The sequence below is a fragment of the Rhinoderma darwinii genome, chromosome 2 (genome assembly GCF_050947455.1).
Source record: "Rhinoderma darwinii isolate aRhiDar2 chromosome 2, aRhiDar2.hap1, whole genome shotgun sequence".
Lineage (NCBI taxonomy): Eukaryota > Metazoa > Chordata > Amphibia > Anura > Rhinodermatidae > Rhinoderma > Rhinoderma darwinii.
This window is the reverse complement of record NC_134688.1, coordinates 464,155,673-464,271,643: the sequence shown is the minus strand read 5'-3', so window position 1 is coordinate 464,271,643 and position 115,971 is coordinate 464,155,673. Positions and strand designations below refer to the sequence as shown.

At 44.0% G+C, this 115,971-nt stretch overlaps 2 protein-coding genes across 4 annotated transcripts; one reads left to right on the top strand and one right to left on the bottom strand.

Moving 5' to 3' along the window:
* Nucleotides 1-3,099: 3,099 nt before the first annotated feature.
* On the bottom strand, nucleotides 3,100-89,626 carry TTC3 (tetratricopeptide repeat domain 3). 3 transcript variants are annotated; one of them, XM_075854601.1, is made up of 46 exons: nucleotides 89,487-89,626; nucleotides 80,214-80,281; nucleotides 79,331-79,379; nucleotides 77,355-77,481; nucleotides 76,416-76,503; nucleotides 75,580-75,633; nucleotides 75,250-75,388; nucleotides 75,052-75,137; nucleotides 71,660-71,754; nucleotides 71,265-71,327; nucleotides 70,243-70,297; nucleotides 63,816-63,984; nucleotides 59,934-59,982; nucleotides 58,186-58,267; nucleotides 49,287-49,341; nucleotides 49,139-49,196; nucleotides 46,753-46,807; nucleotides 44,593-44,730; nucleotides 43,707-43,787; nucleotides 41,494-41,606; nucleotides 34,802-34,928; nucleotides 34,391-34,513; nucleotides 34,192-34,293; nucleotides 33,999-34,091; nucleotides 33,016-33,080; nucleotides 31,132-31,259; nucleotides 30,727-31,044; nucleotides 29,166-29,432; nucleotides 27,943-27,989; nucleotides 27,509-27,568; nucleotides 25,754-25,827; nucleotides 24,880-25,035; nucleotides 22,798-23,482; nucleotides 22,128-22,193; nucleotides 20,350-20,499; nucleotides 19,049-19,188; nucleotides 15,969-16,037; nucleotides 15,558-15,657; nucleotides 15,183-15,286; nucleotides 14,724-14,802; nucleotides 14,502-14,594; nucleotides 7,559-7,899; nucleotides 6,826-6,970; nucleotides 6,230-6,358; nucleotides 5,363-5,455; nucleotides 3,100-5,170 (listed from the first exon to the last, which is right to left on the bottom strand). In XM_075854601.1, exons 2-46 carry the CDS (start codon nucleotides 80,277-80,279, stop codon nucleotides 5,063-5,065), a joined length of 5,484 nt encoding a protein of 1,827 aa, XP_075710716.1. In that variant the 5' UTR covers nucleotides 80,280-80,281; nucleotides 89,487-89,626; the 3' UTR covers nucleotides 3,100-5,062. The 3 variants fall into 3 exon arrangements, with proteins under 3 accessions (XP_075710716.1, XP_075710717.1, XP_075710718.1); XM_075854602.1 differs by lacking the exons at nucleotides 70,243-70,297; nucleotides 71,265-71,327; nucleotides 71,660-71,754; ... (6 more) ...; nucleotides 80,214-80,281; nucleotides 89,487-89,626 and adding an exon at nucleotides 67,004-67,227; XM_075854603.1 differs by lacking the exons at nucleotides 58,186-58,267; nucleotides 59,934-59,982; nucleotides 63,816-63,984; ... (9 more) ...; nucleotides 80,214-80,281; nucleotides 89,487-89,626 and adding an exon at nucleotides 54,805-55,006.
* A 313-nt stretch (nucleotides 89,627-89,939) lies between these two features.
* On the top strand, nucleotides 89,940-108,653 carry PIGP (phosphatidylinositol glycan anchor biosynthesis class P). The gene is made up of 6 exons (XM_075850989.1): nucleotides 89,940-89,988; nucleotides 104,181-104,236; nucleotides 105,315-105,414; nucleotides 106,142-106,214; nucleotides 106,327-106,445; nucleotides 108,444-108,653. The coding sequence occupies exons 3-6, from the start codon at nucleotides 105,333-105,335 to the stop codon at nucleotides 108,590-108,592; spliced, it is 423 nt and encodes a 140-aa protein (XP_075707104.1). The 5' UTR covers nucleotides 89,940-89,988; nucleotides 104,181-104,236; nucleotides 105,315-105,332; the 3' UTR covers nucleotides 108,593-108,653.
* Nucleotides 108,654-115,971: the final 7,318 nt, after the last annotated feature.

Genomic DNA, 115,971 nt, shown 5'->3' with positions numbered 1-115,971 from the left:
AATACAATAACCAGATCGTTAAGAGAAATCACCTTTATTTTACTGCCAAACAGAACTTTTCTTCATTTTTAGTAGAATACAAAGCAAAATCAGTGAAAATATAGAAACCCCCTTGTAATTGTGCTTAAAAGGGTTTCCCCACAAAGGACACAAGGCGCCTATCCACCCAAAAGGGGATAAAGATTTAATTCTGGGGGTCCCAAATCTCCCTTTCCTCGTCCGCGGTCAGGAGGATATGAAGCATTCGCTGTGGCTCCATTTAAAGGCTATGGGAGTGACAGAGACCGCCAAGTACAGCGAGCGGAAACACACACAGCATGGATCTAGTGATCGCTGGGGTTATACATTTATCACGTACTCACAGGATAGGTGACAAATGTCCTTTGTGGGAAAAATATATATTAATAAATCCCCTTAAACTCCTGTTTTTACATTTTGCACCACTGAGAGCCTGTACAACTTTTACACTTTTGACATGTACAAATAAAACACAAACGAAACCTCCATAGCGATATGTTCTGAAAGTAGATGATTGGCACATTGTCAAAATGCCACTCCGCACAGACACAAGATTGCATGGCGTTTATAAATTTTTCCCCAAAAAATACATACAAATTGATACGTGACAAAGTGTGACCCAAGCAGAAAACTAGATGCACCACAAACCCTAAAATAAGTTTTTGGCCTCACGCACACGACTGTAGTGGTGTGCGCGGGCCGTGACTTGCGGCTCGTGCGCATTAATTTCTATGAGCCTGGACCGCAAAACACGGCCGTAATAAGACACTTTCTGGATATACTAGTAGTCTTCACAGTCTGGTATAGGTATTGATATTTGCTTTATGATTTGTTTGGCGCTTGCCAATGGTCTATACTCGTATAGGTATTCATCGTAATAAGACACGGTCTATCTTTTTGTGGTCCAGACTGCTGGGCAGTGCATGGCAGATGTGCAGAATACACACATACCACTCCTGCCCATGTCTACTACATGCACATATCTGCAGAAAAGCACCGCAATTAAAGAGATCAAAAATCAGGTTTTAAAAAATGGAAATATAAAAAAATGTAATCTATAAAATACAGGAATTACACACTTTAAAAAAAAAAATGTGCACCCCAAAACGTATATATTCCCTGCACATCCCCCACTGGCCCCCCCCCTCTCCTGCTCCACATGGCTGAAGTGAGATGCAAATAAATGCAGCTCCCATTTTAAAGGGAAGGGGTCACGAAAAATTGTTTTTATGTTTTTGCTTTTAGTGTGTTATTAAAAGACATTTTATTTATTTGTTTTTCTTACTTTTATTTCTCTATGGGGGCTGGATTTTTTTTTTTTCCATCTCTGTATGTGTCGATTAACGACACATACAGAGATGGAATACGGCACATACATCCCCATAGAGAATGTGAACTGGAGCCGTTCCATTCACTATAGTGTACGCCGTCTGTGTGGGAACAGCGCATGCGCCGCTCCCACACAGTCCAAAAGGAAGGTCTTTGGCAGAGCAACATCCGGCACCATTTTCATGTGGACCGGAAGCCGCGGCCAGACAGTAAGATGACTACTTCCGGTCGCAGCTTCCGTCCATATGTTCAGAAGCGGCGGCGGCAGGAGCAGGTAAGTTATGTCTGTGTATGTTCGTGTTATACTGTGTGATTACCACTGTATCTAATCCTCCTACACTGTGCATTCGCTCAAAAAATGGCAGCACAGTGTAGGAGGTTTGAACATTCAACCTCCTCCTTTCTCCTGGCACTAGGGAGGGGGGATTGTTTGAGGACACTAGAGCGAGTGTGTCTTCTCCAATTTTGCAGTATAAAGCAATGAGGCTGCTTTACCACATGCCAATGCTGCAATTTTGGGAATTGCTCCCTCTAGTGACCAGCACATGGAAATGTTATAAATTAGAATCTAATTTATAATATTTCCTGACTTGTGAAAAAAATTAGAACAATGTGCAATCATTTATATACGGTTTAACTAAAAAATAAAAAAAAATTCCCTTTAACCAACTCTAACATCGACCAGCTCATAGCCTTAACCCCCCCCCCCCCCTTCTCTCCCTTTAGGACCATGCCTATTTTGGCCTTCAGAACTGCAGGATTTTTTTTTCTTGTTTATGCTTCACTACATTCCAAGAGCCATAACTTTTTGTCTCTGACGTAACTGTAGGAGGGATTTTTTTTTGTTTGTCGTTGTTTCGAGAGCCATAACTTAATTTTTGTGTCGATAGAACCACGAGAGGATTCGTTTTTACGGAACAAGTAACTTTTTTCCTCGCCCTACGGTTTTATGATGCGATACAGGTCATTACCATTCCGGTGATACCGTATGCGTATTTATTTTTTCGACACTTTTACCAAAATAAAAAAAACTTTTTTTTTGGAATGGGAACACTTTTCTTCACGTTATCATCCCTCTTATTAATCAGACAGGATATGTGTTCTCAGATTGCCACATTTAGACCAAATCTCTCAACAATCCAGAAAAATCTCTATCAAGTTCTGGTGATTGTGAAGATACGTGGTGTAAGAACATAATTTATTATAGGGCTTATTGTTCATCTCAGGCTCTGCTTGGATCAGACTTATCCACAAACATGACTTGTGTTTTTTTTTGTTCTTTTACACCACAAAAAAAAATAGCATGACAGTGCCCATGAGTGCAAAGTGCTGGGTGGGTTTTTACATGGTATTAGGGGGTCTACCTTCATTACATGTGTATGTCAAAAGTGAAAATTGTGAGGGTATGTGCACACACACTAATTACGTCCGTAATTGACGGACGTATTTCGGCCGCAAGTACCGGACCGAACACAGTGCAGGGAGCCGGGCTCCTAGCATCATACTTATGTACGATGCTAGGAATCCCTGCCTCTCCGTGGAACTACTGTCCCGTACTGTAATCATGTTTTCAGTACGGGACAGTAGTTCCACGGAGAGGCAGGGACTCCTAGCATCGTACATAAGTATGATGCTAGGAGCCCGGCTCCCTGCACTGTGTTCGGTCCGGTACTTGCGGCCGAAATACGTCCGTCAATTACGGACGTAATTAGTGTGTGTGCACATACCCTAATGCTAACAAAAAGTTAAGAAAACCCATTCAGTGTGTGTGTGTGTGTGTGTGTGTGTGTGTGTGTGTGTGTGTGTGTGTGTGTGTGTAATATTTTTGGGAAAATTTGGACCAAGAAATAAAATTGACAAAAGTAAAGATATACATTAAAGCAGAATGTTAACTTGTACATTTTTTTTTGGGGTTAACGTATACTTCATACAGCAAGGTGCAAAAGATACGATGTGCTGAGCATTTAAAATAAAATAACACATTTAAACATATAATGTAAGTCACAGCTGATAATAAAATACACTTATGACGGTGTCCATGTTATAGGATTTGACAAATGCTTACCGTGCACCTGCTAAGAAACCTGGTAAACCACTAGGCGATTTCTAGCATTTTCTTAACATAGTTGGTCTGCAACACTTTTTTTTTTCTTTCAGTACAGACACCGTTCCCCTGCATCTCAACATATACTTATACAAATCGGCAAGAGGCAACCTGAGACTTTTACGAGACTCCAAATGATATCAGAGTCTGTATACAAGTCCACCCCCTAGTGGTGACCACAGGCAGTAGATATTTTTACAAGGGGACAGTGCTCTGTAGCCTATAAGTTTAATAACAATGCCAACCACAGGTTTCTTAGAAAAATAAAGTTGACAGAAGGCGCTGCTGTAAAGATGTTCTCTCTTTATATCTATTTCTGGAAAAGCAGAGTGGCAATCAATCACCGGCTTCCCCACATTAGCCTTGCTCCAATAATCTATGTGTAGAGGAATGATAGCCATTCAGGACGGTAGGAAAGTTGGGGGATGACGATCATATAGGCCATCACCCATCTTTCCCAGTAACAGATATAGCAGAGAAACAGCTGAAAAGAATTTTTAACAACTTCACAGAAAGCGATGGAGTTAAGGAGTTGTTTTTTTTGGTGGGGGTGGGGTGGGGCGGGGGTGACGATGACTTATAACAAGTTAAATGTCACGAGCTATTCAAGCAAATGTTTTTGCAGACAAGAAGTAACCAAGGGGTATTGTGGTTTCCATGATCTCTGCTTGTGGTCAGTCAATAGGAATGATCATTGCTTACAGAAACTCCATCCTGGTCATGTGATCATCACACATGTTCACACAAAATTCTACCAGTCTGTTTTGTCACAAGCCAAGTATCTGACACATGACCAGGACACATTTTTATTCCTCCTGAGTAAACAATGAAGTTTTCTGTTGAATGACAGCAAGCAGAGATCTTGAAAACTGAGGAATTTATACAGAAAGTATTGAAAAATAATATAGCTTTTCATTGTGTATAGCATTTAAGCCTTATTAAGTGTGCATTAGCTCTAGGAACAGCTCTTCAGCTTACACCTTTCTCATCGCTCACCCCCTGTGATGTACATTAGACATATTATGCAGCGGTCTATAAGAGTAGCGCAAGAGTCCATTGTTGGTTATTTGCCCAACGTGGACATACACTAATGACTAGCTAAACCCGGTGAACATGCTTCCTACCATATCTCTACCATCTTGAACATGTCACAACGATGACTACTCACGCTCTGGGCAAACGAGACTGTTTATACCTGAGCCCAGATTGGCACCGGAGACTACGTACAAGTCAGGGGGATAAGACAAGAAGATGATTGAGGTGAATAAGCCATAATCTAACATCACAGCTCTTAGGCTTCGATCACATCTGCGTCAGGGCTCCGGTATTAGTCTCGTCAAAACGACTGAACCCTTGCACAACGGAGACAAACTGAAAACATTGGCACCGGATCCGTCACCATTAAAATCAATGGTGATTGAAACGGAAACCTATGGTTTTAGTTTGTGTCGGTCAGGGCTCTGTTCCGACGGAACGGAGACCTGACAGATGTGAACGTAGCCTTACAGCTATAATCCTCACACAAGAAGCTGCATACTCAAGACATTTGTGGACACTTTTCCCATAAACTCTGCTGCAGTTGACGTCCACCTGGGCTGGAAAGTATCAGCATTACGCAGTTCTCATCCTTCCTGCAAGTACAGGGAAGTCTTCAGGTAGAAGAGCGTGTTCACGACAGGTAGGACAAGTGCTCTGAGTGTGGAGCCAGGTCTTGATACACTGTAGAAACATACAATGCAACATCAGTGCTGAAAAACAAAACTAGAATTGCAGCACTCAAGTGGGGTGCAATACCAAATACACCCCATGGGCAAGAGTGGCGCTTTTTTAGGTTGGGGGGTCCTTCCACTCCACCCCTCGACAACCTCTTTAAGAACGCTCGCCTGCACATCAATCCGGTCAGATACTCACGTGCTTGTGGAAGTCGTGACCGCAGTCCAGCTTGAGTACCGGAGACTGTTTCAACTCATCGTGGCAGATTATACAGGGGTCTTCACCATAAGACTATAGAAAAAAAAACACATTACAAACAGTACTTTAGACATTTGCATGCTGATGGATCTAAAGAGGAGCATACACATAATAGGGCAGGCGGGTGAAAGCCATTACCCCCAGACTCCTTGGATCCCTAGTCGGTATATTAGTTTACCGCCATATGGAGAGGAGTGATAAAAGAGGCGATCTACCAAGGAGACAAGGTATTGGGTATTCTGAAAACCAACATGCCCGATCCTTGTTACCCTTCATCAGGAGTGGGTCCCCAAATACATTCGATTGTCAAAATGACAGTGTAAGACGGATAATAAAGAGATACCACAGATAAGGACGCAATAGCAGCACATTAAAGCCTCATGCACACGACCGTAACCATGTGCATGGCTGTGATTTTTCGGGTCGGCCGGCAGCGGAGTGTCAGCCGCGAGCCGCCCACAAATCGCGGGCCATGAACATGGCCGCGGCCATTATTTCCAATGAGCCCAACCCGCAGAACACGGCCGTAATAAGACATATCCGTTCTTTCTGCGGTGCGGGCTCCCGGGGCATGCACTGACCGTAAAAACTACGGCCGTGAGCATGGCCCCATAGAAATGAATGGGGCCGCAATTCTCCCGTGGATTTTCAGGGGGAATTGCGGCCGCAAAAGCACGTTCGTGTGCATGAGGCCTAAGAATTAGTTCAATCATTTTCATTGGGCAGCTTGTCATTTTAGTCTATGTATATTGGGTTGGTCCGATTTCCAGATATTTAGTAAATTTATATAATCTAACAACATGGTACCTCTAAGTCATTAGAATTCTGCCATTTATTCTTGGCTCCTCCAGTGACCACTCTCCATGGTTGCTTAGGCTGGGGAGGAGAAGGCTGGGCAATGCCGGATCCGGAATTAGACACATTCAATCCGGTCTTCTGTATAAAAAGAACAGGAAACGTAATTTGAAGAGGGGTTAAATATGAAAGAGTAACTAAATGTGCAACAAACTTCTGACATGTCATAGTGACATGTCAGAAGTTTTGAGTGGTGGGGGTCCGAGCACTGAGATCCCCACCGATCGCTAAAAACAAAGCGGCAGAAGCGCTCCTGTGAGCCGCTTAGTTTCTGTTTGGCTTTTTCCGGAAATCGATGTAGCGCTGTACGGATTCAGTAGAAAGTCTATGAGCGCGTACACCGCTACATCGGCTTTCTGGAAAAAGCCAAACAGAAACGAAGTGGCTGAGCACTTCTGCAGCTTCGTTTTAGCGATCGGTGGGGGTCTCCGTGCTTGTACACCCACCAATCAAAACTTCTGACATGTCACTATGACAAGTCATAAGTTTGTTGAACGTTTAGTTACCCTTTAAAGGTTTTACCATGATGGTCCATACAGAACTCTTACCGGAGAGGCAGGAGGTGGTGGGTTCTTGGCCTGGCAGTCCAGTATGTGATCTGTCACCCTACAAATAATTTCCCCATGTGACAAGCCAAACAGAGTGCCGCTATTTCTAACGCGGAAATCCTTAATGAAGCTTGTAAGTTCGTCACTGCAGAAAGATGAAATAAAAAGGTCAGTACATAAAAATCTAATGACCGGCATATCTATATTTTAAAACGCTTACATAAGCAGAATCATCGTTCTCCCTGCAAAACCCATCAGAAGAATGCAGACTGCAACTTGGAGTGACCTGTATTCTGCCTCTGGTGCAGTGTGCACAGCTTAGGCCCTGTTCACATCACGTCTGTGAACTACGTATAGCGTGTACGCTAGGAAAGCTCCCGATGTACATGTCAGACTATGCTGCACTATACACCGGTTCCTACAAAAATGTATACTGCGCAGTATAAGTTTGTTACCATGAGAGACTACTGGTGGCGTACGCCACTGTATTCAATCAGGCATTTTCCCGCCGTACACGTAAAAAATAAACCAAAACCATGAAGGTGTATTGTCCTGAAGCTCGAGAGCCAAAAGTAACAAAATTCAGATTACAATTCTAGATGAAAATAGTGTAAATGATGAACAGTATGTAGAAGAATAGCAAAGTATCTGCAAAGACCAGGCCAGTAATGAGCAGTGTTGCTGTGCAGAACATCTGTAAAGGCGCGACCACTATAGAAAAACAAGCGGTTACCTTTTATAATGAGGAAAAATGTCATGTAGATCTTCAATGATCTTATCAAATAATGTAGGTTTTGCAGATGGAGACTGTCTGGTTTCCAGCTGCCAAATTCCCCTCCCGTCAGGGCCTGCTGCCCCATGAACCATTGTTGGGGATGGAGCCGGGGTCTTGGGTTTATGGCTGTTAGATGCAGAAAGTGCTTGAAGCTTATCGGCAACTTTTTGTTGGGGTTGTTTATTGGCAGCGTTCTTTCCTGGAGATTTGGCAGGAACTGGATTTGGTGGTTTAATAGGTGATGGACTGGGGTTACTGGATACAGAAGTTAAACTTGCTGCCAAAGAATCTGGCAAACCCTGAAATGAGAAAACTATATAGTAAAATATACACAAAATATCAGTTAATCATAAGCACATGATTGAGAAAACCATTAGCCACTTTTATAAATCTACCGCATAACCGAGGCGCAGCTGGCGGGTATACTGTGGCGCAGCTGGTCACCCCGGATCCCTACAGGCGGCGATATCAGACAATGTCTCTGTGCAGCGCAAAGAAGGTTCTGCATCACGGCAGCGTCAGGACGTTCTGTGTCGCATACAACAGCCTGACACTGCCCGACGCCAGGACCTTCTATGTTCTGCACCACAGACCACATGAGAGAGAAGTCCTGAATAGAAGTCAGAAGCGGGGGCAGCGCTGAAGAGAAGCCGGGGCGGTGAGTAAATGCAATTTTTTTTTTAGGTCAGATCTAGGGTCTGATTTAGGGGACCATGATTTGGGGGGGGGGGGGGGGGGGAGCATAAAGGGAGTATTATTGCTGTGTGGGGCACAAAAAAGGGCAGTATTACTGTGTAGCACAAAGGGTGTATTACTTTGTAAGGACATGAAGGGGGGGGGCGGGTATTGTTTCTTTTGGGGCGCTATTACTTTTTAGGGCACAAGTATGCGTAGGGGGCACCAAGAGTAGCTGAAAGCTATGAATGGGCCAACGGCCGTGAAGAGAAGAAGTGTTTTTGCACTAGAGCCCATAAGCCTTTAGATACTCCTCTGCTGCATATGATAGACACAGTGTCTACATTACTCCTGAATATAAATGAAAAATATTAATACAGCCTCATTATAGTGGTCAAAGATATTTTAGTCCCATCGCCCCATCTAACCTAACCATACAGAGATGTACAGTGTTGAAACCGGCTACATTGCTCCCGCAGAGGAGAGAAGGAAGGATGGCGAGAGACGGAAGGGATGGCGAGAGACGGAAGGGATGGCGAGAGACGGAAGGGATGGCGAGAGACGGAAGGGATGGCGAGAGACGGAAGGGATGGCGAGAGACGGAAGGGATGGCGAGAGACGGAAGGGATGGCGAGAGACGGAAGGGATGGCGAGAGACGGAAGGGATGGCGAGAGACGGAAGGGATGGCGAGAGACGGAAGGGATGGCGAGAGAAGGAAGGGATGGCGAGAGAAGGAAGGGATGGCGAGAGAAGGAAGGGATGGCGAGAGAAGGAAGGGATGGCGAGAGAAGGAAGGGATGGCGAGAGAAGGAAGGGATGGCGAGAGAAGGAAGGGATGGCGAGAGAAGGAAGGGATGGCGAGAGAAGGAAGGGATGGCGAGAGAAGGAAGGGATGGCGAGAGAAGGAAGGGATGGCGAGAGAAGGAAGGGATGGCGAGAGAAGGAAGGGATAGCGAGAGAAGGAAGGGATAGCGAGAGAAGGAAGGGATAGCGAGAGAAGGAAGGGATAGCGAGAGAAGGAAGGGATAGCGAGAGAAGGAAGGGATAGCGAGAGAAGGAAGGGATAGCGAGAGAAGGAAGGGATAGCGAGAGAAGGAAGGGATGGCGAGAGAAGGAAGGGATGGCGAGAGAAGGAAGGGATGGCGAGAGAAGGAAGGGATGGCGAGAGAAGGAAGGGATGGCGAGAGAAGGAAGGGATGGCGAGAGAAGGAAGGGATGGCGAGAGAAGGAAGGGATGGCGAGAGAAGGAAGGGATGGCGAGAGAAGGAAGGGATGGCGAGAGAAGGAAGGGATGGCGAGAGAAGGAAGGGATGGCGAGAGAAGGAAGGGATGGCGAGAGAAGGAAGGGATGGCGAGAGAAGGAAGGGATGGCGAGAGAAGGAAGGGATGGCGAGAGAAGGAAGGGATGGCGAGAGAAGGAAGGATGGCGAGAGAAGGAAGGATGGCGAGAGAAGGAAGGATGGCGAGAGAAGGAAGGATGGCGAGAGAAGGAAGGATGGCGAGAGAAGGAAGGATGGCGAGAGAAGGAAGGATGGCGAGAGACGGAAGGGATGGCGAGAGACGGAAGGGATGGCGAGAGACGGAAGGGATGGCGAGAGAAGGAAGGGATGGCGAGAGAAGGAAGGGATGGCGAGAGAAGGAAGGGATAGCGAGAGAAGGAAGGGATAGCGAGAGAAGGAAGGGATAGCGAGAGAAGGAAGGGATAGCGAGAGAAGGAAGGGATAGCGAGAGAAGGAAGGGATAGCGAGAGAAGGAAGGGATAGCGAGAGAAGGAAGGGATAGCGAGAGAAGGAAGGGATGGCGAGAGAAGGAAGGGATGGCGAGAGAAGGAAGGATGGCGAGAGAAGGAGGGATGGCGAGAGAAGGAGGGATGGCGAGAGAAGGAGGGATGGCGAGAGACGGAAGGGATAGCGAGAGACGGAAGGGATAGCGAGAGAAGGAAGGGATAGCGAGAGAAGGAAGGGATAGCGAGAGAAGGAAGGGATAGCGAGAGAAGGAAGGGATAGCGAGAGAAGGAAGGGATAGCGAGAGAAGGAAGGGATAGCGAGAGAAGGAAGGATAGCGAGAGAAGGAAGGATAGCGAGAGAAGGATAGGTTACATGGTCAACGGGAGACTTGAGGAAATGGGATAACTGGAAGGGTACAGCAGACCGTGAATTTCCAGCCTGGTGGGAAGTGGCACATTTGATTCCCCAGTACCCAAATCATCAACATACTTGTCCTGAATTAATGACGAGAGATGAAAACATTAGAAAATGTAACAGAGGATCCAATATCTAATCCAGCTTTTGAGTTTTTTTACGTACATGGCTCCAGGTACTAACCATGAAGGTGTGCTTGGTTTCAACGTTACTTTATTCTTTCATGAGTTATTTACAAGTTTCTGACCACTTATAAAATGTGTTCAAAGTGCTGCCCATTGTGTTGGATTGTCAATGCAACCCTCTTCTCCCACTCTTCACACACTGATAGCAACACCGCAGAAGAAATGCTAGCACAGGCTTCCAGTATCCGTAGTTTCAGTTGCTGCACATCTCGTATCTTCACAGCATAGACAATTGCCTTCAGATGACCCCAAAGATAAAAGTCTAAGGGGGTCAGATCGGGAGGCATTTCTTCTGTGGTGTTGCTATCAGTGTGTGAAGAGTGGGAGAAGAGGGTTGCATTGACAATCCAACACAATGGGCAATGAAATTCTCGATAAGTTTGATGTCTCACATGACCCTCTTCCCATTGAAAAAACTAAAGTTGGATACAAAACGACCGACTTCAAAATGGCCGCCATGGTCATCACCCAGCTTGAATAGTTTCCCCCCTCCCATATACTAATGTGCCACAAACAGGAAGTTAATATCACCAACCATTCCCATTTTATTTAGGTGTATCCATATAAATGGCCCACCCTGTATATAGATATATATATATATATATATACACACACACACACACACACACACACACACACACACTGACTCTAGATATGCTTTTGGTATTGCACATGATCTGGAGCAGCAGAGATTTTGCTGGATCCACCGGTAAGCCCATAATGTTGAGAGAGTGAAGGAACAGTTTGAGGCTCTGACACTGCCAAAGCAGGCAGGTATATGCAAAGTGTAAGCTCACACTAAAGAAACTACCCCCCAAAGCGAGGGGAAATAGACTTGCAGACGAGGCTGCGGCTCTCAAGTTCTTCAAAGACGAGGACGAATTCTTGACCAGCAAAGCATCTGGTCCCATAGACATGATAATATTAAGTAAACTGCAAAGTCAAGTCACAAAAGAAGAAAAAGGACATTGGCAGACAAAAGGTGCCAGTGACGGGGAGGATGGCATATGGAAGGTGGGTAACAGGATGTGCCTACCCAGAGTCCTCTTCCCCAGGATAACCCAACTAGTGCAAAGACCAACGCATGTGTCAAGAGAAGGAATGAGTGCAATGGTGACCAAATGGTGGGTACCCCCGGGGTGCAGCAAGTGCTGCTGCCGGATTTGTCCAGAGGTGCATATGTGTCTGCCATAACATAGGCAAAACTGTGCGAGTTGCAAAAAGGTATATGGTAAAGGCGGACCACCCATATCAGCGACTGCAGATTGACTCAGTTACCAAAGGTGGGACAGTATGACATGTAGCGGTCTGTGTAGATCTGTTCTCCGGGTGACCTGAGGCGTGGCCAGTAACGTGGGCCGCAGCAAAAGATGGCTCTCAGAAGTGGTATGTAGATATGGGGTCCCTGAGACAATAGAAAGTGATAGAGGAACTCCCTTTACTGGAGAGGAACTCCAAGACATCCTGCAGGTCCTGGGTATACAGCAGCTTTTCACACCCCGTATCCCCAGAGCAGTGGGAAGGTAGAAAGGTTGAATGGGACTTTGAAGTTAAAAATCCAGAAGGTCACGGCTGAAACCTATAAACCCTGGACTGAGCGCCTGCCCATTGCCCCCTGACCTCACCCGTTATGTGGGAGCTCTGAAGAAACAGCTCACGCGGATGTATAAATATGTTTAAGATTCCATTCCAGATCCTAAGTGAAAGGAGACACCGTAAAGCACCACAGCTGCAATGTGACGTCCACACCGAGTCCAGCTCACAACTTCCACATCCGTTAGATTGGAAGAAGAGACAACATGGATACACGCGGGTCACTGCTGACAGGTCCTTAATCACGATGCTGAACTGTGGGTCGCTTCAAGCTCCGGCTGACCATCTCTACTCTACCTATGGTCTAAACGATGAGCTGGAAGAAGAGGTTAAGAACAAGTTTATCAAACACCAAGTGATATCAGTATTGACTAAATTGCTGGACTGTTGGATATGTCTCCATTACCCTCTTTCTTCAAAAACGATGCCAGATCTGAGGATAGATGAGGTTATTGCCTTGGTCTTGCCGTCCCATCTCTTTTCTCTAGCGCATAACCTTAACTCTTCTTGAGTTGTGTCTTGTAATAGCAGCGTTGGGGCATTGGTTCCCTGACTGTTTAACCGTGTAAGATATTCAAAGAGGGAAGCGCTGTGGAAAATAGATCTCAGGCCGGGAATACCGCCGTCCATGATTAGATGTTACCCCAATGACACCGTGTGATGTGCAAACATAAGTCAGGTCAATAAAAATGACATTTAGTTTGATTCTTTGAGGGGAAAAGACACGAAATCTGTAACTTGTGTGGGGATAAGAGCAACTGGCACCCGAGTGCTCCGAGACAGCTAGATAATGGATGACGCAGGGCCTAGAAAGATCAACGAGGTCATCTAACTGATCAAAGGGGTGGCATCGATGAAGGCCACCGGACGGGACATGATCTTGTTCTCCTGGACTGCAGGTGTTTAATCACTCCAGGGATGTGCTTCCACCCAGCATGTACGTCATGTATGTGGGTATAAAGTATAGAAGTGGTTGCCCCCCAGGAGACCAGGAGTATATACCTTAGCCAGGATACAATCAGCTACTTAGATAGAGATATATTATGGTTAAACTTGTTACATGTTTGATTGCAAAAGTATCAGCAGTTAAGAAAACAGCGCAGGATATAAAAGGGCATGTGGTTCAGACCCCCCACCACCCTAAGAACCGAGGAGGGAGGAAACATTCAGAGTCCCCTGTTTACGGGACACTGAATGCTTCCACACCTGATAGTTATCTGTCAAGTCGTAGCACAACAAAAAGATGGATGGAATTGCCCAAATTGTGAAACCTGTAATTCCCTAAATCTTCAGGTGTGTACAGTATGTAACGCTGTACAATGACCTATTACTAGACACGTATACTGGGTGCCCATCCAATGGTGAGTGGCACACGAGATGCCCTGATTCAGGGGAGCTGATCAGAACGTAGCCATTTAATGAGTAATCGAATACATGGATAAGCAAATTTATGTTCAAAAGAAGGGAATTGCCAAAGATATTTTAATATCTTTATATGGGTGAACCTAAATTGCTCAACATGGACGGACAGGTGAACCGGTAAAACAGCCGACAGAGGGGGGGATAGGTATTCTATTCTAAGACTTCTGGTTTATGACTTTGCATTCAGCTGTTACAAAGGCAACGTGACCAAACTTTATGACCTTGTACTTCTTATGGCTAATGATACATACGAAGATGAGCTTGGGATTCTGTAGGTTACCATATGTAGAATGTAAAAGTTTGCAATTCTGATGGTAACAACTACTCATTTCCTTACAAATAAAGAGGCATTTGCCCCACCCAGGGGCAGAGACGGTTTTTGAACACCGACACTGCATGACATGGTCTCTCTCTCCGGCCGTCCTCTCTGAAATCCACCAGTGAGAGCATTAATTAATTTGGAACGCATAGACAAATGCAGAGAACGTCCAAAGTTAATAGAAAAAGTAGATTCTGCAGCGACATTAAAAAAAGTCATTCCATCAACATCCCGAGAGTCTGTGCCAGCCACTTCTTGTTGTCATTCATGTGCAATATTGTGTTATCCAGCAGCAGTGCCACGTGACCATGACTCCATGAAATGGCATGGGAATCTGGTGACCGGCATGAATTGTGAAAAGTATACTAGAATAGGGTTTAGTGGGTCTTTCCCCAATTTCTGACACGTCACTATGAAAAGCCAGAATTAGTTTATGTTTTTTGGTTTGTTTTTTTTTTAAACGATAGTTACCCCATATTTACACAAAGGAAGGAAATAGAAACATGGGGTTCGGGAACACGCACACGTTTATCAGTAGTCTTCTATAATCTGTGCTTACACTTACATGGGTTGCTGGCAGGTTCAGGATACTCGTCACATCGGTAGGACTCAGCTTAGCACGGATTTTCAGAGTGTTAATCTTTACATCAAACTGGGACTAGGATGATATAGAAACAAGTTATTAGCAGCTTTAGATTTCTACCCAGGGATTGCACATTTTGGGAAGAGGTTTTATGAATCTGACAATGATACAAAACTATTTTATAACCATTACAAATGAACCAACCTGCATTGTGTCCAAATCAATTCTCAGCCTTGACAGATAAGACTCCATACTGCTAATCTGCTGTAAAGTTTCTGGATTACTGTAAATAGAAAATATCACTTTATATCCATCACACTGGTAGAAGATTGTGGTCACCAACATTGGCAAGAATTACATAGATTATTATTACAGCGCGGAAAATCCATTTGTTTATTTACATACCGGAGCCACTGGCGATGAGACAAAACTAAGCGATATTAGAGAAAATTGCAGACTTCTTTAAGGCGCATTCACACATTGCGCTTTATTGCAGCAAAAATCTAGCCACGCTGCAGCAAAAAGAAACATGCAGGAAGTGCGGCGTGTGTGAATACAGCTTTAAATTGGTGCCCCGGTCTATAATCCCTGACAAAAATCGGACATCCCTTTCAACCCAAGGGAAAATAAAAAAACAAAACAGAACTAAAGCCGGACACGTACCCGTTGGCCACTGGTCTTAACATTTTGATGCTCTGTTCTGCATTAGAGGCTTTTGTTTGGTGTTTTAATATTTCGGCCTGTTTTTGATTTTCCAATAGAATAACCTACAGAAACAAGAATATAATATTACACAAAGCTCCATATAAATAAGAAACGCATGTTAAAAAAAAAAAAAAAAAAAAAAAGGTTTTTTTTTTAAAATGGAGATGGAATTTGCAATGACAATTGTGTAAATAAATATATCATTTTTTTTATTTTTTATAAAGAGCAGTAAAACAGAGGCCAAAATAATTGATCTTTTATCCTGAGGTTCATAGGAGTGAGATCTGTCCCCCAATCTCGGCCACACACAACCCGGTGTACAACGATCCTTACCTCTGCCACAGCCGCTCTATGCGCAGCTTCTTCCCTTTCCGCCTCACGCTTAGTAATATGTTTTTCCAACTTTGCTTTTTCATTCTCAAATTTACTGCACCTGCGCGAAACAAAAACATAAATTGGATTAGCCAAGGTGATTGCAAAAATCAGCCAGGTCTTTTCTGGAGATCTACCCATTTCCTGGGCCTGGAATCTAAAATAAACGTTAGAACCCTCAAACTGTGAACGTCCAAGAGAGAAGTCATTTAATACAGATTATTTTTAAACAGAAACCATCTCATACTCACAACGTCAATGCTATTATGATGCAGTAACCAAAACATGAACTTTACGTGATATCATGGCTAATTCTTGGGGTTTCCACTAGGGGCAGCATTGTGTAAATGATGAGTAACACGATATACTTACTGTATCTTTGCAAAATCTTCTATGTAGACCTTATACTTTTTTTTCTTCTCTTCTATACTTTTTAAATATCTGTAGTAATTTAGTAAAGATAAAAGAAAATGTTAACACCAGGATAAAATTAGAAACCAACCAAACTAATAAGTGATGTTTAGCCTGGGCAGGTGTCTCACACATAAGAAATCTCCATCCCCTTTCACTCCCATGCAAAAAGAAACAGTCACATTTGATATGTAAACCTCAGGGGTTCCGGCAAGCTTTCCGGTATATTTGGCCCCAAGAAAATGGGGTCCATCAGTGTCATGGGATCCTTCGTACAACGATAGTGTGAACGGGACAAAATCTGCACCAACTCAGTACAGATCTTGCAGTGTAAGGCCTCATGCACACGACCGTATTTTTTCACACCCGTAAATACTGGCGTAAATACGGGTCCGGTGTCACACGTATTCCACCCGTTTTGCACCAGTATTTACGAACCCGTGCTCGTAAATATGGGTCCGGTGTCACACGTATTCCACCCGTATTTACGAGCACGTTTTTGGCAGCAAAATAGCACTGCACTAATCGGCAGCCCCTTCTCTCTATCAGTGCAGGATAGAGAGAAGGGACAGCCTTTTCTGTAATAAAAGTTAAAGAAATTCATACTTACCCGGCCGTTGTCTTGGTGACGCGTCCCTCTCTTCACATCCAGCCCGACATCCCTGGATGACGCGGCAGTCCATGTGACCGCTGCAGCCTGTGATTGACCTGTGATTGGCTGCAGCAGTCACATGGCCTGAAACGTCATCCAGGACGTCGGCCCGGATGTCGAGAGGGACGCGTCACCAAGGCAACGGGCGGGAGACCGGACTGGAGAAGCAGGAAGTTGTCGGTAAGTATGAACGTCTTTTATTTTTATTTTTTACAGGATAGGGGATACATGTCTTTTGTTTATGGCAGAGCGGGGAGATACCTCCCCGCTCTGCCATAGTTTTCATTGTAGTCCCGGCGGTAGTTACGCCACTGGGCTGTGGCCTGCAGACCGGGTAGCCTCACCTCGCAACGCTCCCGTAATCACGGGTGAACACACGCAGCCACCCATGATTACGGGAGCCCCATAGACTTCTATGGGATGCCCGTGCCGTTATTACGGCATGAAATAGGGCATGTTCTATCTTTTTTAACGGCACGGGTACCTTCCCGTGAGCAAACGGGAAGGTACCCGTGGCTAACAGAAGCCTATGAGCCCGTTATTGCGGGTCGTAATAACGACCCGCAATAACGGGTGTTTTTACGGTCGTGTGCATGAGTCCTAAGTAAAATAAAGACGAAAAAAATAAAAAAAATAACCTATGACTTATCAGTTTTTGAACGGATCCCAAGAAACCCTGACTGATCCCATTGACCTATCATGAAATCCATTAGGTTTCAGTATTTTTGACGGCAAGAATAGTGCTACAGGATACAATACTCATGTCGTCAAATACTGGAACCCATGACAGAAAGGGGAAGCATAAATCTTGCTGGACCGGTTAAGCCTCCTCCCGCTGCTTCAAGTTCAACCATTTATGAATCAGCCCTTTTCTAACGCTCTGCCACAGAAACTGAAGTACCAACACCCTCTAAAAGAGGTTTCTCATTAATACAATGGGTTGGGGGGGGGGGGGGGGGGGGGTGACAGCACCATAGGTGTAGGCCCCTGCCACTAGGAGGATGAAGTAATATGGGCACCGCCCAGGCAGGCTGTATCCCCTCCCATGGACCTTGGTTATTCAGTTTTAGCCTAGCGTTCGTAGGAAGCAGACAAAATATTAAAGTCTGATGCACTTTTAGTTTTCTTTCCATTTTAGCTGCTGGGTGGTTGTTGGCCTGACCGATGGCCTAGTCAACCACTGCGGGTGCTGGGAAACCAGGCAATCCTCCTCCGCGCTTTCCTCACCGCAGGTCACAACCTGTTCTCTGCTTCCACATACCCCGCTATATGTGAGCGGTTACTAAAGAGGTGATCTTGAATGCAACTGAAGACTTCAGTGGGCGAGTATGAACATTTTCCTGCCCAATTTTGGACACTATCCAACGCTCAACTGGTCTTAAATCTTGGGCGTCGACAGAAACCCCCTTCCTAAGCCTGAATGTGTCTCCCTCTCCACTTCGCGTGGGGTGGGATGACTGCTTCCTATCAGGCGACATGGCTAGCACAAGTGGACGACGCATGGGTCAGAGAAGTGGTGGCGACAATGTACGAGATGGAATTCCAGACTCTTCCCCAGGTAGTTTCTTTTTATCTAAACTACATCGGTTGCCAGATATTCTAGAAAAAAAACGAAAAAACTATTTTCTCTCAGGAAGTCATTGTTCCCGTTCCACAATTCTATATGAATCACTTCAATACCTATAAAGGACAGGACAGTCGGACCCGTCTTGGACCTAAAAAAGTTCAATTACTTTGTGTGCGTTGGACGGTCCAGGATGGAGTTCTTGAGGTCAGAGGTCGCCTCGCTAGCACAGGGCGAGGACCTTTCCTCTATGGATATCCGTGCCGCCTAACTCCATATACCTTTTCCGAGGGCTACTGAACCCTGGGACCATAACCCAGTGTTAGGTGCTAAGCACGTTTCCTTCAAGCCATTGCGAAACCTCGCTCTCCCATTGTTCTCCTAAGTCTCCCTTCCTTCCCATCTTCTCTCACAGAAGTCGTCTCTGCATTTCATATAGAGTTGGTTAGATGCTCGGATTCTTTTTTTTTTTGTGATTCCTGATGTGCAGGTTATAGAAACCTATTGGTCCATGCTGAGCTTACCCTCTTGTTTTCTGGGTCTGGGACTTTGGTTCTGGTTGTTTTGGGTTTCTCTCCCGGGACCATGGATACGTTGTGTTATTCTTCTTTGCTGCTTCTGTACCAACCAAAGAGTCTGTTTCTGTGAAGGGTCCGGCCTGCCTGGGCAAAGCCTACGGCTTATTTCTACCTAGTGTTAGCCTCCTAGTAGCAAGGGCCTATACCCATGGTGCGGTGTCCAAAAATGAATACATGGGGTAAGGATGGATTTTAGAAGTAGTACAAAAACCAAGTTACTATGAAGCCGATCTAGTGAATGACTCACCTATCATTCGTTTCTGTGACCGTTTTAATGTTATTCCTGAGAGCTTTCAACTTGTCCTGATTTTCTTTCCTCCCCTGCAGCCATTTTTTGGTCTCATTTTCATACTCTTGCTGAAACCAAACTAGTTCTGTCTTTGCAATCTGCAAATGAAAAAAATTATATACATCTGTAGTAAATAAAATATAGAGGCAAGGAAAATAAAAGAAAACCATGACTCATCTGTTATGTACTGAATTATGTGGTCAGTGACAGGTTGGACGGCTTCTAATTATAAAAGGGTTGTCCATGACAGACAACCCCTTTAAATCAATGTGTACACACCCATCAGAAGAAGTGAATGCGGCTGCTAATACAATCATCACAGGAATCCAGAAGAAACTCCTCTCCAAGGTATAGTCCGCTCTTTTCCACTGAATGGGGCTGTTGACGTATCACCCTCTCAAAAGAGGATTTCCGCATAGCTTTTTAACAAGTGCTGCTAAACTATCACGTCGTTATTGATACAACACAGATAAAAGGAGTTTGTTATTAGTTTGGGAAGTGAATTCAAAAGTGACAACCAATATGGCTGCGCTTCCTGTTACATTGTATAAAAAAAAAAAGCTACTGCCGCCAACTAGAAAAATGACAATCTCGCAGCGACCTTTAGGTGGAAATCCTATTTAGTATGTAATGTGGCTTCCTCTGCACCACATTGTATTTTCAGGGCTGGGTCACCAAAATGTCTATTCTTAGAGTAAAAAGTGGTACAGCAGGCTGCCCCAAAATTGCCATGAAGCAGGGGCAGCAACAAATGCTGCACAGAAAAAGAGTGTCTGTATTTTTTTTGCGTATATTAACCAACTTATGAACACGTTTCGAGGGGTTCTCGAAAAGTATAAGAAACTAGCTGCAGGAAACGCGATAAAACAAACCAAAACATAACTCGCCTTTTTAACCCCCCTCCGATGCTCCGCTGGTTCCTGCCAGTCATGGTTTACTTGTCCTGCAGTGATGTGCTGGTTGTTCCCATGACCGCTGCAGCCAATCACTGGCCGCGTGTGCTGTACATGCTATCACTGCTGAGGCCAGGGATTCGTTGCAGTGGTCATTTGAATGAACGGTACGTCATTGCTGCAGGAAATGTAAACAAGGACCGACGAGGAACACCGGAGCTGAATTGGCGAGGGATTTAAGGAGCGTAATGTTTGGTTTGTTATTTATTCACATTTCCTGCAACTAGTTGCTTTTCTTATACTTTCGGACAACTTCTTTAAAGAATGAGTCACAAGTTACTACAATGAAATCAAGTGTCTCAATACCTGACTCCTTTCCACGGTGCTTCTGATCTGCTCCTCCAGAGCTGCTATTTCTTCCTGGTAGCGACTTTGCAAGTTTTCGTATTTGTCTGTTGCCTCCTGCAACTGATCTCTCAGGACCACATGTTCTTTTTCCATACGCAGAAAATCCCCCTGAAATAAAAGGTGCATTTTTAATTTTATATAGAAATTGTTATCTTAATAGGTCCAACATTCTGTGCTAATCTATATCATAATATATATTGTGATCAGAGCTCCTTTTTACTGATACAAAGCTCCAAATCCACTGCTTTCCTTCACACAGCCAGTGTTAAATGATAAAATTCTGTCTACCTGAATCCACCACTAGGGGGAGCTTACTAAATACGGATTTATACAGCTTCCATTAAAAGGGGTTTTGCACTTTGACAACTAAATGACCTATCCTCCGGATAGGTCATCAGTTTATGATCGGTGCGTGTCCGCCACCTGGACCCCGCACCGATCCGCCACTCCGGCTGCCACCGTGCACCGGATGTTATACAGGGTATGCTGTAGTTGAAGTCGGAAGCAGATGGCTCCGACCACTGCATATGGGCCAGTCAGTAGAACTGCAGCTCTGCTCCTACGGACTTGAACAGGAGTCGAGCTGCGGTACTGCTGCTGGGCCGCTATTCTTTGATCAGAGCCAACTGCTTCCAGCGATATCGTCAAGTACAAAGAGGCAGCCGGAGTGGCGGATCAGTGCGAGGTCCGGGTGTCAGACACGCACTGATCATAGCAGAAACAATCCGGTGGATAGGTCATCAGTTGTCAGAACGTGGAAAATCCCTTTAAACTCAATAATAAAGCCATCTTCAGTGAGCTCCCCCTGGTGGTGGCTGGAGGCAGCCAGAATTTTATCATTTAACACTATGGCTACGTGGAGAGAGGAAGGGAGCGCTGTATCAGAAAAAGAAGCCTCAACCAGACTAGATCTATCTAGAACTAAACATTTAGGTTGAGTAATCTTTCAAAAGTACACAGGAACTTTATAGTTTCTCTAGGGTTTCTAACCAAGGCTCGGGGACTGGACCCACATCACAGACCTCTGATGTTATTCAGACGCTTGGTTCTTCTCTGTCCAGATATAGTGTCTAGTTTGCTGGTTCATAGTCCAGTAAGTAAGGCTAGTACGTTTTACAGTATCTGTAATGTGGCCGTTCTGTCATCCCGGCCAGTTAATCATTAACAGCCCAGTCTCTTTACAAACATGACAGCTGTACAGATCGCTTTTACCATTAAAAAATCAACTTGTTTTACAACAGTCTGTCTGGCTCCAATTTGTAGACTACAGATAAGTGCGAAGAGAACTCTACGGCTTGCGTAATGGAACTCGGGGCCACACGAAGGACTTACATTTAGTTATTAAATTTAGTTGTGGAGTTATGTAAATAGTTCCCGAATATTTGAATGATCTCAAAACCAGAAGTACACTATACAGACGTTGTCTGCTCCATCAGCAGGCCTTGTCACAGTAGAACGGTGTAGCCAATGAATCAGCTACGTGTAATGAGCTAACTGTGTAACACTAAACATGGCGTCCTGTGATCCCCCCCCCCCCCCCACAGATCATGTGACCCCTCGCATTCAGTTAAGACTCCGTTCACATATGTCGTTTTGTTTAGCGCATAGGGGGGGCATCAGCTGTTTGGCAAAAACTACTGCAACGGCTCTCAGGAGCATATATATATATTAGCTGCAGCACAATGATCAGTCTGTCCTGTCTGCCAACCAGCGGTCATGTTATAAATGGAAGTTACCTGCTGTGTCTCGAAGGGTTGGAAGGGCTCAGTATTAACTTCATGATGAGAATATTCTATGTTCACCTGGAAAATTCAAGAACATTTTGTAAGTTAAACAAGGATATCATTTTATGGGGTTGTCGGAGATTAGAAAGGAAAAAATAAATAAAAAATAAAAAAGGTCCCTTTTAATGTTATAATGCCATCAAATCCACAAACAGCATGTGTTTCTCAAGACCACACATTCAATATAGTGTACATACAGTGCAAGAAAACATGATTACTTAAAGGGGTCATTCACAAACGGACAACTGATGACCTATTCACAGCACAGGTCATAAGTATACGATCGGTGCCCGCGCCGATCAACTGCCGAAAGTCATGAAGGGTATGTAGTAGTCCGAGCCAGAAGCGGATGGCTCTGACTACTGCATAGCGGTCGTGCTGTAAAACTGCAGCTCGGCCGCTATTCCGTGACCGGAACCGTCTGCTTCCGGCATGGACATCCAGCGCCTGGAAGCAGACGGATTAGCTGATCGGTGCGGGGTCCAGGTGTCGACCCCCACCGATCATATAATGATCACCTAATCCTGTAGATAGGTCATCAATTGTCAGTGCCTGGACATCCCCTTTATGAAACGTGCAAATATGCGAATTGGTAAATAGGCGATTGATACAATAGTCTTACCTGCACCGATACTATAGCAGTTGAAATATTTTTAGGCCGCATTTCATTCTTTGATGAGAATATAGAATTGCTCTGGACTGTTCCTTCCGCGCATGATTTGTCTTGCCTTAAAGGAGCATTTGGTTCAGGATGTAAATCATCACTATCATCTATACTAGATGAACCAGATACATTGCTTGTTGAGCTGCGTACATCATCCAAATCATCATCGAGGACAGGATGTTCAAAAGAGTCAATCGGGTCAAACGCTGAACCAGGTAAAGTCTTAAAATCAAGGATGCTAAACGGTGCCGCAAATTTCCGAAAATTTAGGTCCAAGTCACTATGAAAGGGGGGAAGCTCGTTGCAGTCAGTGGCACCGGAGTCATCAGACATATGAGCCTCGTGGCTGATAGCACCATATGGGTCTACATTAAATATAGGGCTGGTAACAGAAGGCTGGAACTCCACTGCGGCGGGATTCAGCGGATATATCGGCTCCGTAAATCGACTACGATAGTCGGCAGTTAGTGCAATCATGTCTTCCACAATGGTAAAGTTGTAGGACTGCAACAGAAAATTCCTAATACCGCCGGCCGCTTCCACCATTCTGTGGGTTTCTTCTGGGAAATCTTTATATTCTCCTATCAATCGCTCATCCTCAGCTTTCAAAGGACCATATTCATCTAAAATCTGAGAGAAGTACCTAGAAGTAAGAGAATGAATTTAGCAATTCTCTATGATTGGTTAATTGCACGTGAACAGAGAACACCTTTTCAAAAAGGGAATCTGTCCGGCCTCCTCTGCTTACAAGTGAACCTATAAGGGTATGTTCACACGACAGCGTCCGTAACGGCTGAAATTACGGGGATGTTTTCAGGAGGAAACATCCCCGTAATTTCAGCCGTACCGGCATGTGCAGGCGCTTGAACGCCGCATCAGTTACGGACGTAAATGGCGCTGCTAATCATTGGAGTCAATGAATAACGGCTCCAATTACGCCCCAAGAGGTGACAGGTCACTTCTTTGACGCGGGCGTCTATTTACGCGCCGTCATTTGACAGCGGCGTGTAAATATACGTGTGAACAGACAAACGTCTGCCCATTGCTTCCAATGGGCAGATGTTTGTCAACGCTATCGAGGCGCTTTTTTCGGACGTAATTCGGGGCAAAAACGCCCGAATTACGTCCGTAATTAGTGTGTGTGCACATACCCTTTGGCATCATACGCTCAACCGTGTTTGGTCCGTGATATACGGACCGTATGTCGGCGACATTTCCCAGACCATACAGTTCAGAGCATTATAGTTATTTATGATTCAAGGAGTCCCTGCCTCTCCGCGGAAATACTGTAATCATGTCTTCAGCATGGGACAGTATTTCCGCAGGGACTCCGGCTCCCTGAACGGTGTTCGGGTCCAGGAAATGTGTCCGACATACAGTCCGTATATCACAGACCAAACACGGTCGTGTGCATGAAGCCTTAGTCCCGATTCCCTCGCTCACACACAGTGATTGACAGCTAATCCTGTAGTAGTTTGTATATAAGGAGAGCTGTCAATCACTGTGCGGGCGGGGGAAGCCCGACTCCCAGTCTCTCTCTATGTCCGGTCAGCATTTAAACAACTTTGTAAATTAAAAAACTGAATTAAATCCTAAAAAGTTATATATCCCCTAGATAAAGCCCTTAAAGACCAAGCTAAAAAGGCAATTCAGGAGAATAATAATGTTTGACACTTTTAATACTCATTTCGGGGTGCGTACATATACATTTGCATATTTACCTTGTAGGGAAAAATGTTAAACATTTTGGGAAAGTGCTGAAATATTTGCAAACGTACCAGGTTTGTCTTCGGCTTTTGGAATTTAAGCTATAGGTTGTGTTGGTTAAAACAATATTAGATACGGGTATAATAGTGGTCAGGATATGTTTGGGTTTTCGGGGACAAGATTGAAATATTTTTCACTTTTACCAGTTGTCATTCCAGTACTAGAACTTTTAATTGACCATGGTATTTAACAGGTTAAACTGCTAAGATAAGAGCTTCCCCTGATCGCCGCCGTTAGGACGCCCAGCTGTATATGGCCGTGGAATATACTTACTCATATAGGGTTTCCCTGATGGGCTCCATGGAATCAGCCACCAGCTCCGGGTAACTGTGTGTAAATAAACCCAGGCCATAGAGGGCTTCAAACTCATCGACGTCACTACGCAAGGACTCTGGAACCAAAAAGGGTTCATTGGGGTCCAAAAGACTTCTGAAAGCAAGACGGAGAAACAAATGCAGCTGTGAGAATTAGTAAAGGGTGACCAGAGGAAGACAGAAAACCTAGCCAATCTAAGAAACAAACCAAGAAAACAAAAAAATTATCAGTCATTTAATGATGACAAAACCATTTCCAATAGATAGAAATCTGCTTATATGGTTGGAAAAATTTAGACCTGCGGAAACATTTTTTTCTTTTTGTCCAATGTTGTGACTTATGCTATTGTAACTTTTATTTGGCAGGAAAATTCCCATGGTCAGAACCCCCTCCCAGTAATCACAGCAAGTTTCCCACATCACTTCTCCTCCCAGCAGCCACAGCAAGGTTTACGCTCATATAACCCTCCTAATAGGCATATCAAGGCCTCCAGCAATTCCTCCCCCTCCATGCACTCACCTCCCGCGAGGCACCCTCTGCAGGAAAGTAGCTGCATACAAGCAGTCTGTCGGCATTATAGGAGAGCCGCTGTGCGATGTGTCAGGCAGTAGCTGTCTGAGGGCCTATGTAGGAAGAGATGGAGCTGGTTGTGGTCAGTGACAGACTCCAGCTCCATGTATATGGTAACAGGTAAAAGTACCTAGCTTTTAAATGCAGAAAGCAAAACCTGGTTTCTATCGCTGATTTTCCATAGCATCCTATCCAGGACTGATCTAGTGCTGCAGAAAATCAAGACTCAGATACATTAATGCATTGAGGTGAAAAGACTTACAAGGTATTTTCCTCTGTAAAAATATCCTCATCCTGTGATCTAGTACTGACTGCTCCTGACAGCTTGTAAGTTGGCTGAAAAGAAGACAAAAACTAAATTTAATAAAAGTTAAATGTATTTAGTATGGAACATCAGTGTGATCTTTTTAAAACGAGAAGTTGTTAACACATAGAAGCGGAGACCACAAGTGTGATAATAATTCGGTTAGGCTCGATCTGCAGCTGGGCCACAGTTTAGGCTTCGTTCCCATCTGCGTCAGGGTTCTGTTCTGGCATTCTGTCGGAGATTTCCATCAGAACGGAACCTTGAACATTGATTTCAATAGTGACGGATCCAGTGCAAATGGTTTCCGCTTGTCACCGTTGTGTAAGGGTTCCGTCATTTTGATTGAATGAACAGCGCAGTAGACTACGATATTGATTCCGTAAAAACGATAGAACCCTTACACAATGGTGACAAACGGAAGCCATTTGCACCGGATCCGTCACCATTGAAATCAGTCACCGCTGCAATAGTTTCCGTTTGTGTCAGTCAGGGTTCTGTTCTGACGGGGAGCTCCGGTGGAACGTCAGAACAAGACCCTGACGTAGATGTGAACGAAGCTTTAGATAGCTGTCGGCCAAGTCATTGTTTGGCCAATAGCGATCGCGGCCGACTCCCCAATACAAACGTATGCATGAGTTTTCAAATGGGAGATAAACTATGCCAGACTCCTCTGGCAGCGGCTTATCTACGAACTAGAGTATCGGATAAGTTGAACTTCAACATGCTTGACGCTCCTCTCCCACGTCATCTGTAGTCGGGGGGGGGGGGGGGGGGCGGGTTTGACTGACATACATCGAATATGTTTGGCAAGCCTTACATTGAAGCACAAATTATTATTTTTTTTTTTACAGAATATATTGAAAAAAAACTATTTTTGGTGACGTACAATGGCACAGCGGGCTGCATACGATCAGAGAAAATACCAAATAAAGTGATCAAGCGTGTAAGCTGGCCAGACACACGAGTAGTAAAAACAGTATTTCTCACAATTATTTCTGGGTTTTTTTCAATGAAGAGATGGGAATAAATGATTGAAATCCAACATGCCCAACCTTTTTTTCCCACTTCAACATCTGATAAAGTGGGAGAGTCGGGAGGACTTCCACACACACTAATCGGCCGAATACCGCTAAGGCCTCACACACGAGCGTGTTCGGTGTGTTCTATACGGACCACGCGTCGGCCACACTTACGGGACCGAACACCGTTCAGGGAGCCGGGCTAACATCATGGTTATGTATAACACTGAGTCGCTGCCTCCCTGTGGGACTACGGTCCCTTACTGAAGACCGGTTTCAGTACGGGACAACATTCCCGCAGGAAGTCAGTGACACCTAGCGTCATATAGAACTATGATGCTAGGTGTCCGGCTCCCTGAACGGTGTTCGGTCTGGGAAATGCGGTCCGTATATCACACTCGTGTGCACGAGGCCTAAAATTGGTGGGTTCAGCCGAGTTGTCCAATGCGTACGGCAAGCTTTAGTCTAGGTGGGGGCTTATTGTTGCAAATTATGTGCCAGACATTTTACAGATTTCCTATACCAACTATGAAGAATTTGGAGTCTGTCTCTACAATAGTTTATAAATTTTTGGGCTGAGCGACTTTCTACGAGGCTAGCTTTACTAGCACAACCCAAAAAACAATGTAAAATATCATTAACCCCAATACTTACATAAGGCAACTACTGAGGAAAAAAAATAAAAAATTACCTTTACTGGTTGATTCCGTTTCTTTTTTTTGTGCTTAGTTTTAAGATTCATACATTTATTCTATTGGAAAGAGAAGGAGATGAAATTTGGTAAATTTCTAAATCAGATATGCCATGCAAAACCAAAAACGCAGAGAGGGCAGTAAAACATCATAATCCTATTATAGCACGAGCTCGACTTTCCCCACTGAGGCCGGGTTCAAATGCACAGATGCTTAATTTCAAAGGCCAGCCTGTAATATTAGATCTAAACCGTATTGGCGGTTGTGGGAGAAGAGTATGGCGAGCCAAAGCATCGATGGTACCAGATCTTCAGGGGTTTTAGAAAACGGACACGTGGCAATCTACTGATCTCAGCACAGGCTTCCCATTAAATTCAATTAATCTTCAGTGACAATGAAATTGGTCAATAACACGAACTAGTGATCAACTTACATTGTAATTTTCAAAGGATTGCTTTGGTGCTTGATCACGTGGTATATCTGTAAGAAAAACCATTAAACCCTTGTTATTTGGGAGTAGGTGTACTAATTAAATCAAAATATATTAGAAGTATTATGGTATACAATCTAATGTGGAAACAAACAACACTTTAAAGAGTTGTCCAATTAAAAGCATCCCCTATCCAAGTGGCACATTAGGGAAAACGAAGGTCAGAGGGGGAAGGGCCCTTGCTCTGTACTCCCCTCTATTACCCAAACCAGAGCTCCGCTATGAAGTGTGGCGGCTCTAACGCGGGAGGAATCGCCTCGTCCATGACTTAGACAGTCCACTCATTTCAATGGGCATTGTGTAATGCTTTATTAAATTAACCCCATAACACATTATCACGTAACTGTACGTGATAAAGGTTAAAGGGAAGTATGGAGCGCTCTCATGGGCTAAGCGCACTGCATACACAGCCGACACCTCACTGCAAAGATCACTTTGATTCCGCTCGTTTAATACCTTAAATGCCGTGGGCAATCACAATTGAGGCATTTAAAGTGTTAGAATGGGGGTGGGGGCCTCAAACGAGCCATGGCGTCCCCCTGCGGCACGATCGGCCGGTTACATCGGTTGTTATAGTAATCTGGGGGGCCTAACAAAGGCCCCCCAAGGTCTGCCATCTTCATACTCCCTTCAAGCTCTGCCTCAGGGCTTCAAAGGAGACGGTCAGAATCACGATATACTGTAGTACATTAGCATTGCGGAATATCATGCAAGCGATCCACAGCGCTTCAAGTCTCCTAAGGGGACTAATAAAAAAAAAAAAAGTAAAAAAAAAGTTCAATAAAGTGTTTGGTTTTTTTTGGAACAAAAAATAAAAAAGTATTAAAAGTTAAAAAAAAAAATAAAAAAAAAATTTCACATTTTTCCCCTAAAGCAATGTTAAAAAAAAAAATTAAAAAGTTAACATAACTGATATCGCTGCGTCCGTAAATGTCCAAACTATCACAATATAGTTCTCTCTCCTCTTATTGCCCACTCTCCCAATCTGGTCCTTTCTGAACACCCGTTCTTATTGCAGATTACTTACTGCGGGCAAAAAATAAAGTGCACTGGTGTTCTGTTTTTAGATGTTGTGCAGAAAACCAGCATCACATTAATAAGATCAGGACAATGTCCATTCTTCATGACCGGTTCATATATAGACAATAAGGCGGATTGTTGCTCACCCATCTCTTGAAAATATTTATCTAATTCTTTATCAAGGCCATACTCTGATGCGATAGGCTTGTTTTCTTCAAGAAGCCATAAGAAACACCGGAACCCTTCCATAGCCATACTAGTTAGGGAGTCAAACAGATTGTTTGAGGAACAGTCCATCATATAGTTTATGTTCTTCCCATAGGTGTCATTCCACAAATTTACTACATTCTCTGGCTTAATGTTTTTCAGACGTTCTCTATTACGCTCTCGAACTTCTACAGCAGCTTCCAAACCTTTAAAATAAAAAGTAACAGATTTACATGTTCAACATCTGACTCGGGCTGTATTTTTACGTGGAAATTTTGTTGCGGCTTTTGCCGTATTTTTTTCCCACCATTTTTTATATTGCAATTATTATAAACTATTTAAAAAAAAAAGTGCCAAAAATAACAAAAAACTGGCAAGTACATAAAAATAGCCTAAAGGCCCTTTTACACGGGGCAACTATTGGGCAAACAAATATTTATATGAAGGCTCGTTTCCGGTCATTGCCCTGTGTAAACAGGGCAGCGATCAGCCGATGACCGACTGATCGTATCGTTTAAGCAGCACAAAACATTATCGTTGTCGGCAGCACGTCGCCCTGTGTAAACAGGGAGATGCGCCGCTGACATGATGGAAATGAATGGGGACGAGCGATCATAGTAACACTTGTTTGTCCCCATACATAACCAATCATTACTCCTTGTGAAAGGAGCACAGATGAACGAGCGGTCTCGCTGACCGGCGATCGTTTTTATGGCCCATAAAAGGACCCTAAAACCATCAGTAGTTCTAGGTAATAGGAGGCCAACAGGAATAGTGGTGCAGTCGAGAACAGGAAGGCTAGGGCACCATGGCGATATTACGCATCTTAAAGGGTAACTAAACGTTTAAACCAACTTCTGACATGTCATAAGTTTTGATCAGCGGTGGCCCGAGCACCGAGACCCCCACCAATCGCTAAAACGAAGCGGCAGAAGCGCGTGTGCCAGCGCTGAGCTTAGTTTCTGATCGGCATATTTCGGAAAGCTGATGTAGCGGTGCACGGGCTCAACAGAAAGTCTATGAGCCCGTACACCGCTAAACGAGAAAAGCCGAACAGAAACAAAGCGGCTCAGCGCTTCATTTTAGCGATTGATGGGGGTCTCCGTGATCGGACGCCCACCAATCAAAACTTATGACCTGTCACTATGGCATATCAGAAGTTTGTTGAACGCTTAGTTACCCTTTAATCATCACATTGTTGGGAGGTCTCCAATTGAAAATGACGGGTGCGTAAAACATCATGTGCAAATGCTATTTGCTGTGACCTCCAATATTCGCAGAACGATTATGGTAATGCTTAATATCCCCATGAAGTCCTGGGCCAATACCGCACTACGTGAACCGGGCGTAAGAAATTTTCATTGAATTGCTTTGATAAAAAACGAGACCTCTAGTCAATTTGGGTGTTTCAGAGGCGGCGGCGGCAAGCAGGAACAAGTTTAGATACAGGTTGTGTGTAAGACAAGTTATCAAACAAATATGAAAGTCTGAATAAAATACCTTTATCATTTACTATAAGAAGCCAGTCGTGCAGACTAACTGTTATATGTTCATCCTGCAACAGCAGCAAATAAAGAAATATTCTGGTCTTCACTCGATCATTTAAATTGTACAGATAGGTTAGAAACCTCTTCATTTTACTGCTCGGCTGTGCACTCCTGTCCAGTTCGTCCAGCTTCTCCTGACTTATAATCCTCCATACACATACAGAGTCCCAAAAACTCGGAAAGCAAACCGGACATCCACGTTTTATCAGCCCCTCCTTCTTTAATACTTGTGCCAACAAAGGATCCCATTTAACACGGTAGCCGTTAGTCACTGAAAGGTGAAATATAGATCATCTTTTTATTTCTGTGTATCACAATGGGAATAGGAGAGCAGAATGAGGTCAGGACTTCAACTTACCAACAGCTTCAGATAGGATTGCTTCCGGCGGCAGCTTTATATCCTCATCAGAAATTCCTACGGACTCTTCCTCTATAGCTTTTTTGCGCTCAGTCTTATTTTCATACTTCATTTTAATGGTTTTGTTGCTTGAATATTGAGTAAAAACAAAAAAATTACTATTAATTATAGGACTGTGGAAAGTTATGCAATATAATGATACGTCCGGCCAACGGTTATTTGTCTCGTTATTCCACACAAAGTCCTAGTCTCAGTCTGTCCACCATACAGTATTAGTTGTCATCATTGGGATTTGTATATATATTTATAAGGACGGTGCTGTCTTAAAAGCCCCAGTACCAAACTTATGGGGTTGCTGTGGCAGGCAGTATTTATGGGGGGTCCCGGCCTTTGCTTTCATATATATGTACCTTCGCACTCGAAAGTTTCCTAGAGATTATTTCTAATTTGGCAATTTGGGCACAAAATAAAAAAAAATGGCTTGCCATTCCTATTAACCAATTCCTGTCACTAGTCTGTAGATTTAATTCGGGAAAGGGTATAACATGGGGCCCGCTCAGAAGCAGATCAGGCGCCATAGCCGCCAGGTCTCTACTGTGTTACACAGCAGGGACCCAGCGGCAATGCTAGCGATCAAAAAAAAATTCTGAATGTAAGCATTTAAAGGGAATGTGTCGCTAGAATTTTTTTTTTCAGTTAAACAGTTAGTATATAAGTGATTACACATGGTTTTAATATTTTCACAAGACAGGAATTATTATAAATTAGATTCTAATTTATAACATTTCCATGTGCTGGTCACTAGACGATTCCCAAAATTGTAGCATGGTCAATGTGGTAAAGCAACCTCATTGCTTTATGCTGCAAATTTGGGGTAGACAGACTCGCTCTAGTGTCCTCACACAATCCCCCCTCCCTTATCCTGGCTAATGCCAGGAGAAGGAGGTGGTTGAATCTTCTAATCCTCCTACACTGTGTGCCGCCATTTTCTGAGCGAATGCACAGTGTAGGAGGATTAGATACAGTGGTAATCACACAGTATAACAGGAACATACACACACATCACATACACAAACATATCTTACCTGCTCCTGCCGCCTCCGCTCCTATACCTTGCGTCTTCGCTGCCTTGAATATATGGCCGGAAGCCGCGACCGGAAGTAGTCATCTTACTGTCCGGCCATGGCTTCCGGTCCACATAGACGGCGTACGCTATAGTGAATGGAACGGCTCCCGTTTTCATTCTCTATGGGGATATATGTGCCGTATTCCATCTCTGTATGTGTCGTTAATCGCCACATAGAGATGAAAATAAAAATGGCAGCCCCCATAGAGAAGTAAAAGTAAGAAAAAAGTAAAAAGTACAACACAAGTACACAAATAAATAAAATGTATTTTAATAACATACTAAAAGCAATATTATATATAAAAAAAAATGTTTTCGTGACACCTTCTCTTTAACCCCCTCAGATGCCGTGTCAGATGTGACCACCAGCATCTGAGGGTTTTTTACTGCCCCCTCCACTTCGGGCCGGTCACCCGCGCCGCGAGATTGACCCGTAAAAAATTAAGCCGTTATATGGCTGTGTCAACTAAAAAGTAAGAGAGTTATGATCTTTTGAAGGCGGGAAGAAAAAACAAAAAGCATGAAAACGAAAACTTGTCTGGTCCTGAAAGGGTTAAAGAACACTGCTGATTCAATTAATTTGTATATTATCCAACGCTAGGTAAATTATTCTCAGTTTACAAATGGAAATTTAAGGGCTAAACCGTATGTGCAAAACTAAAAGCATTCTATCCAAGGCACAAGGGAAAACCTTTATATATCAGCATTGTATACAGCAATGCTTCAAATGAGAAAAATACTGCAACACACAAAGTTACCTGGTGATTTTATGTTTTGTTGTCGTCTTCTGTGGTTCTTTTCTCTTTAAGCTTTTATCTTCAAACTTTACACAAGACAAAAAGAAAAAAAAAAAACTCAGAAATCAGACTAAAAGGGGTTTTCCCCACAAACGAGTATTCCCTATCCACAGGATAGGGGATACATGTGTGATCAATGGGGGTCCGACCGCTGGGACCCCCAACAATGAGAACGAGGGACTGAAAGTCCCCCAAAGTGCTCCATGAGAATGGAGTGATGGTGTGCATGCTCGATCAGCGCTCCATTCATTTCTATGGAGATGACAGAAAGTGGTCCCGGAAGTCCCATAGAAATGAATGGAGCGCTGGACAAGCACGCACGCCATCACTCCACTCTCATGGAGCACTTCAGGGGGACTTTCGGTCCTCCATTCGCCTCATTGCTGGGGGTCCAAACGGTCGGACCCCGGCGACCACACAAGTATCCCCTATGCTGTGGATAGGGGATACATGTGTTCTGTGAGAAAACACCTTTAAAGCCGATTTGATCTTCCTATTACACTTCTGAATATCACAAGAATTCCTGGGAAACTGGAACCTTGATGGGTAACGAATCCAAACATAATAGATGGAATTAAGAAATATCAATGGCAGGTAAATTATAAAAATTTGTGTCGAGGCCCCAATAGGATTTGCTGAGTTTCCAAATCAACGAGCAATTCCGAGACGGAGACAATTGCCAAACTACAGAATGCCAGACTAAAGGTATATCCTTCCATGGTCTTTTTAGAGAGATAACGTCTTTATTCATTTAGAAACAGGTTGCCAATTATCTATTATTTTTAAAGCCAAACACACACGAAAGGCAAAAAAAAAATGACACTAAAAATAATTTTTATTTCCTTTAAAAAAAAAAAGTTTTAAATCTTTTACTGCAAACAATTCTATAGATTTCCAATGTTTACAATAATACAATCTGAGCACCAATGTATTTCAAAACGTACCTCGCATTTCACTTGGGCCATAGAGTCAAAGATTACTATATGAGAAATTAATCCTTTGCAGTCTGGGGTGAGACATACATATTTTAGGAAATCCTGTGTGCAAAACAGACAACATAACCGCGTTAAATATTTTGCAAATATCCCCAATTCACAATGACTCCATACACTTCCGGCGAAGGAGAACCTACTGTACCTTATCATTTTTATCAGGACTCACTGCGGCCTTCACTTTTTTCCAACAGCAAACATGAAATTCAACTCTACAGAATTGGCAGCACACCATACGTATAAAGCCCTGCATGGACATAAAGATATGTAACAAAGATTGCCTGAACAAACATCTAAACAAGTTTATTGGTATTATCCAAAAAAAAACAAAAAAAAACACATACCTTAAAATCAGGGTCTGAAAAATAAATCTGAGATTTAGGCAGGCCCAAACACTGCTCATAGCGGCAAATAGCGTCTGGTTTTGGTGGAAACTTGCACTCCTCTATACAATTATCTAGGAGTACCTAAAGAAATAAAGAACACCAGGTAAGAGGCGGTCAGTGAAGCCAATCTCCTTATCATTTCCACAGGAGGTTGCCCAAAAACCATTGTCCATTACGGAGCGATCATTGTATAGTTAAAATAGAATTTCGTAAAAAATTATTTTGGGTAAGGCAGGGCTAGAGAATTCCAAGAGCAAGTCAATAAAGTCATTTATTGGTGGTCCCTAACTTTGTGCTGAAGCGGATTAATGGGCAAGTATATCCTAAAATGGAATTGTAAAAGTAAATTTACCTAAACTGGATACTCACCTGTAATTTCTCGGGCCTAGTTTCTTCGATGACAACAGACGTGGTTGGCCAAGTTAAAACGCCAGGAACCATCTTATGATTCACCATGGTCTTTGACTTAATATACTGATTTAATGCATCAGAAAATCTGAGGGGAAAAAAAAATAAAGATTTGAAAAGAGAATGAAATGCTGAGGTGTAATAAAGTAAAAATTATGATTTGGTTTGTGTAAAAGGCAAAAAAAAAACAAAAAAAAACACAAACCTACTAAATCCTAAATATAAATCAAATTTTGGACCAGAAAAATTGGATAACAAATATGATATGGGTATAGCTGCTGCCACAAGGACCCTGAGTAAAAAGTGTTAGCGCCTCCTACCAGCTGTAGCCTTTCTGCAGGGGTGGAGCTAAACATTTCCCAAAAAAAAAAGAAAAAACAGAAAGAGCAGTAAAAAGTTAATCTAGATACAATTCAACAAAAAGAAAGAGGAAAAAGACTGACGGAGGAGAAAAGAGCCATACTACCAAAAGAGTGACTTGAGTGGGTGCTGCGGTTCCCAATGAACAAAACCAGAAGAGAATTTTGTGGTAAGGAAAATAGATTCATGACATTAGGGGACACAGATATGACTGTGGGATGTTCCATAGCAGTCCCCAGGGGTAGGCAAATAATAGATAACGAGTGCATTCCACGTACGGCCACCTGCAGAACCCTGCCACCTAAAGCGGCTTCAAAAAGGATGCAAAAAGTACGCACCCTGTAAAAGGTCATAAAAAAAAAAAGATTTTAAAAAAATGGAGGACCATGTAGCGGCCTCAAACCCCTGCAGATCCGTAGCTCTGTTCTGAACCACCCACGAAGCATCTACCGCTCTAGTGGGAATGGGCCATTACTCAGAAAGTTGTCTTTTTGCCCTTAGACCTGTATGCCTAGACAATAGCTGAACGAATCCATCAGGATATGGTAGTCTTGGAGGTCACCAGGCCTGTCGGTTTGACCCTCTTTTTAATTTATTTTTTTTAAGAGGGTCAGACCGATAGAACCAAGAGGTCTATCTCAGATAAATGCACGAACCAAGTCCAACTTATGATAAGAGCTTTCCCTAAGATGCACAGGACATGGACACAAAGAGGGCAGGACCATGTTCTCATTAAGGTGAAAAGCGGACACCACTTTCGGGAAAAAGGAAGGTACTGGGCAGAGCACCACCTCGTCTTGGTGTATAACCAAGAATGTAGACTCGCAAGATAAGGCCGCCAACTCGGATACACGCACAATGGAGATGATGACCACCAGAAAAGCCACTTTACAAAACCGAAAACTAAGGGAAATGCTGTCGAGTGGCTTAAATGGGTGGACACTGCATAGCCTCAAAGACCAGACTAAGATCCCAGGGAGTCATCAGTTGGCAGTAGGGTGGCACCACAGGATGCACGGCCGATTCTGCTGCTAGGGGGCATTGGAAGAGAACCAATAGGGTGGGGACTTGATATTTAGGGCACGCTCATATTTAGACAGTCCTGAAGGAAGGCTAGTAATCCAGAGATAGAACTGCATTGGTTGGAACGGTCTATTACTTCACACCAGCAGAAAAAAAGACTTTCCTAGTGTTGTGGTAAATCTGGAATGAGGTAGGCTTAGCCGTTGCCATTGTCTGGATGACCCGCTCAGACAAACCCTGAGCAGTACGGCGGCTTCAACAGCCATGCCGATAAACAAAGCAAAAACTAAACTAAAGTTGGGTGGAAGAGTGGACCTTGAGAAAGCATGTCAGTGACCAGGTCGGGGTACAATGCCCTACGGGGCCAAAGTGGGAAAAGGGACAATTACTGTTACACCTTCCGCTTTGACCTCCTTGCTGACTGAGAATAGATGTATGGCTACTTCCATGGGATGACCAGAGAATCTATTGCCAGTACCAGTGGATCCTGAGCCAGGTTACAGGAGCGGTTTTCTATTGAATCTGGAGGCCATGAGTTTCACATCTGGGAGATCCCTTCTGGTGCAAATTTCTTTAGGCCCTTTTATCCAAAGGTATTTGCTCATCTAGGTCCAAGTGCTCTTGCCTAATATAGTCAGCTATCCAGTTGCCCACACCTGGAAAATGCTGACCGAGGTGGCACATGTGCTCCTGCCCACATTAGGATGTTGGTAGTCTCCGACACACCTGCGGGCTCCATCTTGATGGTTGAGGTAGGCAACAACTAAAGCATATTGTCTGTTTAAACCCGCACAGGATGGAAGATGCGTCCGGTGTCAGAGGGGCAAAAGAAAGAATGGCTCAAAGTTCTAAAACGTTGAATGGCAGAGGGCATTCAAAACCCTCATGCAATGATAAATTAATCCTTATGTCGTACGGGTAGGGCATGGCCATGAACAGTTGTGCCCTTAAGCAGTTGGAGCTGAGGGATTTGTATTGACCGCACTGAAATGTAGCATTATACGCAAAATTAGTAACTATGGCCGTTCACCAACTAGAGGCTTCCCCTCTGGATTTAGAAATGGGGGCCACACACCGCTACATGTCTGTATGAAGAGGGCAGTTGGGGCTGGCGAGAAATTGGGTAAGAGAAAACAAATATGAGGGGCCAAGAGATTGCAGGAAAGTATGCTGGAGAACTAACAACTGTGAAGGGCAGTGCCTACCAGATCCAGCGAGTAGGGCTCCTCGGGAGCTGTGCAGCGAGTGTGGTGACTGTCAGAGCTGGAAATTGGAGAGTGCTGGGGTGGAGTCACAACCGAGTTAAACTGGGAACTGCCCCTCTGTAATCGCCGGCCAATGAGCACCTAAGAAGAGAGCAAGGGCTCAATTTTTGGGGCCTGCTGTTAAGCCGGAGAGGAAGGGAATGAAGAGGGTCCTGCAAGGAAGCAGTGTGGCTGTTTTGGTGGCCAAAAGAACAGCTGCCAGTGCGCCGAAAAATGCAACAAATTATGAAGCGTGCGTCAGGGAGGCAAACAGTGCAGTAGACCATTGGGGGGGGGGGGGAGCCAAGATTGATGAAGGCTATGAAGAATGCCCAAGGAGGATATAAACCCCTCTACTTACCTCCCTCAATAGTTATGTCCAGGTCCTGAGTGCTAGGGTCACCCCTTCAGTGTACCTCCCCTTGAGAAGAGCGGTAACACTGGCTAGAAGTAGATTGGCCCCTGGGTAACACTATGCTGGCAGTTTACAGGGGATTAGAGGTTCCGCTGTACCACCTTTTTATCCCGAGGCAGGGCAAACAGTGAGGTTAAGCCACGCTGTTCTCCCATCTCTACTTGGGGTAACAGGGAAATCCAGTCAACTCTCTATTTCGATCCTAGAAGGGAGCAAGTAAAAATAAAGATGTACCTGGAGAGAAGGTAGGTCCGCCTTCTACAGACACGAAGCTAAAAACTGGTTTAGCTCAGTACCTATAGGATTTTTCACCTATCCACTAGTTGGCAAAAAACACTTGCTCGATGTGGGTCCGTTCCCCTAGTCGGCAGCTAAGAGGAGTTTAAATAGCGCGCCTCCTTTGAAGAGAAAAAGCTTTTATTATATTTATGAAAATTAGCATTTTGGAGCAACGAGGGCGTCACCGACGCTCCAAAATGCTCCTTTGTCATTCCCCAGTTCAACCCCCCTCCCTCCTTTGATTGACAGGGGCCAGGCATCGTACTAGGTGAGTTCATGCCCGACCCTGTAGTGAACATGCGCGTCCCTACATCCTAATCGACGCATGCGCAATAGTGCCGATTAGAATGAGGAGCATAAAGATTTTACTGCGCATGCGCCGGATTAAGACGCGGTGCATAGGGACGCGCACGTTCACTTCGGGGCCAGGCGTGAACTCGCCTAGTACGCTGCCTGGTTCCTGTCAATCAAAGGAAACAGGGAGGGAGGGCGGTTAAACTGGGGAATGACGAGAGAACATTTTGGGAGCGCCGGTGACGCCCTCCTTGCTCCAAAATGCTAATTTGCATAAAATGTATTAAGAGCTTTTTCTCTTCAAAGGAGGCGCTCTGTGGAAAGACATAATATACGTCAAAATCAGGTTAGCCTAATCTATAAGAGGGCATGACCACACGTGGCGGATTTCCTCCGCAACTGTCCGCATCAATGCCGCACAGAATCTGCGTTGCAGATTCTGCTGCGGATCTGCACAAAATGTGCAGTAAATTGATGCGGACTAGCTGCTGCGTACTGCGGTAAAAGTGCTTCCCTTCTCCCTATCAGTGCAGGATAGAGAGAAGGGACAGCACTTTCCCTAGTGAAAGTAAACTAATTTCATACTTACCGCCCGTTGTCTTGGTGACGCGTCCCTCTTTCGGCATCCAGCCCGACCTCCCTGGATGACGCGCCAGTCCATGTGACCGCTGCAGCCTGTGCTTGGCCTGTGATTGGCTGCAGCCGTCACTTAGACTGAAATGTCATCCTGGGAGGCCGGACTGGAGACAGAAGCAGGGAGTTCTCGGTAAGTATGAACTTATATTTTTTTACAGGTTGCTGTATATTGTGATCGGTAGTCACTGTCCCGGGTGCAGAAACAGTTACTGCCGATCACTTAACTCTTTCAGCACCCTGGACAGTGACTATTTACAGACGTCTCCTAGCAACGCTCCCGTCATTACGGGAGCCCCATTGACTTCCTCAGTCTGGCTGTAGACCTAGAAATACATAGGTCCAGCCAGAATGAAGAAATGTCAAGTTAAAAAAGCAAGACGCATCCGCAGCACACATGACATGTGCATGACAGCTGCGGACTTCATTGCGGAACTTTGAATCTCCATTGAAGTCAATGGAGAAATTCCGCCATGAGTCCGCCACTGCTCCGCAACAGACACAGCATGCTGCGGACACCAAATTCCGCTCCGCAGCCTATGCTCCGCAGCGGAATTTTACGCATCGTCTAAACGAACACTGCTAAATTAAAGTGGAAGTCAATGGACAAACGGCTCCGCTGCGGATTAACGCTGCGGAGTGTCCGCAGCGGAATTTAAGTGAAATTCCGCCACGTGTGAACATGCCCATAGCCTGTTGGTAGTTCAAAACGGACATCTGGTGACAGACTCTTTAATGTTGCCCTTAAGTGGTAGCAGCTAAACCTAGTCATATTTGTGCCCCTAATGACACGAAGAAATTTAGATAATTCATAGGATTTTACAATGGACTTTAAAGGACGGTTGTCGCGAAAAAAAAATGTTTTAGATCAATTTGCTTTTAGTGTTTTATTAAAAAAATGTTAATTTATGTGTGTTTGTGTTTTACTTTTTTTTTTTTTCAAACTTTTTCTGGTCTATGGGGGCTGCCATTTTTTTTTGCCATCTCTGTATGTGTCGATTAAAGACACATACAGAGATGGAATACGGCACATACAGCCCCATAGAGAATGCGAATGCCGTTCCATCCACTATGCTGTACGCCGTCTGTGTGGGAACGGCGCATGCGCCGCTCCCACACAGTCCAAATGGAAGGTCTTCGGCCGAGCGACATCAAACGCGCCATTTTCTTGTGGACCGGAAGCCGCGGCCGGACAGTAAGATGACTACTTCCGGTCGCGGCTCCTGGACATGTGTTCTGAAGCAAGCACTAGGAGCGGAGGGAGCAGACGGAGCGGACAGACCGGAGGGAGCGGCGGCGGCAGGAAAGTTATGTCTGTATGTACGTGTTTTAGTGTGTGATTACCACTGTATGTAAACCTACTACACTGTGTATTCGCTCAAAAAATGGCGACAATGTAGGAGGTTTGACCGTTAAATCCCCTCCTTTCTCCTGGCACTAGCCAGGATAAGGGAGGGGGGATTGTGTGAGCTCATTAGAGCTTGTGTGTTTACACAAAATTTGCAGCATAAAGCATTGTGGTTGCTTTACCACATTGCCAATGCTGCAATTTTGGGAATTACTCCCTCTAGTGACCAGCACAGGGAAATGTTATAAATTAGAATCTAATTTATAATACTTCCTGACTTGTGAAAAATGTCAAAAAAATTAGAACAATGTTTAATCACCTACACACGAACCGTTTAAAAAAATTTCTAGCGACACATTCCCTTTAATATGTAGAGAGCAGAGACCTACTCTTAGTAGAGAGAATCCAAATGTTGGCCATATATATTTAATCTCAGCATGACCCCCACATAAAACTTAATGTCCATTGGAAATAGTTAAAGAAAACAAGGAAATTGACAAGCTAGATAAGCGTTAAAAGTAGTGTCTTGCAGCTTCTTAACTCCCTCTCCCTGAAACAACATGTCCTTTTTGGTCGAAAAGAACTGATGGCATTCGCCGACAGCTTTTGCATGTCTGTGTGAGCTTAGAGAGGCTCTGTCACCAGATTGTAAATGCCCTATCTCCTCCATAATGTGATCGGCGCTGTAATGTAGATCACAACAGTGGTTTTTATTTTGAAAAACGATCATTTTTGAGCAAGTTATGAGCAATTTTAGCTTTATGCTAATTCGTTTCTTAATGACCAACTGGGCGTGTTTTTACTTTCGACTAACTGGGCGTTGTACAGAGGAGTGTATGACGCTGACCAATCAATCAGTGACCAATCAGCGTCATACACTTCTCATCGTTCCAGCCCAGCTTCTTTCACTGGACAATCACACTGTAACAATGAGAAGTGTATGACGCTGACCAATCAATCAGCGTCATACACTTCTCATCGTTCCAGCCCAGCTTCTTTCACTGCACACTGGAAACATGAAAGGTCACACAAGAAAAACGTAATACATTAAACTCACCGATTTTGCCTAAAATACACTTTCCCAATTCCATAGAAAGCCAGACAGTTAAACCTCTCCTTGGAGTGATGCTGTATAATCCCCTTGAACTGGTTTTCAGCCTTCACCAACTCCTACAAATAGTTCAAGCAAGAACAAATATTGTCAACAGACAAATGCAGTAAAGGCATAAAAGATTAACCCCTTCCCTGTTTGGCCACTTTTGACCTTCCTGCGCCTAATTTTTCAAATATGACAGGTGTCACTTTATGTGGTAATAACTTCGGAATGATTTTCACCTATCCAAGAGATTCTGAGACTGTTTTCTCGTGACACATTGGACTTTATGTTACAGGAAAAATTTGCTCGATACATTCAGTATGTAATTGTGAAAAACACCGAAATTTAGCGGAGAATAGCAAAAATTAGTATTTTTCGAAACTATTTTTTGGGAGGCCAGGTGACCAAGAAACTGCAATTATGGGAGTTTTTTTTTTATACTGCGTTCACCATGCGTTATAAATTACATGTTAACTTTATTCTGCGGGTCAGTCCGATTCCAGCGATACAGAATTTATAGAACTTCTTTATGTTTCACAACAAAATTACTTTTGTAAAAAGAATGTACTTTTTCGGTCACCATGTTGTGAGAACCATAACTTTATTTTTTCGTTGACCAAGATGTATGAGAGCTTGTATTTTGCTAGATGAGCTATAGTTTTTATAGGTACCATTTTTGGATACATGCGATTTTTTATTCCAATATTTGCAGGGTAAAGTGACCAAAAAACAGAAATTCTGGTAGTGTTTAACAATTTTTATCGTTTAGGCCGTTACGGTCGTGGCGATATGTGTATGGTTTGTTTATTTTTTTCAATAATAAATGACTTGATAAGGGAAAAAGGGTGATTGTATTTTATTACTTGAAACTTTTATTGCGTTTTAAATCTTTTTATTTTTCACACTTTTATACTTTTTACACTTTTCTTTAGTCCCACTAGGGGACTTGAAGGTCCAACTGTCTGATTTATTTTCTAATACATTGCACTACCTATGTAGTGCAATGTCTTCGATCTGTCAGTCATTCACTGACAGCAAGCCGATTAGGCTTTACCACCTGGCGGGCCCTAATCGGCTTCTGTAATGACAGAGCAGGAGGCCATTGTTAGGTCTCCTGTTGCCATAGCAGCAGTCGCCAGCCCTGATTGCATGGTAGGGCTGCCGATCTGCTAGCAACCTCTATGATGCAGCGATCGCTGCACCTAAGGGGTTAATGGCAAGGATCGGAGCTAGCTACGGTTCCTGCCGTTACAGCTGGATGTGAGCTGTAACATACAGCCACAGCTGACATCCACCGCTGATAACGCCGGCTCAGGCATCTTGCCGTCGGCTACGGAGGCCTGAACGGCTTCCGTGATAAGCATACCAGGCGGCCAGTATTAGGCCTCCGTTTGCCATTGCAGCCACCGGAACCCCGGCAATTTCATTTCTGGGGTGCTGATGAGCTGCAAACACCTTAAATGCAGTGATCGCTTTTGACCGTTGCATTTAAGGGGTTAATAGAGGGGATCAAAGCTAATTTCAGTCCCTGCCATTACAGCTCGATGTCCGCTGTAAGAAACAGCTGACATCCGGGGATGATGGCACCGACTCAGCTTCTGAGCCGGGCCATCTATTTGTCGTATGGATACGGCAAAATGCGGGAAGGGGTTAAGATTTTTTTTTTTTTTAAATCAGTAACAACAATACGGATAGCTTTTTTTGATAAGGGTGTTAACGATCAATAACATTGTGTAAATAATTAGTCTAGGAACGTTTAAGAGGTATTCCAGCCATTAAAGGGGTGGTCTCACCAATGTCCAAACGTTCATGCAGCCGCCTGGAGAAAGCCAAGTGGAGACAACAAAGCGCTTTTCCTAGAGCTGCTGCCACTTCTGGCCATTGGTGGGGGTCACAACGATCTAGGCAATATGCCATTAATGTCTGAGATGAAACAATTCTTTACAGTGTATCACCTATCCACTGGGACCCCAGTCCCTAATCACCAGCACAACTATGGCGAGGAAGAACTGTATGGAGCGTCAGTCAAGCATGCACCCTGCTTCTTCATACAACGTTATGGGGTGTACAGAAGCCTCCAAGCGAGAGCGTGAATGCCTCAACATGGAGTTCAGCAAGACCACAAGATCTGATATCACCGTGAAAATCGAATATATATATTTTTTAATGCTTACCACACATTGTCCAATGCCAAGAAGGGCAGTTGCATGTCCATACTGAAGTACTACATAATCTATCTTCGTCAGATGCAAGCTCTGGAGTAGAGAAGAGAAACAATTACTCTTCTGTGGGGTGAAGTGTAGCAATAACACATTACAGAAGTTATTATAAAACATCATAAAAAGTACAGACTAAATTCCAGGATGATACAAATATATACACTACAACTTTCTTGTCTCAATCGGTTCATCAAGGTGTATGAGTCAGAGAGGGGGGACCCACATCTATTAGCCGGAGTCGAGCCGCTGCAAAGACTGGCTCCTGCTCTGTACAACTCAGAGCGATTATGTATGACATGGTAACCCATTAATATGAATGAACACCACGTAATACCCCATTAACCCCGGAAAAATGCTCGGCTGCCAGCAGCTTCCCCGGAGATAAAAAAAAATAAAAAAATTAAAATATTTCACCAGAGGTATGAGCTGCTCCTCGTTTAGAACAGGAGTTGTCCACTCAAACAGTTAAAGGGGTATTCCTACCAGGGCCATTTATGACATCCACAGGATATGTCATAAATGTCAGATAGATGCGGCTCCCACCTCTGGGACCTGCACCTATCTCCAGAACTGAATAGTAGTTACGGAAACAGCGGAGCTCGCATGCTACTAAGTTTCCGTAACTGCCATTCACTACTACAGGACTTAAGGAAACAGCGTATCTCAGCGAGTTATGCTGTTTTCGTAACTCCCGACCATAAAGTCAGGAAGTGGCCGGGAGGCAGCGAGAGCAGACGAAGGTGGAACGGGGTTTAGGTGGCCCCATTCTAGAGATAGGTGCGAGTCCCTGTGGATATGTCATAAATGTCCCTGGTGGGATAACACCTTCAAGATAATTCACCTGTGGGTCACTTGCTTCCAGGATGTCCAGGAGTTTGGAAAAGATCCCCTCTGCATTGCGACAGCGCTGGTCATTTAGTGCCTCATAAGCTTCACGTACAAGAGATTTCACCATATCTTGGTCTGCGGCTAAATCAACCTGCAAGTCAGATTGCAATGTTATTATAACATGGAAGCCCCAAAATTTTTCCCATATGCACATTTTTGTACTGTTTTAGGGAAGAAATAACAAGCTCGCCATTCAAGGCTATGAATTTGTGTCTATGCGGATTTTGGTAATAAAGCTCAGTCTATAGTGCAACTTTGGTCACGCATAATTAAGATACACGACATGATTGTTTTTGTAGTTGCTCTATGATGCGCGATTGGCAAAAAATCCAAACCTGCTGGATTTTGGTTTGCAGATCACAAGTCGCACGCTACTTTGCCGGCATAGACATTAAAGGAAGGGTGTTGCGGAAAAAAATATTTTTATATCAATTTGCTTTTAGTGTTTTATTTAAAAATGTTTTATTTGTGTGTTTGTGTTTTACTTTTTCTTCTCTATGGGGGCTGCCATTTTTTTTAATCTCTGTATGTGTTGATTAACGACACATACAGACATGGAATACGGCACATACAGCCCCATAGGGACTGCGAACGGGGCCCGTTCCATTCACTATGGTGTACGCCGTCTGTGTGAGAAAGGCGCATGCGCCGCTCCCACACAGTCCAAATTGAAGGTCTTCGGCCGAGCGACGTCCGGCGCCATTTTCTTGTGGACCGGAAGCCGCGGCCAGACAGTAAGATTACTACTTCCGGTCGCGGCTTCCGTACTTGTGTTCTAATGCAAGCACTTGGAGCGGCGGTAGCAGACGGACCGGAGGGAGCGGCGGCGGCAGGAGCAGGTAAGTTATGTCAGTGTATGTTCACGTTTTACGGTGTGATTACTACTGTATGTAAACCTACTACACTGTGTTTGCTCAAAAAATGGCGGCACACAGTGTAGGAGGTTTGAACATTCAATCCCCTCGTTTCTCCCGGCACTAGCCAGGATAAGGGAGGGGGGATTGTTTGAGGACACTAGAGCGAGTGTGTCTTCTCAAATTTTGCAGCATAAAGCAATGAGGTTGCTTTACCACATGCCAATGCTGCAATTTTGGGAATTGCTCCATCTAGTGACCAGCACTGGGAAATGTTATAAATTAGAATCTAATTTATAATATTTCCTGACTCGTGAAAAAATTGTAAAAATTAGAACAATGTTTCATCATTTATACACTAACTGTTTAACTAAAAAAAAAAAAAAAAATTTCTAGCGACACATTCCCTTTAACATAAGTCGGGTGCAACTCATCATTTGCACGAGGTCAGCGATTTTTCTTCAGATGTCGCAACCAAATCACACCGTGAAATAGTGCAGCAGCAAGTCGCAAACAAATCGGCCCAAAAAAACTTTTGGGTGCATGATTTAATGATGCGTTACCAAAGTCATCATAAACCCCATGCCTAATATTAAAATGAACACCCAGTCTTATTTGTGGGTTTTATTTTTCTAAATACGTCCAACATTCTCCGTTGATTAATTTCCTTTTATATCTTTATTGCAGTCGGAGCTCCGTTTTGCAGATTTCCAAATTCCCTGTTCGAGGTAAACAAAATTCTGGCTGTCTACATCCACCTAGAGGGTCTGTTCAGACGCTGCGGTTAAAAATTGCTTTGAAAAACTGCACTTAAAAGCCGCATGCATTTTTACCGCGATTTGGTGTTTTTCAAAGCGGTTACGGTAGAAAAAGCATCCGCAATCTAAAAACATAACAAATCACAGTAAAAAAGGAAGCAGTTTCCCGATGCGGTTTTAAATGTACCTCGACATTAACTTTTCGAATATGCCCCTCTCCTCTACAAGCCACTTCTGACCAATGTGGTCACTGCAGCACAGAAAAGGTCCTGTTTCTAAGTAATCCAAGTGGCATGACCCATCTCTTCATAGCCCCCCCAATGGCACTGGGAACCTATCCTGATTATGGGCTCCTTCAAGGGTGTTCTTTAAGTTAATTGACTGATGACTGGACCACGTTTTCCAATGGCTTTTTAGTACGACCTTATTCTATCCAGCTACTATATTTAAGTTAAAATTCCCATAAAATTTACTATTTTCCATACAAGCAGGACAGCTTACCTGTGAACGACCAGGAGACGGAGTATTTTCGGTTTCAGTGTGTGGATTTGAAACGCTGAATGCAAAATAAAAAAACCGGGTTAGGAAAAAAAAACAAAAAAAAAAAAAAAAACTGACTTGGTGAGCCAAGTAAATAATCCTTATTCGTAACACTTTGCCCACATTTGAGGTAACTGTACGTCAAACGGTAGGGGGAGGGTGAACAGCTGACACTTAACTCCGATCCTGGCCGTTACAGTGAACTCTGATCCCGGCCATTTAATCAATTGGATGTCCAGGTCAATAAGAACCGCAATGTTTAAGCCATTAGAAAGAGGGGTGCCTCCACTATCATCCCCTTGCCGCACCCTTTACGTGATCGCAGGGTGCCAATGGTTGTCACGGCAACTTGGGGGCCTAACGAAAGCCCCCAGGTCTGCCATCTTTTTGGTTCTATTAGGCTCCGCCGGAGGTATAGCAGGAGCCGGTAAATATTACAATAAACTGCAATACATAAGTGTTGCAGTGTATTGTACCAGCGAACAAACGATTGCTTGTTCATGTCCCCTAGCGGGAGCTAAAAAAAAAAAAAAAAAAAAAGGTTTCAAAACAAATTGTTAAAGGCGTTTTCCACGTTCCAGTCACCGACATACATACACATATATACATATACACACATACACATTTTGGTGCTGCCAAAAGCAGAAGGCGCAAACTAGCAACACTAACCCATCAGATGTTGGGCTATGAACATTTTCTAAAATTTTGCTATGTCTACAAAAATGGGAAGTAGCACTTTAAGGCCTTATTCACACAAGCTTGTCTGATGTGTTTGCAATAAACATTGCTTCCGTTTTTCATGCATATGAGACCGTCCGTGTTGAGTCAGTGTGGTTTCCGCGTGTCATCCGTATTTCTCCACCGCGAGCACTTCCTGTTTTCACTTTATTTTTTCCCTGCATTTCTTTAGCAACTGATCTGTGAAAAACCGACAGCATACTGATGTCGACCGTGTGCCGTAGATGTTTTCCAAGCACCCATAGACTAAAATGGGCGAGTCTGATGTGAAAAAACGGACCAGACTAAGAATTGCAGTGAGTTTCTCGCAACGAACACTCCAAGTCCTCATGCACAAAACCGTATTTTTTTTTTCTGTCCGCAAACACTGACCCGTGGTCATCCACAACTCATCCGCAGCACGCTGCCGCAGATACGGTCCGCAGTACATCCGTATTTACAGATCCACAAAAAAAGAGACTTCGTTAATCCCCTGGTGTCGCATAGCGACTGTTCCACAATTACGGACGGCTATAGATGCACATCCATAGCCGTACGCAATTATGGAAGCGCCCAAATACTTCTATGGGGAGTCCATGCCGTAATTACGGACAAGAATAGGACAGGTTCTATAATTTGCGGATCATTTCTACGGCAGGGACACCCATCCATAAATATACGGAAAGGTGTCCGTGACCCATCGAAATTAATGGGTCCGCAATTTAATCGGTAACTACGGATGAAAACTACGGTCGTGTGCATGAGGCCTTAGTCTGAAGGACAGCAGTTAAAGTCCCGCAGGACATAGATCGTCAGAAAAAGTATTTTACTTTATAAGGAGAGATTATGGGTAACTATAATCACTCATATATAAAGACTTGACTGCAAGGTTCTCTGAACTAGAAGGCCTCGTTCACATCTGCGTTGGGGTCACGTTGTTCCGTCGGAGCTTTCCGTCAGAACGGGACCCTGAACTGACAAACGGAAACCAGGTTTCCATTTCCAATACCATTGATTTTAATGGTGACTGATCCGGTGCCCATGGTTTCCGTTTGTCTCGGTTGTGCACCGGAACCCGTTGTTTTGCCGGAAGAAACAGCGTAGTCGACTACACTATTGCTTACGGCAAAACCGCACAACCGAGACAAACGGAAACCATGGGCACCGGATCTGTCACCGTGATGTGTCAGTTTAGGGTCCCGTTCTGACGGAGAGCTCCGGCGGAACGTCAGAACAGGAGCCCAATGGAGATGTGAACAGAGCCCAACCTATGCTTATTCTGAACGTGATCTCTGTATTTACTACTGTAATTTAAGGCTGGGTTCACACAGTTTTTCCCCAGCGGCCATTGAGCGCCGCGGGCAAAAAATGCCGCAAAATACGCTTTCTCTGCCTCCCATTGATGTCAATGGGAGGTCAGAGGCGTAAACGCCCGAACATAGGGCATGTCCCTTTTTCTGCTCGCGGGAAAAAAACTCCTCCGCCTCCCATTGAAATCAATGGGAAGCATATTCGGCCGTTTTTTGCTGCGTTTTCCGATGCGGTTTCCGCGTCAAAAAACTCCTGACTCTTTCTTGCTTGAATTTGAAAAACAAAAGGACAATGAAATACAAAATAGGAGGTCACTCACCTTATTTTCTCAAAATCACTCCCCTTTCCCTTCGACTTTACCTTCTTCGGTTGTTGACCTGAAACCGACGAAAACAAGTCATTACTGTGCGCTTTACAGAGTTTCCGATCAAATCGTAGTCGTCTGTAGGACGCAAAACTGGTCTTACCGGTCATATTTTCTGAACATTCTGTATTTTCTGTGCTACATTCAGTGGTAGATTCCTAGATAAAGAAAAACAAACTTGTTACTTTTTTTGTTACAGCAAGTAGTCAGAACAGATCTCCCACTTCATAAACACAGCAGTGTATTCCGCACAGCGGGTGAAATCCCCTCTCTTACCCCCACACCAGTCCGGACCCTAACTTCACTATTTCACCGCTCAGATCCACCCTGAGGTCACGTGATCTTCATTCCAACAACCCAAATCTTACAGTGTCTGCTGTAGGAAACAGGAGGACAGTCTCAATATAAATCTCACACCGAGGCGCTCATAGACTTGTATTCAGAGACCGACCTCTGGCAGACGCTGTAGATTTGGGTTTTCAGAATTTAGATCACGTAAACCCAGAACAGAGCGCAATCTTGGGAAATACAGCCCCCAGAAAGTCAATACACCTGTCTTCATTGCAGTCACAAAAGGGGGGGGGGGGCGGGGACCGGCAGCTATCTCTAGAACGGAGCCCCCTAAACCCTGTTTCAGCTTAGTCTGATCTCGCCGACTCCCCGGCCACTTCCTGGTTATATGGTCGGGGGATACGAAAACACAGTATTTCGCTGAGCTACGCAGTTTCCATAACTCCCATATTAGTAAATGGCTGTTACGGAAGCGTAGAATGCGAGCTACGCAGTTTCTGTAACTACCATTCAGTTTTATGGGACTTACGGAAACAGCGTAGCTCAGCGGTTTACGTAACTCACGACCATATAACTTTTTTCCATGGTCGGAATTCACCAACAGAGCGGCTGAACGGAGTTTAGGGGGCCCCATTCTGGAGATAGATGTGGGTCCCACCTCTGGCACCCGCACCTATCTGACATTTATGACACATCCTGTGGATATGTCAAATGTCTCATGAGAAAACCCCTCTAAGTTCCTCTTTCTATATTAAAAGTATCAGCATTAATATTTCTAAAAAGTGAACGTACAAAACTTGATCTAAATCGATAAGAAGATTTCCCATGATCTACTATATTATATAGAAAGGTACTGTGGTGAACCAATTTTGGATCACTAGTCCGGACACTGCGGGCATAATACAGATGCTAAAGTGTGTTAGTATGCCTGTCTGGACATATAATTTATCGTAACGACCGTAACCTGGCCAGCACTATTGTGTCTCCTCAGATTCACACCCTGTAACAATGTATATTCATAGACAAATATTCTAAAAACAGATTATAGACGAGTTCCTACACTTCCCAATGTTACTGCCCAGAAAGAGTAGAACACGAAGTATTGGGGGTGGAAGTCTGAGCCATCGATTACACAACTAACCCTGGTAAAACTGCAGAGTGCAACACACACACGGTAAATTAGGGTGTAGACAGAAATAACTTTACCTGAACTATCTGTCCACAAACACAGGAACGTAACACGTGACCAGCACTCTGACCCGGGTACAAAGTGTTACTTCCAAAGAGCAATTCATCCAGCAGCTGTGCATATACCGAGATGGAGACCACGCCTCGTATGTATTCCCCTAAGCACACCTCCTGTTTGACTTATCCACACCCTCCATCCAATTTAAGCGAAGCAATTGTGCGGTGAAGAATGTCAACAATGGAACAGTATGAACATGACCGCCCCGTTAATCACATCAAACAGGTCTCGTTTTATGTGGTAACTCTGGAATGCTTAAACTTATCCAAGCGATTCTGAGATTGTTTTCTGGTGACACATTGTCCTTAATGTTAGTGTCGATATATTCGGTGTTTAATTTGTGAAAAACTCTTTTAGCATTTTTCCAAATTTGAAAGTTTATGCTTGTAAGATAGGTAGTAATACCCCGTAAAATACTAAATAGTTCACATTTACCATAAGTTTACTATACGTTGACATAATTTCTGAACATCCTTTTAATTTTTCTAGGACGTTACAAGGCTTGTAACTTTTAGGCTACATTCAGACGAGCGTGGGCAACCTTGGACGTGAAAACCAGCAGATTTTCGCGTCCGATGTGCCCCCGCGTGGGACACTATCACGGATCCCCCATAGACTAGCCTATGGAGGGATGCATGAACCGCAAGAACATAGAACATGTCCTATTTTTTCACAGACCCTTCACCTGCTCCGTTGAACCATTAAAAATACACGTGTCCGTGTGACGCCCGCTGTTTAACGGCCAGACGGACGACTTATACTCTCGTCTGAATGAGCCCTAAGGGTGTATTCGCATCGCCATCAGAGTAACGTTCTGCTAGTCGACTGCGTTATTGTTTCCTCCCAAAAAAACTGAAACCTTACGGAACGAAGAAAAAACAAAAGCATTTGCAACGGAAGCATTACCAATGAAATCAATGGTAATGCAAACGGAAGCTATGGTTTCTGTTTGCCCTTCCATTAATGGGTTCCTCCGACGGCAAGGTCTGACGAAAGTCATGACGGGAGCCCGACGCTGATGTGAACAGGCCCTAAGCAGCAGTTACTTCGATTTTTAAGAAAATATCCAAAACCCATTTTTTAGGGATCAAGTCGGTTCTGAAGTGTCAGAAAACCCAATAAATCCCCCCCATTTAAAAAACTGCACAACTCAAAGTATTCAAAACAAGAAATAGAAAGTTTCTTAACCTTTTCAGCGTGTTGTAGGATTTAAAGCAAAGCGTAAAACAGACATTTTTTGCAGAAATTCCATTTAAAGTGGTTGTCCAGTCCTAAGAAATTGATGGCTTATCCTGAGGCTAGGCCATCAACATCTGATTGGTGGGGGTCTGACTCAGCACCCCTGCTGTTTTGAAGGGGCCGCAGCGCTCGTAAAAAATCCTTCCAGTTCATTCCTCACCTGCCTGCACGGTGAATCTCTGACACTTGTAGTGCGGTTCACAGTATTACAGCCGTCACCCATTCACTTGAATGACGTTTCATATGCCGGTCTGTAGTAAGATGCGACAGATTGATTAAGAGGCGCACGTTGCTTAATAGATTTGTCACCTTGTCGGCTGCCTGTACACCAGAGTGAAATCTACTCCAGCCATGAACTGGCATAACATTTTTGCTATTTATTGCTTGCAAAATTGGCAATAGCCCAAATGTCGAAATTTTCACGACTTTTAAGCAGTTTGCAATTTTTAAGCCAGAAAACTGCTGTGGAAAAAGTTGGTAAATTCCCCCCAGAATGTGTTAAATAATTCTATTAAGTTGTGGCTGTACATCTTTAAATACCAGTTTACAGTTTTAATATATAAATCTATATATGAAAAAAAAAGTCCATGATCTTCCATAACAGCACGCAACCGAAAATGTATTAAAGGGGTTTTCCCACAGAGGACATTTAGGACATATCCACAGGATCGGACAAAAACATTAGATAGGTGCGAGTCCCAGAGGTGTGACCCGCATCTCTCTCTAGAAAGGGGGCCCCCTAAACCCCGTTCTACCTTTTTCTGCTCACGCGGTCTACCGGCCACTTACTGATTACATGGTCGGGAGTTACGGAAATAGCGCAACTCGCTGAGCTCGGCTGTTTCCTTAACTCCCATAGTAGTGAATGGCAGTTACGGAAGCAGCGAAGCACACGAGCTACGCCGCTTCCGCAATCACTACTTAGTTCTTTAAGAGTTCCCGAGCTACACTGTTTCCGTAACTCCTGACCATGTAAATCTGGAAGTGTCCAGGAGTCGCCCTGAGCACAAAAAGCTGTAACGGGGTTTAGAGGACCCCGTTCTAGAGATAGGTGCGGGTGCCAGAATTGGGACCGCCGATACGGCTTTTCGTGGCAGTCAAAGGGCTTTTCACTGCGGCCTAATAAAGATCCTGCACGGGTGTCCCTTACAGGCTGTAGCCGGTGCTCGGCTGTCTGATGACGACCGGGCTCCTGCTCCAACAGTAGCGATCAAAGTTCTTAGATCGCGACCGTTTAACCCCTCAAATGCTGCGGTCATTAGCAACCACTGCATGAGTAGTTTACAGAGGGAGGGGGCGCTCTCTAATTATAGTAAACAGTATACGAAGTATACCAAAGCAATATATCTGCGATCTAAAGATCGCACCGTGAAGTCCACTAATAAAAAATGTACACAAAAAAAATAAAAATAAAGTCAGCATATTATTTTAACCGCTAGATGAACGCCATAAAAAAAAAAAAAACACGCACAAAATAACGTCAAAATTGCTACTTTTTTCCACCCCCCCCCAAAAAAAGAAATAAAAGGTTAAATCAATAAGTCCCATGAAACCCAAAAAAGTCCCGCAAAAAACTAGTGATGGAAAAATTAGAAAAAGTTATGGCTCTTGGAAAGCGGCGATGCAAAATAAAGTTATTTTAGATCAAAAGTGTTTTTATTGTGCAGAGGTAGTAAAACATAAAACCGATACATATTTGGCATCGCCGTAATCGTACCGACCCATAGAATAAAGAATGTTAGTTACTCCGCACAGTAAACGGTGTAAATGTAAAATGCATAGAATAACGGCTAAATTCCTGGGGTGGTTTTTAGATCCCCCCCCCCCCCTAAAAAAAAAAAAGTTAATAAAAAAATTCTATATAACCCAAAACGGTGCCATTGAAAAATACAACTCATCCCGCAAAGAAAAAAAATAAAATAAAAAAAGTCCTTATACAGCCATGTCCACGTGAAAATAAAATAGTTATAGCTCTTTGGATGATAAGAAAAACGAAAAAATGTGCTTGGTCATTAGGGCCCAGAATGCATGCAGGGGGAAGGGGTTAAAGGTGCCCATACATGTAATGGTGATGGTTATCAATACGACTGGAAAAAATACAAAAAATTTAAAAAGGGATCGTCCAGTGTAAATAAAGTTTATTTATAGTCTGAAAAAAAGTTCAACAACATTCATGACCACAATGTTTCCCTATGGGAATCAAAGTTGCAAGCGACATTGCGAACACTCCAAAACAACCAGCCTAACGATAATGTTGTGAGTCAATAGTGATTTTATCATCACTGACAGACCTGTACAAAACTAAAAACAACACAGAATTCACAGTATTTGCACGGTATAAACTTAGCAATGCTACGTCAATACACAAGTTCAGAAACATCTTGTACTAATCCTGTATTCTAGTCCAGAGCTGTATTCACAATTCTGACATTTCTCAGCACTCCCTGCCGATTCAAAATCTTGACCGAGCTAGAATACAGGCTGAAAATCAGGATCGGTACAATGAAATAAGTATTAAACAAGGTTACTCAAGTTTGTATGTAGAATATAAAACCATGAGGAGGTAAGAATACACCGTGTAACAGTGCGGAGGAAATTGTCACGGAGTAGCAGCAGTCATTGGAAATAACAGATTACCATGGTTCCCAGCAGAATCTATGGGGATTAATAACACGTTTAAGGCATATCCACGAGCGTCAGTAGGACGAGGGACTGCGGACACGCTTGCAGGCAGGTTGGAGAGATGGCCGCTTATACTTGTGGCCTTTCCAAAAAAAAAAAAAAAAAAAGATAGGATTTACGGATCAGGAAGTAAATCTCCAAAACAAGAAGTCAAAATACGTACCCATCTGTTACTATTAGTAGCCAACCTCCTCTCCAGCAACAGCAGTAGTTCTAGGAGCACAACAAATACCCACATGCACGCTCTCTTAAGCATGGCGCGCTCTAAACTTTTACCGTTGCAACTCATTGCAAATAATGCGCGCAGCTCCAAGAACGCTCCTATCACTCTCCAGTTGTCCATAGCCATAACACGCCTGGTAACCACCGCAGACAGCGCTCCCTTCTCCCATACACAAAAACATTAAGCCTTGAACCACAGCCAGTATTTTGTTCTTCTGCGACACACACAAATCTTGAAATGCATCTGAAAGTAATTTTTTATTCTTGCCAGAGACATTGCACAACGTACAAACGAGAAAGCGAGAGCTCCCCAATTGCTTATTATGCAGATGAAAGCCAGGACAACCCAGATTACTGATATTAACTCCTTGAGGACCAGGCCATTTTGAATAATTTTTGATTTTGCCGCTTTGCATTCTGACGGCCTTAAAGGGGTTGTCCACGACCGGACAACCGAGGACCTAGCCACGGGATGGGTCATGTATATATGATCCGGACCACGCACCAATCAGCTGTTTCCAGCTGCCTCCGGATGTTTTGAACAATACGAAGTAGTTGGAGCCGGAAGCAGACGGCTCCGCCCACTGCATAGCAGCCATAGTGAAGAACAGCATCTCTGCTCCTATACTACTTTTCTTTAGTTTGATTTTTTTTTTCTTTAATAAACCTACGGCTCACACACTTAGATCAAAATGTGCACTAAGAACCGCACTATTGTAAGTAGATTCAGCAGGAATGCAGATTTATTTATATTTAGTGCCATTAGTGTTCACAGTGTGCGGTGGCCATTCTCTTGTGTGCTGTATATTTGCAGTCACAGGCGTTCTTGCACCTGCATACGCGTTTTGTTTCATTTTGCTGGAATGTGCTGTTCAAACTTTGGTGTTTTATGGTCAGACAGCCCTTGGTTTCTTCCATGGTCCCTGGACTGTCTGCCCATACAAGGTACGGGGGTCCTCATCAGGTCACAGGAAATTTCTGAGATCATATCAAATCTCAGTCTCTGTCTGCCACAATCGTTTATAATTATTATAACTGGTGGAGTGCAGCACGTTACTTTGCCACTAGTGTCATTATGGACGTCGTCATGTCTGCAGGCACCAGCAACACCACATACACTCTGAATCCTTCCAAACTGCCCATTTAAAAGAAAATCTGCCAGATGTTTTACAGCCTCAGAACTGCCATAGGGGAGGGGGGTGGCATTAGAAACCTACCATTTGCCCCGATAAGTTGCATGACCAAGAAATCCTTGTTTAATTCCCCAATGTGGTGGTCGCAAGTGCCACTCTCTGCTCTGAGTGACGGCTTTAGTAACCAATCAGGGGACTGCCAGAGCGGTCACTAAGAGCAGAAGGGCGGAGCTTGTAGCGCACAGTGAGAAGCCCGGAGCACTTACACATCAAGTCCCGCCTCCGTGACCGCGGCGCCGGGGGAATTAATCATTGATTTCTCAGCCATGCAACTTGCATGACCAAGACAAATGGCATGCTTCCAATGTCCTCCCCCTCCCCTATATCGCTCGGTCAGTAGTTTTGAAGCCTCAAAACGGTACAATTTTCTTTAACATAAGGAAAAGATGACAGCATTATATAGTATTAAAGGGGTTATCCAGGGAGAAAAAAAATGTTCTCCAAATGAAAACAATGTTAAATACGGGCACACTTCCTAATGTACACGTCTTTGCGGTAAGGTGTCGTTTCTTCGTTTAACAATATGCTGCTGGGTCACCGGAAGTCCTGTAATTCTGTCTGAAGAGATGACGCGCTGACACAAGCCCACATGACCGAGCGCGGCCTCACCACTAGACGTGTCATCATCCCACGTAACCACTGGGGGGGGGGGGGGGGGGTGACACTGATGTCCCTGCAGAAGTAAGCCAGCCCCCTTCTTCAACAGCGGCATCTCTGACTCAGTTTCACAGCACTTGCGCATTGTAATAGCTCGCAAACCTGAATTATAGTATGTCGCTAGCTATTCGCTATCGCACGCTACTCACTGATTCACCAATGGAAAAAAACGTTTCTATTATTGGGGGCACTTGTGGCCATTGTGAAAGTAGTGCTGTGTGTCTCAGAGCGCCGGGAATGCAGTAAACAGTATTTTGTGTAGGCGGGGACACACATTAGATGGCGGAACGAAGTGCATGATGGGATCTGTAGTTTACTGAGCACGCAGAAATGACAAGTCCCGCCTATTATCCAGAAGTCTGTCAGCGGCTCCAGCATTACATCGGGGATGGGGGAGTGACACTTAAATGTGTTTTAATTGGGGAAAAGTAGTTTGATCTTTATATAAATATCTTTAGACATAAATGTTTGCATTTGTGTTTTTCCACTTGCTCGTTTCCACAGTGCAAACAAATACTAATGAAAGGCACCCCAACAACAAGTGATAAAGCAGAAATGTTATGAACAGACGCTAGCTAGACGAAGATTTTTTTAGCTGTGACGTTTACTGCTATTCAATTAGACAAAAGGTCTGGTCACATCATGGAAAAGCTTCTATGCTAAAACTTAAAAGGCGCGTCTTATATTTATATAAATTTTCACAAAAATTGGGTAGCAGGGCACCAGACTACAAAAAACAAAAACAAACACACTTCGGCTCCTAAGTGTAAAGATAAGAGTTTGTTTTGGTTAATACTTGGATTCCCCCATAGTGCCCTGTTCACACTGAGTTTTTTTGCCGCGGAAACCGTGGCAAAAACCGACCAAAATTGACTCCCATTGGAAGTGGAGGCATTTTTTTTTACCGCGAGCAAAAAAAAAAAAAAAAAAACCTCACTGGAAAAAGCAACGAACACTATCCTGACGCGTTTTCGGCCTCAAAAACCCCATTGAAATCAAGGGGAGACGGAAATACACTATTTTTGCTCGTTTTTTGGCACAAACGCTCGCGGTTATTCCATCTTTCTGTTGGAGATCGCTTACAAAAAACAAAAGTGGTGAAAAAAACACTTCAAAAAGAACGGAGCTGATTTTTTCCAGCCAGAATTTTCTGCCTGTGTGAACATACCCTGAAACAATTCTGGTACATGTTTCCTCAGAACTTTGTATTGTGCTGTTCCTCCTCCTGGAAACTAACGTATAAATTTACAACTAATTGTTGTATTTCTTTCTTATATTTCCAAGTGAAAAACAGAACTCTGCCATTGTACTGTTCCTCTAAGAATTCATACTTCAGAATTGATATTTTATGGGGAATTCAAGTATTTACGAAGTCAGACGTGTTCGGATAGGTGACCGGTCCGCTTTAACATGTTATACAGGAGGTGTGCGAGGACTATGGTGAAATATTTACACACTCAACAAATGCATACCTTCTCAGGAATATCTTCCCATTTGCTTGGTGTATCCTTAATGTCTTTGTTTTCTACAACAGATGTGAACTGGGCTGCAATCCTTGAGAAACAAAATCCACATGAATGGACAATGAAAGAATAGTGAGATAGGACAATAGTCATGCTTACTCATAAGGCTTCGTTCACGTCTACGTTGGGGTCCCGTTCTGACTGAGGTTTCCGTCAGAACGGGACCCTGAGCAGACACCGACAGAAACCAGGGGTTTCCGTTTCCATCAAACTGTAGTTTTGCCGGAAGCAATAGCGTAGTCGACTACGCTATTGCTGCTCTATTGCTTCCGGCAAAACGACGGGTCCGAAACACAGACAAACTGAAACCACGGGCACCGCATACGTCTCCATTGAAATCAATGGTGATGGAAACAGAAACCTCTGGTTCCCGTTTGTGTCTGCTCAGGGTCCCGTTCTGACGGAAAGCTCAGACGGAACGTCACCCCAACGCAGATGTAAACGAGGCCTTAGCTCACACCTCAGTTACTTTTGAGAATTCCTGTAAGATAGTTGAGTTCTGCATTTACAATAAAGGAAGTAGTGCAAATTAGTGTGGGTAGTTTTGTGGTTAAAAGTCATATTCGGCATAGAGAAACATTATTAAGTAATTAAATAGACACTAAAGCTACAAATGAATAAGAGAGCACAGGAGATAAACTTGCCGCAGAATAAGGGGCAGGGCTTAATCTGTGTGTCCTATTACAGACAGAGCAGTGGGAGAGGCTTCTGCTGCAGACAGTTGTCTCTTAGCCAGACACAAGAATGTAAAAAGAGAAGGGAGGGATATGGCTGATCTCCCGGGAGACAGATTTTTTTTTTATATATTTCTCCGTTTTAATTGCAATTTGAGACAAAAGAGGATGAAAGAAAAGAAAGTTCAATGGAGAAATTGCTGCCATTGTTTATTTTGTGTGTATTTTCTACATTTAGGCTATGTTCACACAGAGTATTTTGGGGGAGGAATATCTGCCTCAAAAAACCGTTTGGAACTTTGAGGCAGATATTCCTCTCCCTGCACGCCGATTTTCGCGGCAATTATCGCGCCGTTTTTCGCCCGCGGCCATTGAGCGCGGCGGGCATAAAACAGCGAGAAATACGCTTTCTCCTGCCTCCCATTGAAGTCAATGGGAGGTCAGAGGCGGAAGCGCCCGAAGATAGGGCATGTCGCTTCTTTTTCCCGCGAGGCAGTTTTACTGCTCGCGGGAAAAAGACGCCGACGCCTCCCATTGAAATCAATGGGAGGTGTTCTCGGGCCGTTTTTGCGACGCGGTTTCCGCGTCAAAAAACTCGGCAAAATACCCCGTGTGAACATAGCCTTAGTGTTCCTTTAATTAGTAAGGTGGCCAAGGGAGTGTGAGCCTTTGTTGTGACACAACTCCAACGTATTCCTCTGTAGTCGATATATTATATACACAAGTGCTGTACTTTTGGAACAAACTAAAATCGGAATGGAAACTGGAGTGGTCTGATCGTGTGCGAGTATATTTAGCAAATTCTTTAGTGAAAAGGCAATTTCACAAAGTTGATGGGAATAAAGTTCGGCAACACTAACCAAACCTATGACAATCCTCACAAAATATTAGCATTCCGTGATTATTACAAAATGTTCACGTCTGTAAATCATTGCTTAAGAGGCTTCACAGGGGCGACTGACAAAACGCTCCATAAAGAACACAAAAACACCCAACTCGGGGTTAATAATACAGATTACTTACTTCTTCTCAGTGGTACTTTTCTTTTTAGAGTTTTTCTTCACTTTTATCCCTAGTAGCCATTGGAAGGACAAAAAAAAAAAAAAAAAAAAACAATATATAAGCAAACAGATACCTTTACAAACACTACTTATGCAACTTATGTTTTGGGGTTTACAACCAACTTAAGGAGGGTATTCCCATCAATGTCTGATAGATGCGGGTCCTAAGGGTGGGACCCACAATATGCTTTGGTTGGAAATCTTGATTTTTAACCCCTTAAAGTCCAAGCCATTTTTATTTTTCAGTTTTTCACACTCCGCCTTCTAAAAGTCATAACTTTATTTGGTCGACATAGCCGTTTGAGGGCTTGTTTTTTGCGGGACAAGTTGCAGTTTTTTATGGCACCATTTAATTAATGTACCAAGTAATGCACTGGGAAAGGGAAAAAAAAAATGATTATTTGTGGGGTGAAATGGAAAAAAAACAAAAGCACAGCGATGGCTAACTTTTTTGGGGGTTTCATTTTAACGGCGTTCAATGTGCGGTAAAAACGACCTGTTCACTTGATACAATTACAGCGATATCAAATTTATGTTACTTTTATGTTTTGCCACTTTTGAAAATAAACGATTGTTTTAGAAACTTTTTTGTCTTGTGTCAACACATTGAGAGACATACAGGTTTTATTGTTCCATCGATTTAGCGGTGTGAGGGATTATTTATTGCGGGGCGAGCTGTAGTTTTTGGGTACATGAGACTCTGATCACCTTCTATTCCATTTTCTTGGGGATTTAAGGCGACCAAAAAATAGCAAGTTGGGTGCTTTTAAGGTGTTCACCGAGCAGATTAAAAAACGTTAGGGTATGTTCACACGACCTATTTTCAGCCGTTTTTCGAGCCGTAAACGGCCGAAAAATCGGAAGCGTTTATCGCGGCCTTTTTTTACGCGTAAAAAACGGCCGAGAAAAAAGGAGTGCAGGACACTTCATGGTCCGTTTTTGGAGCCCTTTTCCATAGAATATTGAAAAAAAGCTCAAAAAACGGCCGTAAAAACGCAAGTGGCACAAAAAACATCTGAAAATCTGGAGCCGTTTTCCCTTGAAAACAGCTCCGTATTTTGAGACTTTGACTCTGCATGTGAACATGCCCTTATATTGACATAGTTCGGACTTTTATCGATACGGCGACAATTATATTAACTTATTTTTTTTAACATTACTTTAGGGAAAAAAAGAAAAAACATAACAAATTTTTTTATACTTTTCATTAGTCCCCTTAGGGAGATTTGAACGAGCGATTGTCAGATCGCTGAAACAATACGGTGCAATACTAAATGTATTGCAGTGCATTGTCATTTTTACAGGCTCCTGTTAAGCCCTGCCGGAGATAGGGCTTAATAGAGGCATGAAGACGGCAGACCTGGCATGACAACCATCTGCACCCAGCGATCCCGTCACGGGGGCCCGCCCTCTTTCTAACGGCTTAGATGCTGTGGTCAATATTGATCGCAGCATCCAAGTGGTTAAACGGCCACGATCACAGCGATCTCTATTCCTGGCTGTTAGGGTGAGGTGTCAGCTCTAACCGCAGCGTACGAAGCAGGCTTAGAGCGTGAGCCTGTTCCATACTTTAACCCTGCACAAGGTGCGTTAATGAGTTAAAAGGAAACGGTCAGCAGTTTTGAGACAGAGTGATACAGGGGAGGGAATTGTAAGAATACATTTCGTCTTAGTCACGCAAGTTGTGACGTTTGATTCTCCCAGCGCAGCGATCGCAAGTGTCTCTAAACCAGACCAGACCAGGCGGTGCAGGAGCACTTCCACATCAATTACCTGCCTTAGAGGCACTTGAAATCGCGGTGCCAGGGGAATCAAACATGGCAACTTGCACGACCAAGACAAAAGTTATGTTTATAGTGCCCTTCCCCTCCCCTATTTCGCTCTTGAGGCCTCGAAACATCTACCAAATTCCCTTCAAAAGTCGCACATCCCCAAGTTTACAGCATTACAGTAGACTGCGGAGCTGAAATCTCTGTTCCCTACTCGTTCACACTTTGATTACTTTTTTGCATGCCAAAAAGTGGAGCCTAGAGAGAGGTTGCCAAATAAATTAAAGCGTTATGCTTTTTAAAAGGAAAACCAAAAAAAAAAAAACATCAAAATAAAATGTGAAAAGGGTCTTCGTGTGTTTGTTTGTGGGGATTATTATTCCATTAGGTCTTCACACCTGGTACGGTTCAGTAGTCTGAGGTAAATAAAACAAAAATAAATTATATGCAACAACAGCAATACAGTGGCAATTCCGTAAATGTAGCGGTATGTGGGCTTGCTTTTTGCGGGACAAGACGTAGTTTTCATCGGTACATGGGACTTATTAACTTTTATTATTACTTTTTTGGGGGCAACGGAAAAAAAGTTGCAAACTCACCTTGCGGCTTAAATTACATGTTAGGTCTATTGTTTGGGTAATTACAAAATCGCTGTGATACCGTGCGTGTATTTTTTTTTTTTTTGCACTTCTACTAAATAAAACCACTCTTTAAAAGGAAAGTGTTTTTTTTTTTTTTTTTTTACTGTGCATCTTTATGAATACATTTTTATTTAACAGGAACTAATTATTTTTTCAGGCCCACCAGGGGACTTCACTATGCGATCCTTTGATCGCAGATACGCTTTATATACTTCGTATACCAAAGAATTATTGCCTGTCCGTGTAAAACTGACGGGTAATCTATTAGGCCATGACTCTAGAATGGCCTAATAGACATATGGCCAGGGAAGGCCTGGGGGCCTTTGTTAGGCCCCCCGGCTGCCATGGCACCCCATAGGACACCCGCAAATGCATTTGCAGGCCGCCGATGGGTGATTGAAAGAGCCCCCTCCCTCTGTAAACCACTTCAATGCCGCGGTCACTATTGACCTCAGCATTTAAAAGGGAACCTGTCACCAGCATTTCACCTATTGAACTCTCCTCATCCCTGGCTGGCCGCTACTGTCAAAAGTTCATTGCGGTTATCCCCTCTCCGAAACTCCTCCTCCGACCGTAAAGAACGGTCTGAAAATATTTTGTGCCTTGTATGGTAATAATCCGGCAGTCTCGTTCGTTCCACCCACCGCAGAAAACTGGCCCGCCCTGAATGCCAAAATTTCGGCATATGATACGAAGGATACCGTTCCCTGCTTCGTCCAGGGCCTCAAATCTAGTTGCGCCTGCGTCGCTATGGTGTCCCGTTGTGCACACGCACCAGAACAGGATTTCGTGTGTACAGGGGGGGGGAGGAGAGGTCGATCAAAAGGGTTCACTCGGAAAGGCTCGAGGAATGAAGATATGACTCTTTTTGAATGAAGAAATGAGTTATGCTCATTAGCATATGGCGCAGGGATAAAAAAAAATAAAAATAGAATACTAAAAGGTACCGAGCCTACTTAGAAGATTAATTATAGGTTACATAAGATATTTTCACCCACTTCCACCAGGTATTACTAGTTTAATAGGTTATAGGTTAAGGCTGGTGACAGGTTAAACAGCCACGATAGAAGGGAACTTCAAATCGCTACCATTAGAGCAGGAGCCCAGCGGTCAGACAGCCGAGCACCAGCCTGCCGGGATATCCGTGCAGGACTTAGGCTAGGCCACTGCCTTTTCACGGCAGCCTAGCCTAAGGCCCCTTAGTGACCGACGTGAGAAGGTTTATTGGTGGTCACTATGGGGTTAAGAGGCTAAAAGGTACATAAACGCTAAAAACAGTAGAAGTGCTGAACCCAATTAGTACACGAGGCCATACTAATCGATACGGCTTCTTGTTTCTATCCATTTCATTGAGAAATCTCTTAAGTAAGAAGAAACTAGAATACGTGGCGGACTGTTATAGAAAGGAATGAACACCAATATAAAGACGGTCACCTTCACTTTCTGCCGCCTCCATATGTTTGATGAATCTGGCGTGTTGCTGGATTAGGTCACGGATACCCTCAGGACAAAGTCTGCACAACTCCTGCGCCTTTTCATTTGATGAGACTGCATGTTCTGTTTCCCCGAGTAAATAAAGAGCTTCAGAGAACCGATAGTGGCCCTAAAAGAAGTCAAATAAATAACGTTCCATAAAGTTTGGTTACAAAACTTAAAATAGGTCACATGTATGGTGCATACTAATGAACAAATACATAATAAATAAAAGAATAAGTTTACACAAGAGCAGGACAAATCCTTTAAAAATGATCTTAGGCCCAGTTCACACTGAGGGGTTTTTTTACACTTATTTTGACGCGGTTACCACGTCTGAATCAGCGGCAAAAAACTGCCGTAACCGCCTCCCATTGATTTCAATTAGTGTCAGATTTTTTTCCCGCGGCTGTTTTTAGCTGCTAGCGGTAAAAAAAAAAAAAAAAAGCAGCATGCTCTTTCTTGCCGCGGTTCCGCCACTGACCCCCCCCCCCCCCATTAAAATCAATGGGAGACAGAGAAAGCGTTATTTACCGCGACAAGAATTTGAGAAAAAAATTTAAAAAAAACTGTATACAAGGCTTAAAGCGATCAACCAATTTAAACAGAGCAGAATATTTAGGCCTCATGCACACGACCGTAGTGGTGTGCACGGCCGCGATCTTCGGCTCGGGCAGCTGTGGAGTATCACCCGCGGGCTGCCCACAAATCGCGTTCCATGCTCATAGCCGCGTGAATTCATTTCTATGAGCCTGGACCGTAATAAGACATGTCCTATCTTTTTGCGGTCGAGGCTCCTGGGCAATGCACGGACCGTGGAAACCACAGTGGCGTGCATGGGCCCATTGAAATGAATGGGGCCGTAATTCACCCTCAAAAATACGTTCGTGTGAACGGGGCCTTAGATGACAGATCAGTTTTTGTAGTATGTTTTAAGTGTACATAATACATGTCAGTTATTTATATAACATACAGAGAACGGTCAGTATATTGCCTAGTCACATCTGCGTCCATCAGAGAAGAACAAGGGAATAACTGGAAGCACTGACGTAGTTGCACCCCTGACACCACCAGCGGCCGACGGAACCCATGACTAATGGGTTCCATCGGGGGGGGGATCTGGTTGGCATGCTGCGCTATGGTTGCCGGTATTTTTGGCAGAATCTGCGATGGGGGCCCCTAACGAAACCTCCAATGCAGATGTGAATTGGACCTAAGTGAGCGCTCAAGCATTGCAAATTGTTGTAGCCAAACACCCAGCTATGTGCCCTGACCAGTTCTGCAATGAAGAGGTTGTTCCAAGATTAATTTCTACATTTCCCAGTTAGATCAAACAAGAGAAAAATTTCAGTTGGAATCTTTGTAAAAGAAAATGCGGCTGTGCCGTTCTATACTTGTTACGGCGCCCCCTATTGGTATTGTAATTCTCTCTCAGAACGCCCACTTAATGCTTGCAGATGCCCAGTCCTCCCGCCCGGATCCTATTCTCACCGGCACTGTACACATGTTGACACTCAGAGGTGGTCTTGAAAGACAACAGGGGGCGCCATAACATGTATGAACGTTTTTCACGTCTGTGTGCTGTCCGTTTAAGTAATGGACTGCACACTGACCAATGCAATTCAATGGGCCATTCACACCTGTACTCTGTGAAAAACACGGGTGCCCGTTGCGTGAAACTCACCGCATGACCTATTCTGGTCCGTTTTTACATACCAGACTCGCCCATTAAAGAATAGTGTGTAAAAAAAACGGGCCGCACATTGACAACCTCTGTGTGCTGTGCGTTAATCACATCTGCAGAAGTGGAGGAAAAAAAAAAAGTAAAACCAGGAAGTGAAAAACGGAAACCACACGGACGCAACATGGAGAGTCATAGGTGTGAAGAACGGCCCTATTACAATTGAAAGATGGTTATATTTTGCGGGATCAGTAACATGTGATCGCACCGGCTGTGGTTCGCACGCGGTTTATCGGCAGGATCTGTTGCGGATTTGCCTGAAAATTCAGGGCTGACTGTTAGATTTTCGCCACGGTTATGCCCCATTCAATGGATCTAATCGGTGTGGGGCTACACGACGCGTTTTTTTTTGGTACGGAAACCACATTACAAATAGACGTCACTTTGTTTTCCACTCCATACACTGCGGGTGTCGGCTGTGTTTTACAGTTGACACCCGGGACTAACAGCTGGGAGCGGCGATCGCCCTGTTCCTGGCCGTTTAACCCCTCAAATGCTGCAGTCAATTGCAACCACAGCATCTGAGGCATGAAAAAGAGGAGCGGCCTCCACTGACAGCTCATCCCCTGCCCCGGCAACGCGTTCGGGGGCTGCCGATAGTGGTCATGGCAGCCCAGGGGCCTAATGAAGGCCCCCCAGGTATGCCTTTACTCAGCCTCTTAAAAAGAAGCCTGTAAAAATGACAATATACTGGTTAAAGTCCCCTATGAGAACTAATAGATTGTGTGAGGCCCCATGCAGACCACCGTAAAACCGCAAACCGTACCGCAGTCCGCGGTTTTACGGACCCATTCGGTTCGATTGGTTGGGGACACCTTTCCGTAGCGATACGGATAGGTGTCCGTGCCGGGATGTCCTATTTTTCGGGCCGTGCTCTTATACTTTGTATTGGAGCACAGCCCGAAAATGCGGACGGCCGTGCCCGCAATCGTGGGCTATGATTACGGGCACGGTTGTGTGCATGGGGCCTAAAACAAAAAAAGTTAAATAAAGTTTTTAGTAGTGAAAAAAAAAAAAACTTTTCCAATTTTTCCTCAAAAGTAATGTAGAAAATAAAAAAGTAAAACAAAGTTGGTATCGCCGCGTCCGTAAAACTCTGAACTACTACAATATAGCGTTACTTAACTCGCACGGTGAACGCCGTAAAACAAACCCAAAAAACTATGGAGGAATCAGTTTTTCCCAATTTCAGCCCACAAATAATATTTTTTCCGTTTCCCAGTACATTTTATGGTACTTTAAATGGAATCTACAACTCCCCCCGCAAATAATAAGCCCTCACTCCGCTCTACTGACGGAAAAATAAAACAGTTATGGCACTTAGAAGGCGGGAAGTGAAAAACGAAACTCAAAAAAGGCCTGTCCCGAAGGGGTTAATTGGCCGCGACATCGCGCAGGACACACAAACCTTCATTTTCTTGATCTTCTTCCTGGAGAGGTTCACGAGCTCCGCACTCACTTGCTCCGCCATATTATCTCATTGACAGCTCTGAGGTGAAGCGCTGACAGCTGATGGGCAGCAGGGGGTGACAGGCGAGCTGGGGGGGGGGGGCGCAACGAAGGGCGAGCTGCGGGGGACAGAGGATGGGAAGCTGCCGAGACGCCTCAGTAACTACACAGCCGGAACTTCTCCCATGTGACCCGCTTCCTGCGTTTTCATTGGCTGACGGGACACAACATGCCGTGCGAGGGACGAGCTACAGCGCCGACTGCCGAGGCCTGTCATGTGACCCGAGCCCGGCCTGCTCAATGGCTGAGCTGATGGCGGGAGAAACGCTGGCTTGCCAGACAACAGTTTGTAATGACAAAAAAAAGGCTGTCATGACACGCGTAGACTTTGGGTGGGAAATCTCGAAGCGGAACACAAAAGGAAAAATTTCTACATCTCTATTTTATTTAATACTTGGTTTAGCAATAAAAACACCAAAAACGGCATGTGCGATCCCAGGCGAAAAGCGTTTACACGTGTCATTTTTGTGGCGTTTATGGTCGCGATATCAAAAAAAATGTAGAAGCTTCTTAAAAAAAAAAACACAACTTTTTTGTAACAGAACGGCGTCTGTAAATACACTCTAATATCGACCAAAAAACGACTCAAATTCGCCACCGTTGTGGTCATATCGTGGTTTTTGCCAGGATTTTGGGAAAACATTACCAAAAATGTGCTCTGCCAAAAACATTGGTTCACAATTACGAATTGCGTATTTTACATCAAAGCGGAGGATATTTGGCGTGACCTGTGCCAAATTTATTAAAAAGGCGCTGCCTCTTAAATTTGGCGCTTTTTGAACTAATTTACGTATGTTAAAGCCAAACGTGCGTCATCATTTTGTGCCAATTTGACCGTCTCCTGGGAGACCAGCTTACTTTACTTACCACTTCAAATTTAGCAAGTGAGAAGCTGCAAAATTGGCGCACATTAGTCATAAAAAGGCGTCAAAAAAATTATGTAAACAAAGATAAATGTGGATCAGGTAAATATACCCTACAGGTATACTCACACGCTTAACAAAAAACGGCTGTAAAATATGGCGCCGTATTCAAGGGAAAATAGCTTCTGATTTTCAGCCATTTTTTTTACTCATGAAGCGTTTTTTTTTACGGCCGTTTTTGGAGCGGTTTTCTATTGACCCAATGAAAAAGTCTCCAAAAACGGCTCAAGATGCACTTTTTTTTTACGGGGCGTTTTAAAAAAAAAAACAAAAAAAAACAACCCGTGGGAACAGAACGCAATTTTTCCCATTGAAATCAATGGGCAGGTGTTTGGAAGGCGTTCAGCTGAAAATAGGCCGTGTGAACGTACCCTTAAGATTAGGAGAAAGCGCGAGCATTACGTAAACCGTATAGAGATGTAGAAACGCAGCAAAAGACTGGAGAAAACAATATCGGACAGACGTTTTTTTTGCGTTTTGGTGCAGTTCACAAATTTAGCATTGAGATCACAATTGCTTTTTTTTTTATTCTACTTAACGAAACCATTTTAGAAAATGTTCCCATGGCCCGAACGGAAATGTTCCTAGCGAAACGCGTTTAAAAAAACCCCACTTTTTTCTGCATTGAAGTCAATGGTCGCGTAGCCCAATATATTGGTGCCTAATATGCTAATTTTGAGCAAAGCTACAGAGAGGAGACCACCTCTCCCCTCAGTGGGCATTTCCTCCTCGATCACTGTGACGCTGTCCAATCAGAGAAGACAGCCTCACAGTGGCGCAGAATACCAGCTCTGATTGGACAGCGTCACAGTGGACAGCCTCAGTGGTGCAGAATACCAGCTCTGATTGGACAGAGTGAAGCAGAAGGCAACGCCTACTGAGGAGAGATGAATTCTCCTCCTCTCTGTACCTTAACTCAAAATTAGCATATTATGTGGTTTACCAAAAAAAAAGCCCTGACCGGTCCTCTTTAAGCCGGCCACACACATTAGATATAGGTCAGCCGAACCCGCCGATTTAGGCTGGGTTCACACAAGCACATTAACGTCCGTAATGGACGGACGTATTTCGGCCGCAAGTCCCGGACAGAACACAGTGCAGGGAGCCGGGCTCCTAGCATCATAGTTATGTACGACGCTATGAGTCCCTGCCTCGCTGCAGGACAACTGTCCCGTACTGTAATCATGTTTTCAATACGGGACAGTAGTTCCACGCAGAGGCAGGGACTCCTAGCATCGTACATAACTATGATGCTAGGAGCCCGGCTCCCTGCACTGTGTTCTGTCCGGGACTTCTGGCCGAAATACGTCCGTCCATTACGGACGTTAATGTGCTTGTGTGAACCCAGCCTTAGGCAGGACCAGTCAACTAATGTGTATGGCCGTTACCCAACTCTCCCCCGACAACGGCACAAGTCGGGGGATAGAAGGGTCGGGAATGTTTATTTTAAACATGTCCAATGCTTTTGTTCGTTCTCCCCGAGAACACACGCACGCTCAGCCGAACGAGCGCTCCGCCGACAGCAGTCTAAAATGTATTGCCAGCTTTAGACCGGGTTCACACGTAGCGTAAAGATTGCAGATTTTCCGCAATTTAGTTGCGGAAAACCGGCAGCGTAGTGGGTAAGATTTGAACAAATCTTATCCACACGCTGCGTAAATGAGTGAAAAAAACAAACAAAAAAAAAACGCTCAGAAATTGACCTATGGTACGTTTTTTTCAACCAAATCACTGCTTTTTTTCTTGTAAGTTCCTTCTCTAATTCAACGGGGGAGGTAAAACCCGCAACAAACAGATGTTGCTTTTTTGCTGCAGAAAAGCTACGATTCCGCTGCAAAAAACACAACTCAATTATTATTATTATTTTTTAAAATCTTATACTTACCCAGAATTCTGCGCTTGTTCGTCTTTACATCCCATGTGACCACTGCAACCAATCACAGGCTGCAGTGGTCACATGGGATGAAAAGTCATCCTAGGAGGCTGGGCTGCAGGATGCGTCACTACGGGGAAGTATGAAACTTTTTTACGTGCAGTTTTCTGCAGCGAACAACCCAATTTGGTGCGCTTATTGGACCAGAATTCCCTGCCGCGACCAGTGTGGATACAACGTGTGTTTTTACGCAGCGGATCCACCCGGTGTGAACATAATTCAGCGTGAAAACCGGTTTAGAAACGACCTTAAAACAAGGAAGTGAATGCAGATCATACCCACCTTTGGCCAGGTGTTCTTTAGTATAACTGCTCTCTTCCCATCACGTAGCGCCTTCCTACAATAGATTTTGTTTCAATTAAAAAAAAAAAAATGAAGACATCAGCATCACAACCTATAACAGAGCGAACTGCAAATAATAAGGGATTTATTGTTATGATGCAAATGTCAGACATGTAATATGTCCGAGCTCGTGAATCTTGCCATATATAGGTTTATAAATCTTTGAGGCCTTTTTTTTCTATCAATATTTCAGGATTTAATGAGGCTTTAAAAAGAGAAATTTTGATATTTTTTTTTTAAATGCTGTAGTGTAGTGGGCATGCTCTTTGACAAGTGCTGTAGTGTAGTGGGCATGCTCTGTGACAAGTGCTGTAGTGTAGTGGGCATGCTCTGTGACAAGTGCTGTAGTGTAGTGGGCATGCTCTTTGACAAGTGCTGTAGTGTAGTGGGCATGCTCTTTGACAAGTGCTGTAGTGTAGTGGGCATGCTCTGTGACAAGTGCTGTAGTGTAGTGGGCATGCTCTGTGACAAGTGCTGTAGTGTAGTGGGCATGCTCTTTGACAAGTGCTGTAGTGTAGTGGGCATGCTCTTTGACAAGTGCTGTAGTGTAGTGGGCATGCTCTGTGACAAGTGCTGTAGTGTAGTGGGCATGCTCTTTGACAAGTGCTGTAGTGTAGTGGGCATGCTCTGTGACAAGTGCTGTAGTCAGGGAGAGGGAGGAAGAAGCAGAGCCTCCTTCCTCACCTATTGTCAGTGGTACGATATTGTGTTATATCAAGTGGCGCCGCATCATGATTTGTTTTCACTTCCCTTTTGCCCCAGCTGTGAGACCCCCCTAAATCAACGCATCCGATTGCGACAATATCAAAAAGGGAATATCCGAAAGAAAGATTAACGCAGGATATCTTGGTTAAAACGCCAACTATGGTAATGTTGGTAACCTGGTAATGGTAATTAGGTAACATTTATAATCGTCCCGCAGTGCTAGCTGTATTTGTAATATACACATAAACATGACTTACCGATAATGCTCCAGACGAATAAAGCAGAGCGCTCGGTTACTGTACAAGATGTGATTATTGGGGCTTAAGAGAGGAAAAACAACAATATGTCATCTCCTGATCGGTCCAATAGAAAGAATTAAAACATTTTGGGCTGTTTATTACAACTCGTGCAAAGGAATCTAATTGGTTTCTATGGAGCAGATGCCCATAGCAACCGGATTTAAACTAATTTTTCAGAGGTTTTTGTTTTGTTTTTTGTTTTTTAAATGAAAGCTGCAACCAGATTGGTTGCTTTGGGCAACTGGTCCACTTTTCCTTTGCGCCAGTTTTAATAAATCGACCCCATTGTTTTAATCTCCGTTTACATCCATCCCTCTCTCTCATACTAGGAAAGTAGAAAAGTAAAAAGTTACCCGTATAGTACTGCTGCAGAGTAATACTCAATGGCACGGTCAAACTGTCCCCTCTCGAAGGCTGTATTACCGCAAAGCTTCTTTCTGTCACATTCCTGAAACATTGAAGGACAGCCATGTTGGAGTACAAATCTGAAATATTTTATATGTAAAATCATTTAAAACTACGATGACCTGTCACCTCTCCCGTCATGTCTGTTTTAGTAAATGCTTGTATTTTCCATAAAACAACAATTCCTAGAGCATTTGTTCATAGAACACTGCGTTGTGCAGTTCCTCTGTTATTCCTCCTGGAAAGTAGGACTAAAGTGACAACAGGACGTTACCAATCCTTTTGTCAGTAGAATGTGACATTGTCAGCACCGATTGGAATCAGAGAGTAGGAACACGCCCCATTGACAAGGAGTAATGGTTACAATTGTATTTATACATTTCCAGGAGGAACAGCAAGAGGATCTGCACAACACAAATCTAAGAAAATTTGCATAATTACCTCATGGGGATGGATTAAAATAGACATGTCTTCTTATTTTAGGAGATGGCACTTCGGTTCCATCTCATTTTTGACTGGTGCTAGAAGATGTATTTATATATTGGAATCAGGCCGGCCAATTATGACCTTAATCAAACACACGATTAATCGCACATACATCTCGAGCAACTATTTAGGCCACACCCCTTTTTATGTCACGCCCCCTATTTGCATGCTACACCACTGCATATAATATACCCCCTGAGCCTGCTGTATACTACTGCATATAATATACCCCGACACTGCCCCCACACATTATTTTGCCCCCATAGTGCTCCCCACATAATGCCCCCCATAACTGCCCTCCACACAGCATAATGCCCCCCATAACTGCCCGCCACACAGCATAATGCCCCCCATAACTGCCCTCCCCATAGCATAATGCCCCCTATAACTGCCCTCCACACAGCATAATCCCCCTATAACTGCCCTCCACAGTATAATCCCCCCTATAACTGCACTCCACAGTATAATCCCCCCTATAACTGCACTCCACAGTATAATCCCCCCTATAACTGCCCTCCACACAGTATAATCCCCCCTATAACTGCCCTCCACACAGTATAATCCCCCCTATAACTGCCCTCCACATTATAATCCCCTCATAACTGCCCTCCACACAGCATAATGCTCCCCTATAGATGCCCTCCACACAGTATAATCCCCCCTATAACTGCCCTCCACATTATAATCCCCCCATAACTGCCCTCCACACAGCATAATGCTCCCCTATAGCTGCTTTCCACACAGTATAATCCCCCCTATAATTGCCCTCCACACAGTATAATCCCCCCTATAACTGCCCTCCACACAGCATAATGCTCCCCTATAGCTGCCCTCCACACAGTATAATGACCACATAACAGACTTCCATGCAGTATAATGCCCCTATAGCTTCCCCCACACAGCCCAATAGTGCCTGATAAAAGTAATAACATACATACTACTCACCTATGCCCGTCCCAATGACGAGTTGAGGAGATCCCTCTGCTCCTCCGGTCTGTGCGGCACAGACAGGCGCAATGACGTCACTGCCTAGAGTCTGGCGATACACAGTGAATGGTAGAGAAGGGACCTTACAGTCCCCTGCCCTACCATTGGATTCAACTGTATCTGCGAACTCTATTTTATAAGTGTTGTCATTTAATAAAATTAGAATTTTTTTTACACTTTGAAATATTGGTAATAGTTTATGACTCCTTAGTTTCTTGTGTATTAATGTATCTGCGTCCTGAAGATGCAGATACAGTTTAAGCCTGGAAAAAATAAATTGATCAAACAAAAATTCGCAAGATGACGTCACTTAATTGCGCTGAACTTCCGTTTCTTTTTATTTTAGATTAATTGCCCAGCCCTATGTTGTAATGTTCAATAAAAACTACTTAAACCATGAAATAGACATGTCAGGAGAGCCAACAAGTGCGCTTTAAAAGGGGATGTCTCAGAAGACCATTCCTTCTTTAATAAGAAACCCAGACAGAGCGGCAATCGGCTGATCGACACGTCTGATTGCTCAAATACGGATAATGCCCTTTAGCCACTGTACTCACGTACATGCATAGCGGTCAAATGACTGGCCAGCCATGCAAGAGACTACTGGGTGGCAAAAGACACTCTCCGTTCTAGCTAAAAGCGCAAAGGACCCTCTATATGACCTAATGGGGAATATAGACAGAGGGTGTCTTATTGAGACAAGTCTTTAAAGGGAAGGTGTCGACATTTTTTTTTATAATATTGCTTTTAGTGTGATATTAAAATAAATTTTATTTATTTGTGTTCTACTTATTTTTTTTTTCTTACTTTTACTTCTCTATGGGGGCTGCCATTTTTTTCCCATCTATGTATGTGCCGATTAACGACACATACAGAGATGGAATACGGCACATACAACCCCATAGGGAATGCCAACGGGAGCCGTTCCATTCATTGCAGCGTACGCCGTCTGTGTGGGAACGGCGCATGTGCCGCTCCCACACAGACCAAAACTAAGCTAGTTAGCAGAGCGAAATCCGGCGCCATTTTCATGTGGACCGGAAGCTGCTGCCGGACAGTAAGATGACGACTTCCGGCTGCGGTTTCCGGCCGTATGTTCAAGGAAGCGAAGGCGCAAGGAATAGGAGCGGAGGTGGCAGGAGCAGGTAAGTCATGTTCATGTATGTGATGTGTGTATTATGTTCATGTATGTTCGTGTGATACTGTCTGCTGAGCCCTGTATCTAATCCTCCTACACTGTGCAGTCGCACAGAAAATGGCGGCACACAATGTAGGATGTTTGAAGATTCAACCCCCTCCTTCTCCTGGCACTAGCCGGAATAAGGGAGGGGGGATTGTGTGAGGACACTAGAGTGAGTCTACCTCAAATTTGCAACATAAAGCAATGAGGTTGCTTTACCACAGTGACCATGCTGCAACTTTGGGAACTGCTCCCTCTAGTGACCAGCACATGGAAACGTTATAAATTAGAATCTAATTTATAACATTTCCTGACTTGTGAAAAAATTCAAAAAATTAAAACAATGTTTAATCACTCAAATAATAACTAAAAAAATAATAATTTCTAGCGACACATTCCCTTTAATAGTGGCCATATAGATAACGGTTTCACAGAAATATTACCAAGAAACAACTGAACACTTAAAGGAACACTTCGGGCTAAATTGACATGCCGTGTGCTGCCTAGTGCAGGGGCTTCGGGGCAGTGCATGACAGTGATTTTTATATAAAAAAAAAAAAAAATGATGTCCCGCATCACCCGCCACAGGCCCTACACTAGGCACAAGACATTTCAGCGTTGGAAAAAGGCTTTGCAACTATGGCGCAGTTACGTCACTGTCGTACGGACACATCTCCCTGCTCTTACCTCGTCACATTTTTCACACGAATGCATTTTTAGTTTATCAGTCATTCGACAGCACTCCTCCCCCATCTTGATTAATAAAAAGGAATCTATTGGTTTTATTAAAAAAACACAAAAAAAACAAAACAGTCATTTAGAGTGTACATCACCACGCCGGTCAGATTTTATGATTTTATTTTATTTAGCAGCTTCATTACTTACATTGGTAAAAGAAAGTGAAAAGGGCTATATTACGAAGACGTTCCTGCGAGTCTGTGATTTTTTTATACGTAAGTTGGTCTCCAGTCGTCTGCACCCAATGTAAAGCTTCAGAAATGGCAATTCTGTTTCTAGATCTAGGCTGGAAAATTAGCAGAACAGTAGATTTCCCTTAAAGGGGTATTCTGGTTTCAGCTAATCATTGTAATTCTTTAGACATTTTTTTCAATCAACTCCTCAAAAGTTTTTACAATCCCAAATACACCAACTAATAGACCGTCAAATCCCCACTTTTGCCAACAGCAGTTCTATTTTCCCATGAATGTTACTTACTGTGTCCATGAGATGTCCTATTCTCAGTACATCGTCAATAAAGCGGGGACTATTCTGAAATGAGAATAACTCCGGGTCAGTACTCCGCCAGCCTTACACATACATGTAGTTACATAAGCGTACATTTCGATATGCTACATGTTATCTATAGAGTATCCTTAAGATAGATCATATGTATTTCTTTATATACCTATCACCACACACACACTGCATACCGTTGGTGCCTACGTCACTTTTTATTCTTTAGGGCAGCAATTACCTACCCCTTTTATTACGTAGGGATCATCTGCCTGACGTTCTCCCATCCCGGGTTACCCTTTACTGACATGGATCAGTCAACTCCTATCGCACGTCACATACTCCCACCTCTAGTGCTGAACATTGGGACACATTTAACAAAAACGTGCACCGATCTCAGCACCACCAATGTGAGGGTAGAGAAAGCATTAAAGGGTTAATCATCACAGAAAACCTTTAATCTGAGAGCCGCAGGCTACCGGGACCCCCCCCCCCCTCCCCCTGCTGCTCATTTCCCTGCATTCAGATGAATGGCCAACCATGGACAGCACAAGTCCGCCCGATCTGCTGCTGGTCAGAGGATCTCTAGTCTGAGAGGGGAGTCCCGATGGTGCAACCCTTTTAAATTGCTTGTTTTGCCCCCTACCCAGTGAACATCATCCCCACTTTCTGACAAGGTTCCAGGAAACCACAGATTTGCACAGGACGCTGGTTGGGAAACACAGGTCAAGAACTGGTCTAACCATTGACCAGCTGAGCGAGCGATAAATGGGATTTAAAATTTGATTGAAATCACCATTGGGTTACAAAGTACTCACCGCCACTTTCTTAAAAAGATCTGCAAGATTCTCTAATAGTTCAACGTAATTCAAGTCTTTCATGGACATATCTACATTTGTAATAACCCTGAAATAAAAAAAATAAACACTAGAATATCGAAGGCAGCCCCGGGTGGTTTAGTGGTTAACACTTTATATTCCTGGAGGTTAACGCTAGATTCACACCAACGTGTCAGTTCTGCGCACGTAAATAACGCAGCGTTTTACTTAGGTTGCAGTTCCGTGTACAGCGGGTCACGCGTTTTTGACGTCAGCAAAAAAAAACCTGAATGAGGTTTTTTTTTCCCCCCCTCATTTCCTTAGCAAAATTCCCCCCTCATTCCCATTAAGGGATAACTTTATTTACACCTTTATTTTTTACTTACAACGTATTAGTATAATCTATTAGCATACGAGAGTGCGCTATGTCACAGCACATAGTGTGCCCTAACAGCAGGCATACTGAGCAGAAAGCCTTGGGGTCCTTTGTAGGTCCCCAGAGCTGACTGCAGAGGCATTCCCTGGTCTTTGATCGCATTATCAGGTTTCCAGTGACACCATCAAAGAGGGGAGTTCCCTGTGATCATGCTGCGGTCAACGACCACGGCGATCAAAGGGTTAAACAGCTGGGGTCGGACAGATTTCCGATCCCAGCCGTGTTCAGCGGGCTGCTCTAAGATCAGGAGCGCTCATCAGCCTTTTCTAACACGACGCCAAAAGACGAAGCACCTGCACCGCCTTCCGCCAAAAGACGGCGGGCGGTCGTTAAGGAGTTAAAACAATAAGCCAAACAAAACACCAACATAAAACATATAGGGATACAGCTGCACAAATTGTGTAACAGTTCTGGAGAGGAATTTCTTGCAGCTTTGAGGTTTTCTGGCCTGGAAAGCTTCTAGGACACAGATCGATGGCGGACTGATGAGGAGAGCAACTCACCTGGGCTGGCACGGGCTATTTTCAGGGCCACTATTCAGGATTGGTGCCAACATATAGACTTTCATTATATCACAGTTTATTTTCATCTCCTCATAGGAAAGAGAAAGCCAAAATCCAACTGGATCTACTGTTTAACCAAACAGGAGAAAAAAAAATGTCAGTATGCCTTCATGGTTTTTTTCTTCTTTGTGAAACAGGGATTGTAAGATTATATATATTTTTTTTTAATCTTGACCTGTGTCTGGTATTGCAGGTTAACTCCATATAAATAGTGCAGCGCTACAGGAACGGGTGATGTACAGGACATATACTTTTCAGAATAAGCGGTCATATGATTTGTAGTCTGCATTTTTTAGCGGTTTTCCCATCTGCAGGCTCTCTCTAGTTCTCAGCTTTATCTGAGATAGTAATTGGACCCTAACTGCGATCATGTCTTCTATACACAGCACACACAGAGATATGAGGGCATGATTCTCCTCTTCTATCACATATATAGAAGCTGCAGCATGGAGATTATACTGCAGTAATGAGCAGTGTAGCTGTGAATCCAGCACTGGGGTGACGTAACACTTAGGGGTATGTTCACACGGCCTATTTTGAGCCGTTTTTCGGGCCGTAAACGCCCCGAAAAATGGCTGAAAATACAGGGGCTGAACGCCTCCATACATCTGCCCATTGATTTCAATGGGAAAAACGGTGTTTCGTTCCCACGGGGTATTTTTTACACGCCATTTTTAAGAACGGCGCGTAAAAAAACGCCCCGTAAAAAGAAGAGCATAACACTTCTTGAGCCGTTTTTCATAGTCTCCGTAGAAAAAGAGTGCCAAAACCGGCCGTAAATAACGCATTAAAAAAAAAACACCTAATGCCTAAAAACCAGCTGTAAATCAAAGGCGGTTTTCCCTTGAAACCAGCTCCGTATTTTACAGCCGCTTTTTATTTAGCATGTGAACATACCCCAATTAGAAGATGCAGCATCATGTGTGTGTTTCTCTGCCTGTCCCTCACTCTGCTTCTTCTCCCTCATCTCAGACTTCTGTTGGCAGCCGTTACCTGATCCCTCAGTGAGCTGATAGTCCATCTCGTCTTGAGGAGACGCATTTAGCAGTAAGTTCAGAGTAAGGCTACATTCAGACGAGCCTAGCTAACCTCGGACGTGAAAAACTGAAGTTTTTTTATGCCCGAGGTGCACCCGTGCGGGACGCGTGGTCACGGATCCCCCATAGACTAGATCCCCCATATGTCCTATTTTTTTCACGGGCCCTTCACATGCTCTGTTGACGCAAAGGTCGTGCGAACGTCCCCATTGAAATACATGAGTCCGAGGGGGTCCTTTACTCAGGATTCTCATCTCATGGTCAGAGAGGAGAACAGTTACGAGGAACGTTTGGAGGATCAATCCTGACTTACAAAGACAACCCATTGATATGAATGAGCACTGTGTAATACTTAATTTCACCTGTGGTGGCGCTGCAAGAAAATGTAGCACTTACTACCAAGTTTCTCCACAGATTACAGCTGATCACTGGGGGTCCCAGCAGAGGACATTTTGTGATCAGCTTATTGTCATCTTACAAGTAGGGATTGTCCAAAGAGGAGAAGCCCTTTAAACTCAATAATAAAATAGAAAGCTCCCTCTGGTGGTGGCTGCAGGCAGCCAGATCATCATCTTAAAAATCTATGCATAGAATTTGGAACTCTTTATCAGAATAACTCTGCTCCAACCGATGTAAAAATATATTAAGAAATTAATCAGCACAGAATTTGCACCCAAACATGACATGGTGTTAAATGGAGACAATTTCTTGTAAGCAAAGATCGAAGATCTAAAAATAAAATAAATAATGATCACCTCTATCAAGTCTGTGAAGGCCCCTATAATGAGAAACCCTTTTATGATGCGATCTATATTTAACGATATTCGCACAGTTCCTAACACCCCCCACCACTATTCTACACAGGAGATGAGACATTACCTTTTGTAAAAATGTCAATAACAGGAACTTCTATAAATTTGTCATGATTCTGCAATAAAGAAGACATAAAATCAGAAAATCATCAATTACAGAACAGGGTTTAATAACGGACAAATATTATATCTATGACTTAGGCCTCACGCACACGACCGTATTACAGATCAATTACACGGCACCCATAGAAAAGGCATTACTGTACAGAGACCCCATACTGTGGCACAATGCACTGCCCACCTCACCAGGTACAACAGGAGTAGAGGACCCTCCGAGACCCACCACCTATCAGACGTTTATGGCATTTCCCACGGATATGCAATAATTGTCTATGGTGGGAATACCCCTTTAAAGAAGTCCTAGTAGCGCTCCTGACAGGTCTGGTTTAGTAAATGTTTGTCTTTCCCAGAATATAATAATGCTGGATAATTTTTTTCTTTGGACTCTGCATTGTGCCGTTCCTCTGTTATTCCTCCTGTCAGTAGGGTGCATCCCTACACAGACACTGTCAGCACTGATTGACAAGACGAATGGCAATACTCATCAGTGACTGCATCCAGCAATATTGACTAGATTCACACGACCATAGCACTTGGACACCCCCACCCAACCCCCCTAATTGAAACAACCTTAAGATCCAAATGTAGGCGTATTCACTAGTGTGAAACAAAGTCTTAGGTTAACCTTCTGACTCCTCATAGGCTCAGGCTAATGCTGTCCCTCCACCATGCTTTACACTGAAGCCACATCTAAGAAGGCAAAATTGCAGGGCAAACCACAAGCCCACCATAAGGAGACAATCAGGAAATCAATGCATAGGAAGTGGATTTTTATTTCATCAAGATGACCTGACATTTCACAAACTTTCAAATTTAGATCGGCTACTCACCCTGTTGCATTTGCCCGGTATAAGTTGGGTAGTGCGCATGCCAAATTCGGAAACACCAGTAAACATGGCTAAAATAAAACAAAACACATATATAAAAGTATGCAAGGGATCTACAGAGGGAGAGCTACAGGCAGATATATTCTACAATGACATGTGGAATATGTATATTATAGATCATTGGCTTTGGACTTACATAAGACGCTGTTCGGTGAGTTTTCGGAGCGCGAAACGCGCGTATTACGTTTCAAAATATACTTGAAATATGCCCGCAAACCGCTTCTCATTCATTTCAATGGGAAATACTCTGAGTAGTTCACATGAACAGTATTTTTACGCTGCTTAACTAAAACACGCCTCGTAAAAAAGTAGTGATACTTTTTCTTAGAACTCTGCATTATGCCGTTCCTCTGTTATTCCTCCTGGAAACGTATGAGCGTATTTGAAAACTTCCGTAATACGGGTCCATAAGAAGGATATACTGTGGATGATTTTGCATTAGTATGGCATCCGTATTACAGATCCGTAATACTGACGAGCTGACTTCTAGGAAGATAATTGAAAAACCGATGACATATGGACCAAATATCGATGCATCCGTATTTTAATCGTTCTACAAAGACTTCTATGGGCAATTTCCCTCCGCAACACGGATGAAAGTAATGCAAGCTGCGTTTTTTTAAAAGATGCGCATAGTTTATACACCCATGTGATTAGCCTCATTCATTAACATTAGCCCCACATTATGGACCACAATAAACTGATGGGATACAGATGTAAAACGTGCACGTCTGAAATGAGGCCTCATAGTACAGCGCGATACACGATTCTCTACTGATTTCAGTCACACGGCCGTATGTAAAACGCGTCTGGAGGTTCTCCCCACTGAATTTCCTGTCACTGAGCCCATAGAAGACACTACAATCCGCCTCTCCCTAGACTGAAATAGCTGATAACAGGGAACAATTGATTCAACCGCACAGAAAATGAAGACTCAGTGGATTGTTATTAAAGTGTAGCTAAACGTTTGACAAACTTAGTGACATGTCAGAAGTTTGGATTGGTGGGGTTCCGAGCACTGAGACCCCCACCAATCGCTAGAACGAAGCAGCTGAAGGGCTCGTGTGACCGCTCAGCCGCTTCGTGTCTGTTCTGCTTTTTCCGGAAAGCCGATGTATCGGAGTACGTGCTCATAGACTTTCTATTGACTCCGTACACCGATACATTTATTACCGGATAAAGCCAAAACAGACACCAATCGGCTGAGCGCTCACAGGAGCGCTTCACCTGCTTCGTTTTAGCGATTGGTGGGGGTCTCAGTGCTCGGACCCAGGGGCGTAGGTAGGGGGGGCAGGCGGGGCATGTGCCCTGGGTGCAATTTAGAGGGGGGCGCAATTTATAGGACACAGGTACAATTAGAACCAATGAATGGCCGGGTACGTTCTGTGTCCGGCCATCAATGGCGGATTATCATGGTACATAGTAGTTTCGTCGTGATTTTGCCACGAATCTTGTCAAAACCCGCGACGAAACTGCATTGTGTATGTCATGCAAAGGGACCTTTAGACATAAGGTCACATGACCTCATCTCTGAAGTTTTTACTATTGCTTAGAGACCTGCTGGTCACATGACCGCAGGAGCAGCAGCAGCGGCGCCACAGAGAAGGCGCCACAGAGAAGGCGCCACAGAGAAGGCGCCACAGAGAAGGCGCCACAGAGAAGGCGCCACAGAGAAGGCGCCACAGAGAAGACTGACTAAGTATAAGGGGATTGATTTGTTTAATGGGTCTGTATTTAGGGGGACTGTATTTAGGGGTCTGGTGTGGGGTCATTATTAGTTTAGGGGGTCAGGTCTGTATTAAGGGAGTCAGGTCTGGGGTCATTATTAGTTTAGGGGGTTTGGTCTGGTGTCTGTATTTATTCAGGGTGCTTGTTCTGGGGTCTGTATTTGTTTAGGGGGGTCTGGTCTGGGGACTGCAATAGTTTAGAAGGTCTGGGGTCTGTATGTATTCTATGATCTAGTCTGTGGTCCAAATTTATTAGCCTGAGTAAAAGGGGTTGTCCGGGCACATCGATAGGTCATCAGTATAAAAAACGGTCTGTGCCCGCACCACCCCTTTAATGTATGGGCCTGGGCCTTGGTGTCTAAATTTGTGTGTTTCTATAGGGGCTGGAAATGGCTGCAGAATTGATGGGCAAAGATGTCTCATCAGGCGAAGTCGCCATAACGATCTGCGTCACATGGAGAAGAAAAGAAACCGGCTCCCATCAGAGAAGACGTCACTGGATCTATAGGGGATCTCCTCTCCTGACACGTCTCTTGCAGGTAATCCTTGTATTCTACATATCTCTGTGTACCCAGAGCTAATAGACAAATGCGTGTTACCATTCACATTGTCAGGAGGATGTGTCCCTACACAGTGTGATACTGTCAGCGATGGTTGGAGACTGTCAGTATGTAGGGACACAGCCCTTTCACAAGGGGAATCGTAACACTCATTTGTCAATGCTCACACAGAAAGGTGGTGTTCACTATAGACACGGCAGAGCGGCGGTGGAGAGAGGGGGCCCAAGCTTGTGGAACAGCCCAGGGCCTATGGTTTACTTAATCCGCCACTGCCGGCCGTTCAGTGCCTTTCTACGAGTGAGGTGGCGCGATACTTTGCGCCGCTTGCGTCGTTGAAAGGCACTGATTGACATGGAAGCGTTCAACCCCAAGAGACCTGCGCAGAAGAGAGCAGGTCTCCATTGCTGCCAGACGGTGTGGGAACGGGATTAAGATGAGTTTGAATAGTTTGTTATTTTATCGTAATAAAAAAGTGGGGGGACTCTATCTACGGTGGGGGGGCTTGTTCTATGGTGGGCTATATGTGGAGCACTATAAACAGGGGTGGACTATATCTACAGGGGCGCTATATACAGGGGTGTGCTGTGGAGCACTATATACAGGGGTGGGCTATATCTACAGGTGGGCTATATACAGGGTTGGACTATACGTGGAGCACTATATACAGGGTTGGGCTATACGTGGAGCACTATATACAGGGATGGGCTATATGTGGAGCACTATATACAGGGTTGGGCTATACGTGGAGAACTATATACAGGGGTCGGCTATCTGTAGAGCACTATAGGGGGAGCTATATGTGGGACACTATACAGGGGTGGGCGTGTGTGTGTGTGTGTGTGTGGGGGGGACACAGTGTATGGTGCTATTATAATTAGAGGTGCAGTGTATGGCACTATTATATTTAGGGGTGTAGTGTGTGGTATAATGAGAACTTTATCTTTATTTATAGGTGCAGAAATGTTGGTAAAGTGAGAAGCTGAAGACATCTGAGCGGCAAACTGCAGAAATGGGCTGTGACCGGGAGAAGTCATCATAGAGGTCTGGACCGGATGGAGAAAAAGAACTAGAATCTGAGACGTCAACGGTGAGTCACTTAAGGTAAATGTTTATTCTGCCTCTAATCAGCACTGTAGTCACTGTATGATCTGCAGTGAGATGATGGGTGGTGTGATTATGATATGATTTATTTTTTGTGAAACAGCATCTCCCAGCATATCCTCATTATTGTTCGGGCCATGCTGGGAGCTGGAAACAATTTAGTGTGAATCTATACGTCAGAGGTTGCACTAAATTGAGCTGTATTTGTGCTGGTGCTGTGTATATGTACTGAGCTTGGTTCTGGTGCTGTATAAATGTACTGAGCTTGGTTCTGGTGCTGTATAAATGTACTGAGCTTGGTTCTGGTGCTGTATATACGTACTGAGCTTGGTTCTGGTGCTGTATATACGTACTGAGCTTGGTTCTGGGGCTGTATATATGTACTGAGCACTATTCTGGTGTGGTGTATAGAACTATATTGCTTGTAAAATGCAAGTTACTTAAGTTACATAAAAAGAAATGTGGAAAAGAAATGACACGTCGATTGGTAGAGAAAACAAACACGGCGAGGGGGAAGGAGATGTCGGGAAAGAGGTTGGGGGGGGGGGGGGCGCGCCATACTGAATGTTTGCCCCGGGTGCTGGAGAACCTAGCTACGCCTCTGCTCGGACCCTCACCAATACAAACTTATGGCATGTCAGAAGTTTGTCAAACGTTTAGCTGCACTTTAAAGGGGTTTTCCATCCCCTAAAAATTGCTGGCCTATCCCCAGGATAGACCATCAATAGCTAATGGGTCGGGGTCAGATAGTCGGGACCACCGCCGATCAGCTGTTTTGAAGGGGCCGCAGCACTTGTACGAGAGCTGCTTCACCCTTTGTTTCTAGTTGCTCACACTGAATCATCGACACAGAAGTAGCGGCGATTCACCGGTGTTCTTCCATTCACTTCAATGGTAGAATGCAATATTGTGAACCGCCGCTATTGCTGTGTCGACGACCAGAACACCTCCCTTTAGGGTCAGTTCACACAGAGTTTTATGGCACCGATTTTGACGTGGAAGCAGTGTCGGAATCCGCACCAATAAATGGCCAAAAATCGCCCCCGTTGATTTCAATGGGAGGCAGAGGCGTTCTTTTCCCCGGTGGCTTTGGGCTGCTGAGGGAACAAGTCCTTTCTTGCCTCTGTTTCCACCTCTGACACAGAAAAAACGGCAGCGCTCGTTTCCAAGCGTCTTTTTCCCATGGTTCTTACATTAGCATTTATAGCCATGTGCGAAAAAAAAAGCAGCGAAAGCCGTGTAAAAAAAAACAAAAAAACGCAGACGCGTTCAAACACTGCCCCAAAATTCCTGTTCACACAGTTTTTTTGCAGGCGGAAAAATCTGCCTCAAAATTCCTTCAGGAATCTTGAGGCAGATTTTGACCTGCCGGCAAATTCCTGCCACAATTTTCGCCTGCGGCCATTGAGCGCAGCAGGCAAAGAAACACTTTCTCTGCCTCCCACTAATTTCAACGGGAGGTCAGAGGCGGAACCGCGGCATGCCGCTTTTTTTCTACAGAGATCAGCTAAAAACCGCTGTGGAAAAAGGCGCCACCACCTCCCAATTAAAACAGGAGGCGGTTTTCGGACATTTTTTTTTGCAGCTGATTACAACAAAAAAAAAAAAAACTGAACTGGGCCTAGGCAGATATTTTCGGCCGGCAAAAAAACTCTGTGAACAGGGACTTACATCTCAGTCAGAACAGGGGGTCTAGGGGTTCCCCGGGAATAGAAAAATTGTTCAGGGGTTCCCCCATGTTTATAAGGTTGGGGAACAATGCTCTAAGTTGTTACGGAGCCATACTAGAGCATCCATAGGCGCCGTTCATACGTGTCGGAAGGGAAATAGATTTTGGCACAAACTCACATCAAATCCAATGACAATCCACGCCGATTTTTGTCTGTGCTGCAAGAATAAGCAGCATAATACTTATTCCCGATGACTCCACACGGAAAAGCCGCCCGATCAGCCGCATTAAATGGGACTAATAAATACCTATACTGATCTAGACCAACGACAAACGTCTCAATAAACGTCCGCACGTATCAAAGAACTAGAAACTCAATACCCATAACTGTATGTGAGGACATTTCAAACATCCAAAAAGGAGGAAACAACACAAAGTACAAGTAGGTACCAGGCAAAAATAGAAATACTTTATTATAATCATAAAAACACATTGGTCATCAAGACCTACCTGACAACTAAAATACAATAGTGTGGAGATAGATGAGGACGGCACAAGTAACATGCACTTAGCATATAAACATCATAGGATGTAATGTCATTCAAATGGACATGCTGTATATGCATGAATTAATTTAAAGAGGCTCTGTCACCAGATTTTGCAACCCCTATCTCCTATTGCATGTGATCGGCGCTGCAATGTAGATTACAGTAACGTTTTTATTTTTAAAAAACGAGCATTTTTGGCCAAGTTATGACCATTTTTGTATTTATGCAAATGAGGCTTGCAAAAGTACAACTGGGCGTGTTTAAAAGTAAAAGTACAACTGGGCGTGTATTATGTGCGTACATCGGGGCGTGTTTACTACTTTTACTAGCTGGGCGTTCTGATGAGAAGTATCATCCACTTCTCTTCAGAACGCCCAGCTTCTGGCAGTGCAGATCTGTGATGTCACTCACAGGTCCTGCATCGTGACGGCCACATCGGCACCAGAGGCTACAGTTGATTCTGCAGCAGCATCAGCAGGTAAGTAGCTACATTGACTTACCTGCAAACGCTGATGCTGCTGCAGAATCATCTGTAGCCTCTGGTGCCGATGTGGCCGACACGATGCAGGACCTGGGGCAGGAAGTGACGTCACAGCGCGATTTCTCGAGAACACGCTGTGTCTGCACTGCCAGAAGCTGGGTGTTGTGAAGAGAAGTGGATGATACTTCTCATCAGAACGCCCAGCTAGTAAAAGTAGTAAACACGCCCCGATGTCCGCACATAATACACGCCCACTTGGACTTTCTTTAAACACGCCCACTTGGACTTTTGCAAGCCTCATTTGCATAAATACAAAAATGGTCATAACTTGGCCAAAAATGCTCGTTTTTTAAAAATAAAAACGTTACTGTAATCTACATTGCAGCGCCGATCTGCTGCAATAGCAGATAGGGGTTGCAAAATCTGGTGACAGAGCCTCTTTAAGAGACACAAGTATACCATGAGGCAAAATACAGTTAAAGTGAACTACACAGAAACACAGGTAAACTATACAAAAAAAAAAAAAAAAGGCAAAGAGGCACAAGCACAAGTGTAATTGCAGTTACATGGGCACCGGGGAATCACCAGAAATAAAAGCCCCAGAACCTATACTGACCCGTTTGTTGCATGGTGAGCCTATACAAACAATCTCCACACTAAGAGCCCTTGTCCTTTTGAATGACATTACATCCTATGATGTTTTTAAAGCGTCTCTGTCCCCACATTATACGTGGCCTATCTTGTACATGATGTGATCGGCGCTGTAATGTAGATTACAGCAGTGTTTTTTATTTAGAAGAACGATCATTTTTGCCAGAGTTATGACCTATATTAGCTTTATGCTAATGAGTTTCTCAATGGACAACTGGGCGTGTTTTACTATATGACCAAGTGGGCGTTGTACAGAGGAGTGTATGACGCTGACCAATCAGTGACCTGTCAGCGTCATGCACTCCTCTCCATTCATTTACTCTGCACATCGCGATATAGCTAGATCACTATCTGCAGCCTCATACACACACTATAACATTACTGCAGTGTCCTGACAACGAATATACATTACCTCCAGCCAGGACGGGATGTGTATTCAGAATCCTGACCACTTCTCTGATTTACAGCAGAGCGAGATCTCGCTGTGAATGACAACATACAGCATAATCTCGCGAGACTACGCCTGCTATGCTGTAACTCACAGAGAAGTGGTCAGGATTCTGAATAGACATGACGTCCTGGCTGGAGGTAATGTATATTCATTGTCAGGACACGGCAGTAACGTTATAGTGTGTGTATGTGGCTGCAGATAGCGATATAGCTATATCGCCATGTGCAGTGTAACTGAATGGAGAGAAGTGTATGACGCTGATTGGTCACTGATTGGTCAGCGTCATACACTCCTCTGCACAACGCCCACTTGGTCATATAGTAACACACGCCCAGTTAATTGAGAAACTCATTAGCATAAAGCTAATATAGGTCATAACTCTGTCACAAATGATCGTTCTTCTAAATAAAAAACACCGGTGTAATCTACATTACAGCGCCGATCACATCATGTACAAGAGAGGGCACTTATAATGTGGTGACAGAGACTATTAGGGTATGTGCACACACACTAATTACGTCCGTAATTGACGGACGTATTTCGGCCGCAAGTCCCGGACCGAACACAGTGCAGGGAGCCGGGCTCCTAGCATCATACTTATGTACGATGCTAGGAGTCCCTGCCTCGCTGCAGGACAACTGTCCCGTACTGTAATCATGTTTTCAGTACGGGACAGTAGTTCCACGGAGAGGCAGGGACTCCTAGCATCGTACATAAGTATGATGCTAGGAGCCCGGCTCCCTGCACTGTGTTCGGTCCGGGACTTGCGGCCGAAATACGTCCGTCAATTACGGACGTAATTAGTGTGTGTGCACATACCCTTACTAGGACCACTGTTATCTACATTACAGCGCCGATCACATCATGTACAATATAGGCTACTAATAATCTGGTGACAGCCTCTAAGTGCATGTTACTTGTGCAGTCCTCATCTATCTCCACACTATTGTATTTTAATTGTCTGTCTACTTCAGGTCTTGATGGCCAATGTTTTTATGATTATAATAAAGTATTTCTATTTTTGCCTGGTACCTACTTGTACTTTGTGTTATTTCCTCCTTTTTGGATGTGTGATTTGTCCTCACACTGTTACGGGTATTGAATTAAATGGGACTATACCTGGTCCCCATCCGCGGCACATCAAACTGCATATCCGTAAGAAATCAGAGGTAAGCCTGTAGTAAATACACGTTGTGTGAACACGGCAGTAGACTTCAATGTGCCTCTACCGAACCTCCGTATCTCCCTGACATACGCCACCACGCAGAGCACCATGTGGCTCCGGGGCCCCTCGTCCTGCAGTACAGGCTCCTGGACACCACAACCAATAAAGAATTTGGACTTTTTTCAAGTAAAATTTTTTATAAGTGTCCATTCTCCATCCAGAGCTTAGTGACACGATAAACATCTGAGGTTTCTTTGGCCCTGTTCACACAAGAGGTTTTTTTTTCACACAGAAAAAATCTGCCTCAGAATTGAAGCAAATGCAACGACCGCAGGCAAAAAGTGCAGCGAAAAACACTGAGAAACGAGCACCGCAGGTTTTTTTCTGCCTCCCAATGAGTCAATGAGAGGCGGAAACTGCGGCAAGAAACAACATACCGCCTTTTTTTTTCCAGCGAACGGCCAAAAGCCACCAAGGTAAAACTACACCTTCGCCTCCCATTGAAACCAATAGTGGGCAACTTCGGACAGTTTTTTGGCGTTGATTCTGATGCGGTTTCCTTGTCAAAAATTGGCGCCAAAAAACCGTGTGAACTGACCCTAAAATCCTTGTTTGGCTCTAAAGTAACACTTCATGATACAATGTAGCAAAGCATCCTGTAACAAAGTGAGGTCTCTAGGGAGCTGACGTGCTGTTACAATGTATCACATCTGTAGGACTGACCCCTGCACTTTCCACCCTCTTTATACCATTCACAGGCAGCATGCCCCTCTCCTCCCTGGATGGGCACGTCTGAGATGTACACAGCACCCTGCAAATCACTTCCATGCCAGTAATGCCCCTGTCTGGGGTAAAACACTCACCTAATGTGACACAAGTAGAGGCTGAAGCCCCCGTCACTGAAAACTCAGCAAATAGAAGACACCGAGCTCTTCCAGGGACTCAATACGATGACGGCCGACGACTGGCGATGCGTAACACACGAGGTGTGGTCGGGGACTAACATTCCCCACCCACATGATTTACACAGGAAGGAGAAGTCACGTTCATACTGGCGCCACCTGCTGGAGACAGGGCGAACAGGAACTGACTACTATTGCACATGTAAACAGAAGACGTGTTTGTTTAGGCTTCATGCTAGCGCCATCTGCCGGTTATATGGTGAACAACATAAAACTGCTGCAGATCAATGGTGAATCGCAGTTTAGGCGTCATTCTATCGCCATCTGCTGGTGGCATGGTGAACGACATTAGTACAGGAAGCTGTAGGGCTGATGTATTGCAGTTTGCGTCCCATTCTAGCGCCACCTGCTGGAGTCATGGTGAATAATAACACTACCGGAAGTGCTATGGCTGCTGCAAAGTGTGAGTATGATTTGCTATGTTCCTGTAAATACTGGGCTCTGCCTTCCTGCTGACTTTTTTTTAAAAATTAGTTACTTTTGTAATCCATACACAATGTCATCTGTAGGGGCTGTGTTGTTTGGACAGGTTACAGGTAGCCCACCTTGAAAATGGAAGCCCCCAAAACATGAGTGTTTATGCTCATGGTCACTACGGTGCCACATAACGAGCGAAACACGAAAGGTGAGAGGCAATGGCTCTCGCTACGAGCAACATTTACTGTTCATGGCGCTGTGAACGATACCAGGGGCGTAACTAGCGATCATGGGTACCCATAGCTAAATGTAAATGCCCCCCTCTCCTTCGCAACCCAACCGATACACACACATCCACAAGTGCACATATATACATAAAAACCATACACATGTAGGCCCTGTTCACACGGAGGAATTTGCAAGCGGAAAAAACTGCCTCAAAATTCGATGGGATTTCAATGGGAGGTCAGAGGCTGAACCGCGGTAAGAAAGAACATGGCGCTTTTTTTCCCCTGCGAGTGGCTATAACCTGCCGTGGTAAAAAAAATGCCTTCGTCTTCCATTGAAATCAATGGGAGGCGGTTTGGAAATTTTTTGGTGCTGATTCAGGCGCGGTTTCAAAAACCACCAAAACAACTCAGTGTGAACTGGGCCATATACGCGTACGAAGATGAGACACAACTACACATTCATACATAAATACAAAAAAAGACATACTTAGGCTCTGTTCACATCTGCGCACGCTTTTCAGTTCTGTCACAGGAATAGAATAACGAGAAAGACGAAAGCATCGGATCACATCAAGAATGTGAAAACGACTACAAAGCGTTATATATATATATGTACACAGAAACATGCAAATCTACTGATACACAAGTGCACATATATATACACTTATGTACAAAGATAGACACACATTCACACTCATGCATAAACAATGGACACACTTAGGGCGGATTTACATGAGCGTGTGCGCAAAAAACGTGGCATTTTGCGTGCGCAAAAGGCACTTAACAGCTCCGTGTGTCATCACATAGGATGTGCGGCTGCGTGATTTTTGCGCAGCCGCCATCATTATGACACTCCGTTTGGATGTTTGTAAATAGAAAAGCACGTGGTGCTTTTCTGTTTGCAAACATACTTTTTACTGCTGTTGCACGAATAACGCGCGTCCCACGGAAGTGCTTCCGTGTGGCATGCGTGGTTTTCACGCACCCATTGACTTCAACGGGTGCGTGATGCGCGAAAAACGCTCAAATATAGAACATGTCGTGAGTTTTACGCAGCGGACTCACGCTGCGCAAAAATCACGGCCAGTCTGCACTGCCCCATAGACTTGCATAGGTCCGTGCGACGCGCGTGAAAATCACGTGGGTTGCACGGACGTAAATCACGTTCGTGTAAATCCTCCCTTAGGATATGTTCACACGCAAACTCAAAAACGTCTGAAATTACGGAGCTGTTTTCAAGGGAAGACCGCTCCTGATTTTCAGACGTATTTTAAGCCACTTGCGATTTTCGCTGTGTTTTTTACGGCCGTTTTTGGAGCGGTTTTTCTATAGAGTCAATGAAAAACGGCTCCAAAAACGTCCCAAGAAGTGACCTGCACTTCCTTTTTCGTGGCCGTTTCAGACCGCCGTTTTTCCCATTCAAATCAATGGGCAGATGTTTGGAGGCGTTCAGCTTCCGATTTTTGGGCCGTTATTCTGGCGTTTACGACCCCTAGTGTCATGAACATAATACAGTACAGTCACTGGCGATAGCTGCGTACCAATAAAGCCAAACTAAAAATCAGCCAACGCTGAAGAACTACCTATAGGTTGTGGTTTCTATATGATTCTAAGGGTATGTTCACATCTGTATCAGGGTCTTATGCTGACGTTCCGTCGGAGCTTCGCGTCAGAACGGAACTCTGACTGAGACAAACGGAAACCATAGGTTCCGTTTGCATCACCATTGATTTCAATGGTGACGGATCCGGTGCAAATAGTTTCCGTTTGTCTCCGCTGTGCAAGCGTTCCGTCGTTTTGACAGAAGCAATACCGTAGTCGACTGCGCTATTCATTCCATCAAAACGACGGGAACCTTACTCAACGGGGACAAACGGAAACCATTTGCACCGGATCCGTCGCCATTGAAATCAATGGTGATTAAAACGGGAACCTATGGTTTCCGTTTCTCTCAGTCAATCAGGGTTCCGATCTGATGCGAAGCTCCGACAGAATGCCAGATGTGAACGAAGCCTTACCTCCAAAAATAGAAATAAATGAAACCGTTTTTTTTTTCTTTAAGATTGGTCACCACAAAAAAAACCCGGCATATTAGGTATCGCCGTAATCATAACAACGCGTAGAACAAACAAAACGTATTAGTTATACTGCATGACGCACAACGTAAAAAAAACTTGCAAAAAACAATGGTGGAATCGCTGTTTTTTTTAATTTTAATTCTTTCCTTAAAAAAAAAAAAATATTAAAAGTTAATCAATAAATTATATGTACAGATCCGCAATAAAAACACAGGGAGGAATCTTGGGTAGTCCCCTGGCGTCGCATAGCAACAATTCCGTAATTACGAACGGCTACAGATGCACTTCCATAGCTATCCGTAATTACGGAAGCGCCCATAGACTTCTATGGGGAGCCCGTGTGGTAATGACGGACAAAAAAAAGGACGTGTTCTATCATTTCTACGGCACGGACACCCATCCGTAAAAATACGGAAAGGTGTCGGCAGCCCATAGAAATGAATGGGTCCGTAATTGCAGTCCGTAATTACGGATAAAAAAATACGGTCATGTGCATGGGGCCTTAAACGGTACTAATAAAAACTATGATTTATCCTACAAAAAACAAGCCGGCTACATCGAAGGGAAAATAAAAAACGTTATGGGTCTCAGAACAGAATGAGGCGACACAAAAATGACACTTTTCCGTAAAACATGTATTATCGCGCAAAAGTACTAAAATGGAAAAAAGACTATACGTGTTAGGTATCGCTGCCTTCGTACTGACCTGTGGATTACAGTTGACGTGTTATTTTTTCCCGCACGGTAAACCTAAATAAAAACAATGGCAAGAAATGTTGTGGTTTTTTGCATTCCCTTCCCCCAAAAATGTATTAAAGCTAATCAATAAATCATATGTACCCCAAAATGGTGTGATTGAAAAATACAAAAAAACAAGCCCTCATACTACAACATTGTCGGAAAAATAAAAAATCTATATATAGCTATTGGAATGGAAAAATAAAAAATGGTTTGTTCATTAAAGGGGTTATGAGGGAACCAAAAATGATCAGCAGTGCAGTCCCTGCAGTATGTCATACACTCGCTAATATACATTCCGGTCCCCCGTTGCGCTGATTCTGAGATTTCCATAGATTTTTATAGCGCTCCCGGTGGACCGGAAGTCTAATTGCACAGTCTTCTTTGATGACGATACTACTCTTCGTCATGTGACCGGCCCCGCTGTATTCCATGTACAAGCAGGAGCAGTAGTACGGCGATCACATAGAGCACAGCGGGGCCGGTCACATGATGAAGAGTCGTATCATCATCAAAGAAGACTGCGCAACTAGACTTCCGGTCCCCCAGCAGCGCTATAAAAATCCATGAAAATCTCAGAATCAGCGTGACGGGGACCGGAATATATAATAGCGTGTCTATCACATACTGCAGGGACTACACTGCCGATCATTTTTGGTCCCCACATAATCCCTTTAAGGCCCAAACAGATCTGGTCGTTAGGGGTTTAAAGTGACAGGTCGTCTTTACACTGGACCAATGACAGGTACATTTCACCAGGTACGATCCTGCTGAGCTCCTATTGTTCTCTCTTCTGTCCTCTTCCAAAGTAAAAGTGAGAAACCTGCCGTGTTTATTGAGGCCATTAGGAGGTTCAGTGTCTCCAGTGATGTCATCGGTCGAAGCCTGAGATGAATGAAGTCCAGCAGCAGTAAGTGGTGATGGAGAGATAAAAATCCATTCCCCTCAGGTGGTGTCACTATGAAATATTACCAGGCCGCAGATTTTATCCCAATCATTGATTGACCGCTGAGCCTGAGAAAAAATGTCTCCTGGTTCTCGCAGCCATTGAGGTGAGGCCACCAGTTCAGATGCTTGTGACCTTTGGAGATAAGAACTCTCCCCAGGCCCCAGAATAAAAAGGGAACTCAATGGGGGGGGGGAATTAACTAACATTTCTATTCTAGTTTCCTGGCGTAGAAAAGTCGCAAACGGCACTATAGTCTCAATTTGTGAGAAAAATTGTGAGTTTTGTACCGTTTCCGCTGCTCAAACCACTTTGCTTAGTGGGAGGGGGCTCCTAACGATAAGCTGATTACAGGGTGTACTGCTGCTGGGACCACAAGCAGGGCCGGCCTTAGGATAGATGGCACCCCGTGCAAAATTATCTGTAGGCGCTCCAACCATCATAAAAAAAATGCCCGTAAAAAAGTATAATGCCCTTATAGTGCCCCCACACAGCGTAATGCTCCTTTATTGCCCCCATACAGTATATTAATAATATATTATAACCCCTTCAAGGACACAGTATTTTGTCCTCTAATTGTGCCCACACAGTATAATGTCCGCTTAGTGGCCTCCACACAGTATAATGCCCCCCTCCCCTGACTGCCACACACAGCCTCCCCTTGTAGATAGTTCCCCACTGTAGATTGTGCCATACAGCCCCCCTGTAGACAGTGCAATAATCCCTCACCTCCTCCTTGTAGATCATTGTCATACAGCCCCCCCTCCCCCATGTAGACAGTGCCATACAGTCCCCCACCTCCCCCTTATAGACAGTGCCCCCAAATAAACAAAAATTTTGTACTCACCTAGGCCCAGTTCCCACAACGAACTGAGCTGCTCCACAATGGGATCCTGTAGCCTAGTTACCCAACCTTTTCGGACTCGAAAATTTTCCTCAGGGCCCCCCTATCAATAATTTGCTTTCAGAAACACAGAAAACGGCTAAAAACAAGCACTACACACTTAGGCCTCATGCACACGACCGTAGTGTTTTTCTGGTCCGCAAATTCCAGGACCGCGTTCCGTGAAATGTCCTCCGTAGTTCATCCGTATGTAATCCGCAGTTCATCCGTATGTAATCCGCAAAATGCGGATAAAAAAAAAAAGCCTATGTAAAACAGGATGACGACAGAACTCATTCCCGGTCGTCGCCTAGCAACACTTCTGCAAATCCGCAAACTGCGGTTGACACACGGAGGTGTACCCGCATTTTCCACGGGCCCATTGACTTAAATGGGCATGTCCGCATCGAATTTGCAGGCCGTAATAAGACATGTCCTGAGTTTGTGCGGCACGGATAGTGTGTATGGGCCCATAGAAATGAATGGGTCCGCAATTCTCCCGTGGATTTTCAGGGGAAATTGCGGACGCAAAAACAAGTTCGTGTGCATGGGGCCTTAGGGTATGTCCACACAGCGTTTTTTGTAAGGCAGAAAAAAATCTGCCTCAAAATTCCTTCAGGAACTGACAGCGTTATTTGAAGTTTTTTTTGCATTTTTTTAAGCAGTTTAAGCGAATGCAAAAGACGCAGGCAAAAAAGCTCCAATCGAGCGCCGCGGGTATTTTCTGCCTCCCATTAATTTCAATTGGAGGTCAGAGGTGGAAACCACTTGAAGACCATCAGCCCCCCCCCCCCACTCACAGTAAAATGACCATCAGCCCCCCCACTCACAGTAAAATGACCATCAGCCCCCCACTCACAGTAAAATGACCATCAGCCCCCCACTCACAGTAAAATTACCATCAGCCCCCCACTCACAGTAAAATTGCCATCAGCCCCCCACTCAGATTCCCCCTGTAGGTAGTGCCACACAGCCCCCTTGTAGGTAGTGCTACGCAGCCCCCTTGCAGGTAGTGCCACGCAGCCCCCTTGTAGGTAGTGCCACGCAGCCCCCTTGTAGGTAGTGCCACGCAGCCCCCTTGTAGGTAGTGCCACACAGCCCCCTTGTAGGTAGTGTCACGCAGCCCCCTTGTAGGTAGTGACACGCAGCCCTCTTGTAGGTAGTGTCACGCAGCCACCTGTAGGGAATGCCACGCAGCCCCTTGTAGGTAGTGCCACGCAGCCCCTTGTAGCTAGTGCCACGCAGCCCCCTTGTAGGTAGTGCCACGCAGCCCCCTTGTAGGTAGTGCCACACAGCCCCCTTGTAGGTAGTTCCAGACACCACATTGTAGCGAATTCCGCACAGCCCCCTTGTAGATAGCACACCCCCCCCCCCCCCTTCCTGTAGATAGCACTACTGTAGCTCCCTGAAGGAGCGGAATCCCCCTAAATGGACAGAGATGTCAGGGGCTTCTCCTGGAGTGGAATCCCCGGTCACAGCGTCGGCAACGCTGTAGACGGGGATTCCGCTTCAGGAGTTGCCCCTGATGTCACCGTTCATATATGGACAGAGACATCAAGCGCTCCGTCCAGGACCGGAATCCCCGGCCACACAGGGATTCTGCTCCTTCAGGGAGCTACAGTGGCGCCAGTAGATAGCAGAGCAGGGAGATACCTCCCTGCTCTGCTATAGTTTTCAATAGTACCTGCGCCCTAACAATGCAGATACTATTGAATGTCGTGTCGCTACCACTGTAGCAGCCGCGGCGGCTGCTAGTGGTGCCGCCAGCCATGGGGGGCCCGTCCCTGGGCGCCCACATGCCTGGTGTCGCCGCTCTAGTGGTAGCGACGCCACTGAGAGAAGAAGCGCCCGGGCGGAATGGCAGCTGCTGAATCGCCGGGCTCGGGCACTTCTGAAACAAGCAGGGGAACGGAGCCAGCGCAGCTCCCCCTTCCATCTGCTGGAGTGGTGCGCCCTGTGCAATGGCGCAGTCAGTAAGTGTTCCATTTCCCTACAGCGCCCCTACAGGTCACGTAAAGAATTACACAGCCACCATAGAAACTAATAGGCTGTCCGTGTAATACATGTGCGTATTGGGTCTTTCAGAGCAAGAGATCCTCTTGAAGAGGGTCCTAAATGTGTCACACACATCTCCCTTACACTCTGGTTACTTAGAATTTTAAGCTGCTCATGGTCGGCCATTAATTTAAGTACTACAATATATGGCAAGATGCAGCTTTTCCCGGCCATGACAGCTTATTGTGGTGAGTTAGAGAAGCCGGACCCCCAGTGATCAACTGATTGCCACATTGGGATCTATATAAAAAAAAAATGGGTTGTCTTCATGAGGTAACCCCTATAATGGATGTTAGAAGATTTCCGCTCTGAAGCCTGCAGAATTATGAATGCAACTCAGTACAAGATAAGTAATTTGATGTACTAATATAGCAAAGCTAAGTTTGTTATGTTGTACAACTTTTTCATTTTGCATAGGACTGCTAATAAGGCTAGAGTGACAGTATGTCTCCTGGGACTCACAATAAATCATGATCGCTTCACAACTTCGGAACAACCTTTCGACTATTACAAAGTCAGATTTTTTCCCAAAGGTTGCAAAGTCGCTCGTCATATTTCTTATAGGGATACATTGAAGTCATGAAAGTTGCAGAACCTTTATTTCTTATACATTTGAATAAAATTTATTTACACCGGACAATCCATAGTGATCGTCTTTTCCGATCGTATTGATATCGATCACCATTCCGTGTCTGGTCCCTTATATGTGAAGTAGATGATATACCGGCATTATCTATGGAAGTTGAACTCCGTTCAACCTCTGCCATGTTCACCTGTAGGAATGTGATGGGCAGGGGAGTGAATGTCACTTTTAGCTGCTGACAGCGGTACTGGAGGCAATGTGAAAATGAAGTGTTTGTTTCTGTTCATGGAGTGGGACATCAGTAACTCACCACCTCCTGTAGTTTAGATAGGGCTGTGGTGACCTACACCTGAACTGGTCACTCGCACTGGACAGATGTCATGTGCAGGCTATCCTCCTCCACCAGATACAGTGCAGGGGTGAATGTACAATGTTATATTAACCCCTTCAGGACCAAGCATTTTCTTGGTATTCTAAACTCCGATGGCGGACTCACTACCATAGAAATGAGTGTAGGGGGATGTGAGCGGCCAACTCTAGTCTCCGTACATTCTCCCGACTGGTTGAGACGGCCGGCAGCCACCTCTTCAGGCAGGTTCGGGGACTCCCGTTTTTGAGATAGGTGGTACCCACATCTATAAGACATTTAGGGCACATCCCGTGGATATCCCATAAATGTCTGAGTTGAGAATAACTCTTTAAAGCGACCCTTCAGCCAAAAAATAAATAGTCTATATATTGCAAATGTATAGTATAGCTTCTGATCCTGAGTTCCGGTCCACTGCTTTCCGGTATTCAAAATAGCTACCGATGTCTCAGACTTTTTTTTATGGAGATCTATCTTGAAAGTCTGAGACACCCCCCCCCCCCCACCTCCTCCATTGCCCTCTGATGGACCAGCGCCAGTGACATCGGCCCCTGTGTTGTAGTTGTATCCAGCAGCACCGATGTCATCAGCGCTGGTCCATCGGAGGGCAATGGAAGGGATGGGGCGTATCTCAAACGTTCAAAGAAGATCTTCATATGAATGTGGGGGACCGGAACGGAGACCGGACCAATCAGGAGCGGGGCATCAGATAAGTTGACTAGACATTTGCAATGTATAGTAAAAGAAATTATAATTTTGGGCTGGAGGGTCACTTCTGGACTTTCTAGAAGCAATAATTTTTTTTATTTTTGCAACAAGCAGCAATATGGGGAGTTGTTTTTTGCAGGACAAGTTGTAGTGTCTACACATACGAATTTGGGTTACGAATACCTTTTTTTTTGTGTTGTTCATCTCTCACCTAAAGTAAGTGTTTTGATTTATTTTACATGTTACGGTTATAAGGATACTTAATGTGCATGGGTTATATTACTGTACATGTGTTTTATTCATTAAATATATTTATTTTCTAAAATGTATTGTACATTTTTTTTATTCTTTTTTCTGCAATATTTAATTGTCTTTTTGTTTTTTTTTCTGTTTTTGCTAGGTCCCATAAAAGGGCTTTACATTGATTATTTTAGTTACAATATACGTGCAAGTGCCGGGGCCCACTAGCCTTGGGGGAGCCCACTCGGCCGCAGGGTGTTGTCACTGCCGTCGTCACAGCATCATTGTCTATATATGGACAGTGATGTCAGGAGGAGAGAAGGAGTCCCAAGCAGAGCGCTACAAGCGGCTTTGCTCCGGGTCTCCGTCTCTGTGGAAGCCCCTGACATCACTGTCCATATATGGACAGTGACGTTAGGGGTTTCTCCTGAAGCGGAATCCCCAGCTAGAGCGTCCGCAACGCTCTGGCTGGGGATTCAACTCCTAGAGGGAACCCCAAAGGCGCTACCTACAGGGAGAGGGGCTGTGTGGCACTACCTGGGAGGGGTCTGTGTCACACTACCTGGGAGGGTGGCTGTGTGGCACTATCTACAGAGGGCACTAAATTTATGAGGGTACAAACTGGGGGCCTAACTTCTATATGGGGTCATAAACAGGGCCTAACGTCTTTATTGGGTTATAAAGTGGTTTTCTTCCATTTTACTGCCGCCATGCGTTCCCCCGCAAAGGGGCCTAGTAAGTCTGTGTAGCCCAAGGGCCCACATAAACCTGGAGCCGGCCTCATGTACATGATCGTATATTTGCGGCCACAATTTATCCGCATTTTTGCGGATAAATTGCGGACCCATTCATTTCTATGGCCCCATGCACATGACCGTGATTTACACGGACCGGGGTGGGGGCCGCAAATACGGACTGTAAAAACTCAGGACAAGTCATTTTACGGTCCGTATTTGAGGATTCACCAGTACTGGTGAATTGTTATGGATCCGTGAGTCTGGTTTGTTTTTTGCGGTCCAACGGCATGGTTTTGTGGACCTATCTTTATGTATTCTAGTATATTGTGCCTGTACATAGAATAATGCCGTCACTATACCATTAATATGCCCTAACAGGCCTTTACATAGGACAGCCCTGAGGACTTTTGTCAGGTCTCCCTTCTCAAACAGTGCCGCGAACAGGTTAACTATCGGGATCATTTTTTTTTCTCTGATCCTGGCAGATGCGGCGGGATCGCCGGGATTACAGCCATCTTCCTGACGGTGGTCCTGCGTTCACTGTGGCAATGTAATTGTACGTCTCAGCTGCTTTGTTGCGATGGCAATTTTTGCAAAATTGAGAACATACGTTTGCATCCCTATTTATAATAATAATTTATAATTTATTTATTTTTTTAACCTGTTAGTGACCGCCCCATAGTGTTTTCACGGCAGCCACTAATGGGCTTTATTCTGATACATAAGCCTTTTTACGGCGCTGCATCTGAATAAATAGACAGAGCAGGGAGCCGTTAAATCTCCCTTCTCTCAGCTGCCAGAGGGAGCTGAGGGCTAGGGGTGTCCCTGCTTGAACGTGTGAGATCGATATAAGTATCAATCTCACCCGTTTAACCCCTCAGATGCGGCACTCAATAGCGAGCGCCGCATCTGAGTTGTTTTGGGGAGAGGGAGGGAGCTCCCTCTCTTCCCACCGGCACCCGGCGATAAGATCGCCAAGTATCTGTGTCTCCGATGGCAGCCCTGGGCCTAATAAAGGCCAGAGGCATGGCCTAGCAGATGCCTGTCCGTTTTACATGGACAGGCATAATACACTTCAATACAGAAGTATTGCAGAGTATTATAATAGCGATCGTAGGATCGCATAGTGAATTCCCCTGGTGGGACTAGTAAAAAAGTTTAAAAAAAGTTTAAGAAAAAGGTGAAAGGTCGCTGATAACTTTTTGTTCCCTTAGGGAAACATTGAAGTCACTGCACGGTTGTGGTAACCCTGCGGTATTACTTTGACTCGTGGCCGGATGCCGGGAATGGGAGTGCTCCCCCCACTCCAGTTATATCCATACGATCTAATAGGGCTTGTATTATTATTATTATTATTATTATAATAATAATTTTTATTATTTACTATCATTTTTATTCGTTATCGGCCTACCTTCTATTTGATTACAGATTGCCCGGCTTCTGTCATCACTGACCTTACATTGACCATTTTTTTTTGCTCATCACACCTTGGCTAAGTTGCTGATTAACAGCAGTGAACTTTTCTTGACTTCACATCTACCCCCTTCCCCCATGCTCAGACTCCCTGTTATCAGCCATCGCTGCTCCATAGGTAATCTTAGAATCTGTTTATTCAGTTACACTTGACTGGAAGGCAAACCAAAAACGAAATACTTCTGTAACGTGCCGCTCGACTTATATTTTATTCTTCTTACTGCAAAATCCAATTTCAAAAATAAAAATTTAGGAAAAAAATCTTTGTTCGTCGAAGAGTCACTATTTTCAATTTATTGTCTCTTTATTGCATATTTTATATTATTCTATTTTTTTTTTATACCAGATCTTTTATATATTACATTTTTAAAGTTTTATTATTTTTTTACTTAGAGATACCCTAAAATATAATGTATATTTGTGTCCACTCATTTTTTTTTTGTTTTATTAATTTGTATTTTTGGACATTTTTGTAAGAAGTTCCTGGGTTTTGCCACAATTACAAAAACTGTGGCAACAAGCAGCAAATAAACAAAAACAAATTACCACTCTAATTCCGTGGTCCCTGTTTTATAGACTATAACATCCGCATATGACCGAGGACGACATCTGCATGGTGTTTCTATGTTCTCCAGTGTTTGAGCCGGTTTCGTCCCACATGCCAAAAACATACTAATAAGTTAATTGGCTTTCTATTAAAGGCTATGTACACATTTTAAATCTTTGTGTTTTTTGTTTTTAAAATAAAAATGTCTATCAGTGTGTTTGGTGCAACTTTCTAAATCCTTCTTTTTAAAAATTATTTTTACTTTTTGAGATATAGCTGCTTTGTATCCTGTATACAGAGCAGCTGTATCTTGCGCTCAAACCTGTATCTGTCAAGTCAGCGGTACTGACGGGTTCAGTGACTGCGTGTCTGACGTGCAGGATCGGGCTGTTGCCGATCACATCTAAGTTCATTACTTAGATGTGATGAGTAACAGGTGGATCCTACGTGGACCCGCTGTGACTGAACACGTCAGTTCCGCTGATCTGACGGATTCAGGTCTCAGCGCTAGATACAGCTGCTCTGTTTACAGGATATAAAGCTTTTATTTTGTCCCAAGTGGGTGTCTGGGAAAGATAAATTACACTGTAAGCCCCATCACGGTCAGGGATAATAATACAATGGTGACCATCTTTGTGCAGCGCTACAAAATTTGTTGCCAATATGTAAGAATCTGGAAATAAATTTAAAAAAAAAGGTTGATACAGATCTTATAATTCCCTCTTCCATTTCTCCCACAGGGGTTCACAGATTCCTCAAAGCATCCTCCCTCAGTTTCCAACCAAATACATATTATAGGAAGGTAGTGTGGGATGTAGCATAGGGGACCCTGACCATTTGACTGCATGGGGCCGGGGTATTTCACAAGGTTTCCCTGGCCATACATCCCCAAAAGAACAGCAGAATCACCATAAAAGTTAGGACTGTCGGAACGTGAAGAGCCCATAAAAACATTCTCCTGGTCCTTTTGGAGTAGAACATTTTTTCCAGAGCCATCGGCCCATCAGTCAAACTCATGAGCGATTACTGAATTTAGAGTAGATTTTTTGAGCTACGTTTTGTGACCAGATTTGGGCATATTTTTGGCATATGATGATTAATGAGCCCCGGGTGTAATGTAAAGACGCGGATCCCTCTTCACGCCCCTATAATTGACTTGGTTCTCAGTCAAGCAGTGACCTGCCGGATCTTTTGTCTTGAGATGAACACCTCGGCTGTTATTCTTCACCTTCATCCTGCTTACATCCCTGGTCTTTGTAAAGTGCTTAGTATTTCTACAACACACAAAAATTACAACATGGATCTCTCTGTGCCGCTTGTACTTTCTGTTCTGCTTGAGTACAACCTCTTCCTGACACTAAGTGCAATTGTTCTGCGTCATGACACAAGTCTGTGGGCGACAAAATATTGACACTTTATGAGGAGCTCCGGAACTATACATTTTAACTTTTTCTTTTTGAATTCTGAAAATATTGAATTAGAATTTTTGACATGTATTATTATTTATTGTTTGTTTTTTTCTTAGCAAATTACAGATTTTTTTTAAAATTTAAGGCTAAGGGGAATATGTTGTGTAGGTAATTTGGCATATTTTAAGCTCAGATTAGTCTTAAAGGATTTATTCTTTATTCTTAGGATAGGCCATCAATATTAAATCGGTGGAGGTCCACCCCCTAGACGGCCATTTTCCACAGCAATTTTGCTAAACCGTTCTGATCTCCGTTTCCAATGCCCTAAATCCTCCACAATTCATCTATTTTTTATTATTTAGATAGTGGCAACAATTTCTATCCCTATTACGTGCCTGTTTCTTGCCATAGGGATACTAGACAAAGAGAAAAAACACACGGCGCCACATAGTGCAATTATCCAAGGGTCATGGGAAAACAAAACACTAGGGCAAATGATGCTCACCTAGGAGGGTTATGCTGACCAGGCACAACACTGTTGAAAGGTATAAGTCAAACCTCCATGCAGATCACCGCTATGGAGATGCTTGAAAAGGATACACATCCAGGGTGTGTGCAGACAGATCCGAGGTATAGCTGCTGCCCAGGTCCAAGAGCCGGTGAACGGAAATTCACCGCCAACAATAAAGTAGAAAGAGAGGAAAAAAAAGGGGACCAAATTGCTAGGCGCTGCTGTACTAATTTTTGTTTTTAATATATGAATAGAAACAGGCTACGCGTTTCGACGCAGGACATGCGTCTTCATCAGGCCATCTTGCCATAGGGAGAGGGGGGAGATGCAGCAGCAGGCAACAAAAAGCCAAATCCTTGTTTTTCCCAACAGCAGACATTGGGAGACCGTCTCGGTTCTCCCCCTTTTCCAGCAACAGTAATATAGTTATCTCTAGCTGCGAGTGCCGTAGCTATAGCTTGCCTGGTACCCTGCTAGTTACACCCATTATGTTCAATAGGAAATTCCTGAACATCCATTTAATACTCGAGTCACATTTATGTGCATTCCTATACATTTTTGGGCTAATAAAACAAGTTCCTATTGGTCGAAGGAAATTGAATTCACTCCAAAGATGTTGTGAATAAATATATTGATAAGTAATATTTTCTAAAGCTGCACTGGATTTTCACAGGATTGGATCTGCATCTTCCTTGTGATGAGATTCCTGATCAATTTTCATCCTGATTGGTATGTAAAAAAATATATATATATTAATAAAACAAAAAATCAAGTTGGTTGTTTCGAGTTCTTTTTTTTAATAGTTTTTCTTTTTTTCTTTAAAAAAAAAAAAAAACTGTTTAGAAATAGTTAAAAAATATTTTTTTATTTTTTTGGGCTTGATAGTATCCAACTAAAAGGCTTGTCCAATGGATAGGAAAAGCCTATTTGGACACGCGTTTTGGTCTCTTAAATCCTAATCATAGGTACGATTCTGTTTTAAGAACCCGAAATACATAGGTGTTAACAGGATATGCTATAAATGTCTTATAAGTGTGGGTCCCATTTCTACGTCCCGCACCTATCTAGAGAACAAGGGTCCGCCAAATTCCGTCCGGCCTAGTAAGATGGCCGCTGAAGAGATGGTACCTGCACCTATCAGACATTTATGGTATTTTATATGGATTATTCCATAAATGTCTAAAAGGGGAATACCCCTTTAAGTTGGCCATAGACACAAAAATGTGGCCAGGACCATATATGCATTTTGTTATTAGAATATTAATTCTGTAAATAAAATAAACGCAAAAATATTATGTTATGTTTAGTCCAACACTAAGGTCATATATGTGGCTACATTAGGATCTTACTTTTTATTTTCAACCCAGCAAGTGTATGGTCCCACTTAGCCCTATTGGTACAATGCCCAGATAACGTAGCTGCTATCGATGTGTGGTTATGTCCAATAATACGTATAGCTTTCCCTGCCTGCAGGCTCTCTGTAAATATTAATAATCCTCTTCAGTCACCCAAAAAATATGTATGCAGTAACAGGAGGGAGATGCAGCTGCAGTTTCTCTCTTTATCTGAAACTGAATGCTGTGAGAGGGGAGGAGGGGATTCTCAGAGTGTTGAGCACAGCTCCAGCATCATAGACCGAGGAATGATAAAAGACCCTAATGCCCGATTTCTGCCAATATTTTATCTAATATGCATGTACAGCTGCCTAATGAATGAATTTTTATTTGCAGTCATATATCTACGCTTTAATATTTTATTACAGAATAGTCATTAATGGTAACAAAGATCTTCTTGTTTTGTTACTTAGGGTTTTCAAGGTCACAGGATGGTAGAAAACTCTCCTTCGCCACTGCCAGAAAGAGCCATTTATGGGTTTGTCCTCTATTTGGCATCGCAGTGTGGATTTAGTGAGTATACAGAACCCTGTTTATGACAATGGGAGGGATAATGACTACACAGGGTTTGTTTGTAGTCTGTTACCATGGAAATACATAGATCTGCATAGGAGCTGTAGACACAAAACGGTGAAAGATTTTTATTTTAAAAATACATTTTTAAAAGGTTTTTAATTTTAAATGCAATGAAGCAATTAACAAGATTTGTTTGCATAAATGGACCAATTTTTTTTTTTAAAAAGTCGCAAATTTTGACGCACGTCATACTTGCTCTAAAATTTGCAACTTTTTACTTCTCTCGCTACTTTTCAAATGTGTCAAGAAGACGGTTGAAGTTTGCCGGGAGGGGGCGGGACCACCAACGCACCAACAGATTTACTGTCATTTACACCAGAAAAGCGTCTATCGCATGGACATCCAAAGATGCGCCAAATTTATTAGGAGCATGATCCTCGAAATATATTTGCTGCATTTTACTCCAGCTCTCTCTGGATTAAGATTGGCGTATGGGCTCAAAGAAATTTTATTGGCAGCATGTGCAATTATATTGCTTGTCGCCCAAGGAAAGCTGCATAGAATTTATAACAATTATACGGCAGAAGAGACCTCAGGGGCTTATATATTTACTGGGGATTTTTGGATTATATGGAGAATTTCCCTTTCATGGTTGTATTTCAGCACATGTCCTGTAGATTGTGCTTCTTATCTTCTCATTATCACATCTTCCCTTGTCTTCCAGTCCTATATCTTACATGGGCGTACATTCCTGAATCGGGACTACACTCCCTAGGACTGACATACTGGCCTCAGAAGTAAGTACCCACTGTGGGCATGATACGAGTGACTAGATATTTGGTTGAGAACTTTTTTGAGCATATGCTTTTGACCGAGTAGTGTATAATTCCTGCTGTATTTGCTCCCTAGGTATTGGGCTGTGGCTATCCCTGTATATCTCATGGTCACGTTGGGCTTTGCCTATATCTTTTTGTTTGGAATAAACTTAATGAATACGGCACCCCTGGATTCCATACACACTGTAACAGGTAATAGTATTCATTGATTGGTGCAACTTTCTAATTATTTTTTATTAAAAATTATTTTAACTTTTTGCAATACAGCTGCTTTGTATCCTGTATACAGAGCAGCTGTTTTGTGGGCTGAGACCTAAATCTGTCATGTCAGCGGGACTGACGGGTTCAGTGTGTCTCTTACACCACCTGTAATCGATCACATCTAAGTTATGAACTTATATGTGATCAATAGCAGCTCGATCCTGCATGTCAGAGACACGCAGGGCCCGATGTCACTGAACCCGTCAGTCCCGCTGACCTGACGAATTCACGTCTCTGCGCTAGATACAGCTGCTCTGTATACAGGATACAAAGCAGCTGTATCTCAAAAAGTAAAAATAATTTTTAATAAAAACTAATCTGAAAGTTGCCCCAAACACACTGATAGACATTTTTATTAAGAAAAAAAATAATTTTCTAAGGTGTACATAGCCTATAAAAACTTTTGAAACCCAATGCAAAATTTGTACCTACCTTCCCCTTACCAATGCTGATATGTTCTGTGTGAGCGGGCCCGGCCTCACGTTGGATGATGCCGTGTTGGTGCCCCTCATTTGGTCATACAGTATAAAAATAACATTACCATGTAGTATTTTATTATAAGCGCCAATCAGGATAGTGCCTGCAGTGCTACACATTGTGAACACCACCATACAGTGCCCAAATAATACCAACATACAGTCTCCATACATAAGGTAATCCTTTACTATGTCTATATAAAACTGCTATACAATTAATATTAAGATTCATGGTGGTCACTAGTTTCGCATGCCAGGCCATCTGTGGTACCCCTTTAAGCAGTAGAGACTAGTGCGCTCTGTACAACCGCCCAAGTTGCACACCCCTAATGCCGGCCCTGTGTGTCAAAGGGGTTTTTAGGCTTTCCTCTGATCTTGTTTGTATCATTGTATTTCACAGATCCAAAATTTTAAGGGCTTGGAAACCTATGGTAACAAGCTGGTGGGATTGACAAACAAAGCACAATTCACAGAGGCAAGAAAATACCTAAAGCCTCATGCTTAGGACCGTTGCCGTTGATTGGGCTACAAACTACAGATAGTGTCCATATTTGGGTCCATAATGCCTCCGAGTCACTTCCATAACCGAACCGTATATAACACGGCCGTGTTGTTTCTATGTGTGATCCGTATTTCGCGGTCCGTACCCATTGGAAGGTTATGTGATCAAATTTCCCAGGCACTTCCTAGCAATGTATCTGCAAAATACAGACAGCGCACGGATTGTTTCCATGTGCTGCCGGTTGAATGGAGGCAAAAACGGACAGGGATAGGACAAGTTTTATAATTTGCGGAACGGAACAACGGATCGGCAAAAAAACACACGTGTGCATGACCCCATAGAAATGAATGCGTCAGTATGGTATCCGTATAAAAATTTGGATAGCGCACTGAAGAAAAATATGGTCGCGTGCATGAACCCTAAGAAGTAAAAAGTAACTTTTATTAAAATAATAAACTAAAATAAATGATGACTAAGAAACCTACCTAAGATATCTCTATCAAACCCTAATGCCGCCCTGCCCTGAAAGGGACAACCCTGACCTCCGCCATGTCCCTAATGTGGCACTACAGCTATTCCTCAGAGTCCAAAGAGAGGCACCAACGTAGGAAAATAGTCGTGGGCTGTGCAGTGGGTGGAGTGGTAATGGTGTACAAAAGGGCACATACAAAAAAAGGAAAAGAAATGTAATAAAAAAAAAAATGGACCACAACAAACATGAAACACACGAAGCAGAAAAGGTGAGGGTCCCAGGGATAGCGTAACGACGGTGGTCTCCCATCGCTGTTTTATTATTATAATAAAAGTTCCGTTTTACTTCTTAAGCAATTTTTTTTTTCCTGGGTGGCGTTTTATTTCTGTGAATTGTATCTTTGTCATGAAGGATCAGCGTAAATAGATGAATGTTGTCTCCTATGAGAATGAATGAAATATTTTCCCCCTCCTCTGCAGACACATACGCCAAAAATCAAGTGACGAAAGTGTCAGATCCAGACGCCATTCCTGCCATACGCGACATCTCCATTAGTGAGGTCAACAGAATGTTCTTCCTCAAAGACACGAGTCGTGATCCGGGAAACTATTTGTCATCGATCCGCTAATGATTTGACATTATATATTTTTTTAATAAAAGCTCAATTAAAATAAAGTTTATGGGACCTATCGCAGTATCAGATGTTTTTTTTTGCCCCATGTATGGAATATTCTCAAAAATTGCAGGTATTACGGTTGCTGCCATATTCTCTTATAGAGCTCATCTAGTGGCTGCAATAAGACCTATCATCTCCCTGGACTACTGATTAGGGGCATTAGTTAGCTTGTGCTGTATGTAACCCCACCTATTCCTCTCACCTGATTGGCGGGGAGGGATCACATGATCCACTCCACATTCTCGCCATAAATCGGGTCACTTTAAATTAGCCAATTCAGTGTGCTAACGTATGCCCATCAGGGGGCTGTTCTGTGGGTGATATTGCACCTACTAGTCTACCACTAGGTGCACCTACTAGTTTGCCACTCTGCTGGTCATAGACATTACATTTTGCAATTAACCTGCAATTAATAGCGGCCACGCTGGATCGCATACGGAAATTAAGAAGCAGCTAAAATTACCCTAAAGGCTTGATCAACAATAACCAATCTGAGACAAGTAGCATTCAACACAATGGTTCAGTGGTTAGCACTGTTGCCTTGCAGCGCTGGAGTTCGGGATTCTCTGTTTTTTTTTTTTATACACCATAAGGCCTCATGCACACGAACGTATTTTTTCCCTCCAGTAAATACTGGCGTAAATACGGGTCGTTGGTCACACGTATTTGACCCGTATTGCACCAGTATTTACGGACCCGTGCCCGTAAATACGGGTCTGGTGTCACCCGTATTCCACCCGTATTTACGGGCACGTTTTCGCTGCAAAATTGCACTGCACTAATCGGCAGCCCCTTCTCTCTATCAGTGCAGGATAGAGAGAAGGGGCAGCCCTTTCCGAGGTAAAAGTAAAAGAAATTCATACTTACCCGGCCGTTGTGTTGGTGACGCGTCCCTCTCTTGACATCCATCCCCACCTCCCTGGATGACGCGGCAGTCCATGTGACCGCTGCAGCCTGTGATTGGCTGCAGCGGTCACATGGGCTGAAACGTCATTCTGGGAGGCCGGACTGGAGGAAGAAGCAGGGAGTTCTGGGTAAGTATGAACGTCTTTTTTTTTTTTTTTTTTACAGCTCGATCTATATTGTGATCGGTAGTTTCTGTCCCGGGTGCTGAAAGAGTTACTGCCGATCGTTTAACTCTTTCAGCACCCTGGACAGTGACTATTTAGTGACGTCGCCTAGCAACGCTCCCGTAATTACGGGTGCACACATGTAGTCACCCGTAATTACTGGAGCCCCATAGACTTCTATGGGCTGCTCGTGCCGTAATTACAGCCTAAAATAGGACATGTTCTATATTATTTAACGGCCCGGGCACCTTCCCGTAAGCATACAGGGAGGTACCCGTGTCCAATAGAAGTCTATGGGCCCGTAATTACGGGCCGTAATTACGGCCCGTGATTACGGGCGTTTTTACTTTCGTGTGCATGGGGCCTAAGTACATCCTGATAGGTTAATTGGCTTCCTATTGGCAATTGTCTGTGTGTGAGATATAGAAATTAGATTGTGAGCCCCACTGGGGACAGGGACTGCTGTATTAATAATCTCTATACAGTGTCGCAGAATATGACAGCGCTATATAAGCCGAAGGAAATAATGCTGTGGTTTTGACTGACACATTGTAAGCTTCTATGGAACATTATCGTTGTACGTACAGAAGGCGTTGTCTGTCTCTTGTCTTAATTAAGATAAAGAAAAAAAATCCCACAAAAATAATTTGTAACAAAAGTCGGAAAATGTTACAATTAAATTAGACAGCATACAAATGTCGGCTGTTACAAATTATATAAACACAAATGAGTGATTCATAGACGGACACCTGAGATTAATCGGTCATGGATCCGACTAGTTGGATTTTTCAGGGTATTCATCATTCAGTATTGGTGGCTCTGTATTGGAAGATTGAGATTGGCCAATACCTTTAGGCCTCATGCACACGAACGTGCTTTTGCAGCCGCAATTCCCCCGAAAATCCACGGGAGAATTGCGGCCCCATTCATTTCTATGGGGTCATGCACATAACCGTAGTTTTTACGGTCCTTGCATGGCCCGGGAGCCCGCACCGCTGAAAGAACGGACATGTCTTATTATGGCCGTGTTCTGTGGTCCAGGCTCATTGAAAATAATCGCCACGGCCATGTGCATGGCCCGCGATTTGCGGGCGGTTCACGGCTGACAGTCCGCTGCCGGCCGACCCGAAAATCACGGCCGTGCACATGGCTACGGTTGTATGCATGAGGTGTTAGGGAGCACTGTTATAGGTACGGAGCTTCAACAGACTTCATCATGTTGTTGCGATGCCAACTCACCAAGAGTCATCCGAATACCAGGTAGTCCTTGTTTATGTGTTAACCAATTCTTTCTATTATCAAGTTTGTTTCCTAAATCTGCAAGTAACTTGCCATGTAATGATCAGTCTTGACCATGTGACAACCATTACTACTGCATGATACCAGAAACTGCTGGGAAAGATGCGGCCGGGTTCTTGAACACAGAGATTAAAGGTCCCCAAGTCACTGGAAGATGCTATCAATGATGAATCTGCCAATACATTTCACTGAAGACAAGTCAGTGCCGGGGAGGCTTTGAAGTCCCGGGAGCGGGGGCTTAGATTTGTCTGTGTATTTATCCTCGCTTGGTTTGTTGTTTATATAAAAACAACTTAATAAAAAGAAAATGTTGATCTTAGGCTTCGTTCACATCTGCGTCGGGACTGCGTTCATGGGTCTCTTCTGAGTTTTCCGTCGGGGGAACCCATGGACGGAATCCAAACTGAAACAACGGAAACCATAGATTTCCGCTTTCATCACCATTGATTTCAATGGTGATGGATCCGATGAAAATGGTTTCCATTTGTCACCGTTGTATAGGGGTTCCGTCGTTTTGACGGAATCCATACTGTAGTCGACTGCGACAAAACGACACAACCCGTACACAACGGGGACAAACGGAAACCATCAACCAAAGACTGCTTGTCCCCAGCCATTGCTCCTTCCGACAGGAGCAAACGAGCGCTGATCAACGACATCTCATTGATCAGCGCTCGCTGCACCAGCCGGTGTAATAGGGCCTTTACAGCTTGGGTTACCACGACCTTCGAGCAACCTTAACGTTCTTTCTATGGCAAAAAAGTTGCTCGGCAATTGCAAGAATTCCAACATGCGCAACTATCTCCCCTATAGTAAAAAAATTGAAGCTGCGTGCTCTAAACTTACAATAAGCCACTCTTGATTTCTGTAGAGTGTTTCAAGTGTTGTGCTCTGTACTGTGGCCCCTGTGTTGTAGGAACCTGCACGGTTAGATTATAGGTATTTGCCCAAGGAGCTCCACCACTAAAGGGCCTCCACTACCTAGTTTACCAAAAGCAAAACATGAAAATATGTAAAATGTACCTCCAACAATATAAAATATTTAATATATAGTAGAAGAAATTATTATACAGCTTCTGCTAATATTTAGCTATGGGTCAGAGCCCCAGGCCCTGTTCAGACAGATTTTTTTGCAGGCAGAAATATCTGCAGATTTTGACCTGCCTGCACACTTCTTGCTGCGTTTTTTGCTGTGTTTTTGGGCCGCGGATATTGAGCGCCACCGGCAAAAAAACAGCGAAAACCACTTTTTCTGCATCCCATTGATGTCATTGGGAGGTCAGAGACGCCCGAAGAAAGAGCATTTTACTTTCAGGAATGTTGCTTTCTACTCACGGGAAAAAAAGTCTCTGTCTCCCATTGAAATCAATGGGAGGCGATTTCATGCGTTTTTTTGTCGCTGTTTCCGGCACCGTTTCTGCATCAAAAACAGCGCCAAAATACTCAGTGTGAACTAGCCCCTATTCTCCCAACTGTATTGCTTACTGGAAAAGCTCTGGTGCTCCAGAAAGTTTATTGCTACCAGGAGAGCAGATCAGGCCACTTACGACCTCGTTTACCTCAATAGCAGATACCAATGAACGGTTGAGTAACTCCCATACGCATTAGATTGTCGTCAGATCTTGTTGACATCAGTAGGATCTGCCAACGATTATCCAATGTTTACGATCAGTGTAAGTTAAAGGAGTTGTCCAGGATTACATAATCATGGCTGCTTTCTTTCAAAAACAGTGTTACACCTATCCATGTTTTGTGCCGGAAATTGCAGCACAGCTCCATTGAAGTTAATGTAGCTGAGCTTCAATACCACACACAACCTGTGTGCTTCGCCTCCTTTATGGTATTTCCCTCCACAGCAGCGCTCTCGGCCAATTAGATTTGATACAGATTTCTGCGCCAAAATCCTCATCAAATCGGACCACAATCCACAGCTCAGCCCCATTCGCTTCACATCTAGCCAGTGTTATTTTCTTACATTTATGACATTAGAAGATCAATTAAAGGAGTTTTCCTGTCCCCAAAAATTGATGGCCTTTTCTTTAGGGTAGGCCATCAATATGTGACTGGTTGAGGTCGGACTCCCGGCACCCTCGTCGATCAGATGTTTTGAAGGGGCCACAGCGCTCGTATGACACACTTGTAGCGGTAGTTCACAGTGTTGCACCCTTCTCCCATTGAAGTGAATAGGAGAAGGTTGTAATACTGTGACCCACCGCTACAAGTGTGTACACGATTCACAGGGAGCAAGTAGAAATGAAGGAGAAGCAGCGCTTGTACAAGCTTCAAAACAGCCGATCGGTGGGGGTGCCAGGAGTCGGACCCCAATCGACCACATATTGATGGCCTATCTTGAGCATAGACCATCACTTTTTTTGGGACCGGAAAACCCCTTTAAGGTGCAATTCCCCTTTAATTCATAAATATCCTGTGAAGAGTCCAGTCATTTTCCATACCAATCTGCCAATGACCTAAGTACAGTATGGAACGCCTTATCTTAGTCGCTTTGGATAAACAGTGGCTAATAATTTCTCCTACCTATTAGCTATTTTTTAATTTCCTCGATGTAACGTGCTGCTGTCATGTCCGTGGCTGCAGTTCGCCAGGTTCACTCTCCCCCTGACGGCCGCAGCCATGGGTCGACGAGCGCTGGCCCCAGTCTCCTCCTCAGGAGACGCCAGCGCTCACTTCCACTCACCTCGGCCGGGTCCCGTAGGGTGCACGCGCAGGCTCCTGCCCGCTCTTAAAGGGGCAGCATGCGCACCGGACTTTAATGTTTTAATCAGCCCATGAGTGCCCTGGACTATAAGAGGGGCCCAGCCCCTTGCTTTGATGCCTGAGCATTGTTTGTCATATCCTAGTTTGTCTAGCAAATGGTCTTCTAGTGTTTTCCAGTTCCAGTGTTCCCTGTTCCTGTATCCCGTATCCTGTATCTCGTGCTATCCTGTTCTAGTCCTGTTCTGTAGTCGTGCTGTGCTGTACCTACGCCTGTCCTGCTGCTCCACGCCTGACGTCTAACCCACTGCCTATTCCCAGCCAAGCCTGCCTTGCTACTGCCCGAGCTGCCACAAGTACCTTATATTAACTGTCAACTGTGACCTGCACCCTGTTGGCCAGCTGCCATACCGCTAAGCGAACCCAACGTGACAGCTGCTGATACCTTGGGCGGTGAATTTTACCAGCCGATCAGCGAGTGGCACATATCTATCTCTCAATACATTACAATAATCTGCCCCATTAACAGCTCTCAGCTCTACAGCAATCTGCACTGATACAGCCTCCCAAGACTCTACCAAGTAATGATTGACCCAGCGAAGATCAAATATCCACTGTCTCAGGGTGTACGGTTAGGGAGAAGCTGGTAACAAACTTGCCCTCATTTTCACCTCTTGACCTGCTGTTATCAGTGACCACAGCAGTGGTTACATAGAGAGGACATTGGAGATGGTTCATAGGGTAAGAAGCAGCTGGAAAAAATGATAACGTATATTTACACACCAGATCTCGGTTTTATTTTTAAGAATTATTTGGGGAAATGGATTAATTAGAAAATTCCAAAATCGAGAAGTTTACATGAAACGAATAAAATAAAAATAGGAAAAAATTAGTAAGATGTCAGATCCTGTTTTTTCCCCACAGATAAAAGGTGACTGAAAGTACATTCCTGAATATTATTATATTTATGCATATTTATTTAAGACTTACATTCTTCCCCTTTTTTTTTTTTTTATTTATTTTCCAATTTTTGTTTTTTTTTCTAAAGATTTTTTTTCTTACATTATGACATTCATTTTACAATTTTAATACCCATTTTTCATTTAGAGGTTTTTTTATATTTCATTTATTATGTATAACAATTTTATTTTTCATTGTTCATATCCTCCGCTTTGTACACAAAATATAATACATCTAATTGTCATAGGTTTTCTTCGACTCTCTCTTTGATCTTTCCTTTCTCTTCTCTCTCTTTCTTTGTCCTTTCCTTCCTCTACTCTTCCTTCCTTCCTTCTTTCAATCCTTCTTTCCTTCATCTCCTCTCTTCCTTCTTCCTGTCTGTAATGTCTATGGCTGCGGACCGTCGTCCTGACTTACCCTTTGACGGGCATGGACAAGTTGCCTCAGTAGATGGACTGCCGCTGCCCAACCCAATATTGTCTGTGACCAAGCTGCTAAGGCTTTAAGTGGGAGCCCTTCATTCTGAGCTCATCTCCCTGTTTGTCCAGCCCAAGACCGTCAACCCTGTTCTGCTAGGTTTGCCTTGGCTCCGTCTACACTCCCCAGTCCTGGATTGGAACTCCGGAGAGGTTCTCCAGTGGGGTCCCAAGTGCCTCAACCGCTGTCTGGGGCATATCCATCCACTTCAGCCTCATCCACATCAGTCATTAGCAGGGTTGGCCTAATGCTACTCTCAGTTCTCAGATGTTTCAGACAAGAAGGAGGCAGAGACGTTGCCACCACATCGAGCGTATAATTGTCCTATTGACTTAGTTCCTGATTCGTCCCCTCCTGACGATAGAGTATACCCTCTCTCCTTACCTGAGACCCTGTCAATGTCTGCCTATATTAAGGAGAATCTAGAAAGGGGCTTCATACGCAAATCCTCATCCCCGGCCGGGTTTTTCTTAGTCAAAAAGAAAGACGGATCCCTCCGACCCTGCATTGATTACCGGGGTCTCAACCAGATAACGGTAAAGAACAGATACCCATTGCCTTTAATCTCGGAACTGTTTGATCGCATACAGGGGGGGGGGAAATTTTTTTTTACATACTAGACCTGCGGGGAGCCTACAATCTAATCCGGATTCGTCAGGGTGACGAATGGAAGACGGCATTTAATACACGTGATGTGATGGGCACTACAAATACCTGGTTATGCAATTTGGCCGCGGTTTTTTAAGAATTCGTCGATGACATTTTCCATGATCTCCTCTATGTCTGTGTTGTGGTGTATCTCTATGAAATTTT

What these genes read in the sequence shown, in the direction of transcription:
- TTC3 (XM_075854601.1), bottom strand. Translation starts at nt 80,279, where the DNA reads ATGTTTACTGGTGTTTCCGAATTTGGCATGCGCACTACCCAACTTATA. An exon ending in TACCGGGCAAATGCAACAGG is followed by an intron (nt 79,380 to 80,213) that starts GTGAGTAGCCGA and finishes TCTTTATTGCAG; the next exon opens with AATCATGACAAATTTATAGA. An exon ending in ATGTTCAGAAAATATGACCG is followed by an intron (nt 49,197 to 49,286) that starts GTAAGACCAGTT and finishes CGTCGGTTTCAG; the next exon opens with GTCAACAACCGAAGAAGGTA.
- PIGP (XM_075850989.1), top strand. Translation starts at nt 105,333, where the DNA reads ATGGTAGAAAACTCTCCTTCGCCACTGCCAGAAAGAGCCATTTATGGG. An exon ending in CTGACATACTGGCCTCAGAA is followed by an intron (nt 106,215 to 106,326) that starts GTAAGTACCCAC and finishes TTTGCTCCCTAG; the next exon opens with GTATTGGGCTGTGGCTATCC. An exon ending in TTCCATACACACTGTAACAG is followed by an intron (nt 106,446 to 108,443) that starts GTAATAGTATTC and finishes CCTCCTCTGCAG; the next exon opens with ACACATACGCCAAAAATCAA.